At 37.9% G+C, this 144,179-nt stretch overlaps 8 protein-coding genes across 20 annotated transcripts in view; 4 read left to right on the top strand and 4 right to left on the bottom strand.

Moving 5' to 3' along the window:
* The window catches only part of LOC139964756 (E3 ubiquitin-protein ligase NRDP1-like), a 7,555-nt gene extending 6,212 nt beyond the window's left edge, over window positions 1-1,343 (top strand). The window contains exon 4 of the mRNA XM_071966702.1: window positions 1,189-1,343. Coding sequence (XP_071822803.1) covers window positions 1,189-1,343 — 155 coding nt within the window. The remainder of the gene's footprint in view (window positions 1-1,188) is intronic.
* A 15,064-nt stretch (window positions 1,344-16,407) lies between these two features.
* Window positions 16,408-41,546, bottom strand: LOC139964738 (eukaryotic translation initiation factor 2-alpha kinase 1-like). Of its 2 annotated transcripts, XM_071966675.1 has the most exons (15): window positions 41,382-41,546; window positions 30,358-30,486; window positions 29,802-29,885; window positions 28,466-28,593; window positions 27,955-28,056; window positions 26,658-26,804; window positions 26,150-26,230; window positions 24,597-25,233; window positions 24,021-24,127; window positions 23,122-23,242; window positions 22,185-22,264; window positions 21,225-21,365; window positions 20,440-20,538; window positions 19,866-19,916; window positions 16,408-19,832 (listed from the first exon to the last, which is right to left on the bottom strand). In XM_071966675.1, exons 2-15 carry the CDS (start codon window positions 30,437-30,439, stop codon window positions 19,698-19,700), a joined length of 1,995 nt encoding a protein of 664 aa, XP_071822776.1. In that variant the 5' UTR covers window positions 30,440-30,486; window positions 41,382-41,546; the 3' UTR covers window positions 16,408-19,697. The 2 variants fall into 2 exon arrangements, with proteins under 2 accessions (XP_071822776.1, XP_071822769.1); XM_071966668.1 differs by having other exon boundaries at window positions 16,408-19,916; window positions 41,382-41,545.
* On the bottom strand, window positions 31,700-36,153 carry LOC139964750 (uncharacterized). Its single transcript, XM_071966688.1, has 3 exons — window positions 35,843-36,153; window positions 34,838-35,110; window positions 31,700-34,122 (listed from the first exon to the last, which is right to left on the bottom strand). Exons 1-3 carry the CDS (start codon window positions 36,149-36,151, stop codon window positions 33,361-33,363), a joined length of 1,344 nt encoding a protein of 447 aa, XP_071822789.1. The 5' UTR covers window positions 36,152-36,153; the 3' UTR covers window positions 31,700-33,360.
* Window positions 41,547-45,498: 3,952 nt separating the features above from the next.
* On the top strand, window positions 45,499-55,386 carry LOC139964837 (enoyl-CoA delta isomerase 2-like). 5 transcript variants are annotated; one of them, XM_071966865.1, is made up of 8 exons: window positions 45,499-45,640; window positions 48,920-49,033; window positions 50,154-50,226; window positions 50,408-50,516; window positions 51,047-51,167; window positions 51,883-51,972; window positions 52,844-52,987; window positions 53,762-55,386. In XM_071966865.1, exons 2-8 carry the CDS (start codon window positions 48,932-48,934, stop codon window positions 53,915-53,917), a joined length of 795 nt encoding a protein of 264 aa, XP_071822966.1. In that variant the 5' UTR covers window positions 45,499-45,640; window positions 48,920-48,931; the 3' UTR covers window positions 53,918-55,386. The 5 variants fall into 5 exon arrangements, with proteins under 5 accessions (XP_071822966.1, XP_071822973.1, XP_071822982.1 ...); XM_071966872.1 differs by having other exon boundaries at window positions 45,611-45,757; XM_071966881.1 differs by lacking the exon at window positions 45,499-45,640 and adding an exon at window positions 45,806-45,943.
* Window positions 55,387-57,287: 1,901 nt separating this feature from the next.
* Window positions 57,288-87,677, bottom strand: LOC139964771 (enhancer of mRNA-decapping protein 4-like). Of its 2 annotated transcripts, none has more exons than XM_071966724.1 (25): window positions 87,426-87,677; window positions 86,418-86,475; window positions 84,434-84,461; window positions 82,946-83,016; window positions 82,240-82,351; window positions 80,659-80,758; window positions 79,911-80,097; window positions 79,470-79,611; window positions 78,541-78,648; window positions 77,652-77,845; window positions 76,779-76,962; window positions 76,449-76,620; window positions 75,930-76,017; window positions 75,534-75,631; window positions 73,800-74,700; window positions 72,704-72,847; window positions 70,696-70,804; window positions 70,036-70,231; window positions 68,883-69,038; window positions 67,969-68,084; window positions 66,891-67,056; window positions 65,428-65,614; window positions 64,442-64,658; window positions 61,512-61,672; window positions 57,288-60,813 (listed from the first exon to the last, which is right to left on the bottom strand). In XM_071966724.1, the coding sequence occupies exons 1-25, from the start codon at window positions 87,520-87,522 to the stop codon at window positions 60,633-60,635; spliced, it is 4,173 nt and encodes a 1,390-aa protein (XP_071822825.1). In that variant the 5' UTR covers window positions 87,523-87,677; the 3' UTR covers window positions 57,288-60,632. The 2 variants fall into 2 exon arrangements, with proteins under 2 accessions (XP_071822825.1, XP_071822835.1); XM_071966734.1 differs by lacking the exon at window positions 87,426-87,677 and adding an exon at window positions 87,219-87,414.
* A 124-nt stretch (window positions 87,678-87,801) lies between these two features.
* Window positions 87,802-111,777, top strand: LOC139964799 (DNA repair-scaffolding protein-like). 6 transcript variants are annotated; one of them, XM_071966818.1, is made up of 17 exons: window positions 87,802-87,942; window positions 89,027-89,244; window positions 89,550-89,899; window positions 90,475-90,546; window positions 91,644-91,879; window positions 92,482-92,579; window positions 93,383-93,581; window positions 94,066-94,213; window positions 95,720-95,919; window positions 97,287-97,451; window positions 105,203-105,293; window positions 106,231-106,374; window positions 107,300-107,594; window positions 108,505-108,675; window positions 109,671-109,758; window positions 110,420-110,540; window positions 110,917-111,777. In XM_071966818.1, exons 2-17 carry the CDS (start codon window positions 89,040-89,042, stop codon window positions 111,070-111,072), a joined length of 2,739 nt encoding a protein of 912 aa, XP_071822919.1. In that variant the 5' UTR covers window positions 87,802-87,942; window positions 89,027-89,039; the 3' UTR covers window positions 111,073-111,777. The 6 variants fall into 6 exon arrangements, with proteins under 6 accessions (XP_071822919.1, XP_071822875.1, XP_071822893.1 ...); XM_071966774.1 differs by having other exon boundaries at window positions 87,803-87,942; window positions 89,547-89,899; XM_071966792.1 differs by having other exon boundaries at window positions 87,815-87,952; window positions 89,547-89,899.
* LOC139964821 (uncharacterized) lies at window positions 97,475-104,685 on the bottom strand. The gene is made up of 2 exons (XM_071966830.1): window positions 102,407-104,685; window positions 97,475-100,690 (listed from the first exon to the last, which is right to left on the bottom strand). Exons 1-2 carry the CDS (start codon window positions 102,520-102,522, stop codon window positions 99,709-99,711), a joined length of 1,098 nt encoding a protein of 365 aa, XP_071822931.1. The 5' UTR covers window positions 102,523-104,685; the 3' UTR covers window positions 97,475-99,708.
* Window positions 111,778-114,813: 3,036 nt separating the features above from the next.
* Window positions 114,814-139,842, top strand: LOC139964829 (plasmanylethanolamine desaturase 1-like). Of its 2 annotated transcripts, XR_011792105.1 has the most exons (5): window positions 114,814-115,221; window positions 127,834-127,953; window positions 129,896-129,987; window positions 131,206-136,321; window positions 136,549-139,842. XR_011792105.1 is itself a non-coding variant. In XM_071966841.1 (4 exons), the coding sequence occupies exons 1-4, from the start codon at window positions 115,086-115,088 to the stop codon at window positions 131,680-131,682; spliced, it is 825 nt and encodes a 274-aa protein (XP_071822942.1). In that variant the 5' UTR covers window positions 114,814-115,085; the 3' UTR covers window positions 131,683-139,842. The 2 variants fall into 2 exon arrangements, 1 of the variants encoding a protein (XP_071822942.1); XM_071966841.1 differs by having other exon boundaries at window positions 131,206-139,842.
* The last annotated feature ends 4,337 nt before the right edge of the window (window positions 139,843-144,179 follow it).

The raw sequence follows: 144,179 nt of genomic DNA, 5'->3' as shown, positions 1-144,179 counted from the left end.
CTACATATTCTTCTGTTTGGGTGAGACATGGTGGGTGATACACGTCTGAGGGGATGAGGGGCGGGGAGGGGGGGTTCCCCTGAAAAAATCAAAGTTGTATAAACAAATGAAAAAAATAAAAACTGCGCTCACTCGTTGAAAACAGGTTTAACAGGTTAAATTTTAGTGTATAACCGATTAACATACCTGCTTATTCTTTTTCATTGTGAACCAGTTGACCGGTAAATAGTTTTTCCCCTGGAAAATCAAATTACTCAAAAAAGCACTAGAAGCGAAAAAGGTGTGCTCTCTCGTTAGAAAAAAACAACGTTTAACCGGTTAACTTGCCTTTCTTGACGAGGCCTCCGTCAGCTGGAGGGCCTCCATGGATTAAGTGAAAAGTTTTTCCATGTGTGAATGCTGAATCAAAGTATAAGTACTCTTAATTATCTATTTTAAAAAAGGTTCAATTCAGGCCTCGACAGTTATTTCCAAAAATACTCGCCATTTGGCGACCGTGACTAAATTTCTTCTAGTCAAAGCTCAAAATTCACTCGCCGCTATGAAAGCTGTTCAAGTCTCCATAGTACAGATCTGCAAACATCAATACTTTCTGTGAACCAAGGTTAGGCAGATACATGGTGCTTAATTGCACATTGGAAAATTATATTTCTGTACATTATGGAATTTAAACTGTGTCCACCAAAAGTATAAGTGATGAACAAAGTAAAACATGTCGCAGAATCATTAATACGCAGCTAGGCCATATTTTGTCTCAAACAATTCCAAAGAACATCGGCAAAAAATACCTTCGACGGTAGTTTGGCTTCTGCAGGGCTCCACTAGCATAATAAGGCATATACTAGCTATGTGTGCGCGAGTAAGCCTATAAAAAGTACCTCAATGCAACTTTTTGGCCGCTACTCTATAAGAGACTTCGTACATATTCTAATGTTTTGGAGAAATTTGTTTCCAAGAAATAACACAAAGCCAAATGTTTGAATTTTAACTGTTGTTAGCCTTGTTAAAATAAACTTAAATTTTTTCTTTAACTGTTTTTTTTTCTTTTGAAAATGTTAGTGGGGACTCAAAGAACTTGTAGCCCAGGGGCCTACATAATATTAATCCGACTCTGGTTTGACGTATAGTTAAACAACGCCTAACCTTCATTTTAACCTTCATTTGTTGTTTTCTTCTTTTGTCCTGCAGGTGTTACAAGTCAATTACAACACGAGATAAGAGTACTGCACGCTTTGGAAACCAAACGACGGCGAGATTTAGAACGTCTGGAAATTGAGAAGAAAGATATCATTTCAACTCTCCTCAGCGCTTTAACGGATAACAAAGATGACTTGGGGGCATAACAAGGGGTAGGAGGGGGACAGAGGGGGGAGGGGATGTGTCTTTAGTCACTCACTGTCTGTCTAGCCTTAGGTATTTATAAGCGAGACTCACTGGAGAAGGTGATAAGGGGGAAGAGAGGCAGTTAATAGAGGTATAGGTCAGTGGAGGGGGAGGGAGAAAATGGAGGGAGGCGAGGGTGGGGGAGGGAGGGAGGGACGAAGGGAGGGAAGGAAGGGAGGGTAAGTTATGATTCTGCTTCTAGTTACATATAGGCTATTCTTTGTTTCAGATATTTCTGCTTGTCTATCCCGTCATGGGACACTCCTGGGAATATATTAGTATATTTAACAAAGTTTGAAATTAAACGTTATTAATACTGACTCCCTCCCCCTCCTCTTCTCCCCTCCCCCTCCTCCCCATAGTATAGACAAACTTCAACAAGCAATGCAAGCATGCTACAACCATGTTGAAAGCCCTTTCCTTCATAGGTAAATGCTGTCTCTAATTATCAATTTTAAAAAATATTCTGGAGGGCTCCAGAAAAGTTTAAAAAGATAAAAATGTGGGAGGAAAATGACCACAGATTGTTGAAACACCATTAATATATATATATATATATATATATATATATATATATATATATATTTATATATAAACATATATATATATATATATATATATATATATATATACATATACTTAAAATATATATCGTCATTCGTACTCTGTTTGGTTTCCAGTAACTGTTTCGTTTGTCATGTCACTTGTCCCGGGTCACCCCCTGTTTCAGCCTCCCACCACCACCCACCCACCCCACCACCCACCCACCCCCCCGGCCTCACACCCGATTACATGATTATACATTCAGTTATCTACGAATTACGGTATCCAAACATTTTTACTTCTCTATATGATGATAAGTCAAACAGCGAACTTTTCCCAGAACAGTAACTATTACTGTAGAACCCTTTTCGTTAGCATGTTGTGACGTTTTGATGACGTGAGGTTACGTCATGTCACGTGTAACGATAACTCCTATGGGGCTAGTGCACATGGGGGTCTTTCACAAGAAAACACTATAAATGTTGATACTTCTTTGTTACATTCAATTCTGATTGGTGATCAATCATAATGGATACCAAAAAGTCACAGTTTTATAACTGTCTATTTTTGTCACCGAAAACGAGAAATATTTTTCTGTACTTGTATAGATTCCCTTTATGTCCATAAAGGGACTTTAGAGGCTCATGGGAGAGGAATCTTTAAAAAAAAAGTGATATCGCTCAATAAAGAAGAAGAAGAAGAAATTTACTGAATTTGTTCTGTATCATTCCGTAATATTTCTTCTTGTGAATTTGTAATCATTTGCCAAAAGACACTTTTTTTTAGAATAAGCCAATTTCTCTTGCGTTTAAGAGCTGCTTGTATGATCATAAAATGTAAGTATTCGAAATACAATCGCAATTTTAATAGTAGCCATTACCAAGAAACGTATATCAAATAACCTGAAAAAAAAACAGGATGTGCCAGATACTATTTCGTAGAGGAGATAGTGACATTTCAAATTTTAATTAACATCCAATGAACAGAAAATAGTCTAAGATATAATAAAGCGATTTTGATCTTGCAATCTGTGACATCAGCATTACAAGATTCCCCCCCCCCCTTTCTGTTCGAGTAAATGAACTTTTATTGCAAGTAGACCGCTCCCCACGTCACGCGATTTGTGTTTTGTTCAAGAGACAGCATAAACAAATTAGTAAGCTTGTGATATGGATCTGTCCCTTGAAGGTTATTCGAGCATGGCCCAAAATATGCAAGAAAAGATCACTTATGATCATTCCTGTTCACACCTTTGAGCGATCATTCGAACGCCAACCTCAAGAGGAATTCACTCTCAACAATGTCGGGCAGACATCCAGGAAAGGGACTTTTTGAAACGTTTTAACAATTGGCGCTCTCAAAGTTGGCGGGTATGCCCACTATATAGGGTCAGAGTAAATATATTAATAGCCTATACGCGTTGGAATCCGACCTGGATAATAAATAACTTATTTATTGGTCAATGTGTTCGATTAATTGATATTGTTCTTTATAGTTTTATAAAGGTCAGTAAATGATCAACGAATAAAAAAACATGGACAAAATAATGTAAGAACAAATTTGAAAACATTTTTACGCAGTTATCTTAACGTAGTCTTGTTAATTCTACAAATGAGGGTGACATGTCCGGTCTATAAATGAATAAAGAAAACAAAGGAAACCTGACTGTGAAATTATTAACAAACATAGAAAGCGAAAATGAAATTTTCCCCGAAAAAAAAACGAAAAAGCAAGGAGATTCGAATCAATGACCTTATAGGACGTACGTATATATCCTGTATGCCTAACACTCGAGTTGTCAAACCTAACCAGTCAGAAGTCACAGTTCGCTTCATATCTACGTTTCCGGGGGTCATTCATTTTCTTTTCTAAAACATTATTAAAACATAATTGGATCGCCTATCAAGTAAGTGCTGGATAGGTCAGTGGCCGGTATAGAGCCATGAAGCTCCATCCATTTCCACGGTAGAGTGGAGGACTATAGCTTTCCTACGGTCACTGTTTCGAAACTCGTACTAGTTTCTCTTTTCAAATTCATTGATCATTTTGCTATCGTTCTGAAGAAATTATTCAACCACCCATCGACTTACGGCCGTCAAACAACGTGTATTTCAAACACTGTTTGAACCTTATTGATCGTACCCACCACGCCCATAACCTTACTTTGGTAATACCGAGTTCCACCTGGCGGGTTCATCGTATATAACTATAGGAGTGTGACCAAGGCATAACTGAACTATGTAGTCTTCGTAATAACATCATCACCTCTCTCTCCACCTCTATACTCTCTCCACCTCTCTCTCGATTTTCTGAGAGAGGTTCATGTTCATCTTGCCATCAACCCTGCTTCCATCCCAGATGAAAGAAACAAGAGATGACGAAAGGGAGAAGTTACAGAACAAATGATAAAGAATACGATAAAGTCATAATAAACGCTGCTGACCGCTATTATAATTTATGACTTGTTTACCTAATCGTTTAGGTCAACTTGTTGACCATTCACGAATATGATAGGGCCAAAGGTCATTGGAGACAACACCCGCTGACCACCATATACTGACCATCTCGTATTAAGTACAGTCACCTCCTGAAAACAACTATATTTATATGTACGGTATGATGGTTTGTTTATCAGGAGAAAAAAAAAATTATATCGGGTGGACGTGACCAGACTGTACCTGTCAACAGCCTTAAAATCTGATGTTGACAACCTCTAAACTTGTTACAGTCGTTTGTAGATAAGACCTTAAACTAACAATGGTTTCTTTAAAAGATTTGAAGAAAAAAAACACAGTGTGAACATGTAGGCAACTAATAAATAATCCTGATGATTTTGAAGGTCAATTTGAAGATGGATTGTGATGAAGGGATTGTAATTGTTGGTGAAGATATTGCTATAAATTTCTTTGACTGTTACTCCTTTCTGGAATAATTAGGCAATGTATGACAGGGGCCGTAGTATCATAGAAATGGTTCAATGGTGAAATAGAGGGCGTGAATTAGTATTGATTTACCATATATAGTGCAATCACATGTATAGGCCTACATGTATGCGTGTTTGTATGTATATGTATGTATGTATTTGAGATCCTCAGCAGGAACTCGCGAAGAAGCCACCATTGGCTTATCAAAGCCGCAAGCTGACCGAAGTCAGTAGATTCATATTTAACGTCCATGATTATGAATTGTCAATTTTTCAACAACCCTGTAACTGGACGACATACATTACTCTTGGAGTGATTTGAACTCTGGACCTTATGATTGGAAGACACGGGCGTTAACCACTGAGATAACACTCCCTGCACATTAAGTGCAGGTTTCGGTACATTTTCTGTCTTTTCAAACATGTTATATGTATGGAAAGGTTCTCACACAACCTTGTTTAGTTGATTTTATCGAATAGGCCAATTGTTAATGTTAATAATTATTGCATAAATTCAGGGGCGTCGATCTGAATTGAAAAGTGGGGGAGGGGTCATTTGAAAAGTGGGGGCACATAAATTAATGATCATTGATAAAACTGAAGGAGGCGAGCACCTTACTGCAAACCTCATTCGGGTAGTGTCCGGGGGAAGGGGCGAGACAGGGGGCAGGGGAGCGCATGGGGCGGGCTTACATCTATAATTCTTCAAGTTTGCTTCTGTTTGGTCATTAAATCGATGTCAGTCATAAATATGTTTTAACAAAAGTCGCATCCGACAAGTGATTTGACTTACATTAAGAAAGACTTATCTAATTCAACATCCGGGTGTTAATAAGTTCCTTAATCGGGGACAAACTAAAACGAATGACAGCGAATGACCGAATGACAATTGACTTTGTACAGGGCTAATTATCATTTGCGAATGACAGCGAATGACAGCGAATGACAACGAATGACAACGAAGGACAGTGTTGAGAAGAGATAGAATGATTAACGGAGTAGAGTAAATGCGGTTATTGGTTTTCTGCGCAAAAATGATTTGAGGAAAATTGCATGTTACGTGGTTGCAGGGTTTTGGTGTAATTTACGGATAGAAATCACAGGGAAAGTTTTTGTGTGAGAATGCGCTTGAGTGCTGTGCATTTTACCTATGTAGATTTATATAGAAAGATAACTGAAGCCGTTTCAAGATTATAGTATTGTTAGTTTCTATAACAATTAATATCGGAAAAATGACGTTAAATTTACTTTTTAATATCAGACTTACAATTTCGCTTACTATAAGGTGCGTTTTTATCTTGTCCGTACTTTACTAGATCTAGATACCGACGAAGTCTGAACTGTGATATCCGGTTGAAGCACTGTACTGTGCTGTCATTACTGTCATTCGTTTTAGTCAACGCAATTTTTTAGTGTGTAAAACATATTGTCATTCGTTATGTGTAACGCAATTGTCATTCGTTTTAGTAACACCCCTTAATCGTGATTAATTAAATTGAAACTGAATAGGAAACATTCTGAAACTTTGAATACAAGAATAAAGTCATCTTGTTATACAGATTCATAACATTCACACATATGGTATCATTAGTACATTAAAAGGGCACTGTTGGCTACATTGACTGGGCACACTGGGAACGACACTGGGCACATTCACTTTATCGGTAACATAAAAAACCTGTAAATTAAATGTACCATATGAACATTGAAAACATTATGTATCGTCCAAATGTTACATAGTGAGCTGCTATGTATGTCTATACTAGGGCCTTCTTTAAGAAATTTGTAGTAAGCAGCCATTTCCTAAAAGGGACCATCATGACACTATCAGAGCCGTATATAGAGAGAGTTTGGCCAACCATGTAACCGATTTGGATTGGTCGAGAGGGAAAACGCCCACACAGGGTGGTAAAATAGGTCCACTTGAAAACTTTATAGCAGGCGACACGCATACTCACAGTGTATAGACTATCGTTTGTGTAAACGAAAAAAGTACGAAATTATGAAAGAAATGGTGCTGGGGATGCTGCAATCGGTGAGAACATGGATATTGTTGTTTGATTTTCCGACTGACCATAAAAGAAGAGGAATTTTTTGGAAGTAGAAAGAACAAGATGGAGATCTAATGAAAAAAAGTCTGTGTAGCCTAGGCCCATACTACTAGCCATAGGCCCTAGTGTAATACGAGTAATGTACAAGCAATGCGAGAATTTTACGTTCAGACATGTTTCTGTAATGGCTATTCTCTCTCGTTTTACGATCCACAAATTCGATTTCATTATGCCAGCTCTCCTAATCATAGGCATGGCAGTTTCAGTCGCACATATAGTTATCCTAATTCCTAGTTATTGTATGCCTAGGCTATGCCTAGCCTAAAAAAGTATCACTTTTAGTTTAATGTAAAAGGGTGGGCTAGCCTCTAGGCATCACGTAAAGCCCTAATCCTTAGTTAAGCCCGAAGCATAAGTTAAGCCTGGGCTTAGTTAGACCTGGACCATTCTTGCTATTACTACAACTGTTATAGCACATTACATAATATGGCACAGTATAAGGCCCAATTAAACTAGGCCTAAGGAAAACAAAGTAGCCTAGGCCTAAACTAGTTAGGCTAGGTCTATACTCATTGGCAACCTGTGGGTTGTGTACACATACAGGCCTAATTATATAGACCCTTTTAGTATGCCATAAACAAGTGCCCAAATGGTTAAATGATCTTGGTTTGTGTTTATTGTCAGCATTGGCCTAGCTTTTTAGGCTAACATAAATTCAGCCTAATTTTTTCTTCTTCAAAAGTATAGCCTAGGCCTTGGTTTAATTTGGATGCAGTCAACTATCATTTATCAAAGTTGCATCAGTACCTCCTTATTCCCTTAATTGACACCCACATTGACGATTGAAGTTAAAAAAAAATCTTTTTAAATTATCTTTAGACAGTAAATTTTAACTCCCTGAATTTCAGGACTTGTTTACAAATCAAAGGTGACATGTGCTCTGAAGAAAAACTCCTTACATAAAAAGCCACAGTTAGCAGACTGTGATAAAGACTAACCTGGTGAGTGACTACTAGACTGAAATCCAGTTCCTGCAACCACAGCAATAAAGTCTTTGTTTTAATCAATGCACTTGTGTGTTTGAAACTTTCAAATGGACACTCAATGGCAGTTGGTTAAGATATAAGGTTTTACCTTCATCATGGAGAGTTGAAGGGAATCTGCCTCATCATCTGAATAATGGACTCAAGGATAGCAACAAATCATGATTGGATAATGCTTTTGAGCAAGTAAATATCTGGCAATTTGAAAGTTTGTATTATTTTTTTACATATTATTTAAGCTGTTTAGCTCAAACACAAGCAAATGATCAAGTGACAACAACCGATGCAGTATATTTAAAGGTATTGAAGACTCGCCCTAAACTGCATGCCGCGCTCTGAAAAAGTTTACTTTCCATGGCTTGCAAGTGAAGTTTTTTTTGTGTCGCTACAAAATGCAGACAGTAATGAAACCTGATACCTTGTTATCTTTTATCTAGACCTGAGATGTCCACGCTGCTATGTGCACTGTGTTGTGGGTATTGACCGTGATGTTTGTATTGACTGTACACTAATGTCTATTTACAGATGGTAGCAAGCTGTGTGTGTATTTTCTGGGATCAATGGTGGTGTCTAACACTTCTGTTACACCGCATTCGAAACTAGGTCAGATAACCGGCATGAGACGTTTCTTTGTGCGGGAGTCTTCACACTCTTTAAGGAGAAGTATTTATATCCCATTAATAGAGAAAGAATTATGTTTCAATTGGTAGCATGCAACTTAAAATTTTGCAAACATTAGATACAATCAAACAATAACAAGGTTCATTTACAAGGTAATCTACTGCCCTTTATTTCACATTAGTCTGTCACATCAGAAGGTCAAAGCTTTCAATAATTATACAAACAAATTCCCTTGATGGGTGCTTCGTTAGATTCCTGCAATTTTCAAGTTTATCAATGTAATAAGTTCTGAATGTGGCAATGTGGAGAAGCTTTGGGATAATCTGTGGATAAGACTGCCAGACTATCAACAAGATTCCACATCCATGCAACTCCAACTGCTTCCTTCACCTCCTTGCAGATGTACCACATGTCCAAAAAAAAGTCAGCATTGGTTAATGTAATTAAAATCTGGCTTCCTCCTGAGCTGGCAAATACACATGAATTGTCAAGTACAGAGGTCAGTGTGAAACCACTGAAAGATCTTCTCAGCTTTCAAGAAAACAAAGACTTGAAGCCAAATTGACAGAGGCCACACTGATACCATTCCACTCTCATAAGATGAAGGTATCACACACACTTCATTTTGCTTCTGCGATGCAGTGCCTGGTAGACTGTGAGGGTCACCCAATGGATGTTTTAACAACTGCCTGGTTTATAGAGCTCTGCAACAGATAATTCATCCTGATGTCTAGTCATCATCCTGTCATGGCCTTGAGCAAGTTGAACCCACTTCAACACAAAGCAGCTATTGAATTCTTGTCTAGGTACTGTCAAATCCACATCACCATCATTGCTGGTTCGGGTTCCAGCTACGCTGACCATAATAAAAGAGTACAATGAGGGTTTTTTAATTCACTCAACAGAGCTTGCATTCCAGTACCTTTGGGCAGCTGAAAAGATATTCAGAAATTGTTATATGAGTGTGTTTGTATGCATGCATATGTGTGATTTTCTTGCTTTACAGAACAGCTCCATTTTGATAAGCTATGTAACGTGGAAACCTGCCAATCATATGTTTGAAATAGGACAGGCTGAAACGATTCTTAAATGAAAAGCATAAGGACTTCTTGCATTTTTATACATCACTGTTCAGGTAAAGCCAGTAAGGGCAGTATGAAGAATAAGTATTTTAATAATTATCATTATGGCCATTTGTGTCTTCTTGCCACCAGCCACACCCCAAACACAAAGTTTTATGGAGAAAGAGCCTTCATCTCTGCTGCACCTCATCTCTGGAACAATCTACCATCTTCAATTCGCAATGCACCATCGGTTGACTGTTTTAAGCGTCTCTTAAAAACACATTTATTCCAAAATTTACAGTGATTTGTCTTGCATATTTGTGTACTTGTTTTAAGCGCTTTGAGGCCTTTGCATAAAGCGCTATATAAATATTTGCTTATTATTATTATTATTATTTGCTGTCTGCATAATAACAAACTGAATGATGTCATCAGCCCTGTGCTCAGTTGACAACACTGACAAGTAGGCACACTATGTCAGTGTGATCCATTAAACCTTATTAAGGACATGACCGTATAGTATATATGTTAATGGAAAGTACATAAGCTACAACATACACCAGTATTCAGTTGTTGCAGGTTTTTTTTTTTCTTGACAGACCCATTCAATCTGTTGCACCTACTATAGCCTAGTACTACATTCCTGAGAAATTAACACCACAATATCAGTCTTAGGTTTGCCCACAGACTCCCAACTATTGCTAACTCCTACACTCAAGTATATAGTTTAGTTTAGTAGAAAAAAAACCAGGAGAGACATTCAAGTCCCCATTAAGGACCCTAAGGCTATATGAGAGGAATAAAACCGAGGACATCAAATGTCATACCCACTTACAATGCTTAATGTACTCATCCAAAGTATTTTTAAACCCATTCACTACTTGCAATTCAACCTTCTCAGGCATACCATTCCATTCATTCACAACCCTTGTATAAGTTGTATTAGACTTTAGAGAAAAAGTTATGCCGAATATTAATCCTACTATGTAACTTCTGGAGTTTAATACAATGACCTCTGGTACAACTACTTTTTGGCAAACCTGAAAAGATCAGTGAAGCATAAATTGTCATTTTTTGTGTAGGCCTACTTTATTTAATTGAAGGATCTATTAATGTAGGCCTGATGCTATAGTTGTGCGTCTGTAATCTAGCCTAGCCAGTACTGTGATGTGTGCTTTTCGTTTGTATGACTAAAGTAGGACTAGTAGTATGAGGCGTAAAATAAAACAAGTGTAATAACAGGTTTTCAGCTAGTTTTCTATGCATTTCAGGTGTGAAGATAAAACGTAAATATCATTAACTAACGCATACTCTAATTCATTACCTGATATCCATTTTGTTCCTCGTATGCCTGTCAAAATCTGACATTCTGAGTCGCTTCGTTTGTTCGCAACGAGCACAGAGTGCAAAGCTGCTATATATTGTGTGTGGTGTTTTTCGTGTTTCGCGCAACTGGTAACGACAACTGGACCTATTTTGATTAGTGTTTACACGGGTCCAAAATTCGGGAACCGGGTACCCGAGGGCCGTTACCCGTCGGGTATCCGGGTACCCGAAAAAAAAAATTGTTTACCCTCGTGTATCACGATTTTCAAGAAATTACATATTGGATGCTGTAATAAATGCATTATATTCTCTACTGACAATGTTTTCATGTTCAAATACGTAGGTGTAAGATAAGGTATAAAACCTCCCTCAATAATTTTTATTTGCTTCTGTTTCTTTCATTAACTTGTTAATAAATAAATTATTTAATAATAATTAGCATTACTACTAACATCGCACTGCCGCCGCTGCTTATGCTAGCTCGTGCAAGTCTATTGGATCAAACCATATAGATATCCAATTTAGCTCTTAAACAGTGTTTAATACTACTACTATCTATTATGCAGGCCCAGGGTTCTTATTAGCCGCAAGATTGCGCGATTCGCGCAATTTGATCACATTTGGAATAAACGATTAGTAAAAAGCCACTTGCGATTACTATTTTTTAGTTATCCCGTCTATAATCCATAAACATCGCGTAAAATTCCTTGTCAGCCTTTCCTTCTTTGAAATAAACGAATGAATAAATAATAATTTCTTCCACATGGTAGCCTAACACCACACTAAGTCAATGAGAAATCTAGCTAAGCCTAACCATCTGTTTATTTGCTGGAGATGTGACGCAGTTATAAGACATCCATGGAATACTTTCGTAATTGCTGTTACGTTCGACCACATGGTTGCCTAACACCACACTAAGTCAATGGGGGCAGTCTAGCCTAGCCATCTGTTTATTAGCTGAAATTGTGACGCAGTTATAAGATATCTATGGAAAGTTTTCGTTATTGCTGTTATCTTCGAACACATGGTAGCTTAACAACACACTAAGTCTATGGGAAATCAGCCTAACAATCGGTTTGCAATTTTTTTTTTTAAACAATCACACTTTGCGTAGGCCTATGATTCGGGTAATAAATTAGGAACCGGGTAGTATCGCGTCGAACGGGCCCATTCGTTATTGCTGTTATCTTCTACCACATTGTAGCCTAACACCACACTAAGTCAATGGGAAATGTGCCTAACCGTCGCTTTGCCAATTTTTTTTTTTTTTTAAATCACACTTTGCTTAGGATTCGGGTAATAAATTAGGAACCGGGTAGTATCACGTCGGGCGGGTACCCGGGTACCCGGATAACCCGTGCAAACACTAATTTTGATGCCCATGGTTTGCGTGTGACGTCACAAATCGCCAGTTGGCCAAACTCTCTCTATATACGGCTCTGGACACTATATAAGAGGAGCGCCACCATCACTTGGCGCGTAGCGTAGTAAGAAATTATTTGCCAAAAAATGTCTCCCAGATTGCCGGAAATGGCACTTCCCAGGCCTTGTAAGTTGCATCTAAACATTCCTTATTTTGAGATCTCATGTTTTAGAAATTTACACTTCTAACAACACAAAAAAAAAGTCAAGTAGAAACATTTTATTCGGTAAAATCACTTTGTAGGTGAAAACTAGGACTTCATGTTATTTTAGAAAGCTCCGTTTTATTCATTGTTTTACAACATGTAATCGAAGATATGAAAGCACGCTAGGGCATTCTAAATGGTAGCCGTAGCCTATATATGTTGAGGGGAAGCCCATATGGGGAATCTAGGTGTAAATTAATTGTTAGGTTTTTGTTATCATTATTTGTTTTACATGTCAAAAAGGGACCTACCGGGGGTCAAAATGAGCTGAGTGGGTGGCCGTATAGGGGCATTGTACCTCAGTATTCATAGCTACAACACTGGGCAACTGATATAAAGGTTTACAATGGAACTGATATATAAAACATATAGACGTAATAAATATATTTTTGAACCGTAGTTTCACATTAGACTGCAACACTGTTCACGCAGGTTAAATCGTAAGAGCTCTCTACGTTTATTGTTATTCTAAACGCACGGTCATAACACCCGCGATCGTACATATAGATATTCGTGTTGAGCGGTTTAACTAAACCTTGTGCATGTTTGGAACGCCATTCCTACAATACGTGCCTAGAATCTTGAGGTTACACACTACTGACTAATGAAATCAGCAGAAATGATATGAACATTTCGCTAAACCTACCTGAAATAGCTCATACTATCCAGGCATTCACATTATCGTAGGCCTAATTTTATTTAGGAAGTAGGAATCTCAGGGGCCAGCTGCACTTGCCCCCCCCCCACCCTAGTCAACGACTCTGTACTTGGCATCAGTTAATTTAATCACAAATAAAAGATTTTATGAATACATGTAGATAACTAATAAACTAGAACTTGAGGTATAGTTATAGCAGGGTTGTCCAACCTTTTGCAGAGGAGGGCCACATGGAATGATTATGATGAAGGAGGGGGCCGCATGAACCCTACGCGCGATTTTCGATTTTTTGCCCGAAGCCCAAGGCAACAAAATGTGAGCACGCGCGCGGAGCGCACTGATTTATTTTCCTGATAAAACAGATGAATAAAGTTCAGCCGCCCCCCCCCCCCCTCCACTGAGAGAGTGTCACACAAACTGACCTGTATGCAGTTTTTTGGACCCAGAAGGTTCGAATGACTGATTATATAAATCAATAAATCTGCTCACTAAAATTTCGCACAGTAGAGCATCTCTGGCGGGCCGGACGCAACCCTGCGGCGGGCCGGACTGTGGCCCGCGGGCCGTAGGTTGGACAACCCTGAGTTCTAGCAACAACATGACTATAGCAACTTAGCACAATACAAATATGTAACTACGGTTTCAAAACTCCTATGAAATATATAATTATCTCAAGAACACTTAAAAAGCTATCATGAGTTACATTGCTAACCAAACTGAGTGCACAATATAATTTACATATTGTATTTAGTATTTACATACTATAAAATATAAAAAATGATATACTGGAAAGGAGTTTAGAGAATGATGCGGGCTTTCATTATCTGGTGGCTTAGCAGATAGCCTCTGCGATGTATGGGCACGGTTCCTCATCTAATTTACACTATAAATGAAACGGATTTCTTATTCCAACCCAGTTGAAAAGTTTTACTTTTCATCGGGGGGGGGGGGGGGTTGGGCAGATGAGAATAAAAACAATAGTAACTACTAATCTCATGTATACCACAATATTTGAGCTCCTTTTATGAGACACGCAATTCATTATGAGCGTAATAGGTAAACCCCTACACGAGTCAGTCACTGAACCTGGGGAAGGGGAAGGGGTGGGACATCCGACATTTGATATTGTGTCTACCATCCTTCAGAAAGTGGGGGGGGGGGCTTCTTCCCTCCCCTCCCCCATGATTCACGCCCCTGCATAGATTGTTTTAATCAGCTAACAAATTATCGGTTTTACACAGTTACGTCAATATAGAAAACACCAAAGATATGAATTATCGCAATATTTACCATTAACGAGGGTAAAATATATTTGATGTTTATATATGAGGCATGAGGCTATGTCAATCTTTTTCAGTTATAGGCCTATATGCGGAGGCGTCGAGTGCAGGTCTGGGCCCCTTGGGCAATTAGGTCCAATTCCCCCCCGTTTGTGACTTTATGATTTTCATGAAAATGTGAAACAGGTTATTCTGTATCCCATATTTTTCGGGGATGTAAACCCTCTAACCCTACTGTAAGAAAACAGTGCCCTTTTGTGGGAAAATTAAAGTGTAATTTAAAATTACAAGGTTCTTCAAAACCATCCAAAATGCTGGAATTTGTGGTACGGGATGCACATAGAATAAGTTCATTTACTGCCCCCCACCCCACCCCACCCAAGAAAAGTCATATTTCTGCCTGCCACGTTTAAGCCCCTTTCTCCTGCGATTATTGTAAACCTCTTTGCTACTGTGTCGTCCCTGGTTTGTATGAAGAGCTTAATAGTTTCACCGGTTCATGATGCTGCACAGAAATATAGGTCACTAGTAGTACTTTCCATCCCGTTCTAGCCACTACACCCTCTGTGCCATTTTCCAAATTTCTCCTGTCAACTTTTCCAGGCACTTTCTCAGTGTTTCTACTCTACTTATACAATGTTTTACACATTATTTTGATGTTTATTGGTTGACATTTATTACGTATGCTGTTTGATCTTTCAGGTCGATCTCCACCACGCCCCCCCCCATACCTCCCCCTCTGTATTGTACTGTACTGTGATACCTAGGGTGACAGAGACGATACAGTTCCATCGGACATTGTGCAAGGATTATAATAAGCAATATCACACTTTATGGTGTCAAGAGAACTTGTTTTAATATGCCAAGAAGTTCAAGAACCATCAGTGTTGGAAGAACAAAGCATGGCGCTATTTCGATATACCACTGTCTTAGGCAGATGAACGATTTCTCTCTCTACTGACATATTACAGAGCGTCTATATCAATACGCCCGTCCTTCACGAAAAGTACCGAAACTGCAACCGTGTACATCTTCTTCTTTTTTTGTGATTTCATGAAACAGGACTTTCGTTTGTGCACAAGTAGAAGAACACGAGTGTTGCGAAAAATGGAGAAATTTAGGCATTCAAGAGTAGCCCAGGAAATAATTTATCTTATTACTATATTTGCTGTAGTTCCAATTATCCCTATTGAACCATACTACTCATGAGGAGCTATAAGCAGATAATGTTAGCCGATTTGTCATACTTTTCAATAGAGCTATTTCATGTGCAGGGATGTGCTCACACTGGGCGGCTGCGCCCAGCAGTTCTGAATGCCGCCCAGCACAAACAGTATTTTAAACACTTTTTTGATGATAATTTAACAAATGTTACCATAACCAAAATCTGTGAGAATACATGGCACAGAATAGGAAAAATAGAACCACCCAAGCATACTTCATGTGCAAATTTTGTCCATTGGGGAGGGGGTACCCCACCCATGAGATCCCTCTCCCAGGGTGTGGATCACACTACCGCACAATCTGCCCGGCACTCAAATATTCCTGAGCACATCCCTGCATGTGTAAATCGATCAATGATTTTGTTTTTAATACAAACGACACAACAGAAGGATGATCCAGCAACGCCGAAGTGCATCCGTAGTTATGAAAGTTCGGTGAGAAGGTACTACTTCTCTCAATGACAAAAGTGGAGGGAAGTAACCCCCACCCCTAACCCCCCAACCATCCTTTGTCCACCGTCCCTACACCTGTGGAGATTGCGGAGCGACTGTTAACCTCTGCAACATACTGTCATCACAACATGTAGTTATGTTTCCAATCAGAATGCAGAACATTTAGAATAACATTTCGAAAAGATAAAAGACGACATTTATCAAGCAACCATTCTTTCTTGTCTTCATATATATATATATATATATATATTTCATTCATAGTTTTGAATGACGTTTATCAGTTATAACAATTATCAATACATTTATAAGCTATTCAACATAGATTGGTTAACTCGAAAAGAAACAAACAACCAACCTATGTTGACAAAGGAATGAAGTTTTGCACACACATAATAAAACCATACAGATTCCTCACTGGATAGCAGGGCAATTGAGAATGCAAAATGTATAAATTTTAAGACTTAATTACCTGGTACATATTCTCTTTAACACCCCTTCTCCCCCACCCCTCCCTCTATTATCCGATCACTCCATCAAAAGAAACCAATCTTTCTTTTCAAATGGATATTTTTTATTTCAGACTACAAACACCATCTCTTTCTCCTAAAGGAAATGAAAACAAAATAGGGGACGGGGAGGGGGAGGGAGGGAAAAGCACAGGCAGAAAGTGGACTCATCATATTGAATACTTTTGACAAAGCTGTTTACGATAAAGATTGCACGGCCTCTTAAAGGCAAACCTATGCTTGTCACCTACACATTGCACTTAGCTTAAAATAATTTTCACAGCAAACACTAACAATATAAATCCACTGGAAATTTATGATTTTACTGACTTCACAGGTCCTTCTTTTAACTGATACCACTTTCCCTACTTAGAGATTTTATGTAAAGCCCACACATGTAATGTAAAACCCACATATTCAATGTTAAAACCAACTCTAACAAGTTTCTACGATTTGGGATTGTGTCACATAGTTTGGGAGACTGCTAGTCTGAGGGTGATCCACCCCTATCTGATTAAATGAACCTGCATGCAATCCATACCAGGTGCAAATCTGGGAGTCAATGTTGGTGGTGGTGGTGGTGGGGGGGGAATGATTACACCCCCTCTTCAACCACACAAAAATGGTTCTTAACACAATAAATTTAGCCTAACTATGCCTCAACCCCCCCCCCCCTCCACACCTCTTCATGTCTAACATGTTTTTGTGTTTTTTGAGGAAGGACTCCCTTTCATACATGGGAATTGGTTTCAACTACCTCATTGGCACTCACCCCTCCGCCCTCCCCCCTCCACCTCCCTCTACTAAGTCCTAGATCTGCCACAGCAAACATCACTTTGTCAGCCATCAAATTACGCGAATGGGTATGGGATGGAGAAAATAGTCATCACCATTTAATACGAAGACATAATTAAACAAATTATAGTATATCATTCATATTACAGCACCACAAACCATTGCATCATTGGATCAAAGCGTATCAGACAAGCACATTTTAAGTCAACTTATCATTAGAAACAGAAAAAAAAAATGTCCATACAATCCACCACCTGTTTTCATGAAATTGAAAAAGAAACACCCAAAACCAAGTTGTAAAAGCAGGAAGTGCCAAAGTTAAGGGTTACCAATAAAAAAATCAAAATTGTCATCAGAATATAAGATAATTTTTCTTTTTTTAAATTGTGACCAACTAAGAGGTGTTAGATTGGACATCAATGGATAATGACCAGTGAAGTGGTGAGGAGAAAAGACGCATGAAATTCTTACTCCTCTGAGCTTGTTTGAAATGATATACACTCTTTTCTTGAACAATAAATTCTATGGAATGTTAGTGAGGGCTCCCCTTATACTGGTACAGTCCAATATCAATTTTTGTATTACATTAACAAAAAAAATTGATAATAAGACAAAAAATAAATGTATCATTTTTTAAACTTAACTAGCACATAGCCAACAGGTTTTTAATAAGCAGATTTCTATCCGGCCTATGACAACAATTCCCCCCCCCCCCCCCAAAAAAAACAGCCTACTATCTTGCACGTATCTGGATTTATGCGGGCCCTGAAGTCCTTTGAAATGATAACCCAATCGGCCCACCCTGCCCGTTGATCTATCGAAGTAAACTGAGACTCTGATAAAGTCTGGTCCCTTTAGTGCCAATGGGCCCCTTAGTGCCAAGCCTCCATCCAACCGGTATAATTCTGGGGCCCTAGTAGCAAAATTAAACAGAACTGCTGAAATAGACTGATTGGAGATGTGACATTCTTGTACGTAAGATACCATGGACCCTCTGTGCGATCTCTACCACATACTTCAGTTATTGGAATGTCTTTCGTTTTTGAAAGAGTACTTTATAAATAGCAATAGTGCACATTTTGAAATTACCAAAATGGAAACAGAGTACTTTTTTGTTAATATGAAAAGGGATACCACCTTTGAGGTATTTTACCCATAGCCTCCACTGCTCCTATCTACAGCTACTCCATGGAATTGGTACGTCTATCTTACTGGTAAATCCAAAACATACTTGGTACTGCTATGACTATCAGACTGGTGCCTTTAGTCATGTCACGTCACGAGTAGTGTGACTTATTTCCCTGGTATCTGCAGCTGCGTCAGGAAGACAAAGCATTGACTGGTACCGTCAGTTCAGATTTACTGATATGAAAGCTCCATTGGCACAGTTACTGAGGTCATGCAACTGCTGTCTTCAGCTTCATCACCATATCATCCACGCATCTCATCATCAGTTTGCCACTGTAACTGGTGCCTTCAGCATCATTACTGCATGGTTATGTCCATACAACTGGTGCCTTCAGCATCATTACTGTATGGTTATGTCCATACAACTGGTGCCTTCAGCAACATCATCTTATGGTTATGTCTCTGCAACTGGTGCCTTCGGCATCATTACTGTATGGTTATGTCCACACGACTGGTGCCTTCAGCAACATTACCTTATGGTTACTTCCTGCAACCAGTGCCTTCAGTTACTTTATAATCTTGTTATGATCATGTGACTATTGCTTTTATCAACATCACCACAATGTTACATCTGGTGACTTCAACATCATCTTGTATGTTCATGCTACCATTTTACCCTCAGTAACATCATTACATTGTTATATCCATGCAACTGGTGCCTTCAGCAACATCACTTTATGGTTATGTCCCTGCAACTGGTGCCTTTGGTTACTTTATAATATTGTTATGATCATGTGGCTATTGCCTTTATCAACATCACCACAATGTTACGTCTGGTGACTTCAACATCATCTTGTATGTTCATGCTACCAGTTTACCCTCAGTAACATCATTACATGGTTATCTCCATGCAACTGGTGCCTTCAGCAACATCACCAAATTGTTATGTCCCTGCAACTGGTGCCTTCAGCAAAATTACCAGATTGATATCTCCATGCAACTGGTGCATTCAGCAATATCATTAAACTGCTACTGTTTGTCCTTCTTGCACTATAGATATGACAGCTGTATCTTAGCTATTCTTATCTTTCATTTGCAAGGCTTTCAATTGTTCTTCTAATTCCTTTATTCTTTTCTCCTTCTTTTCATTCTCTTCTCTCTGTTGGTCCCTCTCCTCTTTCACTTTTTCCAGTTCTTTGTCCTTCTCCTCTTTCACTTTTTCCAGTTCTTTGTCCTTCTCTGTGATGAGGCTGTCTCTCTGACTCAGCTGTGTCTGCAAGGCTTCCTGTGCCTGCGCAGAAAAACAAATGATGTGCCCAAAAATTAGGCTCTCTAGCCCCTCCCCCCGTCCCTCCCCCACCCCCTCACCCCAATAAAAAAATAGAGAGGGCAGTGTCATATCTGTCTTATCTAGTACTACAAAACTTGACTAGCTGCAGTCTATCACTACAGATCATAAAGGTATCATGAGCTGATCACTAATAGCGAACACAATTTCAGAGGATCTTTTGAATCGTATTGTCCAAGTTTAAAGTCAGGGTAGATGTTTTAAGCACCTAAACCTTGTCTTTTCTAAAGCACGGCTTTAGTTCTGCAAAACTGTAGCAATGCGAACCATTAAAGTAGTCTTATTGTACTCATCCAGCCACTGAGTACAATATGTTCATCAGGCATGTTTGGCAGCCCCTCAGTGCTTTCATGATTATTGCGTCACTTTAGGTAAGAGGTCATTACACAGTACAGGTCACACATATTAGGAACTTAACTTAATTAATTAGTGACTGAACATAAATTAACAACAAACTAACGCTTACCTGCTGATTATGGTCACAGTAGGCCCAACACTTAAGGACGTCTGATGCACTGGGGCGGAGCATTTTATCCTTGTTGGTCAACGACTCAATCAAGTTTGCCTGTGGGGCAGACAAAGAGACTGTTATATTATGTGGCATCCAAATGCAATGAGAAAAAGTGAGCAAGCTTCTGAAAAGATGTCCAAGAAAATGCAAGAAATAAATAAGTCCATCATCTTTAATGGATAATTTTAACGATAATCAAAACAGCTATTGGAAAGGGTTCTGGAAGTGCAAACGCAACCGTTATCTAACGTATGTAGTTCACCCTGTCTGTAGTTCACCCTGTCTGTAGTTCACCCTTGTGACTACTTCTCCTTATCTTAGCATGAGGCAGTGGAACAGGGTGTGAACTCTCTGAAGAACAATCTCAAATAAATTATGGATGATTTGCATGATAAAATCAATTTCCTTTCATGAATTGTCGAACATGAAACAAAACCACCAGCCCTAAACACATGGAGGAATTTCTGTGTCAATAAAAACCCATTTCCGATGGTTAACTCTAAGAGAAGGTTGGACTTCTAACAAGGGACATCTAAGAATCAGACTTCAATCAGTGTTTGATCTTGAGAATTCTGGCCTCTTCATGACGAAAAGAGTTCATCTGCGACATTCCACATTCCACCCAGGTCATCGACTGGTGTATATAATAATTTAAATAACCATAGCTAGGTCCACAGAACAGTTTTCCTAAATGCAAAGAAGTACAATTTCGATCTGTCTAACACAAATGTGATGATTACCGCTTCTGGCCAACATGATCTCAGTTTTTCTGGAATGTCTCCCCCTTCTCTCAGCATCTTGATGCAAATGCTTCTCTCCATCCCAGTCCTGAACGGATGAAACATCTCATATTTGATGATACCGAAGCTGTACATATCGGCCTTTGGGTGAACATGGACAGGAAAATGAAGGAGGTATAAATTAGTGTGTACAATTTGTGACTTGCAGAAAGTACTGAATACTTGTTTCTGATTGGCTGAATTTAAATCCTGAGCTGTAGTATCGGCCTTTGGGTGAATATAGACAGGAAATGAAAGAGGTATGAATCAGTGTGTAGAAAGTTGTGAATTCTTAATTTTAGGCAGAAAATAGAATTTGGTATTACTTTTTTTTTTCAAACAACAACAAACACAGTCCTGCAAATCATTCATTTACAAACTAATATAATCTTGGTTATTATTTAACAACATGCACATCCAGTCCTCTATTCATACTATATTGTAACCCTCAATTTGAAGTTTCCTTAAAACTCAGCTGAACATATATTAACAAAATAATCACAAATGCTTATTTCAAGAACAAATCAATAAAATAAGAACAAAATAACAAAAATACACAAAGAAGATTCGAAAATGAATTACATGTAAGCTTTGGAGAGAAGTTTCCTATTGGAGTGACTTTCACTTTAGCAGCTATGAATTGAAGCATTTTTGCAGAAAAGTTACTATTTTTATTTCATTTCTATTTTTTAAAACAACCCTTTCTCACTTTGACTTTTGTACAGATACTGAAATAGGAAAAGCCACTTGCATTATCGAATCCGTTCGACTTTCCTCTGATAAACAATGTGCCATCCGACAGGTTCCAAACAAATCTCACATATCAGTGAGGAAATGCATATGAATATTCACGATTACAGGGGGAGGGGCATTTATTTGTAATTTTACGATCAGAATGAGGACTGAGTGCCGGTACTTTACCTTACTGTCATAATCACCGCCACGTTGTTGTTCTGGTGCGATGTAAGGGGAAGTCCCGATATCAGTGGAGAGTTGTCTCCCTGTGGGGAAAAGGGGGGGGGGAGATGAAGATGGACGCATGAAGAAGATAAGATGGGTACACGACAAACAATCTGTGTATAACAGGAAAACAATGTTGCCTGTCATGACAATTATTATCATTATTATCATTCACCAATTTAACATTTTAAGGGAGATATAGACCCAAGGATCAACCGAATGTGACAACAATTGCTTAGAATGGGGCACATGCCACCCACAAAGGAAGGACAAAAGAAAAAAATGACTTCATGTCTTAGATTTATAACACCTCTCAAGTTTAGTCAAGTTTTGAAGGGGGTTGCCATTTTGGTCCCATGATGTGATATCACAATCATAGCTTTTGGTGTCCTTTTCAATTTCACAAATGTGATGTCATTATTTTTTTGCCCATGAAGGTACATCCAATTGATGTTTAATAAACTCCAAAACAAATGAAAAGAAGTTATTGCAAAAACTGTTTGAGAGGGGGGGGGGGGGGGGCATACTACACTCACCTACATCTTTGTTACAAATGGCTATATGATGGTTGGGATTATTTAGGAGAATTAAATCAAGTAAGAGATCCCTGTGACTGGTGCCTTCAGTATTATTACTGTATGGTTTTGTCCATACAACTGGTGCCTTCAGCATCATTACTGTATGGTTATGTCTATACGACTGGTGCCTTCAGTATCATTACTGTATGCTTGTCTATACGACTGGTGCCTTCAATATCATTACTGTATGGTTATGTCCATATGACTGGTGCCTTCAGCATCACTACCGAATGCTTGTTTCCCTGCAACTGGTGCCTTCAGTATTATTACTGTATGCACATCAAGTTAGTTAATAGACATTGTATAACTCTAAAGCTTACCAACAGTCCTTGGGTTGACGGCTTCCACGTGTTCTTCCTCCTGACATAGGACTTCTCTTGCCAGGCCAAAGTCACCTATCTTGACTTCTAGTTGAGGTTCAGTCAGAAAGACATTCAGGGGCTTTGATGGTAGACCCACGAGAAGAACAAATAAGGAGAGGGAAAGAGAACCAGAAATCGAAAACGTTTAGTGGTTACCATGTCTAAACATATTCATAGTGTGGTAAGCCATACATGTTTATATACATGAACTTGTGCACACCAAAATGAAGAGGATTATCTATTGACTGATGCGGCAACATATAAAGAACCGTACCAGGAATCAGTTATCATGTTGACAAAGCATCAACCATTTAAATTCATTGCTGAAGACTTTACAGCTTCTAAAAATCATGCAACTGTTACTATGATGGCATATTGTGTATAAAAAAAACCCACAAGAAACAATGCAAACACTGCTGTAAGAAAATAAATTCCTACTCTATGAAAATGTGCTGTCCGTATATATATTTTTTATCCCAGTGATATTTTTGCAAGCGCTTCAATTCTTCAAATAAAACGTCCATTGACAGTAGTTGTATATAAGTTGTGAATTAATTTAGCTGAGATTTCAAGGGACACTGTGCATGTTCATCAAATCATGGTCTCCTACAGGGGCATGAAAACTTAAAGATGGCCATCCCGTTTCTTCAATTCCTATACTCTACCTCACCAGGTTAATCAACTAACCAAACAAAACCCAAACAAACCGCATTATCATTTCTCCAGTTTTTAATCTTTTCTTTTCTTTTCTTTCTGCTCCTTCTCCTTACAAGGACATCAAAAGAGCTTCTCTTTCCAAAAAAATAAATGAAAAAATTCTTTAAAAGTCTGGCTGGTTTTACGAGAGTATTTCCTACCTTGAGGTCTCGATGCAATATATCTTGTTCGTGTACAAAGTGGACACCCTCTAGAATCTGTTTCAGGATGTGGATATTTTGTCCATAGTTCACACAGCTGAACGCACCTATGCAAGAGACGATTAAAAGGTTGAAATCGATCGATCATAAATGACAATAGCGAAATTCTTGTAATTCAAAGGATTGTGTGAAATCATTGGATAAATACTGGTAGGGAATCAACCACTACACACAATGATGAATTGTAGCTATCACATGGCGAGTTGTTAGATGTTATGTAATTAAAAGTAAACCTGTACCCGTAACCGCACTCGTTATGGCGACGTGCCTTTTCTGTCACTGCGCCTCCTTCCCTTTGGAAAGAACTCCCATTTCACGTTCCTGACTCTCCCTCCCTTTGTATTTTCAAGAGACAACTTAAACCATTTCTGTTTGATTCCTAGTTTCTTTTAATCCTTGGTTTCCTTTGTCTCTTTCCTACTTTTTAAAGCGCTTTGAAACGCTGTATTAAGCATTATATAAATGTAAATTATTATTATCATAATTATTATTATTTTTAAAAGTACTCATCCTTACCACCTGACAGCAAACTATCATTTCGGTCCAGCAACCATTCTGATAAGGTTTTACCGCACAATTCCATCTGAATGTAAAGAACGTATTTGGTCAGAGGCTTTGAAGAATGGCGTCTTCGTGGTCGCCGTAAGGTGGCAGCATCCACTATTTCTCTTTTAAATGTTTCTCTGTCCATGACACCTTTCTGATTCCTAGTCTCCAAGGACTTATAGGTATATTGATCCGTCTGGACGATCTCTTCCTCCTTCTCGTAGAAATAAATTCCCGCTTGGGACACAGAAGTTTCCTTCACGCTCGATACACTGCTCGATGAAATGACGGAGGACACCTGGCCCGTCTTGGACCCGTTGACCGTCGTTGTCTTGGATCTGTCGAACGATGTCTCTTTGCTCGCCTCGAAGACGATTGAAGCATCAGAATGCTCTGGGTTGTCTTCTTCCGAGCTGGAACTAGAGGACTCAGAAGATGAGGAAGATGACGATGCGAGGGATGGGACCTTTTCATCTTCCTTCTTTGAACTAGACCCTGCATCGCTCCCCGAGGCATGTTCCTCTTCCAGCCAGGCGGCGTGATAACGAACGATCCTGTGACAGGGTGTCTTCGTAAGCTTGGCCAGGATGGTGACTTCTTGCGAAAGCTGTTGGAAATGTACAAGCAGATAAAGTTGAAACGTAAATAGACACTTGAAGATGATATTTTTAGCAAATTTTGAAAAACAACACTATCTAATTGTACAAAGGTACATAGATTTACTAACAAAGGTACTGAATATGTTAGATGTCTGCTAACTATTGTATTATGATGCAGCTTGTCGAACCCCAGTCTGCTAATGATCAAAACTATTTTCTGATACCGAGGAAGTTCAAGAAAAGAAAATTATATCCTAACCAATCAAAAATGTTTTGAGATGGGGCAATAAAAGAAATCTAAAAGTATGATCATAAGTGACCAATTGTGCTCTTTCTAGCAGATTCTTGGGCTATACAGATCAGGTTTACAAAAAGTGTGGTACATTCTAGCCTATGATGGAACAAGCTTGTCCAAGAAAGGAATGACACATTATTGCTGTGACCTTCAAAATAGTTGAAAGTGACAATCAAATTCCTTTTTTAAACTTTAAGAGAAAGATTTCTCTCCCCTTTCTGGGATTTTGTTTATCATTTCCCAGTCAGTTTGTAATGTTAATTTACTAATTTACATTATAAATAAGGCAGAATTTTCTCTTCAATTTGCCACTCTCTTGCATGTTGGGTTGTATTCAATGAACTTGTGGTTCTATCCCCAGTTACAGTATGTGTGGGTTTTTGATTGGCCATTCGAGCAGAGAAAAATGTTTATTTGGGGAGATTGCCACCAATTTATAAGGGATGTATAACTCAGTTGGTACAGCACAGAGCTATTACTCTTAGGGTACTACTTAGAATCCTCTTACAGCCAAAACAAATTTTTTTTCTTAGCAGGACTTTTTCAAATTTAATTATTAATCTTGCAGTCAGTTTTCTTGGATTGATTTAATTCCTGAATTTCTCAAAACTAAGAGACAAAATACTAACCTTTTCCAATGTGATGCTGCCTGGTGACTTCACGGTTACTCTCTTAACAGCATAATGCTGTTTGTCTACTTTATGGAGAACCTGCGTGAAATGAAACAAATCAACTTATTCCGCGAGGATTCTTCGTCTTTTTCCGAAAAACAAACATAAAACTTTCTGTACCCACTGAGAATTTTTTTTTGGAAAGGTGATTATATGTATGCAAATTGTGTCTGTAATGTTGACCTTCGACTCCTTTCCCAGAAAAAAAAATGTAACAGCCCCTTATGATTGACTGTAACTCTTAGAGATATGCAAAGTAGGTGGGGAATCTACTCTACTTGAATTGTTACAATCTTAATACTCCTTGTTCAGAATATAAATTAAATCAAAACTGCAGTGTCACTTTTTAAGGCACTGTTAGGGAAATGGATTTTAATACTTGTCGTTCAGAAAATTAATTAATTCAAACTGCAGTGTACATTTTTTGAGCCACGGTTAGGGAAATGGATTCTCTACTCATACAAACCTCTGTGACTTTAGCAAAGCCCCCTTTGCCGATGAGCCTTATTTCATCGAATTCACTTTTGTAACGACCATCGTGGAGGTAAACTTTCTCATTATTTGAAAGATAAGCGGTGTGAGATGATGTTAGAGGAAGGCTTCTGTTGATGGTCTGCAAAATAGGTCATCGAGTAAACGAATTTAACAAGTCGACTCAACAAACAAGATTTTGAAATTGCATTGCATTCTGTAACACTGCACTGAAAGCTGACCAAATCAATTGGCTGTCACTTCATATACAATTGCACTTTGTGAATTCATATGGTTTATGGAAGAGTGTCTTAATTGCTGTTCTGGCTAAATAGACAAAGCTCTGTATTGGTTGCACACAGGCACTTAGCCGATGGGGGGGGGGGGGGCGGAGGGGGCGACAGCCCCCCCCTTGAGCATATTTTTTGTATTTTATTATGATATCTCTAGTAATTTCAAAATAAAAGTGCTTAGATGCAACTAACAAGGCCTGGGATGTGCCAGCAATCTGGGAGTCATTTTTGGCCAAAATTTCTTGTACACTAAGCGCCAACACATCGTGGCCCTACGCTTAGATAGTTTGTCTAGAAGACTTCCCCCCTCCCTTGGCAAATTCCTCTATTCACCCCTGGTTGCACATGCTGTTTTCATTTGAACCAAAACTGTTGTTGGTGAAAAGCATGCATACAATGGCACCCAGTCAACAAAACTATTTATCTTGTGATCTGCTCTCAATCAACCATCCACCTTTTCATTTGAATGAATGAGGGCTCACTCCTTACTTTCAGCACCTCAGATTCAACATTAAACTCAATCAAAAAATATAAGACATTTATGGTCTCAAATGACCATGGCCTAAAAATATGTAAATATTAGAGCAAATGGTGTCGAATGTCATCTGATGGTGCTAGGTTGGCCATAGGAAGTCGAAAGAACATGGTTTGGTCGAGATGCTTGAATTAATAAAACAATAGATTAATATTTACATTAAAGGCCTGCACTGATGGCCGATGTCTTTAACAAGTAAGCCTTAAAGGAGCATTCCAGAGATTAAAACATTACCTTTAAAGAAGCATATCTTGAAAACCAGAATAGTGATAAGATACCTTTATAGTAGTGCTCAAATACTTTCGTTTTTCATTTTTCTTGGACTGGTACAAATGGAAATCTTAAATTCTGCCTAAAGTCATCTGTTTATGCTTTGTCATGGTAAAAAACCTACTAAACAGGCAGGAAATACCAGACAGGAATACAAGTACTCCTTCATGTGTCAACATCAAGAGTAGACTTACCAAGTTTTGAAAGGCTTGGCTAAATATATTTCTATGTAGTTGTAAGCCAACTGACTCATCACTGTTATGTATACTTTGGTGAACAGGCAGAACAATTTGTTGCTGTGAGAATGAAGAAAATTTTGAATACAGACCATGGTCATTTGTACTAGCTTCCAGATATTGAAAAGCATTATACAACGCCACAATTTTGTTAATACGTAATTTTGCAGGGCATTTCCACAGTTCCTATTGTTAAAGATAAATTGTTTTTGTTTGTTTGACTCTAAAACACTGGACATGAGAAGTGACTAACAGGATCTTTCATTGCTGTTTCCCCCCCCCCCCCTTTTTCATCTGAATGAAAAAGGTCATCACAATCACAAATAATGTTCAGGTTTAAGGGTTTTATGCGTTGAGAAATGACTATCGACGTGGTTGGGTGAAAGATGAAACAGTTTGTGTCTGAGATGGGCTACATTTAGAGATCAATTTAGAATAAATTGTTCATTACCACGGTTACAAGACTCACCTCATATCTCTTCTTCTTCTCAACCATCTTAGAGAAGACGTTGAAAGTTCCCTTCGATGAATTGTACAACCAACGGATGTCACCCGCAGAGAGGCCCTCTGGGGGTGAATCCAGGAGGAAGTCAGAGTCTGGGTGTGGAACGAATGACGAACAAAGCATTACACACATATAAGTAACTAATAAATAACACAAAGCTGACTGTGAGATTATACCAAGGGAAGATATAAAAAGAGCAATCCCAATAACTAATGTGGTCTTTTCCAGGAGTTTATTTTGCGAGCAGAGTATTACAGGGATTAGATCTTCCACAGGAAAGAACTGAAGCATATCTCAGGCCTCTGGGTTTTCTGGCTTAATCATCAACCATAGGTTAGCAAATGTGAAAAACAAATCCAATTATGTTACTTCCCTCTTAATCATAAACTCCCAAATCATTGGAATTTTTTTTTTTAATGAGGTTACCAATAATGTTAGCTGAGGATAAGAGGATAATTGTGCGGTGATCCGTGGGGTGGCCGGGTGGGGTCTAATTTGAGGGATTGCCTCTTCCCTTCATGAGTAAAAAAATTGACTTTGAAAGGAACCTACATTAAAATGGTACCAGATTTTAAATTAAAAGGTACAATCTAGAAGACTCTGTAAAAAAGAATAATTCCTTTTTTTCCAAATACTTCTACAACTTTGTCAGAAGTAGCCAAAATAGAAGACAATTTTTTCCTCAAGTCCGGGCATATTTTTAAGTTCTTAAACTCAACCCTGATGCTCACTTTGAAGAAGTGGACATGTTTGGAGAAATCCTGACATGGTGACCTTTCAGCAGTATCAAAGAACCTTGCCACAGAGACAAATGTAATTTGTTACTTTTCTCCTCTTGAGATGTGATCCTAATTTTTAGTGTGCTCAAAAAGCAAAAATACTCTCCTGGAAGTGACCACCTTTAAAATCTTCTCAGACAAAGCAACAGCAGAACAATGCCCACATAGTCTGAGATGGTTTGTGTCCAACCCCAAACCTGCCTAAAATGAATCCATGTGAGCACCACACAATAGATTTCTTGTAGTTCAAGTGATACATATGTGCAGAATGTGGGCTGTTAAAATCATAAAATCAGGATTCATTGGTCACCAAACCTCCTGCAACCATCCCCCCTACAAATTGAAAATTTAATCAAGTCAAAACAAAATTGATCATTTTGGCCAATTTTAGGATAAAATACCATTTCATGTAATTATTAAACTGACTTCAGACATAAAACTCCAAGGTACAGTATACTAAAATATCCTCATGTTTTAAAGTGTTTAACTTTAGAAAAACACTGGTCATGTTGGAAACATACCGTCAAATCCATTAAGTGCCTGGGCTTTAATGGGAGGTAATCTTCGACTTAATTCTTTCGATGTTTCATTTTCGTTCGATTTGTCTGCAGGAAAACAATTGTCAAAATAGCTACATGTTTATGTCATAACAAACTTTAACAAAGACTGATCCATTCTCCATTTCATGACATTCCAATTTCATTTGTAAACTATAGTACAAAACTATGGCAGTAATGTACACACTTAAAATATATATGATGAAGAAGGGTTTTCACATCAGCTGAGCCAACGTCCTCTTGTCAGGAATATTAAAACTTTACAATGCTATTTAATACTGTGTATAAATTGAAACTCTCTGTACCCATATTCAAGTCCTCAATCAAACTTTGTTAACATTAATACTTTCTCCAGTATTTAATATAACAGAAATCATGTTGTTCATTTAAAAATATTTGAAGTATTACTGTATATATTATAAATAGAATTATAGGTTAAAATGTTTACGTCATTTCATACATTACACAAAAGTCATTTTACTTTTCCTAGCAAACAGTTTCTGTTCTATTTTGTAAGTACCTCCACTGCTATTACTAGCAGATGAATTGCAGTTAGTAATAGTCACAACATCTTCATCATCTACCCCTGGCTTGGAACTCATGTTGACAAGAAGGCACCAGCTTAACCTGATACATCCTTCACATTGTTCTGAAGAACAAGAAGATAGAAAATTATGATGATTAGTGTGTCATTTTCTTGGTTTATATATGGCATTGAATATTTGGTTAATTGTTTTGGGTGTTCGACTACCAGTCAGCTGCTTTTGCAATTTTATCTTGAAAAATCCAACGTTAATTAAAGGCATTGAATACTCGCCCCAAACAGCGTGCCGCCATCTTTAAAAAGTTAACTTTCCGTTGCTTGCCAGAGAAGCTTTTCTCTTGTCGCTACAAAATGCAGACAGTAATGAAAGGTGATACCTTGTTATCTTTAGCTGAAGCTGTCCATCGCTGTATTGTTTGTACACTGTGCTGTGGTTATTGACCGCAGCTGTATGTAATGACTGTACACTAGTGTCTAATTACCGACGGTAGCAAGCTGTGTGTGTATTTTCTGGGATCAATGGTGGTGTCTAACACTTTTGTAACTCCTCATTCGAAACTAGGTCAGATTACCGGCATTAGACGTTCCTTTTTGTGAGAGTCTTCACACCCTTTAAGCTGTGTTTGTGTTTTCCTCTCAAGAGAATTTCAGGAAACGTTATATATACATATACTGTATTATAATCAATTTTGTCTCGTGGTAAGGGATAGGATATATTTCTTCCTGATTGACAGTTTTTGCATTACTGTGGTCTTGACTCTTGTGTTACCCATGATGCTACTGTAGGCTAACAAATAAATTTAGGCTACGTACATCAAATTTAATATGATCTCGAACTCTCAATCCATTGCAGGAAAACGTACCAACCATGGAGAGTCATGTGACATGCTCCCAGGCACAACTAACATATTATTAAACCCTTTGTCAGTTCGATATGATAAATGTTTCATAAACAATGGAACGCCACTATAACAAGTATTTGCGGTAAAATTGATAATAATTGCTTAGGTTTCGATGATAACGATGTTTAGATTTACTTGCTGTCTCACAAAAGGCTCAATCTGCAGACCCTGGCTGCTATTTGAGCATCTAATGCCAGAGTCTTATAGATTGTGGTAGGCGGTCACTTCTATTTAAGTTACACGCTTTTTTACATGCAGAAACGTTGCTTAGGAACAATGAATCCTGTCGTCTGTTTCTCATGTCTGTATACATTGTGTACAGTCCTGATAAACTATGTGTGTGCCAGTTTCAGTTTGATTGTTTGAAAGAAAATTCCCAAAATTAGAAATTTTGGAATTGAAAATTGCAGTACACATGTACAGTGGTGTTACGTCGAGGTTGACACTACACGACTATACAGACTATACCGTACGATAAATTTCAATTTCGACGATCCGACTTTAAAAATTCTACCGGACGATATAATGCTAAAGTACAGGTGTTTTAGCCTGACGATAATTCAAGATGCAGACCGACCATTCATGAAAGGATTAATCGATCGCTATTGTTAAATTTTCCGTCGGTAGCGTCGAACAATCCCGACGATACCAGGCCTACAGTCAGTTGATAAATTAAAGAGAACTACTGCACTGAACTGACACTGCTAAGCGGCCTAGCCCAAGTTGCGGACCGACCATTCATGAGAGGATTAAATCGATCGCTATTGTTAAAATTATAGTCAATAGCGTCAGTTAGCCCCGACGATATCAGGCCTACAGCCTGTTGATGAACTAAAGACAATGCGCTTCTAAACTTACTGTACATTGCTAGGCGGCCTAGCCTAAGTTGTCTACAGTATTATCGCAACATGCACGAACTTCGATGCAAAACAATGTAACACCTCACATATATATAGCCTAATGTTTTACTACTTTCCCTGTAACAAAATAATTACCTTGTGTACCTTTCCGAGTGCAACGGTGTTTAATGTTTGCAATCCACTAACGATAATATAGTATTGATGAAAGATTTGTTTCTTTACCGGCAATATCTTACAATATAAAGGCACCATAAGGTGAAGAATAAAACATCTGCAGACCGAACACAAATTAAGTCGATGTTATCCAGAATGTTAACTGTGAATTAATAGATTTAAACTTCCATTTAATTTTGTTGTTACGACCTGACAATGCAATGCAGACGCCGCGGCGCCATTTGAATGTTACATAGTTAAATGGTCGGAATATCAAACACACCCGCAGCAATTCCCACGCGCGTTATCCAAGGGTCGACTTGAAAGCTTGAGGGAAAGTGGAGGGATGGGGGGGGGGGGTGGTGACGTGCTTAAACAGAGACCTAAGCGTACATCGTTATTTTCATATGAACTGATTTTACTACAGACACTGAAAAGTATTGAGAGAAGATTTAATTTTTGAAAATTTATTTTGAACCAAATAGACTGACATCAGAGCACATTACGCAACTTTAGATTAACTTAAAATCGAATTTTAAAATGCATTGTAAGTACACTCTTTATATCAGTACAATTTCGGAGCTTGTCCAATATGATCCGACTGAGTGAGGAAAAAAATGTATAAGTTTGACGAAATAGCGTATAAATAATAGCACACAAAAAATCACACTCATGTTATTCTTAAGTGAAAAAATAAACGCATTACTGAGGCAACACCTTTCATATTTTGTAAACTTTATATCACTCATAACTTCTATATTTATTTTCATTTATTTTACGTATTGAGGAATGTTTTAGAAGCATCTATAGTAAATTGTTCAACATTCTTTAAATATAGAATGAATAAAATGGATCTTGTTTTGTGTAACATACAACTACCTGTACTGTAGGAGACAACTAAAAAGATATTATTTGTGCTCAAGTTCAGTTTAAACTCACAGAAAATTGTTACATTACAACTAGATAAGGTTACATTACAACTAGATAAGGTTACATTACAACTAGATAAGGTTACATTACAACTAGATAAGGTTACATTACAACTAGATAAGGTTACATTACAACTAGATAAGGTTATGTACTGTCTTATTAGCCTTCTCTCGCAGTTGCTGCCTATAGTGCCTGTTGAAGAGATCGATGGTTGTCTTCAACCGTGCCCACTCAGCTTCCTCTGCCTGGTGTGTCGGTAGCGGTGCAAAATCGAAGATGGATTGTCGTATTTTCTGTAGGCGGTGTTGGTCAAGTTGGGTCTTGCCACGCTTCCCTGACGTATTTCCATGTAGTCGCTCTTCCGCCGTAAAATATTGCACAGCCAACAGTTTCGCCATTTGCCTTCGATCCTGGCAACATTTAGCCAAGAGAACATGGATGGGGCTATCTTGCTCTTGCAGTGGTGTGGGTGCGGGTGCGGGCGAGGAAGACAGAGTAAGTAACGCATTGCCGACTGCACTGGAAAGCTCAATTGGTGGCGGTGTGGCAGGTACAGGCATTGGGGAAGATGTTGGTGCCTGCTGTATTGACCCTTGCTTCCTCTCCATCTCATCCACTCTCTTCCTCAACTCTGCAAGCTCTTCGGACTGCGCTAAAATCTTCATGGTTAATTCAGCAAATCGTCCGTCGCACACTGCTGAACAACCAAAGGCTGGAGTAGCCCTCGACCACTCATCCGGCAAAGGTAGGGGATTGCCCTCTGCTGTGGCTGACGATACCACTGACTGAATCGCCATTGTGGCAGCATCTGCGCATCCATATGCCATCCCTTCTGCTTGTGGCGGACCTCCATCATCCCCTGGGGCTGCTGGCCCAATGGCTATCCTCGTTGCAATCTGTTAGAACAAATGAATAAACAAAATGAAGGTTACTGTATTAGGTATGCATCGTTTAATCAAGTACGTTCCGTGTGTTTTTCTGCTTTAACAGTTACTGTAGGTGTACTGAGTAAAGAATCATTTTACAGGGACTGCAGCGAAAAAATCTCGTTTTTTCTAGGGAAAAACGGTCCACGGTAATAAGGTGATCATTTCAAAATTTACATAGCAAGAAAAAATGGAGGAGGCTACCCCGCCCCCACCCGTCTCTGTGGTCCTTGTTATGTACTGGTGTTTGTTTATAATTGAATCACCTTAAACTTTGTAACTGATCGGCTTTTTCAAACCCACAAAGCTTTTTATAGGAACGAATAAGTTCCACCCAATTGTGTATAATGAGGACATCTATGAATAGCATCGTATCAATTTATCTTCTTTTGCCATGTTGATCGTTAATGAGGAGAAAGAGGTAATGCTATCTGGAACCTGTACTCTTTACGCAGAAATTTCAATTATGCGTTTTACAGTATGTTAACAACTTCAACTTTTCAAATCGTCTCTTTTACAAATGTACAGTACGCTGTATACACACAGTGTCACATTTATATAAATACTTCTTTCCAATTTTTTTGCTGTGTCCGAGCAGGTTATCAAAAGGAATTAAATGGTAAGGTGTGATTGAAGGATTTACTGTAAGTTACTTCGTAACCACCAAAATGATAGCTCATCGTACCTTTTTGGGCACCAGCGTCCTTGTCTTCTTCGTCGTCGACGGCGCCTTGCTTGACGTGGCTCTCTTAGGTTGTGCGGGGCGCCTTCGCGGGGTTTCGTTTTCTTGGTCCCTTTGGTGGTTGACGACATCCCGATGTATAACAGTACTACTGCGGTTGGTTGAGCCCTCTCCCTGGTTTACAATCATTACTAACGGTTGCCTCCGATCCGTTGATTCCACCAGATTCATTTCCATGAGCCACTCATATTTTAGCTTTCTGCTTTTGGCATAGATCTGGAAGGATATATATAATGTCGATACGGTGAACGCCAAAAACAAAACGCATTTTGAGAACGAGACAATCAAGAAGAATATTTGTAGTTACAATGTTCCTCGGGCTTTCGGTGAAAAATTGAAAGAAATTGTTGTTGAATTGTCGATTCTAGGCTACAGACACTGTAGGCCCAAAAAGTCTTTAAGATTTAGTTTTCAAATGAAGCGTTAAAAATCGGCCGTATCTCAAGGTTTAAAAAAAAAAATAGATGCAATATATACTGTACATGGTGATCAGGTCAATTCTAACGTGCGCGACAAAAAATAAATTATATTTGAGAACGAGACAACTAAGCAGCAGAATATACAAAGTAGTTGCTATTTTGCTTAATTACAGGAACATATTCTAAGCCAATGTTTCTCGGGCTTTCTATAAGAAATTACGAGGTGCTTCGCCACTATACGTTGCGTTACATATTGTAAACCGCCTACTGTACCCCCTACTTTCACTGGACGAGTAAAGAAGTATAAGTTCAAAAACCATTAATTTTCTTCTAACAAGATATTAACGTTAGATTTTATAAAAGGTGATATCGTTATCGAGATACTGTATTGAGATTAAAAAATAACCAGAGGAAGACTTAAAGCAAGTTTACACTATCATAACGAAATGGTAAAGAGGCCTACGTGTACAGTTCTTCAGGGCGATTGGCGATGGGGGGGGGGGTGCGACTGTAAATCCTTGGTACTTACCACGCAGTTAAAAGGGTCGTTTTCCTCGACTGTTACAACCTCCCCAGAAGTTCCGTCCGCCTTCTTTATTGTAACTTCTTCACCTTTCTGATAGAACTGCGGTTGGGTTTCTTTCCAATTTTCACTCTCCAGCCGACATTGCCGCTTTGGCACGGGCAGTCTCGTTTTTTCTTTAGAAACCCAATCTGTAACTCTGTAGTTCGCCCAGCGAATTTTGAAGGCGTCGGCTCTCTCCTCCAAAACTTTTCCGATGAGCCAGATTCCACATGCAGGATCCACTGCTTGTACTGACGTCTTTACTGAAATCATGTTGGTGTTGAAATACTACTGTACACAGTATTGGCTCTCTTCTACAGAAACTGTATTCGAATGGTAGCAGGGATCTCGAAGTTCTTTGCTTTATACAAAGTAATTACTTTAATGACACCGCCAATAAACTTTCTGCCTATTTTAGGCAGTGCTTTATCTTGTTAACATAATGCAATCAAACATCAATAGGGGGATTAGCATGTGGTTCCGTAATAGCGCAACCAGGTTCGCTCACTACATGCATTCATTCTGCAAGGGTAATTTCATACTGTAACTCAGTTTTCCTTGAGCTATACCTTCGAATACAATATGCCAGGCAAGTTAGTACCAACGCATATACGACTGAATATTGTACGTGCGGCAATTCTCGGAAGAAAACCACCTTTACAAATTTGGCGAGAACTTAAAGATTCTGGTGTTTTGATATCTCGGAACACCGTGAAGAACATTATAGCGAGATTCCGTACGAGAGGTAACCTGCAAAACAACAAGCGGGGTGGACGGCAACGAAGTATGACTACAGAGCATCTTAAACTTATTGATGGGTTGATGGAGACCAACGACGAGTTGACTTCAGCAGATCTTCGCCGAGAATTACACAAGGCCACGGGCACCAGTTTCGCCACATCCACTATCAGGAAGAAGAAGCTTGAACTTGGGTGGGTGTTTAAGCAGACTCAGTTTGCCCAAAATATCAGAAGGCAAAACCGTATCAAGCGTTTGATACACATCAGAGAACTGGCCCTAACGAATGAAACTTACAATGACGTTGTGTTTACTGACGAATGTTCAATCGAGCTAGATCATCATGCCAGGATAGTATTTCACCGTAAAGGCACAAAACCTAAACTTAAAGGAAAACCGAAGCACCCATACAAATTGCACGTGTGGGCCGGTATTTCGAAGCGGGGGGCTACTGACATCTTCATCTTCGATGGGATAATGCGTCAGGAGTTCTTCGTGGAAATTTTACGAGAAGCTCTTCTGCCTTTCGGTCGCAAAAATTTCCCAGAAGGTTTTCGTCTGATGCAAGATAACGACCCAAAACACACCAGTCTGTACGCAAGACGTTTCATGGAGGAAACCAATATTACATGGTGGAAGACTCCCCCAGAGAGCCCTGACCTAAATCCGATCGAAAAGGTGTGGCATGAGTTGAAGACTTTCCTACGGAAAGAATGGAAGCCACACAAGAAGGAGGAACTGGTGGAAGGAATTCTTAAGTTCTGGAGGGAGCGGGTGACCCCACAAAAGTGCCGAACCTACATCAACAACTTGAAGAAGGCAATACCAGCGGTCATCGAAAGTCGGGGAGAGGCAACACAGTATTAAGTTGTCTGTAACAAACAAAACGGTTCTTTTAAGGACCACCATATATTCCAGAAAGAGATGAACATCCTCCCTCAAACATGCTTGTATTTCATCCTTTGTATTTAAATTAAGGCTTTCATTTTTAGTACCGAATATTACCCCCGGGGGGTGGGGCAGGATAACAACTTACCCTGAGCACTGATTTCGGATTATAATGTCAGGGGCGGTGCTAGCTTCCTAATAAAGTTGAAAAAAAAAATCGCCATTTACAAACTAAGTTTTTTTTACGCCCCGTCAAAGTACAGAAAAACCCTGTTATTTCTGGTCATTATGTTAAAAAAAGGAGTGGGGGGGGGGGTCTAGTTTCGACCCTAGTAGGGACTTCGGACGCAAAGACGAGTAACAGGAAATACAAGAGGCAAACTACTGTACTACAGTAGTGTAGGTATACAGAGGGCAGAGCGAACACAAATAAAGAAGTAAACGGATTAGTAAACAAAGAGGGAGAGAAGAAAATAAGCCAGGGAAAAAATATAAACTGTAGAAGGATAAAGAGAGGATTAAATAACGAGGAGTAAATAATAAACTGTGGGGAGCGTGGGGGGGGGGGGAATCAACGTACAGGAAGGACATATCAAAAGTTTGAATAATGACAATAATATGACTAACGTGTGAGATGCGTGTATATCTTAGCACAGTGAAATGCCAATAGCCTTAACACCTCGGCGGTTAAGAAGTTCGTGTTATTATACACAAACAAGAGAACTAATGCATTACAACAAAAAATCTTTTTTTTGTGATAATTTCAAATGGAATTAAATGATACATGCCGCGTTGACACCTCGTATAATCCCTATACGAGTTTATACGCATGAAATGCTATTGTGCTCAATGAATAGGGATCAAAGTCGCCGAAGAATTACTGAGATGTTTGAAACAGCCGTTTCTTAAATAGTAATTCATGACGCGATATTTCAGAGGACGCAGGTAGAGTGTTTGCCGGCATAGAACTTAACTGTTTTTTCGTTAATTGGGGTTCAGTATTCAGTGTTTCTTTTCCCCGACTCTTTTTTTTTTTTACAGCTGTAGAGGTTATGTTTCACGGAGAATAAATTTACTTGGATAGTTGGCAACATTTTGAAGAAATAATAAAGTATTACTTAAGCGTTTCTTGTGTCATTTTTTATATATAATTACCGTTGTTTCCAACAGAGTGAAAAGAAAAATAATTCCACCAGGGCCATCGGCTCAGTACGGTCCGAGTCCATAGGAGTTCACTTCTTTGCCCCACATTATTTTCATTTCGAAAGACGCACAGTTTCAAGTTCATTACACACTGAAGGCTTCGATTCTCTATCTGCCTTGTTTAGGGAAGATCTTGGGATTTTCATCCCTAGATATCGCTAGATATCGACACAGAACAGTGCCCGTGGGCTTTATTGGATTTCATTCTCCTTTTTCTCTTTCTTTTCCCCCTTTCCTTTCTTTCCTTCCTCCTCTCTCTCCCCCCCCCCTTTTCCCCTTTTTTCTTCTCTTTCTTTCGCGCCCAACGCCCCACCCCCTGGATACGCGCCTGATAGTACTTTACATTTGATACAAAAATTACTTCTACAACAGCTGCAACAACTTCCCAAAAGTTGTATGTGTCGCAACTAGGTTAAGTTTTAACCTTGCTGAACAGTACCATTCATAATTTGCATATTACACGAAAATTTACACTCGGCGTCTAGATGGCGGGAAAATGAACCATCATGTTCAATGTCTTGTTTTGTTCCCATGGTGCAATGAACTTGTGCAAGTTCGAATGTCGATGACCTACTTGTTTTGTGACCAATGTCACTGGGAATTATGTGTGTAAAAACTCGGTTTTTCCACGTGTTTTATATATATATATGTATAAGTTTTACGTAAGCGGAGCGAAGTTCGGGGCGGCTCTTCGATTGTGAGGAAGCGCTTATCTAAGTACCAATATTTGTGCAAAATATCGTAAGGTTTTTCAGATATTCTCTTTGAATGTCCCCTCCATATATCTCTCTTTCTCCGTCCACTCAAAGCTCGACACTTACGCTAATTCTGTTAGAGGAAAAATTATCGCAATATCGCGATAATTTTTGAACTATTTATCGTGACGGTAAAAAGAAAATATCGCCCAACCCTATGCCTGACCCGGTTAATATCTAGATCAGTGACAAAGCTTGAGAAACGAAGGGTCTTCTTAGAGCCACCTGTTATTCGTTGACCCATTTACGCGGTACTCATGTTATATTTGCTGTGGAAGTAAAAGTTGGCAGGTCGCCAAGATAAATTCATTGGATACAATTAATTTCAACTGGACATTTATTAGCCTTTCTCGTAACACCAACGTTTATTTAGCAATACGAACGGGAGTTAGATTTTCGCATATTGTTACTCTGGACCGTATTGGATTTATCATAATTTTATCTGCTGCTGGATATTTGTACCTTGCAAGGTAAATATACGAGTCTATTGCAAAGTTTAGGCAACTGGGGGGGGGGGAGTAGGGGTAGGTAGGGGTTGTTGTGATGGGTTGTTGCGATACTAGGGGGGGGGAGGGGGCTGTCTAGTGATCGTGGAATACTTTTAGAAAAGAAAATATATATTTCAAACAAGTCGAGGGTTAAAAGGTTTATGTGCCGGTCAGACCGGCCAATGGATAGGGTGTATTTCAGCGGTAGGGAATGTATCAGCGTGCTTGATACTGGGAAGTATGATTGTATTTCTGATGTTCATATGGTGTAATGTATTATATATCCGTAAAATCAATGATGATTTACTAAGGCATTCAAAATTGAAATATTTTCGTTAGGCCTATATTCAGATTTGTACAGTATGTTGGCATTGATAATATACAGTACAGTAGTGTTTGGTCATGGCCTCGGTCCTCTTGCAAGGAATTATCTTGCAATTAGTTTACTGTCTGACATATTGTTAGTAGCCATTCTTCCTCGTGGCTGTTGCTCCTGGAAGCATAAACCACAACCTATTGTTCGTTTCCTCTAAGCTTTCTACCTTACCGACGATACTGCAGATTAACTGACGATAATCTGACGTTATAGTGTATTTCAAGCCGGCGATACTCGCGCTGCATGACTATAATAGTGCTGCTTGAGATTCCCGACGATTAAAGTGTTGCTCGACGATCCGACTATAAAGACGATAACCGACTATTACCGACCATAATGCCCAGACGATAATGTCAACCTCGACGTAACACCACTGTACTACTTGCTAAATTCCGTTGTTCATATTGCTCCACCAGGAATGTGTTAGCTATGAAATGATTTGCAAAATTGCAAAATAACCCCACAACTCTTGAATCTCAGAGATTATAATTATGACCACAAGTCAATAGGCATATAGTAAACAATGTATTATCGCTCTCAAAACGCCCTAAGTTGCAGTGTATTCTGAAATTACCCGGATCATATTAAAATAAGTTGCTTATGGCATACACATTCAAGGAGTACTGTATGGATTGAGTGCTATAAGGGAGCATGTCATATGGCCCTACATTATTGGAATGGGTTTTCTTTTTTTAGCTTCACTTAATTGACATAAAGGATCCAGATTCATGTATGCGCCCATGGTTACACATACGGTTAATTAACGATAACAGTGGCAGAAGGCTATCCTACTACTCCCAGGGAGTTCCCTGATCTTAATAGAGTGAACATTTACCAAATATTGCTACGACTTTGCCTGCTATTAACAATAACATACAGTAGTCTAGGCCTACGCTATCATTAACTAGCAGTTGTTAGGCCAGTAATTTTATTAATATAATGTTAGTGTTATGTTATAGCCCTAGCCTAATCCGCGAAATTTATGTATCTGGCCTGAGCATGAGGAAATTTCCAGAACTTGAGACTAAAGACAACATAACAATTAGTATTCTCACCAATGCTTGGAATATTGGACAAAATGTTAACACAGCACGAAGTCTGTAACACAGAATACAGGCAATAAGTAGCAATGGACTTGATCCTACGAAGCTTTTCGGCATCACCAAGAGCAAGATGCTTCAACCTTCTTGACAACTAACTTTCCAATGACATGTGCATGTAAAGTCTTGCCTTTCGTAATTGGATATCTCATTTCTTGCGTCATGTATTTCTACGGAAGCAAAGAAAAGACATTACATTGACGACTTACACATTGCAATAAAAGTAAGTCTGAATATGATCGTTTTACACATTTGATTAAATAATTAAAAATGTCAAAAATCTTAAAATTGTCGTTACGTTCACTTTGTAACATCTTGGAGAAAGGTCAGCAATTTTCAAAATGCGTTTTAGACGAGATGCACTTTATAACTGTGTAATAGTATAAAAAATTCAAAAACGTTTTTTTGCAAAACGTGAAAATTTTAAGTGCATCTTATTAAAACAGTTATTTTCAGTTTTCGTCGTTTTTACATCAAGGAAGTGTGCAAACGGTGATTTTCAATTTTTTTTTAACGTTTTACACGGTTAGTGTATCTACTATCTAGTCGAAACGGTTATTTTCAGATTGTTTACCGTTTTTCCGCGTGTTAGCTGTAATGTTATGTGTTGTATACGCTTCCGTATACCTAAAATGTATGCTGCGCAATATTACATACAAGGGGAATCCCCAATTTAGTAACAGTACACAAGGCGGGAAATTTCTTTTGCTTTGTATTCGATCAATGCAGATGGAGACTGCGTCACTTCTCGGTTGGCAGTCTATGTTGTTGTACCGGGCATGTCTTACTGGATTTAATATATTCACAAACAAACAGACATTCACACAGAGGTCGGTTTCTTGAATTAATAGCCACAATAAAATCTGATTGGAATGCATTGCAGTTTCAATCGGAAGAACAAGTAGTTTTTATCTTCTTACTTCCAATACCAAGCACTATAAATTTCATGTAGGAAATGCAATACAAAGGGGCATCATTCGCTGGGGGAGGCATTAATTAAGCCGGTGAATTTTTTGAAGTAATAGCACAACTGGCGTTGAACCTGATGATAGAGCTATACATGGGACCTCACAACCAATGATCTCCCTTTCTTAATATTTGATTCCCATAGTGGTTCATGTCTATACTAGCATCAGTAAGTAAACATATGTGCATGGCCAGTGGCGGAGCTAGGGGTATTGGTCAAGGGGGCGAAAATGGTCTGTAGGGGCCCTTTCGACACTATCTAAGCGGAGCGCCACCTCAGGTTGCTGCGGAGCGTACAGAATTTTTGAATTTTTGAAAGTGGTAAAAAGCTGAAAAGGGCGCCAGCAGTCCATTTGAGTCCGTCAGGGGGGCATCCGCCCCCTGACTGTATGGACGCTCCGCCACTGTGCATGGCACTCGGCCTACCCAGGCGCGTATCCAGGGGGGCGTTGGGGGCGCGCGCCCCCCGGGTAAGGAAAAGAGGAGAGAAAAAAAGAGAAGAAAAGAGGGGAAAAGAAGGGGGGGGGGAGAAAAGGAGGAGAGGAAGTAAGGGAAAAGAAATACTTTTTTCTTTTTATATCCCCGTTCATATTTAGCTAATGTAATACAAGATATGGAATGTAATGAATTACAACATTACTTTCTTCAAAAACTCAAAGCTTCCGAAACAAAACATAACGTTAGCTACCTCCTTACCAACCTTTTAAAAAAAAATCCTAATTAACCGGAGACTCCGCCCACTGTCTGTACTCCCAGTCGATAACATTGTGTGTAGTTGTAATTATACACCAAACTGACTCTTTTGTCAGTTTACCTTTCGATACACCACTTACATTTATTTGGTTGGAGTGGTCTGAATATCTGGTGTATAGGTCAAACTCAATTAATGTAACATATAAAGGTTGACCTATATTTTGCAAGTGACAAAAGAAAAAGTAGAACAACAAGATTTAAATAAACCTTCATGCGTTTTGATGAATTCGTAATGTTAACACCTGTCATTTTTTTTTCTTGATAGGGAACTTGTTTCCTTCGCGTTATGTTATTCCACCCATGTATGTAAGTCGACTCGATATTTTGTTTTTAAGTTCATATCAACAGTAATAGAACACCCTAATAGATGACATTCAACTTCCTTTAATTGTTCTTTACAAACTTGTAGTACATTGCAAAGATATCGATAATTTGAGGCCAACAACTCTCACTGTTGAGTGTTGCATATCTGAGTAACTGACCTATAGGCCTAGTATTCTCCGGGTTAAAACTAACAGTCCATTCAATTCAATTGATGAACTTCAGCTGTTTCAAGGGCAAGGGCGGCGGAACCGGGGGGCACAGGGGGCACGTGCCCCCCACTTTTCCTCAGGATAAAAATGTGCCCTTTTTCTACATAAAAATTGAGGTGTCTCAAGTTAGCAGGAGGCCATGGAACCAAAATGAACACTCGGGAAGGGCCGTTTCCGGCCATCTGAGGGGTTTGTAAAACCAAAAAGTTTCTTGTACGCTACGCGCCAACCGATGGTGGCGCTCCGCTCGGATAGTCGTGCATACAACTTTGTACGCCCTGACTTTTAATGAATTTCTGTAGGTCAAACTCAAAGCTCTTTCGAATGGGAAAATTTGTTCAGATATTAACAAGAAATAAACCCTATAATTCGGAAGATTCCTACATTAGAAACTAACATGATTTAACCTCATTTTGTCTCAAAAGAAAACTTGTTCCTTGTTTCCCAATTTGCACATTGGATATTACAGTGCTAGTATGCATATTTTTCTTGAGGGGGGGGGGGGGGGCGTTGATGGAGTGATGTGTATACGCAAATAAGATAATACAATAAGAGTTATAAAGGGTAGTTATAAGGCTGCATCATTCCAATCGAATTTCTTCAAAGTGCCCTTTGATGTCGGTGCCCCCCCCCCCCCCCGCAGATTAAAAGTGCTTCCGCCGCCCTTGTTCAAGAGTCACAGTTTCTCAAACATTAAGTGTTATAGAAATACAATCCTGACTGAGGCCAGTGTTTTAAACAGTATTCTGCAACGTGTCGCAATTATTCGAGTGCCTAAAAACGTCCTTAAGCATTTGTGAAAAAATCCAAGGAGTTTGTTGTATTTTATTTAATTGCAGTATTCTTTTATATAAGAAATATGCCCTTTAGGTTTGGTTAACTTTAAGATAAGACTCTTTAATGAGCTAGTTTAGATAACTTCGATTGTTACAAAAACGATCATATACCTGTTATTGCATCATACCTTACGTAATGTAGGCTACAATACAATATTGATGTAATATTCATAACAGTGATAAGACCGAGGCCTATGTAATTTGCATTTTTGGCCAGTTTGTTTGACAACTTGTATATTTCAGTATATTTATTTCCTGGGAGTTTCGTTTGAGGGGTTTGACCAGTTATGTGTATATCTGCATGGTCTAATTATTGGAAGAAGTAAATAATTACATCTTGTATATTCTGATTATTGTCCTTATCTTCGAGTTAAACTTCAAGCAAACATCTACAGTAGAAAGTCGCTGTATAATGTCAGATTGTTATCGAGTGGTTTATGTATTCTTTTATCCGTACGAATGTTATATAGTTTGAATAATCAAAGGGGAGGGGTTTCAAGACTGGTTTTCAAGAGCCGGATGATGATAACTTTAATTCATCGGTGGATTCGCCTTAATTAATTGGATATTCGCCGCAGCCCATGCCTGCACTTGCCGGAGCTCGAGATGGAATGTCCGATTGCGAAAAGTATGGGATTGGGTGTTGAGCAGCCCGACTGGTCAATAATTGCTTTAAAGAGCCAAAAAAATATCAAAAATTGCTGTTTTTGAGACTTGTTTGCCTATAACATATAATTTGTGTTTTTGCTACAAAGTTGACCTTTCGAGTCGACTTGTCTGCCCTCAAACGTTTTCTGCCCCAAAATGTCAAGTTTGCACCTATTTTCCAGGACTGCCCTCGAACAGGCCTATGATAAATTGATAGTACGTATGCCATATTTTCAAGTTTCATATGCCCAGCATCTATTTACTATGCTGAAATCAAAAGATCGTTCACATTTTTTGTTATCCAAAAAGAGCTGCTTGGTCTGACAGTTTGGCGTTTTGGGGCTTCATTTGGTCTTTGCTCAAGATAATTTGGCTGGCTTGAAAAGCTTGCCACGATATCTACCAATCCTGGTGTTGATGCTGAACAGTTGAAATAAAACTTTCGTGAGCCTGCGACAACAGAACCATTTCCATTTAGGTACAGTATGTGAATGTATTTGAGCACTCTTCTGTATGAGGTCCATGAAACCTGCATCAGTTTTTGTATGTAAGAAGTGCATCTGAAATTTTGGCTAGCTATCAGTATTATCTGTAGGTAGGTAACAACCCCTTGCTTTAACAATGGTGCCACTATTTACTTTTCACTTCGGCTTCGCGTAACTAGGCCTAGGCTAGGTATATTCCTATTAATCTTACGCAAGGCTACGTGAGTGGCAGCTATGCCAATACTTAGCCTGATCAGCAATAACCGCAAAAAGAAAAGAAAAGAAAAGAAAGATAGGTAAATTGATGTCGCAAGCAATGAAGCATAGTCATCTCTTATCATATTTTCATGGAGCAGCTATGCGTAACTGCAGTGTTGGCACTATTTATGCGCATAACAGCAACTTTGGGATTTCTTGACAGTAAGGAGTATAGGCCTATGTGTAGTCAACTACGGCAATATGAATATAGGCCTATATCACATCAACACATCTACAAGTAGGCCTAACTTAGGCAATATCTCGTTCTTAGTTCATATCTCGTTGAGACTGTCATAGAACCTATTGTACCTGATTTTAACATATTGTGATATCAAAGTTTTACTGCCAAAAGATATGGAGACGCATAATACTATAAAAGTGAGGGACCTGTGACCTGGGCCACGCAGGTCCTAAAACACTGTATAGTTTGCCTTGTGTCTCAGTCCCCTCCCCCCCCCCCCCCCGATATTATTCTGGGCAGGAGAGGGCTAAGTAACATTTAGAGGTATAAATTTGGTTTTGCCCTTGCAACCCTCTACTCCCACCTCCCCTGACAGATTATATAACAAAAAGTTTCTAGTGTATAATATATACATGTGTACAGAACAATATCTAATGTACAACCTGAACCGTTGATCATTCTTTGAAATAGTTTCAAAAGTATTATCCTGATGGAATGATGACAATTTTATGTATGATTTTATTTATATGTTTAAAACTAAGCTAGTATAATTGCTGTAACTGTGTAGGTAATATTAAGATGAGTTCAAAAAAATATTTTGTCTGTCTGACAGAGTTGTCTCCCATTACAATATTTATTTTTCTACTTAAGTCTTTGCATTAGTAATTAAGACATTGAATCTTGTATGGTCTCAGGTTCTGAAAGGGACATCCAAAGGGCAACAAAAGGGATGACCTACAGTGAAGTTTATATTTTTATATAAATTCCCAATACCTTTAAAGAACATACTTCAAGATGACCCTAGTCTACTAATGGTACAGTATCTTTGAATGCACAATGTACATATGTATCTGTCATAATGTTGTTGGACATGTGTTTTCAAAGGCAAAAGTGCTCCAGCTCTTTATAGATCGATTTGAAGTTATGAGATATTCAAATTGATTTAAATGCTTAAAGTTTTTAATATTTTGTCTGCTAGTGGGATGGGGCGGCTGAGCCCTGCTGATATTTTATAGGCGGTGCAAGGGGGGATAAAGTTTGTGCCCTTGAGCAGAGACTGAAGGTACTATTCTGGCAAAATGTATCGCTTAATTGTTGCTTCTTTTTTTTTCCATTTTAAAATACTTATTCTTCCTGTTAACATATTTAATGACTCCTCTTTATAAATTTTATATTTATACTGGAATGAATAAATGAAATGAAAATTAAAACAAAGTTATTGTGACCCCATGAATAATTGTAGCTAGTTTTGTTATGGCTATGGACTGCCCTTGCAAATATCCAAAGCACTTTCAGTCATAGATTTTCAGAAGTTCAGAACCAGAAATTGTTTGTGAGAAACTAAGTTTCAAGCACAATAAGTAGAATCCTTGTCACTTCATTGAGGTTAGATTTAATTGAACAATTCTGTGACATTAAATTATCTAATGGAGATTATCCAATATTAGGTACTAGATGTGACAAATGCATTTGGGCCACCAAGGTAAACAAGACTCCATGGTCAAGGAGCCTCCAAGGCCAAGGTGCATCTGTGAGCACTCCCTGACAAGACATACATAAACAAATGTTGTTTTCTGGTTCATGCATGCACAATGCAGTACACCAAATCAATTGCTCTATTGCAAATTCACATTCTTCTATACGTCAGGCCAGAGCAATATACATGTTTCAATAATGAATGATTTGCCTTCATACGTACTGTAGCTTGGGGAAAACCTGGCGAGTATTCCAGTCCTGTTTACAAGAAGGATATATTACAATGCATAGTCTGCACAAACTGTCATTAGGCCTAGTTGTAATCTGCTTCACACAGTTTCCATACCTCATGTACTTGATATCATATATATCGTAATTGTTGATATTAGATCTACTTGTTACTTTTGTTTACATTGTAAACAAAGTTCACCAAGTCTGAATTTACAGTAGCCCTTGTACCTTTGATTAGGACATCTAGGGTATAGTAACTGTCTGTACACACTCACTGATAACCTGATCTGTTTTCATACTATCGGTTAACTTCATTCTTCGTGATGCTGTTAGCTCACACTACAGGTATAGTAATTTGATATTACTTGACAGACTGTAACACCTTTGTACAGTGCAGTAGACATCTCTTTTTGTGCATTTGAACAGTCTAGGAACTAATATTGTAAATTATGGGACATCAGTGGATGTCATCTTACAGATTTATGCTCAACCTGTGTTGCTTAAAATTGGCTAATTTTTCATATTGCATTGTTTCTTCTGCATTTTTCTTGAGATATTAATATGTATACTTATATAGAGAATTGTTTGCCTTCATGTATCATATGGATTTGGACTTTTGGTTTATTTGTAAACCTACAGTAAGTCTCTCAACGTGACTGAATTAAACATCGGTGTAAAGCTGATGATCGCGTTTTCAATGTTGTGTTTCTTTTGTTCATTACCTGTGAACACGACATTCATATTTTTGTCATTGTAGTAGCTTTCATCACACACATCATGAGAAACTGTGAGTGTCTCAAATAAGTTGGCAACTCTTTTAAAGTGGCCATTAATTACCAAAACTTAGCCTATAGTGCTGCTACATTTATAGATATCGCTAGCCTACTCTGCATATAAGAATTGGGTTGATGTTTTTATTCGTCGTTCATTGTTGAATCAATTTACCAGCAGACTTACACCTCGTTGAATGATAAGGCATGGTAGCTTTTAAAATGTTCGTATGTAACTTTGCCTTTTGGTTACAAGAGTGAAACTAATGAAGAGTTAGGTATCTACATGTTATCTAATACTGGAAAGGAAAGGTACTGTTCCTAACAGGCTGTTATATTTATGAACTTCTTTGCAGACATCAGACAAAATGGCCACCCCTCAGTACCAGTACATTCTTTATGAAGTGAAGAACAAATTGGCCAAGATAACCTTGAACAGACCAAGAAAGAAGAATGCGATCAAGCTTGATGTGAGTCCTACTGAATATTCATGATGTGACTGACACTTCCTCTTGAAACCTATACAGTCATACCACCAGTAGATGGTTCAGTATAAATTGCTCCCCCTTAACATGGTTATAGCGTGCTTTGGTAGGGTTACTATGTCTCAAATGAAGGGAGAACAAGTTGTTGTGGTCATGGGTTTCCCCTTCCCTATGTGGGGGAGACATTGATTTACGGGGGGGGGGTGCCTCCATGAATAGCAGGTACAAGAATTGAAGTTACAAAACAACATGCCTTTGTAAAGGTCAGAATGGTTGAAGGAATGCTAATATGGACAGTTTTGCCTTAATGTCTATGCTCAAAGTAGAGTTGTTAGATGCCCAAAACAACATTGAAGTAGGGTTTCCGTTATATCGGTGGCAACTTTGTCAGAACTAAGTAAAAAAATCAGGACTTTCTCCAGGTGCTATTGTACGTAAGATAGAAACAAGAGGACATTTCTGAAGAAATCTGGACATATATGGTAACCCTATGCTAAAGAGGTTCATAGAAATTCTCGAGTATGAGAGTGCTGTTATTTTCCTGAATACATTTGACAATTATTTCATAAATGGCTTCCCAAAAATTACAACAAAAATTTTACAAGTTTTAAACCACTTAATGCTGACAACAGTTATGTTATTCAAACAATAAAAGTTAACATAAAAATTTTGCAAATGCCTATTTCGAGTTTTCCAAATGGCGCTCAATTAATTATTTACCTGATTGATATGGTAAACCTGAAACTTAGGTTGCCGGATTGGTAGTACTGGTATAGTAGCAGTTAAACCTAATTCTGTCTTTTAATGATGGACATGGTCACCTGGTAACCCCCTTAACAAATCTATTGTGTGCATTTATTACATGTCGAGGCATCAGTGGATATTACAGCTGTTGTAATCTGTAAGCAGCATCCTGTGGTAGGGAATATATCCTAACCATCACAAATTGCATGATATACCAGTAATGGCATTTACTTGTGAAGTAACATGATATTAGAGTATATCACACTAATATAATTAAAGTTTATGAGACTAGTTTCAAGGTCTGTGTAGGCATAAATTTACTTTTCTTGACGACTCGCTCTCTTCTCTTTCTCTCGTGAAGATGATGGCAGAAATAACAGATGCCTTGAATCAAGCCAGCAAGGATGATAATGTAGTGGTCTGTCTCCTGACAGGTAATGTACACTGCATAAACAGTAGTGTTTTGTAAGTGGAATATTTATGGGGTTTTCTTTTCCTCTCAAGGTAATTGAACAATAAAATATGATGAACCTTCATTTTTGACTTTCGTGCACTGTAAAGTAATTAAAGTTTTGTGAGATTTGTTTTACATTATTGTTATATAATTCCGTACAGGAGCCGGTGATTTTTACTGCAGTGGGAATGACCTAACCAATTTCCAAGACCAACAAGAGAGAGGTGGAAGTATGGAGGAAAATCTAAAATATGGATCTGACTTATTAGAGTAAGTCTTATTTATGTATGTATGTGTGTATGTATGTATATTAGATCCTCCTGCAAGCAGGAACTCTCGAAGAAGCCTTGTTGGCTTATCAAAGCCGCAAGCTGACCGAAGTCATTCTCTTACATTCATATTTAACGTCCATGATTATGAATTGTAAATTGTCAACAACTCTGTTACTGGACGACATACATTAATCTGGGAGTGACTCGAACCGGGGACCTTATGATTGAAAGGCAACGGTGTTAACCACTGAGCTAACACTCCAAATGCTGTTGATGCATACACATTGTATTTACATGGTCATGGAAAGTATCCTTAGATATTAAAGGTTCATCTGTTATTTCGACGAATGGTCTGAGAGAATTTAGTGAATGGTATTTGTTCGTTATTACAACCAGTTAACTACTCAAACTTCATCGTTATATTCCCTTTTTTTGTCAAATTTTGAGACTTGCCTTCTCAGGTTGAATTTTAATGTGTATTAACAGCGTGCATGGAAATCGACCAACTGTATTAAATTTGTTCCACAGAAGTTTTGTTCGTGCTTTCATCGATTTTCCAAAGCAGTTAATTGCAGCAGTGAACGGTCCTGCTGTCGGTATCGCTGTCACAACTCTTGGTCTGGTAGATGTGGTCTATGCTTCTGACAAGGTATCACAGCTATGCAGCTACTGTACTCTGTAACTTACTATGCTTCAGACAAGGTATCACAGCTATGCAGCTACTGTACTCTGTAACTTACTAGTATAACTTTTAGATAAGTTTGTAAGTTTCTCATTTTAGTAATTATTAACATTACCAAAATGCTGTTGCAAAAGGGTACTGGTAGCATGCTGTTAAATTCTTACATGATATTCCTTGCATGTTGTCTTTAGTTATGATACTTGGCACCATAGGCCTACGGGTGATTTGAAAACAGTAATCTTAAAATGGTTGGCACCATAAGCCTACTGGTGAATTGAATTCAGTCCTGGTTGTATATATACCACACCTGATGTACCACTATAGTTGAAAATAAAAAACACATTATCACAAACCTCTGGTAAAATGTTAATGAGTATAATTATAGTAAACCTTATCAAAGAATGACTTTATCACCTGTGTATAATGTGATGTAAGTATCATACAGAGTGACACAGCAGTTTGCAGCAGGGTGGGGTGGGGGAGGGGGGGAGGCTGAAAATAACTGGAGGACAAAGAAAATGTAATATGAAGAAGGTAAATGCCTGCAACAAAATAGCCTTTAAACACATTCAAACCTGAAGAAGCTATGTGTGCAATCTTGTTATGATATATTCGAACAATGCTTCCGATTTGTTAAACAGCTTTTGCACAAATTTTATGTGTTTATTTTACTCCCTTTCAGGCAACATTCAATACGCCATTTACAACCCTTGGTCAGTGTGCAGAGGGCTGTTCATCTTACACCTTCTCAAAGATCATAGGTCCATCCTTGGTACGTTCCCATCTGGTTTATCGAAAAACATTTAACGTTCCTTAAAATGAAAGATCTATCAGGTAACATTAGGCTGTAGGATTTGAAAGTGATGTAGTCTAGACAGTTATGCACAGGCATCTATACATAGGCTAATTGAGAAAAGTGCAACCTTTCGGGTGGTCGGCAGTTTCGCTTGCATTGATAAAATGGTACATGTGTAGTTGCTTTTAGTAAACGGCTGTTCCACCAAGCCTATATGTCTCTATATCTATCATGCAGTAATATCGATGACCCACTAATTGTGAATAGCTTCTGGAATCGACCACATATATACTATATATTTTTATGAGCCATGAAATAATTTGCAGGCCTAGAATTTCACAATTTTAGCTACTCGCTAATTCAAAATATGCCAGTGCATAAAGAATCTACTTGATCAAATAAAATTCCTTTGAATTAATCAAAAATGTAGAAAATGCTGGGGTTTGGCTTGGCCATTTTGTTGTCATTCTTTTGGCAAACAGCAAAATCCACTGTCATTTAGCCAGTAAATAGCCTAAATTGTAAGGCCAGAATTTGTGTAATATATATATATATATATATATATATATATATATATGCATTTGCATATATATATATATATATATATATATATATAGATATATATATATATATATAGATATATATATATATATATATATATATATATATATATATATATATATAAATAAATACTGCACTTCGTTAAGAAACCTTCTACACAGAACTTTGGAGCCCCTTAGCACCTGTCTTCTGAATTTTTAAGGATTTATCTTGTCCATCCCTTTGATCATCATCTGGTTAACTGAAAAATTAATGCTGTCTTCAAATGCTTTACCTTTTTAAATAGGCAAGTGAGGTTCTTTATTTTGGCCGAAAGTTAACAGCTCAAGATGCCAAGAGATGCGGCCTTGTAGCAGATGTCTTCCCCGCAGGTTCTTTCAGGGATGAAGTTGACAGAAGGGTGAATGAATATGCAAAGCTTCCTCCAAAGGTAAGATGCTTTTGTTTATATCAGTTTTACAGAACCAAACAAAAACAATATACTTAATACCTCTATTAACGAAAGCCCATATTAAAGACAAGTTGCTAGTATCTGTTGTTGTTGTATGTGTGTTTACTAGCCTTACTAGTATCAACCCATCTCTCTGCCATGGCTCATGAGATGCCAAAACCATTTATTTTGTGGGTTAGCTCGTGTGACATGTCATTAAAAACCAATAGAGAGCCTCCGATAATATAAATTACAATGGGAGAGAATGAAAATGTTCCCAAGAAACAATTTTTTCCCTGAAGGATTTGGATTATTTCCTCAAAAAACCTTGTGGCTGTTCCTTGCCCCATTCTCCACTTCTGTACGCATTCCCCGACCCCTCCTTTACCTCTTTCACTTCTAGTTTACATTGTTATTGTTAAACGGATACTATCTTCTACGCAAGAAATCTCCCTTGCAATTAAAATCAGACGTAATATATGTGCTTGTTTTTTCCCCTTCTGTTACTGTTACTTGTCATTTAGCCTTTGAAGAAGATCCTGCTAGGATCGAAACGTCAGGCAAACTTACTTTTACACATTCTCTTACACAGGCTCTCTAGTGGATAAGCAGTTTACTAACAGTTTTATTTTATTTTGAAATATATATATATATACGAACATGGTGATAATTATTATTTGCTATGCTTTTTCCTGCTATTCTACATAAACTTCCTGTAATTTTCTGTCTCATTTTTTCTACATTTTGCTATACTTTTCTTTTAATCTCTAAAAGACTCTCATGGCGGCAAAGAAACTCTGCCGTGATGTGGACAGAGCTCGTCTTCATCAAGCTGTGACTTCGGAACTGAAAACACTCAACGTACTATGGGTGTCAGAGGAGTGTATGCAGGGGGTCATGAATTTCCTTATGAGGAAATCAAAGTTGTAAGCTTCTCCTCGACGACTTAATGCACGCCAAATTAAAGTCTTACCTACTTAAAAATTTGTCAAGCACCAATTGCTTTGCTCAAAACAGCGATATATTCCTCAAGTTAATTTATTTAGATTATATGTGTGACATTTGCATGGTCATATGCATTTGCCAAAAAACAAGCTTTAAGGTTTGGAACTGTTAAACAGGGTTAAAGCCAAATATTTGGAAAGCAATGTAGAGAAATATGACTAATATTGAAATGGGAATTTTAATAGAGTATTTCTTTTGTCATACAACATATCAATACCTCACAAATTATGGCTATTTTTTCTGGTTACCATGTCTGGAATGATTTTGACTATGTCTCATTTAAGAACATAATTTATTTTAAGTTATTTTTAAGTGAGAATCAGGCATGTCACAATGTTTGATTTCAGATTATGTGATGCACATTTCTCATAAGATCTAAAGTCGATCGAACATGTTGATGTTTAGTTTAAGACCAGCCAGTGATAGCATTTAGAAACTGAACTCAGGGTTGCATTTCTTGCCTTGAGATCTTTTTACACGAATAAGTATTACAACCAAGGACATAAGTACTGTAAAGTAGCCTCCAAAATTTAATTTGCTTTACCATTTTTTATGATAATGGTATGTGATTTAAAGGGTTCCTTAATATTTGTCAATCTTTTTCATGCCTCTTACAATAAATAGCATGTTTTTCTTACCCATTACATTGAATGAAGACCTGATACTTGCTGCTTTTAGTAGTTTAGCAGGGCAAATTTTTAATTATTTTTTTTATTCTAGTTGCCCTTCGGACAGCGACTTCTTACTTCTACCCAGTCAGGTAGACTGGGCCATAGGCCTGACACTAAAGTTTATGTGTATTTCATACAAAATCTACGAGATCATGTCTGCAGATAAATTAAATTGTCTCCAAAAATTAGGATACCGTTAAATTGTTATGTGAAGTGTTATGCGCATTGTTTCTGAGAAAGTGTCATAATTTACGAGTGATTAACTTCTTTTTCAATGGTGCAAGGAAATTCACCCAGTTGGACAAATATTATTATTTTTTATTGCTTGCTCTAGAAAGCTTTCCCAGTGAATTACAAGATATCAATCAAACCCTCAATGCAGTATTTGTTTATTACTAAGTGGAAAGGAATTTCACCCAGTTGGACAATTTTTAATTTTTTATTGCTTGCTCTAGAAAGCCTTCTCAGTGAGTTACAAGATATCAATCAAAGCAACAGTTGTTATTATTAAGAGGCATTTTTTTCAATTGTAATTGCAATCTGTCTCCAGACACAGAAAATCTAGAAAAGTTTGCAAAACTTTTCCCCAAAGACAGGTAAGGATAGTTCTTGGAACAACTCAACATTAAAGAAAAGTGACTTGCTAGGAATGGTGGTAATTCGAAAGTATTCATTTGTAAACTGTATTGATAAACACTTCCTTTTGGGGGGGGGGGGGCCAAAGCATCAGAAAACAATCAAAGACTACCTCTATGCCTGACAAATTTGCCTCTGACACTGCTTGTGGAAATGTATTATGTGAATCATAACAAAGACTGCTTGATGAATCCTTTGGGCAAAGTTGAATGTTTCAGCATATTAATTTCATGTACCAATTCTCTCTTAATAGGTTGAAACAAAACCCTTGATAACTATAACTTAATAACAAGGTGTTGTCAACCTTAAATCATATGAAATTCAGATCACTTCTTTTAAATGAAGTTGCTGCATTCAAAATGAGTTTTAATTTTTAAACAATTCTGTCTCAAAATGTTGTGCCATTAATTGGTATAAATTGTGTCTTGCTTTTTATTCCGTTAATCTTTGTATGACAGATTGTCATAATTTCAGTGACTATTATAGCAATTTTTTTTTTAATATAAAATGTTTTTGCACAAATACATTTTTGAGTATAAAAAAGTAAGATGGTTTGATTATTGATGAATGGGGAACTTAATTCGAAACATCATTCAGGTGAAATTTGAATTCACTGTTGTATTTTGAAATATTGATCATTGAAGTAGTCACAGAATTTTCTTTCTACCAGAAGAGAACCTAAAATGTGAATAATTGTGATGTCATCGTTACGCACTTCAAAGAAGATAATTGGTATTTATTTTTATGCTCTTTCGATTAAACTCTGGACTGGGTAGGATATCATCTTTTACAAATGGAATGTGAAGAACATATTATCAATTTAGCATTTTTCATTTCTAGGTACATCTTATCTCTAAGCAGGAAACTGGATGTCAACTTTTAACATTTTTACTTCCTGTTGCTATGTATCTATGACATCACAACTGTTTGCTTTGAGTTCACTTTTGCCAGAGATGGAATCAAAACACTCAAAAGATCATGTATTATCTCATCTTGATCATAGCACTTGAGAAATCAAAGCATTATTTCACTGAAATGCTTAAAGTGTATTAAATTATCTCTACAGGTCACAAATAATTCATCACTGGATTACACCTTCTTAAGACTATAAATTGGTGTTTTTATGTGCGGGTATTGGCCAAATTTGTAATGTACAAAATGTATTCATACCAAAAATTTGTTTATACTTCAATAAAAGAAATTTCAGATATATAATAAAGAACTTTTCAATTGTTTGATTTCCAGAGCTTTGCTTTTTAGCCCATAATTATGATCCAAAACACTTATCAGTACTAAGAACTAGTCAAATCTATTTATTGGCTGGTTATATATAAAATACCCTTCCTTGACATTTCACCCAAAAAATATCATTTGACTGAAATTTATTTAGTCTTTTTTCCTGTGGAAAAGACAAGATGTAGTTATTTTTTTTCATGACTTAAAAACTGTGGGAACCTTCGACAGTGTTGTAAGTAAAGTCCTTTTATCAGAGTACAGGGTACTTCGGAGTACTTGAGGCTCTGAGTACCAATTACATAGTGAGAGTATTGCTTTTTATGATCCAAGTGTTTGAATACAGAAAAGTAGTACATAACAAATTAAAGAGTACTTTTTGAGTCCTGCAACACTTTACTATAATAAAGTCAGGCAGGAAGGAATATTCTTTGTTGGTAGTGACATAAGTTGAGAGAACTTTTCTGCACATCTGTGGTGAACATAACATTATTCAAACCACAAGGTTCTCTCAAAGTTGTACATATCCAGAATTGCTTTAAAAAAAATCTCACAAGTGATATAACTATTTTGCGAGTTTTTAAAAATGCTGATCACTTTAGCACATGTAACCCAATTTTGGTTTCACTGCTTGAGACCATTTTAAAATATCTTTAATAATTGATAGAATATTAGGAAATGGCTATGAAAGGGAGCAATCAGGACCCCCCCCCCCAAAATAGCAACAAAAACAAAGAACAAAGTGACACAAAATGTAATATTTAATAAGTCATGTTAACAAACCAAAGTACATTATTTCTCAGTTTACTGAGTTTTTTTCTTCTCATTTTTCACTCAGCTTCTTTTCTAAAAACAATGAAAGTAAAAAGGTTAATACATAAAAAAAATACAATAACCAAAAAACCTTAAAACATGTTAACGGTTGGTTTATACGTGGCACAATGGACTCACAATAGCTAACGATTGTCACCATCCTTTTTCTAATAATATTTTTTACGTTTTTATCTGCAGGAGGAGTTTTTCTCTTGATTTGTAAAATCATCTTTCAAAAATATCTTGAAAACCTGTTTGTAATGATCAACTCGAAACATACTTTTAGTTTTAACAATACCGCCCACAAAATATGCTATATCGTGAAATTATGGTCACTCGTGTGCAAAAATTTAACAAGTATCTTACAGCCCGCACTAGAAGCATTTACCGTCACCGAGAAATTTGCTCGCTTATGTTAACAATGTAATGTCTGGGGAATAATTTTGGGAAGTACGACCGTCTGGGGTAAAGTACTTATGAAAACTTTAAGCTGTCTTTAGTGAGCTGACACTTGAGACCAATACTGACGGTCTAGTACTAGCACTAAAGAAAAACAAAATTAGGTAGGGAAACAACAAACCCAACAGAAATCACTAAATTTTGGAACACAGCATCAGTATAAAGTACCATCCTGTACTGGAAATGTTATTATTTTCTTAACAATCTACCGAGACTAAAATGTGCTCAAACACAGTCTGGACTTTTGTTACCTTCAATAATTCTTATTATTAGTTCAGTTATTCCATATGACAATACTATGTTCCCTACCAAAACATTAGTCAATTTGTATTTCTCTTTATTGTTAGGTGCATATTGGTCTCGGTTACAAAGCTAGAACAGAATTAAAATAATTTTAAGGAATAAATTGTTGATTAAAAAACTTGTTCAGTAACATGAAGTTGATGTTTTAAATGAAGCAGGCCATTTTAGAGGAGGGCACTTGCTTGATAGGTTACGCATATATGCACTGCTCTGGACACCGACACTAGAAACAGGTACCATTACACTGAATCACAAGAACAGGTACCTTTAAAATGAATCACAGAAATGGTCCAATATTCATGCTCTCTAGCCATGTTCAGTCAACTCTTAGAAATTTATGCCAGAAACTTGTCCATCAAACCACACTGACAACTTAAGTCTTTGGAATATTGGAAAAATACTTCCAAGCTATGGTCCAGTCCTGATACTCATGTATAGTAGCTAAGAAGTTTAAAAAAAATAAATGCTCTTTGCAGACAACTTTTGAAAGAGCCTTTCCTGTAAAATGCAACAGGGAAGTACTGTCTTCTTTACCCCCACACGAGGGAGCACTGGCTAAACTGTACCTACATGTGTTCACATAATGTGAAGGGCATTGCTGCATAACAGTACTGTTGTAACGAAACATGACTGGAGTCACCAAATTTCAAAGGTGAGTCGACTAGTACAGGTTCGTTAACATTTCCCAAGAAAGGTACTAAAAATCAGTAATCAATTCGAGTCTGGCAGAGCTATGAGCAATGACTCAACTCCACCATACAATGAAGTATTAACCTGTTTATGTCTCTGTTGCATACTGACAAGGAAGGTTGGACTCTGATGTCATGGTATGCTCTCATGTAAAGCATGCCGCCCACTGCCCGACTGACCATGACTCCAGTCAACTCCACCATACAATGAAGTATTAACCTGTTTATGTCTCTGTTGCATACTGACAAGGAAGGTTGGACTCTGATGTCATGGTATGCTCTCATGTAAAGCATGCCGCCCACTGCCCGACTGACCATGACTCCAGTCAACTCCACCATACAATGAAGTATTAACCTGTTTATGTCTCTGTTGCATACTGACAAGGAAAGTTGGACTCTGATGTCACGGTATGCTCTCATATAAAGCATGCCGCCCACTGCCTGTCTGACCATGACTCCAGTCAACTCTGCCATACAATGAAGTATTAACCTGTTCATGTCTCTGTTGCATACTAACAAGGAAGGTCAGACTGTGATTTCACGGTGTACTCTCATGTAAAGCATGCCGCACACTGCCCGAAGGAAAATCTTGGATAGTTTGGAATTTCCCGTACTGCTTATGACTACAGCTCTTCAAGATTTTAAGTTTTAAGTCCGAAAAAACAGTCCAGTCTCGACAAATGTAACCAGAAAGTAATTTTGGATGTCACCTAAATGTGCACAGGCTGTTAACAAGAGCAGTCTTTGTGAGCTCTATCGGTCTTAGGGTGTGCGAGGGTCAGTTGTTAGACTAAAGGGGGGGGGGGCCTTCCAGACTATCCAATACTAGGTCACATCGGTCCAGTTGAGTGTGGGTCACATTCAGTCGGGGCAGTGAATTGTCATCTTCCTTCCTAACACTATCCACATAACTGTTTTGCCTATGGTGTTTATCCTGTTCTAAGAGACGTCTACAATTTGCGGGCACAGTCCCCAGATTTTATGGACTGTCCCAGGATTTAAGGAGTCCCTGGAATCGTTCCTGAATGTCACTTACTGTCCATGATCATTCCCAAAGTTGTAAGCAGGCCTAGAATAATATAAATTTGAAGGGGAAAAAATATCCTCATTTCCTAGATAATGTATTCCAGAAACTTGGACATTTGACAATTCATTCTTGAAACGTAGCAACCACCGAAACATTGAGATTTCAAAGATCCCACCCACCCCATAAAACGTGAAGATAAAGTGTAGATACTGTCCCTTGATGTCAACGTCAATATAACGCTTCAGGAATTTCTCAAGAAAAGTTGTTACGTACTAAAGTCAGAGTGTTAAAGTACATTACACTACCCATTATCTGAAGTCAATAATATTTTGTAACTTTACCTATTACAGACAAGACAAGCATTAAAATACTTCAGATTCCATCTTGAGAAAGTGTGATGAATAAAATCGTAACCACCCTCAAAATTCTGTCGTATGTTCGCAACAAGGGAATGCTTTAGGCTGATCACCTTTGATCACACTTGGGGGTGGGGTGGGGGGGCCAAGTTATTTTAACAGTTACAACTCCAGACTCACAGGATGAGGGGAAAAAAAATGTGAAAGCAACAAAGGCGTGCGTCCTCTCATTTAGCCGATGGAAATAAAACTTTTCATGGATTAACGACACGAATTATCCGTTTGCCATTCGTAGACTAAAATAACATCCTAAGATATCATGTTACCGTGTATGACTGGTTGTTGTCTTTAATAAAACAGGGCTTTCTTTCTTTCTTATGGAGGTAATAACCACAGGGAAAAAAATGAAGAGTGCCAACAACATCTATTTCAAACTGCATCTACTATGCCTAACTATCTCATCCTCATGGCCTGCTTGCTAACACGTTTCAACCGTTTCATTAATTCCGGAGTGCATGCTGGATTTTGGATGTAACCGCTGATGTTGACAATGAGATCCTCTAAGATGCTGGGCAGATGACCTTTGGTGACCTCCGATTCAACGTTGATTGCCACGATGCAATCCTCCAAACAGCTGAAATTGAGAACAAAGCGCAATAAAAGTTGCAGGATATATTGACGATTTCCAACGCAAAACGAAACGAAACAGAACAACGAAGAGGCAAAACGAGACACAGATGTCGGAAGAGATTTTCTCTGATACAGAGTAACAGCTCATCTTCCCCTTCAGCAGCCAGTTGCCTTAAATTAAGAAAGACTAACGAACCCTGTTCCAAATCCCACCACATTGATGTCCCTAAATCTCCTACCAATCACCCACCCCACCCTACCCCTCCATGTGCTACCCTTCACCAGTTCCTGACTGCGCTACTAACTGATAGGAAACACTAAATCTCCCCTTCTACGACACTGATTGCTGTGGCCGAGTGGATAAAGGTGGTGGCATTTGAAGCAATGAGGCTTATAGCAATCGGGAGGTTCAGGTTCGATTCCCTACCGGGTCATAGTAAAGTGGGTTTTTCATCCAAGAGCAATCTACGTTTTCCCATCTGAAATGACTTTCTCAATTGCAAAGAATCCAAATTTGACTTAAAATGTTGAATTGGAAGCCACCTGACGTGTAAGTTGTAATCCATTAGCCCTTTCTCCCACATTTGTCGTTGCTCAAGCGTCGTAAAAATAACTGCTGATTATTATCATTTTTATTACTATTAAATTAATTTTGAATATGATACCGACGCATACCGTAATGTCAAGCATGGCACCACTCACCTGGTTTTCAGCTCGGTGTCCGTGGAGAGGTCATGTGACAGCTGATGAATCAAGGAGAGTAGCACTGGTTGTTCCAGGGCGCACTCCTCGCCAAACACTAGCTCCATCTCTACCTTCTTGCATGCGAACATCAGGGCTCTCAGGTCTGCAGCATTCAACGCCTGGGCGACGAAATCAAAAGAAAACAAAAAAACAAGGAACCTTTCAGTACCATCACGGATATTACAAACAACACAGAGAACAAGAACAGCTGCTTGCATTTCAGGACTTAGCTCAAATCCTTGCCTACTTGATCACCCCAGATTCCGTTGCTTTTGTCACACTTAAAGTAGGTTTATAAACTGGTAATAAACATTTGCTTTGCTTGGAATGTATGGAGTAAATTCCTAAAATATCTATGGGAGTATGCCGCTAACATTTATCCTTTCTTTAAAATCGGTGGAGTACCTCCCGAAAATCTATCCTTCCTTCATATCTATGGAGTACTTCCCTCAAATCTATCCTTTCTTTTAAACCTATGCAGTACCTCCCTAAAATCTATCCTTCTTTAATATCTATCCAGTATTTCCCAAAAATCTATCCTTCCTTAAAATCTATGCATTACCTCCCTAAAATCTATCCTTTCTTTAACATCTATGGAGTACTTCCCTAAAATCTATCCTTCCTTAAAATCTATGCATTACCTCCCTAAAATCTATCCTTTCTTTAACATCTATGGAGTACTTTCCTAAAATCTATCCTTCCTTAAAATCTATGCATTACCTCCCTAAAATCTATCCTTTCTTTAACATCTATGGAGTACTTCCCTAAAATCTATCCTTCCTTAATATCTATCCAGTACTTCCCAAAAATCTATCCATCCTTAAAATCTATGCATTACCTCCCTAAAATCTATCCTTTCTTTAAAATCTATGGAGTACTTCCCTAAAATATATCCTTCCTTAATATCTATCCAGTACTTCCCTAAAATCTATCCTTCCTTCAAATCTATGCAGTACTTCCCTAAAATCTATCCTTTCTTTAAAATCTACGGAGTACTTCCCTAAAATCTATCCTTCCTTCAAATCTATGCAGTACCTCCCTAAAATCTATCCTTTCTTTAAAACCTATGCAGTACCTCCCTAAAATCTATCCTTCCTTCAAATCTATGCAGTACCTCCCTAAAATCTATCCTTCCTTCAAATCTATGTAGTACCTAACTAAAATCTATCCTTCCTTAAAATCTATGCAGTACCTTCCTAAAATCTATCCTTTCTTTAAAATCTACGGAGTACTTCCCTAAAATCTATCCTTCCTTAAAATCTATACAGTACCTCCCTAAAATCTATCCTTTCTTTAAAAACTATGCAGTACCTCCCTAAAATCTATCCTTCCTTCAAATCTATGCAATACCTAACTAAAATCTATCCTTCCTTCAAATCTATGCAGTACTTCCCTAAAATCTATCCTTTCTTTAAAATCTACGGAGTACTTCCCTAAAATCTATCCTTCCTTAATATCTATCCAGTACTTCCCAAAGATCTATCCATCCTTAAAATCTATGCATTACCTCCCTAAAATCTATCCTTTCTTTAAAATCTATGGAGTACTTCCCTAAAATATATCCTTCCTTAATATCTATCCAGTACTTCCCAAAAATCTATCCTTCCTTCAAATCTATGCAGTACTTCCCTAAAATCTATCCTTTCTTTAAAATCTACGGAGTACTTCTCTAAAATCTATCCTTCCTTCAAATCTATGCAGTACCTCCCTAAAATCTATCCTTTCTTTAAAACCTATGCAGTACCTCCCTAAAATCTATCCTTCCCTCAAATCTATGCAGTACCTCCCTAAAATCTATCCTTCCTTCAAATCTATGTAGTACCTAACTAAAATCTATCCTTCCTTAAAATCTATGCAGTACCTTCCTAAAATCTATCCTTTCTTTAAAATCTACGGAGTACTTCCCTAAAATCTATCCTTCCTTCAAATCTTTACAGTACCTCCCTAAAATCTATCCTTTCTTTAAAAACTATGCAGTACCTCCCTAAAATCTATCCTTCCTTCAAATCTATGCAGTACCTCCCGAAAATCTATCCTTCCTTCAAATCTATGCAGTACCTAACTAAAATCTATCCTTCCTTCAAATCTATGCAGTACCTCCCTAAAATCTATCCTTTCTTTAAAACCTATGCAGTACCTCCCTAAAATCTATCCTTCCTTCAAATCTATGCAGTACCTCCCTAAAATCTATCCTTCCTTCAAATCTATGCAGTACCTAACTAAAATCTATCCTTCCTTAAAATCTATGCAGTACCTTCCTAAAATCTATCCTTTCTTTAAAATCTATGGAGTACTTCCCTAAAATCTATCCTTCCTTCAAATCTATGCAGTACCTCCCTAAAATCTATCCTTCCTTCAAATCTATGGAGTACCCTCTACCAGTATTCCATTTCAGCGAATTGATATCTTTATCAAATCAGTGGATATGAACAAATCAATTGCAAATTGCACCAAAATGGTCGGATTTTTGCTCCTCTTTCTTCAACCAGAATTAAAAATTTATCTCTAGCCAAAACATTTAGCAAACATCTCTCCGAGTGAGTCAGTGGGTGATTTGGTTTGAACAATACTCCGTTGAGATGATTTCCATGCAAGGAAGAATGATCACATGCCAACGGAGCAATTGGAAAGTTCAACATTTTCATGATAATCTGAAAACTTCATTCTAATGAGAACAGCACTGTTACGGCACTGATTATGAAAGAAAGGCTGACCTTTTAACCTTGAACTGATTTTTCCTTTCAATAGTCTAGTTTTATTGTCAAGTTTCTTGAAAGCTAATACATTTCATTTCCCAATGATGTCATTAACACTTATTTAGGAAACAATGGCTTGAGATAATCACAACACGCTACGACACTGTGTGTTGTTGAAAACGAGACGCTTACCACCTGGAAAGCATCGTTAATCTTCTTCCTCCTCAGTAGTTCCATTATCTGGATCTCCGTTCTCTCTATATCAGGCTGCTGGGGCACTGGAGTAGCTGCTTGAGATCTCACCACAGAGACAATACTTTCATGAACAGAATCCTGGTGTTTTTTCAACACAGGTTGTATCTCCGTCACGATCAACTGTTGCAAATGGCCGGCCAAGTTTCTCTCCATTCTGTATTATTATCGGAAAAGATGCAAATGCCCAAAGATTGAAGAATTATTTCAGATTAACCTCGACAAAGTGTACAAACGAGGGAATAGAACAGAGGTCATGAGCTTCAAACCAGCTTACACTCTGCATTAACACATCCATTTACAGTGTTGGTATGCATTTCCATTTAAATAACACGCAAACAGATTCCTTTGTCAACGGTCAATCATCTTTTACATTACCAAACGGTACCCTAAAGTCACCTTCATCATGTTACGGCGACGTTTCTCAATGATTATAGCTAGTTTTGGACAGCATGAGCAAATTTCTTTTAATAATTCAAAATTTTAAATGACAAAGATTCACATGGACACAGCCTTTGCTCATAAACTGACAATTTAGTGATCAAAAATGGTTAACTTTTTTCATTGGGGTTGTAAAATACAATTGAGAGTTTTTTTTTAAATCTTCTGATGACAGGCCAGACTGGTTTTTAAATGAGCTGAAAAGACAACCTTGGATCCTGTATTGACAACATTCACCAAATAATTGTACAATCTTAAAACAGATGGAAACATAATCAGGGATGCAAAAAAATTGCAAAAATTGCGGTATAGGCTCCAGTTTGCGTATGCTACAGTGTGTTAGGATAATAGTTTTTGTCCCCGAGGTAGAAAAGAATTCACGGAATATTCTGCGAATTCGCGGAAAAAGCTCATGCCTGCCTAACAGTGTGATGAAGAGAGTATTGACTTCTCTGTGAATGTTTATAGTTCTTGCCCATACTGACCTTTCAGTTTGGGTCTGTAGTTGTTGAGAAATCGACTTCTGCAAGCTCTTCTCAATTTCTATCCTCAGATTCCTCAGTTCGTTCTGCTGGGAATCTCCGAGGCTGCGCATCTCAGCAATGACCACCTCGCTCTCTTGTTTGATGGAAACGGTGTGTTCCTTAGATGTCGTCTGCATTTGTTGAGTGCCTTGGATAAATGGTTAGGAAAAGACGAAGAAGAAAAACAACTGATTACCAAACATTGGACGAAGAGACCAAGTTGGACGAGATGCAGAAGGTATGATTATACCCACAATATTTTAATATGATTCATGAGACAGAAATAACAACTATGTTACTCTACCCCACCCCCTTGGGACATCCAGGGCCTTCCTTTCCGGGAAAGAAATCAAATAAATACAGCAGGAAAGCTGTAGATCATTAATGCTTCCAAGTTCTGCTTTGGGACAGGTATATTGATTGGCAGTAATCAATACCAAATGTTCCTGATCAATATTAAATGTTCCTGATTAATGTGTTACTGATCAATGAATATACCTGTTTAAATTCTGTCTTGGATCAGGTCTATTTATTGGCAGTAATCAATACCAAATCTGACTGATCAATGAATATACCTGTTTCAAGTTCTGTCTTGGAACAGGTATATTCATTGGCAGTAATCAATACCAAATGTTACTGGTCAATGAAAATTTATAAAAAAAAAAAAAACACAATGTAAGATCCACAAGCTATAAACAAATCTAATGGTATAACCGTAACAAATGCATAGTGTGAAAACGAACCTCATGTTAACCACATGCCTATTTGAGCCACTTGCCAAAGAAGACAAGCTAAAAACACCAGTACTTAAAAATATCAACAGGCTAAACTCAAATTTTCACTGGCAATTGCCAGAATTACAACACACAATATTAAGCAGTAATGCAGGGCTTATACAGAAATCATGCCAATTCTGTGACAGACAGTTCTTAACTGACCTCATGTTCTCAAGTTCTTAATGTCCACTGCCAGAAAATATTGCCTTTTTGGTGGTAGGGAGGAGGGAGGGGTTGGGTGCAACTGGCAAACTCCACCAGGATTTAGCCAGCAAGATCCCCAAACTTTGCAGCTTGAATTACACAACAATATTAATATATATATTGATCTGTTTATGAGCTTAGTGAGAAATTGGGGATTACGACCTGCTGTAAATTAGACAGCTACCCGATAACTCATCCACAAGAGAACTACAAGACCTTTCGTATTGCCGTAACAGACATTCCTTTGTGTGCAATACCAGTCTAATGAACAGACACAGATACAATCTACTACTCAAGATGGGAACGAAACAATAGGCAGAGATGCCAACCTCTTAACACAAAAAAACAGACTGAATATCCTAACAAATCAGATTTTTGGGAGAAAAATCAGATTTTCACTCAAACAAAACAATAGGCAATGATTACATGCTACTTTTGACTTACATTGGTCCGTGCCTGCTTGAAAGGAGACAGCCATCTGTTGAAACATGTTCTTGCAGGCGTTATCGAAGGCAGGGATGACGTTCTTGAAGAAGTTGTCCCGATAAGATTGGGTGATGGTGCCGGCCATCACCTGCGCAGCACTCTGGGCTATGTTATCTCCAAAGTTCTGTGAGGTTGAAAAAGTTTATAGTGACACATGATACCAAAAGTACATTCATTAGAGTAGAAGCAATATGAAACAAAGACAAGAATACAGTTAACAATAACTTCAAGAAAGTTTTGTCCCTGTTTTTTCCCCCCCCCCCCTTTTTCTTTATGATACTTCATCGGTATGTTGACCTTTATGGTGTGTTTCGTTCGGTTCAATTTTGAAGTTAATACTCTCCTTTAAGTCAATCACTGTCAAGCTCACAACATAGGTCAGTATCATAAAATACAAACCACACCAAACAAAAAATTGAAAGCTTCATTAGCAAGAGACATCTATGAACTTAGTGATGAATCTCAGAGTGAGTAGAAAACCTGAAAACCGAAAACCTGAAAACCTGCAAAAGAAAGTTACCCCAAAAATATGGAAGGTGTATGAAGGGGTGATATAAAGCAAACAATAGAATGTAGACAATAGAATGTAGAACAATAGCAAACAATGGAATGTAGACAATAAATTTAATACAGACATTTAAATAGCGCGAAGATCATATCGTCTAGACAACAGGATTCAAACAGGTGAACTTTTGATTAGTCCCCTGGTCTACCTACTGAGCTTAAATTTTTTTTAAGCTTTTCCAGAATACCATGATTGCTGCAGACATTGTAAGAAAATCAAATGATATGAAATTTTTTGTTGACAAAATTTCAGTCAGTATTAAATATAGACAACGTTCATCATCCGTTTCAAATACAGCAACTATAATCTACCGATTGATATCAATTGGCGTTCTTCATTTCCGAGCAAATTCTCGGGAACTACTCATTTGAGCTTGCTGTGTACAAATTGATTGACGAATGATGAATGATGTTGTGATTCCTCTCTCTGGATATACTGTGAATTAATCAGAGACTTAAGACAAAAGCTCACCCTGTTTTTAATTAATTTACTGATATTTTCTCTCAACTGTTGATCAGTGGTCGTCATCTTTTCTGCAGCAATCTGGGAAAGTTGAGTGGTCAGACCCGATAACGACTCCGATATTTCTGTCGAGATCAAAAGAAGGAGGCTGCCTTATGTGAATCGTTGAATCGAACAGGACCAGAAAGTTCATGGACCATCTTGGATGCCAACGTAACCATTATTGGGGATCCCTATTAATTTTTTATCAAGAGTTGCCAGAAACTGTTTCCTTTGCACTTATATGTATGTACATTGCAAGTGTTTCAATGTGAAAAAGATGCCTCGTAACATAAGATATCTAAGACCTTTCACCTGGAATGACTCGACAAAAATTCTTCTTCCCTTCTAAGCTTTGAAAGAAATTACAAATCCTACTTTGCTATCTGATTAGCCATGCCCTTGCCCCCTTTCATTCTGTTTAATGTTTTGTCCTTTATTCTGTTTAGCCGTATTGTTCTTTATTGTCCTTTATTCTGTTTAACCGTATTGTTCTTTATTGTCCTTTATACTGTTTAACTCTATTGTTCTTTTCCAGTCATGAGCATGTTTTCTTTTTCTCTGTAAAGGGGGATTCACATCCCACCAGCATTTAGTAGCTTCCTTGTGTAATGCCCTGAACCATTTATCATGTTTTTTAGTCTCTTGTATGAACATATCACTGTAAATTCTTTAAACATTGTTGGTTGAATTGAATTGAATCAGGTATTTCCTTTCATCACCATATTATCCATCTATGAGCAAAACGACTGTTGGAGGTCTTGAAGTAATTCTCGGAACATATAGACACAATCGAGGAATCTAGAAAATAACACCCCTCCACTCCCACCTCCACCCCCCCCCCCCATAGGAATTCTTCAAAAGCTTGTCCGGTTGTGACTCACCAGGCATAACTTCCTTTTGTATTGTCTTGCCCAGGTTCTGAGTTACTGATTGGTTTACCATCTGTTTTACAGTAGTCTTCACCGTCTCCAACAGTTGTTCCTGCCTCTGTTTGTCCGTTCTCTGCCGATCTTGGAGAAGTGTGTCTAGTCGTTGGCCTGAAGACAATGTCACGTTAAGAAGATCCAAATTTGCTTTTATTTTTACTCTTTAACCAGAACCTACTCATGGAATGGATTTTCTGAGATCAATTTAAACGGTTCGTGTTTCTTTTCATTCCTGAATCTATATACTCCGTTTTCATCTCTTCAATTTGATCCAATTCAATTCAAATTTATAAAAGAAGACTTTTAGGCACAAAATTAATTTTGAAATGTTGGAAATCGTTAAAAAGCACTGCTATCAGTCAAGGTTGTATTTCTACAGCACTTTTTAATTCTTGAGAAGAGACCCTTTCAACATCTGGAGTTTCATCAATTAAAGTCGCTGGACCTCTTAGTCTAACACACGTACCATTAGTCAGTCCCTCGGATGCAACACAAAACTCAGTGGGAAAAACATAACGTTTACGACGCATGGAAAATTTTCAAAGGATGAATGGTGTTGCTTGTCATTCAGCGATTCTCTGTTGCTTATATAAAGTTAAAAGAACATGTTTTGGATGAGTTATTGCTCATTGAGCACTGGTCAAATTGTATACCAGTTTCCGACATGGAACATACTGGACTGGACCTGCAATTCTTATCGTTTTGAAGACGAGATCTTTCTGAAAAATTATTTTCACAACTGGCACTTAGTTTTGAGATATGTAACAGCTCTTTACAAATTCCTCAGAGTCCTGTAAACAGTAAATATTACGTGTATTAGGACACAGAGCCGTATCTACGGCTCGGTTAGGACCGATATGACACCCCCCTGGGGAGAAACGCTCATATGACACCCACCCCCCCCCCCCCCAGTAGAAATGCTGTAGAATCCCCATTGAAGTAGTTGTCTGGTTTATCATATCAATCTATGGGAACTGTAACCTCCCAGGCCATATGGCTTAGAGCTTTACTACCAAAACAATTTAAACAGTAAGACCATAGACACCAGCGATACCAATTCGCCAACGCTTTCATCCACTCACAAAGTAAGTTAATAAATAAAGGATACGTTCTCCTTTGGCGTGTTCGGTTACGAGGGTATCTACTTTGGTGTTGATGTTCTTCTCCAGTTTCTCGATTCTTGATTTCATGGACTGTATGATGCTGTTGGACTGCTGCGATTTGGTGATATCCTGTCTTAGCTTCGTCATATCGTCCTGCTGGTGTTCAAAGGCTGCCATGACTTTACTCAAAAGTGCTTTGATCTTATTACAAAGAAAAAAGAAGGAATTTTCATTGATACCCAGCAAAATTCTTGGCAAAAAGTTTGTAATATTTTCAGCAAATCCAAATCGTACAATATTTTAGCATCCACCGTTCATATAAAGACACTTTACAATAACCTTAAAAAAAATTTAAAAAAAAAAAACATTTGGTACCATTACAACATTGTTTTTAAAACTTGCAAATGTACTATTTCCAACTGTTCCATGACAGCTACAAAATGTTTGACAATCTTCATCTCATAGCCTTCTGAGAACTGCCACATTTACAGTGTACTTATATTATATATCTCAATTTTCTTTTTATATTACCATGGAACGTTTATATATTTTGTACTCACTTTGGAGCCATTTTAATCTGGGTTCCCATTTATGAATAGCTAGGAAATTAAAAAAACAAAATTATATATATATTTTTTTTCATTTCTTTGTAACTAAATGAATACCTCTTGCATCTCGCCTGCTGTTTGGTTATCCAATTCCGAGTGGCTGCCTCTCGCTCTCCTCCTCCTGGACTCCCTCCTGGCATCTCCGCTGGCGGTTTCGCTTTCGGATCTGACGATGAACGTAAGAAGAAGAAAAAAAGAGGATAAGATATCTTGCAAAAGGAAAAATTGATTTTTTTTTTTATAGATATTGGGACAATAATAATAATAATAATAATACACAGTTCTTATAAAGCGCAAATACACACTTAAGTCTCAGTGCGCTGATTATTATTAACCCCTGGTCATTGGTAACTTGTCACACCCACACACCAAAGTGTGCACAATTCAATCAATCTCTCCTGGGGCACCACAGTGCACCACAACCACGTGTCCCCGGGGGACTTCCCATAGGATGCAGCCACAAACCGGCGCACGCAACTATATTTACAAGTTACCTCGCAGGTCCCCATTTATACACCTGGTTACTGCCAGAGTGAACAAACAGGAAGTATCTGATATGATCAAACTTAGTGAACATCCTCACAGCACATGGAAGAAAACAAAGTAGAAGAAGTGTGGAGAGCTTCCTTTGTCAGGAAATAATTTGAGACATACAACTTGGGTATCATAAGTATTAAGTCATACGTATTAAGTCTACTAACATATTTATCATTAAACCAGGAACATAAATACAACAGCTCTGTGTACAGAAACACCTGTTAAACATTCTTTGTAATTGCATGGCAACTGGATTCAGAAAATGCAACAGCTCTGAGCTCTGTGTATAGAAACACCTGTTATACATTTTTTTGTAATTGCATGGCAACTTGATTCAGCTCTGCATATAGAAACACCTGTTTTACATTCTTGGTAATTGCATGACAACTTGATTCAGATAATGCAACAGCTCTGTGTAAAGAAACACCTGGATACATTCTTTGTAATTGCATGGCCACTTGATTCGGAAAATACAACAGCTCTGTATATAAAAAGACCTGTTATACATTCTTTGCAATTGCATGGCAACTTGATTAAAAAAATACAGCAGCTCTGTGTATAGAAACACCTGTTGTACATTCTTTGCAGTTTCATTGCAACTGTATCAATCATGAAGAATCAAACCACTGATATTTGGTCAATACTCAGTGCAGTGGAAAATAGCCTCTACCATATGGCTTAAAGGCAAGGACACTGCATATTCTATTACAACATTTCAATCCTTTGAGACGTCATAAAATCCTACAAGATAAGCTAACATTTGAGTCTATTCAGCTAATATTATACTGGTTTAATGCCTCCTATTTATTTAGTCTAGAATGCCAAAAAACTACTACAAATTGCTATGTGAACAAAATAACTGTCAATTTTGTATTTCTTAAACCGCAAATGTCAGCATCTTTGAGCAGAGTCTAATGTGATTATATGCTAATCTATCAAAAACTGGTTTAATATCAAGATGACAGACATTATTCCTTAGGATATTTATTTAGTCTAGAATGCCAAAAAACTACTACAAATTGCTATGTGAACAAAATAACTGTCAATTTTGTATTTCTTAATCCGCAAATGTCAGCATCTTTGAGCAGAGTCTAATGTGATTATATGCTAATCTATCAAAACTGGTTTAATATCAAGATAACAGACATTATTCCTTAGGATATTTATTTGGTCTAGAATGCCAAAAAACTACTACAAATTGCTATGTGAACAAAATAACTGTCAATTTTGTATTTCTTAAACCGCAAATGTCAGCATCTTTGAGCAGAGTCTAATGTGATTATATGCTAATCTATCAAAACTGGTTTAATATCAAGATAACAGACATTATTCCTTAGGATATTTATTTGGTCTAGAATGCCAACAAACTACTACAAATTGCTTTGTGAACAAAATAACTGTCAATTTTGTATTTCTTAAACCGCAAATGTTGGCATCTTTGAGCAGAGTCTAATGTGATTATATGCTAATCTGCCAAAACTGGTTCAATATCAAGATGACAGACATTATAAATTAGGCTTATGCTGACCCAGTTGCACTGCTGGATTCTATGATGTCAGTCTGCTTTACAGTTGCTACGGTAGGGTGCACTGGGATGTTAGGTGTCCCTTCCTGGGCCTCATGGTCTTCTCTCTCGTCGTTGGGCATTCTCCCGTCACTGGATTGCCATTCGCTATGGTCAAATGAGAGTGAGATATGAACAGCTAGCTGCGTTTTCATGACCTCATTTATCACCAAATTCTGGTGTGGCTGAGCAATTAAGTCCAATAACTGTTAGCAATTTTCAGTTGATTTTGGGTCAATTTTGTGATTGCTAACTGTTACAAAAACCACATAACAATTGCATTCATTAGCCTATATTATCAACTTTCATTTAAAATAGTGAAAAAAGTAAAAAATATAAAAAAGACAAAATATTTGAAAAAAGTTCAAAATATAAAAACTTGTAGGACTGAAAAATTGTGAGGCACTGAATGGGATCATTACATATTACACTTGCTCATCAACATTAATTTGATGAAAAGGCTATTACAGAAAGACACTGTGCAAGCATATAATCTATAGTCTACCAGGAAGGATGGAATTTGATCTAACTTCAAAGAATTGCAAAGGAAACAAACTTCATTTACATTAAAGGATTTAGAGGAATATTTAGGTGTCGACTAATGATGAAGGAGGATACCCTAAGCATCCAGGTGAAATTTCAATTCCTATGTACCCACATTCACAAACATTTTAACCTGACGTGTTTTCTATCAACAGTGGACTTGGAGCAAGCAATTGTAATGTTATGGATGCGCACTGACAAATTTGTCTCTGTGCTTGTCTTTAAAATCTTCCACAAAGTTTCTTCTTCAGAAATGGGATGCATCAACAACATATGAATACAGTAGTCACTAGGCGGGGTGGGGGAGGTATTGATAACTGAACATAGCCTATCTAAAGCAAATTTGGAACCAACTCCAATCCAAGGTCAAAACAGTAAAGGTTAAAAAAACAAAGAAAAGACTACACTTTGCTGTCAGTGTACAACTTTGACATCACAACCGGTTGCTTCAAGTTTTACTTAGTGTACAGCCAAATCTATTGTGATTATACGACAGATATTTTCATAAACTACTCACCTTTCAGCGACCTCCTTAGTTTCTTCTTCCTCGTCCTCTCCTACGTTCTGCCTCTCCACTTCCCCGTTCGTACCTTCTGCTCTGTTCCCGACCCCCACGGATGTGACTATAGGAGAGTAGGATAAGTCCACCAGAGCCCCCACCTTGACCTCTGCTTTAGGGATCGCGGGGGGTCCTACGGGCGTGTCGTCGTCCTCTTGTCTGTCCGCGTTGCTCCACTGCTCCGCGTCCTGGCCGTCTTCGTTCTGCAGGATCTGTGCGACCTCTGCACTGGAATCGGAGAGACGCTTCTCCAGTCTCGGATGCTGGTGTAGCCTCTCGGCCAGATCCTCGGCTGACGCCACCGACACACGGCTGAGGTTCGCGTGGTCTCCTTCCTCGGGGGTGTTAGGGGGAGACCTGGGAGCATTGTCGTCTTCTTCTTCCTCGGCCCGAAGGCTCGTGTCACGTGACCCTGACGCACTCGGAGGTAACGGCACTTGGCTGGGCGTGAGGACGCGGCTCGAATTTGGCGAGGGTTCCTGCAGTGAGCTGGGAGTGACGGTGAGGGAGCCGTCCCCGGTGCTGGGACTCTGAGGGTTCATGATGTCCTCCACTGTGCTCATGTTCGTCCTGGTCACTTGAGTGAAACTGCTGGCAGAACTGGACGTACTGTCTCGCAGCTGTTGGAGGGTGCCGAGGTCCTTCTGATTGAAACTGCCGCTTCTCAAGGCATCTGGAGTGATCAGGGGTGACTGGATGGACTCGGACGTGAAACTGCTGGTCATGGACTGTGCCGGTGTGGGCTGGAGGTCGGACCGTGCGGGCGAGATCCCTCCGATCAAATCGGGCTGAGAGCCCTCTGCATCTGTGGACTGCTCGGCGGCGCTGAAGCTCACGTCAGATAATCCATCTCGTAGAGCTGTGAAGGCAGACAGATTCGACAGATCGAGCGAATTGTAAGCATTCGTAAAATTAGGAGAGACATATATATATGTGTATGTATCTTACAATGAAACTTTAGCTGTCCTAACAACACAAGACTGGCTTCAGTATGGATGAGCAAAATAAAGGATTAGACCCACAGCAGACTTCACACACATGGAGTTATCAACTGCATAATAATATTCTGAATGCTGTCTTAAATGTTCTGTTGTTTTGGTATTTCTGCAACCTACCACTTTGACTTGATTCTTTGAAACAAAAGACATCGCTTTTGCACTACGTGCTTTGCATAGTAACTTTACAATTCTACAACCTGCTGTAGAGTGGTACTTGGTCTACATCTTCTACAGAGGATACACTCACATCAAACAAAAAAGAAGAGCTTTCACATGAAAGGTGTTCAGATGGTCAGTGGTGTGAACTAGACAAGATGAAGAACCAACTTTTCTATAATTTCTGAGTGTGCCTATTATACCCCACCTCTCTTGAAAATGTTATCAAATAGTATATAGGCACATTAAAAAAGTGCAACACTAGTCTGAAACTTCCAGAGGCATTAAAACAAGTATAAGCAATCTTCCATGGAGTTAAAGATTGAAAACAATATCGGTCATTCCACTGTCCTATCATTTTATACTCAGTGGCTCCACCGGATTAAATTCACAGTGATACAGTTATTTCCGCATCACTGGCAGACATTGGCCGAGGATATCCAGTACACTGTGTTATATCACAACTGTGATTAAATCCTGGAATAACAAAGAAATGTTAGAGAGCTGCTTAATACAAAGGCTTTGCAAGTTTACATACCAATGTCCTCCCTGGATGTTGTGCTGACTGAGGCACATGGTACATCATTATCAACCGATGAGATTGGCAGAAAACGGACCTGTAACTCCTGCAAAGCCCTGGATGGATATGAGAAGAAGTAGGTAAATAATGTCAGTCTGGAAGTAATCAAAGTGAGAATAGTTAACTAGATACTTGTTACTTTACCACGGATAAGTGGTGCCTGACTGGTTGAAATGGTGCATCATACGGATGATCATAAAACTGACCAATATGGTTTAAATGTTTTGAATCTAATTTTTTATTGCCCTTCCATTTTTGTAAGTCATCACTAAACTAACATAGCTAAATTAAATTAAAATACATTAAATTAGCTCAAACACATTACACTTTCTTTATCAGAAGAAAAGAACCAACCTTGAAAAGACACAAAAGATCTTCACTAGAACTGAAACATCTGCGGCTGAATGATTGTCGATGCTCGTTCCTACATCTGAAAATTCACCTGAAAGGTACAGGAATATGATTTATGAATATATATACATATATATATATATGTGTATGTATGTTTATATATAAATGTTTATATATATATGCACTCTGTACAATCATAACACTTGGGTAATACGCCCTCAATGACAGTTATACAAAGCCAGTTTATACGCATTCACACACCAGTCGAATCACTGTGGTCGAGTGGTACGGACTTTGGTCTGTGACACAAGATCCTCCAGATGAGTCCCAAAAGGACGAAACCGGTCGCGAAGCGGAATTTGTCTGGTGTGTTGTTCTTTATTTATTTATTTACTATATATATATATATATATATATGTATGGGAATTATTTTTTCGTCAATGACCTAATAAATTTATCAACATATACGCTATCCATTACTAGATTTTGATCATTGAATAATCAATGATCGATCAACTATACCTGATAACTGAGCTTCTTCACCATCTTCCTCCTCTCCTGGTTTGCTTCTTATCTGTCCCGCAGTCGCTACGCAAAAATTGAGCATTGGTTCGTTGAGTACAAACTCGGACAGAGAGCTGAAGTGTGATTGCCCCTTGTGTATGTCTTGGTATAGGTTTAGTACATAGAAAACCTTTGGTACAAATAAATCAAATCAAAAATATAAATAAATAAATACATTAATAAAAGGGCACAAAATATGAAAAGTAAACAATAAAATTCACTCCTGCATAATCTCAAAATTGGCCGAATGACTATAATATACAAATATATATTTTTTTTAAGCTTTACCTTTCTTTTCATATCTGTAGCCATGAGAAACGAAGCACTCTGGTCCAGACAGACTTTAAGGCACGGTTGAGGGTCCGGTGTCAGGAAGCGAACCACCTGAAGACACTTCCAAGAGACAGTACACCACAGTTTGATTTCGGAATTGAAGTCTGCACCGGTGAGCAGAAACCGCCAAAAAGCGACACTTGAGAGAGAGAGAGAGAAAGAAAAAAGAAAAGAAAGTAATTTCACCAAAGGTTAAGGCATTAAGATTCTTAAAAGTGTTACTGTAATTTGAACTTAAGATTGATGGTTATAAAGACATGTAAGATAGATATCCTAACTGTACACAGATCTGTGTTATGTGCAAACAATTGATAGTGTGAAATTAAACAACAAATGGTATACAAACTGCTTATCTGCTACATAAATCCTATGAAGAGACTTTTTTTGTATAAACGTCAAGGAGGTCTAATAGTTTTAATCTTAGCCTAGTCTCTTTAAGATGCAGGCAATGCTAACAAATAGTACTCAGAGAGCAAAGAAATTACTCGTTGGAAGAATTGCTTGGATTCACTTCTTTTGTTTTAAGTTATCGTTAATAAATCATCAGTACTTTCTCTACCAATCTGTGGTATTACTTGAAACTTTGACAAAATGTCTTCTGTAGTAGTTCATTTGTTGTGTCTTGACAAGATTTATATTGTCACTATAGTTTACTGATCTATTTGAGTCTACTACAAATCATCAATAACAATTATTATTTTATTTAAATATATTCACGATTATTTTGAAGTCAGTGCATGGATTATAGGCATGAAACATACAGTAAGTTTGTTTTTATTCCGTGGTCAAAGGTCCTTTACTGGCCAGCATGAATTCTCGGACCATTACCTGGGGTCTTGTGTCTTGTGGTTGTCACAGAATAGAAGACTGGATACCGGTTTGCCATCGTGGGGTTTGAACCGGTGGAGTCTCCGAGGAGGGTCGGTCGATTCCCAAATCATCTCCCAAAACTTGACGGTACCGTCCAGGCTCGCCGTAGCCATGACGGACCCATCCGGGGCCACGGCTAGATCTGTTATCTCCTGCAAAATGGGGAAATATGATTCATTTGAAAGAACAGAGGCCAAAAGAACTAAACCAAAAAGGATATAAATAAAGAAGGTAAAGTAGGCTCCAGATTACCTTACTAATGATACAATTTTATTGAGAAATAACCATTCTTACAGAACTAGACCTAGCTGCTTTAATGTTTTACTTGCTTCTGTTTGATCTGGGAATGGTTAAACAGCCTGAAATTTTCTGGAGGCAGGTTGTGGAACAGTCTTCCCCCAAATTTGAAATGCTTGCCACATGTTAATATTTTTAAACGCAATATGAAAACTTATATATTTTGTTTAGATGTCTGATATTTTTTTGTCTATCTTTTTGCCGTCCTTTTTGTGTTTTTAGATGTTTACCGTTTTTCTACTGCAAAATATTGTATATGTATTTTGTATTGAGGGCTTCCCTGGAAAGCAGTGCTTCTGCACTGAGCAGGACTACCCTCATTACAGATGACAATAATAAAAAACAACTCTCTTGTTAAGAATGCTTTACTTAATAAATAATATTTTGATAAATTGTTGTGGCTTAGTACTGATAGATGTGATTGTTTAGCTTATTTGTTATTCTTCTTTTCATGCTCCTTTTAATTTTTGGGGGGGATATTGAAGGTGGGAGGCGTTAGGCTAAATCCTGATAACCATGTGAAATACAAAAACAGTGCCTGTAAACTTACACTGTCGTGGCCGTTCGGTACCAAAATAAACGATCCTGAAATACCCTCTTTGGATACAGGCGATGCCACTCCTTCTAGAAAGTCTTCTTCAATGTCCCACAGTTCCACCTTCAGAAAAATAAGGTATAAAGATTATCCCTTGATCCCATGAGGATTAAGAAACTAACATGATCCCAATAATCCCAACTGCTACCCCCCCCCACAACCACTTCCCCAAAAAATTGTTAATTCCACCTGTCCTTCCTATTCCAGTAAATTTCATTCACCCTACTTCCAATAACACCAGCATTTTATCAGCATGGGGGAAAGTCTTAATAAATGGATAACAAGGCATACCTAAGAGTCCCCAAATGGGAGAAAACCTTGTGGATTAATATAAACCATATCAAGTAACTGAATATAAAGTAAGTTAATCCCACCCCATCCCCACCTCCCATCTCCCTCCAAAGAACAGTTCACTCCACCCTGTGCCCTCCTATTCCAGTAAATTTCATCCACCCTACTTCCAATAACACCAGCATTCATCAGCAGGGGGGAAAGTATTAATAAATGGATAACAAGGCATACCTAAGAGTCCCCAAATTGGGAGAAAACCTTGTGGATTAATATAAAACATGTAAAGTAACTGAATATAAAGTAAGTTAATCCTCTCTCCACCCCTAGAGCTCCAGTTGCAACACGAGGCTCAGCATTTGTGAAAGGGGCTTCTCTTAACTCAATAAAAGTACAATATGTATCAGTTACCAACCAAGAGAATAATGCAACTTCATCTCAGGTCCCCTCCCCAGTCCAGGGGTCATCAGAGAGAGCCATCCTCCCCCCCCCTACAACAACTCCATGGTACTTTTACAAAAAAAAGTGGCTCAGCATTCAGAATAGGGGGATCATCTGACTAAATGAAGTATAATTCAGATCACTATTAAACCAACCTGAGAATCATGTGAGACTCCTAGGTAACTACCCTCTGGTTCCCCTGATGAGGGATCCTCAGGGAGGTAGGGCCCCCAGACGACTCTATGGTACTCGCTGGGGTGAGTAGACTCTCCGTTCACGGACAAAATGAGTTTGCTCCTGGTAAAAATTAGTCAAGGTCAAAATGCACAATATGATAGTAATACATACCAAATAACAAACAAAGAAAAGCAGGATGTCTTACATATTAGTTGTGACTCACACAAAGAACCTGAAAAGTTCCCTACAACTAACCCCCCACCCCTCCCCCACCCCCCATCCTCCTCCTTCATCCCACAAGAACGTAAAACTAAAAGCATAAAATTTGTAATCAAATTACAAAAAGTTGCTGCAAAACGAAACGAAAACAAAAGAAAACAAAAGAAGACATGAGAGAATAAGTCAAATGATAAGGATACGTAATAGTATGATCGTCCTCCTCTATCAGCTTCCAGACCGAGAGACTGCCGATCCTATCCACGCAGGCCAGTAAGTTAGAGTTGTAATGGGAGAACGCCAGGTCGTTAATCATCTCCTTAAAGCCCTTCAGCAGAGCCCTCTGTGAAGTCTGTCGGTTAAGGACCCGTACACCGTAACCTGTTTGCACTGGGTGTCGAAGAAACGAGATGGAGAGAATCGATAAACACCGATCAAAGTATTCACAAAGAGGAAAAACAGCAGAGTTGAAAACAGAGGACAAACTGAAAGCTTTGTTTGTTTTGGAGTGGGAGGAGGGGCTGGGGAGAGTAGGAAGGGGGCAGAGTCACTGTAATGGAAGGAGTTTCTTTCCGCCCTACCCCTCCCCCACCCCCTGACACCCCCACCCTCCTTGCCCTCTCACATCCGAACCCAAAATAACCAGGTAACTAATCACGCTCTTGCAGCTACTGGAAACATTTTCCTGCAGAATTTACCCAGATTTATAATCAGTTACATCAACTTTAAATTGTCAATATTTCCATTCTAATCATCCTTGCCCACTCCCCTTCACAATCCTTGTAGCATACAGTATTTTGGAGCAGACATATTTTCCATTTTAGAAATATAAACATGATGGCATACATCTATTAAAGGTTATAGTGTATGCAGTGAAATCCACAATAAGAAAAACAGAACAAACCCCACCCCCCCCCCAAATAAAAAAACAAATATAATGACAACTCTTACTCTTCAAGACGTAGACAACGTATTGTTTGTTCACGGCAAGCATGTTCCCAACATAGTACTTGCTTCCCCAGTCATATTTAACCACTGGAGTACATTTGACCTGAAAATGAAGAAAAACAGAAAAAAGAGGTAATAATCATAGTGTATCTTTAAATTCGCAGTAGTTTTTTCCCTGCACACCCAGTCACGATAACCAAGCGAGATCTATCCCATTGGTACTTTTAATATAAAACAATATTTACAATTTGCCAAGAGAAATGTCCAGGTCCCTCCACACTGTATGCTTCTTAAATTCTCTTCTACCAAGCCCTGTGTTTTCCAACATAGCTTATTGACTAACCACATTTACTGGAAAGATCTTTTGCCTTTAATACCCTTTTATCTAGCTCCTTTCCAATTTACACCTCATCAAAAAAAAAATCCTAACTCACAACCAGACTTTTCATAGGCAAGCAACTCAAGTATTATCTTTTACATATATGCCAATCAACCAACCAACCAAATCCACTGATTTCCTTAGCTACAACCCCTGGTCTATTATAACCACAACATAAATGGACATATTGTAGAGAGATCCTGTGGACAAGAACCAATTAAGCCTAGTCTATAAGTTCCCATTCTCATTGACTGATATTTACCAACATTCAGGGGAGAAAAAGGGACAAAGAGATAAAAGCAGTAATTACTCATTCACTGACATTCAATTCGTGGAAAAGTCTACAAGACTCTCTCAATAGTTGTAGGTGATATTTTAGTTTTCAAAATTTTGTGTAGCAGTTTTGAAGGGGCTCTGAAGCCTTTTGTCTTATAAAATACTATGGTTCTGGTGTAAAAAAAAAATTGCTATACATATATTACATGTTTCCATTTGTATTGAAATTTTGACCACTTTGCATGCAATACCGGACAAAATTATTCTCTGCGTTGGATCAACTGGAGTCCTGCTTATGTTTGTTAAAATGATCATGAACTGACCAACCACATACTAAACAATTTCATTACCATTTCTGCTGTACTCTCTTTTATTGACCATCTAACAAACTTACACCTTTGCCTAATACTTACTCAAAAAGTGGGCCAAAACTCTACCCAAGAGGCTGAGGTTGGGATATGAATCAACTTTTTGCCTAATCTTAAATAAACTATATATTACCTCTTAACCCTATACAACTTTTTGTGTCCCTAATACCAATTAATGAGTGCCAACAACTTACATGCCGATTAAATATCCTGGCAGATAAAATTGTTTAGGTGGATCCAACGTTTGGATCGACAGTGACACCAGGCAACATTTTTTGTCACGACCCTCATTTCTACAACATGCTGACATTTTTTTTAACACAACTGATTGACACACAAAGTTACAGACAGAGAGACAAGTTCTTTGTTAGTTGATATGTCAGCCAAAGCTAGAGACCATCAGTTTTCTATCTTCTTTCATAAACACCCATTCTCTCTCATGACTGAAGCAGTAGCTAATAAAATATTTCTAATGAACAGCGAAGAAAACTTGTCCACTATTTTCAGATTCAATTGTAGACAGCTCAATAATATGAAGGAAACAAAAACCTTTCAAGTTACCTGGCTGCTTGCTGTTGCAGCATTGTTGACATTTGAATTTCCACTGGGGGTGATGATAACCTCTTGTCCATAGAGAGGAAACGACGCCCTAGAGTCATCTCCATGTAAGACACTATCAAAGAGAAGAGGCAGACCTTATAAACCAAGTAAATCTTAACTTTACATCATCGACAAGCAACATTAATACAGTTGCAAGGAAGGCACTTGTAGTATTTCTACGGTAGTTGGAACCGTTAGTATAAAACAAGGGCAGGGCATGGGTGGTGTCACATTTGGACTTCATTCGCTCAGTCTCTGCAAATCAGCCAAAATGTGCAGCAAAACAGTACATGGTCATGAGTTCATGACTGTATGATAATTTAGTAAATATCAATACCAAACAAATAGATGGTGTAGACTATTAAGATGGGTATCGGCTTTGATATGTTTATATTGTAATTGTATAATGCAGCTTTCACTCAGGCTTACAGTGGAAGATTTGGACAGGAGAGGAGGAAGGAAACAATAGAGAGAGAGAGGGTAGGGGGGGGGGAGGCGAGGATGAAGAAAGGGGAGTGTTGAGGAACTAAATTGAGCTACACTCTCTCTGCTCCTTATGTTTTGAGGTATATTCAGAGTAGACAGGAAGTGTAGTTTGAGGACAGATGTTTTCACATAAATGATAAGTGTAAGCAGAATACAAAGATCTATACTGAAGGTGACTTACATATTCTGCTTGATGTTGGTTCTGACCGCACCAAGCTGTGGGATGACTTCTTGATTCATGTCTCCATTACTCTGCAAAAGTTGTAGATGATAATATTGGGAATGATGACAACAACAATAATTAACAATAAACAAAATAAATTTATTCAACCAAGAGGTCGCTACACCAACAAGAAGAATCGTAATGCTGTAAAGAAATTCTCTGCGAGTAAACAAATCAGAACAAACTTTTAAACATGGTGCCAGTTGCAGAGATGGATGGCTAATCAAAGTTGTCCTTCTTACATCTGCCAGTGTTGGCCTTTACTGGGAATACCCCAAAGACAGCACAAATGTTGTAGCCATTAGACTCTTATCAGTACATGAAACCGCCAAATGTTGTCCCCATTAGACTCTTATCAGTACATGAAACTGCCAAATATTGTCCCCATTAGACTCTTTATCAATACATGAAACCGCCAAATGTTGTCCCCATTAGACTCTTATCAGTACATGAAACTGCCAAATATTGTCCCCATTAGACTCTTTATCAATACATGAAACCGCCAAATATTGTCCCCATTAGACTCTTTTCAGTACATGAAAATGCCAAATGTTGTCCCATAAGATTCTTATCGGTACATGAAACTGCCAAATATTGTCCCCATTAGACTCTTTATCAATACATGAAACCGCCAAATATTGTCCCCATTAGACTCTTTTCAGTACATGAAAATGCCAAATGTTGTCCCATAAGATTCTTATCGGTACATGAAACCGCCAAATTTTGTCCCCATTAGACTCTTTTCAGTACATGAAACTGCCAAAAGTTGTCCCCACTAGAATCTTATCTGTACATGAAACCGCCAAATATTGTCCCCGTTAGACTCTTATCAGTACATGAAACCGCCAAATGTTGTCCCCATTAGACTCTTATCAGTACATGAAACCGCCAAATGTTGTCCCCATTAGACTCTTATCAATACATGAAACCGCCAAATGTTGTCCCAATTAGACTCTTATCAGTACATGAAACCGCCAAATGTTGTCCCCACTAGAATCTTATCTGTACATGAAACCGCCAAATGTTGTCCCCATTAGACTCTTATCAATACCTGAAACCGCCAAATGTTGTCCCCATTAGACTCTTATCAGTACATGAAACCGCCAAATGTTGTCCCCATTAGACTCTTATCAGTACATGAAACTGCCAAATGTTGTCGCCATTAGACTCTTATCATTACATGAAACCGCCAAATGTTGTCCCCATTAGACTCTTATCAGTACATGAAACCGCCAAATGTTGTCCCCATTAGACTCTTATCAGATTCTTGCATCTCCATCAGATTCTTGCAAGGGGTACTTAAAAATTTATATCTCACTAAGTAGCTTAGAACAAATCATACATTGTGCAATTTAGAATATAAGCTTGAGGTTTTAATGTGGCTATGGGTCAAAGTTTTGGTTCATTTCACATAATATAGAACATTAAAACAATTTCAGGCCTTACCTGGCTTACTGGAACTTCATTATCATGGCTGTACAGGATAGAGCAAAAATATATTAAACATTGATATCAATCCATTTCCATCAGACAACATTCCATGCTCCTTTCAGTAGAAAGGGAAGGACAATAATTTACTTGAAATGAATAGAAGAGCATAATGTTATGCAAAATAATCAAATTGTTACAAAAGTTAACAATAAAGGAGTTTACCCCTGTTCCACCTCGCTAGAGGTCCTACGGGGGATAATTTTTAAGTTTTGTAGAATAGACACTTTTTTTTTTTTTTTTCTAGGGAAAGTTGTCTATTATTCAAATAGGGAGATGCTGAGAAGTGAAGTATTGTTCGATTAACATTGTTAAGAAGCCATAAGTACACAGGACGTCGGAGCTGAGGAGCCAATTAGGTATGGATCACTAAAGGGTGAGGAAATTCTAATTAAATGGGAAATAGAAGAAAGAGCGGTTTCTATTGTTTGGGTCGGAAGTGGTTGCTACTTAGTTGGAGTAATGGAGTTGTACTTAGTGTTACAAAAGTTGGAAAAGATTTCAGGTATTTAAGGTTTTTTGTATTGTTCATGGTTGCCACTGCCATTGCTTTTACGTAATGATACTGTATATGGTATACAGTGGAAAAATTCTCCCAAATGACTGAACCACCAAAATTGCTCTGCCGTAAAATTTGATAGTCTAAAAAAATTGTGCAGATATTGTGAAGTAAATGGGGCTACAGTAAGAGATTGTCCGACCACACTGTGACAAGGATAACTGGTTTAAAGTCGGATTAAATTTTTGAATCGAAAGAACGCAGTCCTTTCCCCCCTCTCCCACACAAATTATGCACTACTGGTGTGTTAAATAAATAACCAAAAAACTGAGCTATATTCCATTGGGGCAGTTATTCTGAAATTTTCGTTATTTATTCTTCCGTCAAACGATGATTGTGAAGGTTCCCATATATAATATCTTACCACATGTATTTCACCTCATTTTGATATAATAATTATAACGATTTAATCAATTTTGAGCCAAAACCGCACAGAGTATAGCCAGCCTAAATCCATCTTCGCCGGGACTGTATATTATTATATATAGCCTACGGTACTGTACTGGTACACACAGTGCAGTAAGGAACTTGAGATATGGTGATATGGAGAATGGATTCGTTTACTATTGTGGAGGGTTCCACGATGTCATTTATAGTTATCTTTGGCTACTTTTTTAATTTTTAAGACCTTTATAAACGAAAGATATTGTACCTATTGAAAGTACATTTTATGCAGAAAACAACAGCCAATTAAAGATATAAATAATTCTGTACTAGTTATTCTAATGTATGTAGTTTATAATCCCCCACTTACATAGCCCCTACGTTACATTCTTCTTGTCTGAAGTTCCAAACATGTGGTGACTTGTGGTTGAAAACTTTTCATTGTGAACTTTTGAACTTGAAGGATTGCCCTATTCCAGTATCATGGAACATTGGGGAACCCCCAATTTCTGTATGTGTACGGATTACAGGTTTTATCCACATCTTCATACGTCGATTATGGATGAAGGATGGTGTGGGGTACTTTTTTTCAAGGTTTATGCTTTTCTTTTTGAAAGTGTATGTTAATATTAAAGGCTCTAATATAGCATGTTATTTTGAATGTTTTTTTTAATTTTTATAACCGTGCATGTAAGTGTATGTACATGGCCTAAGCTATGTCAATGAATGTATGACATTGACAGTCTTGTAACTAAGTGCTTTGAACCATAGATGAAATGTTGAGGAAACTCCCGGTAGTACTTACGACACCGGGATTCATGTTGCAACACTAACGGTTGTGGGAAATTTGCACTACCGCACAAGGCTACTCCGGGTAGCTAGTTATGTATCTAACATTTCTCAACGAAATGGTTATTTGAACTGCCAAGAAGGGGGACATATTGTGATATGAGATACATTAGTTTCACACTACTGTACTTTATGTAAGGCAGTTCTTACCTTGATAACCTGGTAGGATTCATGCCGTTACTGGACACCTGAACTTCTGACGAGGATGCTAGAAATGTGAAAAAGAATATATAAACACAACTCAAGAATGGAAGGAGCTTTCTCTACAGATGCTATGAAATATTAATCCAAAAATATGATGCATGTGGTAAGCACTGCATGATATAAGGAAGATCAACAAACTTCCATTTATTTTGCTTCCTTTTATGTTTTTGTAAATTTTATGTGATGATAATAATGCAAACAGTGTGGACGGTCTTCCAGTCAAATCTATCATCCTTTAAAGCTTGACTATGTGTTGGGTTGTAGCTTTGGCTCATGCATTCCTGACACAGCTAATATACTGTAAGGTCATTTTATTAGGCTATTTGTAATGAAATTGTAAAAGTTTTGCACAGTAAGCCTAGGCCTATGTTGAATCCAATACAGGTTCACAAGTAAATATTTCACAATTGAGTTTTGCTTCAATTCATTTAACATAAAATGCAGATACATGCTTCCTGTTGGAGGTTATAATGCTGGATGGAGGACAGTGCACAGAATTGCCAGCCTAATGTTGACGTCTGGCCACTTTAGTTATGCTACTGTAGACCAGGTGTTTAATCTTAAATAGTACTACTACTACTACACTTGTAAGACCTTTTCATAGTTGGGCTAAAGTTAACCATTAGGCCTAGGCCTGGCACAATTCATGTTGTTAGGCTAGGCTTTCTCCATCAAGCAACAGTTACACGTTAGGCTAGCTATGGCGGAATACTATACTGACAGTAACCAACTTAGGGAAGCGCAAACCTGAACTGGAATTAATATTTGTTAGGCGTGCGGGCTAACACAATTTCGGCAAATGTGAACCCAGTTTTGTCCTGAAAATAACACACAGGCGACCTCGATAAGGCTGCGTCTAATTGATTGACCTCTCAAATGAAATAAACGAAATATTAGGCCTAAAGTTAGGCAAAAGTTTGGCCTAAGCTAACGTAGGCTCGTCTTCAACGTTACCAATTGGGGATTTCCCCACGTTTAGCAACTCTCTGAGATGTTGCGATGGATCACCGTTGCTTGACATCGAATTACCAGGAACAGACTGTAGGTTCATCCTACTACAAAGAAAAGTTTTAAAGTTCGTTCCCTTCACTCCCTTATTGAGTGAATCTAGTTTCGTATAGGACCTCTTGGTATCTTTTCTCTATGTTTTTCTACAATAACTCCATGTGCAGTTTACTGTCCTCGTACGAAAATTGAGTTAGAAAAGAAAGAATATTTTTTTTAGAATTATCAGTGATATTTCCTGGCTATCAGAACGTAATAAAATTATCTTTGACCAATCATAAATGAAATATATATATAATGAATATTCATTTCAAAATTTCTGCTGGAATATGCACAAAGTATTTCTCTCTAATATTTTGTAAATAAAGTATCGAATGCGCGATAACGGATGATCACTGTGCAAAACTTGATTTCTGACCGGTCGATACTACAAATTAGAGGTCATGGTGGCCCGACCGTGACAAAGGTTATTAAAGGTTATTCTGAGGTTGGCTGTACCATAAAAGATTTCATTCGTAAATGTTGGTTTAAGTTACATTTTTTTTGAATAGCATTAAGTGTTGGAACAGTGTCGTTACAATTCTAGCTACAGTATATAGTGTGACTAGACTGTCTGAGTGTTTGTGACAGTGCTAGTAAAAACCTGCTCTTGGCGCCTCTTTTTCTGGCTTGCCGGTGTTCACTACTTGATGGTGTATTTATTTATTTTGAAGTACATGCATCGATCCCAACTTCCAGGGACATGACCAATTTCTGCCCTTAGCCCAGAATATTCTGACAAAGTGACGTTTCTTGTCACAAATCCATTTTATTTAAAACAGTTTCACTTGCTAAACACAATCGTGGTTTGTGAACCTCAAAATAACCTAAGTTTTGGTTTCATATGAACCCAATAAGTTGACCGACATACTATGCTGAAAGCGATTGGTATTGCTGCTAAATATATGCTATTGACAATAGTCACATGTATAGCTCAAACTTCAACACTCATTTCAATGCCCCCCTCACAGGATTATCTTTCACCGAGACATCTAATTGTCGAAATTTAACTTACTCTAAATGTCCATGAACGCCTATCCGGTGAGTCAGTGCTTCCACAAAAATAATTTTGAATATCTGTAGAAAGGTTAAGGCAAGAACATCTGCGGATTATCAAACTGACCTTTACTGTACATTCTTGCCAATATTCTCCTTTTCTTTTTTTCACTTTTAAAGTCAAAATTTATATTATTGGTATTCATGTTGTGTGTAGTGTCTATTTGAATGAGATGTCCATCGCTGCTATGTACACTACACTGTGCTGTGGGTATTGACCGTAACTGCATGTATTGACTGTGCACTAGTGTCTAATTACCGACAGTAGCAAGCTGTGTGTGTGTATTTTCTGGGATCGATGGTGGTGTCAAACACTTCTGTTACACCTCATTCGAAACTAGGTCAGATTACCGGCATTAGACGTTTCTTTTTGCGCGAGTCTTCACACCCTTTAAAAGGAAAATAGTGTCACCTAATTGGCCATTGGCTGACATTTCCTTTCATTCACTTTGCAGTTCATGTTAATTGATGGAGATCAGTGATGTGAAGAAACTGTCAGCTAAAAGAAGAAAATTGGATGAAAGGAATACAGCAGAGAATACCCTGTGGCAACAATGCCACTCGGGCTTTGATGATGAAATCATACTCAGTGAACAACTGGGACTGAACACCAGATCAAGTAAGGGTAGAAAGAAAGACGATATAAAGCTCCTTGAAATTAGCCGTAAAGATGGTAAGTATGGCAAGTTGGTCAAGGTGTTGATTATCATCCAATGTAGTTTATATAAAATTAAAGAGAACATGTCTCGTTATTGGACTTTATAAAACAATGGACTAACTGAAGTCAAAAATTTAGGATTGCACTGAAGAGCCAAAGACATCAGTTAAAGGAGCATTCCAGAGATTAAGGATGAATAGGTTCCTGGCACTCAATTTTTTCTTTTCTTGTTTACTGAACTTTGACATATCAAGACTAAAATTCTACCTAAAGTCATCCCTTAACATATATCTGTATTTTCTTGAAAATTCATAAAGAAGTATCATCACTCGTTGAGAAAGAAGTTGAAATTGACTGGGAGTCTAGCAGCAGTGAAGATGAGCCAGACCCTCACCAAAAGGACGCTCACCAAAAGGACCCTCATCGAAAGGACCCTCAAAAAAGGGACCCTAAAAAAAGGGACCCTCACCTTCGCCATAAGTTTCAGCAGAAGGACTTGGAGTCACAGAGAACCAGCAGGGAACAGCTTGGCGTGACACCTCCCAGTGTGAGTCAAGGTTGGGAATTCAGTCTTACGGACCAGAAAGAGACTTCAGTGATAGAGCAGGCTGTTTTGACAGATATGGTGGAGGAGAGTCCAGAAAGTACACCTACTGCTGCAGTCAAAGAGGTAAATTGTAAGCTCGAGATATCGTTAAATTCTAAAACAGTTTTACGACTACCCACTAGATTCGATCAGGTATCTATAGCTTTGCAAAGTAAAATTTCTTTGTCCACAAAAAAAAAAAAAAAAAAAAAAAAAAAAAAAAAAAAAGAGAAAGAAAGATGAAGTTTGGTTTAGCTGTTAATTTGCAGTACTATGTAGCAACAGTGAACAAGATACTGGTATACAGGTACTACTACATGTAACTGTGTTGTAGCTGGACCAATAGACTTCCAATGAAAGCAAAGAGAGACATCCGTCTAAGAGAAAGTCGACATTCACAACGCAAAAGAACAACGAGCAAAGAACATGTTGGATGTTGGCTGTAGAAGAATACTGGGGTGTTGAGATTCAGGTATGGCCCGGGGGGACAATCCTGGAGCCTTTCATTAAGTATTATGGAAAGGAAAATACATTGTTCTTTATCTAATTTACCCACGGCCCTGGGATTGTATCCTCCCCCCCCCCCCACTTCCGGACACTGTTCTCCTGTCCGGCCTGGAAGAATATTTCAGTGAAGTGATACTTTTATTTTTCGTCAGGTGGACGAAGCTGACATCAGTGATTATGAGTCTTCGGAGGAACCTGAACCACCAAAGCTGGACATAACACAGGTATGATTTATGGAACTCTAAGTTTCTGGTATTAGGAAGAATTCTGTATTCGATAACTTCAAAAATATGACCAAAACGTTTGAAGGTTGTGGGGGAAGAGAGGGCTTAAAGCAGGGTTGTCCAACCTTTTGCAGAGGAGGGCCACATGGATGATTATTATGAAGGAGGGGGCCGCATGAACCCTACGCTCGTTTTTTCGATTTTTTGCCCGAAGCCCAAGGCAACAAAATGTGAGCACTGCGCGCGGAGCGCACTGATTTATTTTCCTTCTTGATCAAACAGATGAATAAAGTCCAGCCGCCCCCCCCCCTCCGCTGAGAGAGTGTCACACAAACTGACCTGTATGCTGCAGTTTTTTGGACCCAGAAGGTTCGAATGATTGATTATATAGCTTCAAATTGTTATCAATAAATCTGATCACTAAAATTTTGCACCGTCGAGCATCTCTGGCGGGCCGGACTCAACCCTGCGGCGGGACGGACTGTGGCCCGCGGGCCGTAGGTTGGACAACCCTGGCTTAAAGGATATCATTAAAAGACTTTGTGAACCGTGTTAAATCATTTCTTTGCTTTTAATACCTGATTACATTGCATATAAGAACCTACCAGGATAAAATGAAAACAGGTGAACATAGCATTTTAAAATAATAGTGTGTTTGTTGTTATGAAATGATTATATAGGCATTTATTTTATTGTTTTTGGTAGAATAGTATGCATGGCTTGCTAGAACAGGTGTGTTAGATAGTCATACTCTACACAAAATGATCTCACCAGGTTCTCTGTTCTTAAAAGCAATAAAAAAGTTGTTCATAATTGCCCTCTACCAGCGTTCAAGTGAACTCAAAAGTAGGTTGTCCTTGCATACTGTCTGTTGATCTCAAATCAAATACTTTACCTTCAAGTCATTTCAAATTAAATACAAAATACAGTTTTTAACTTCCTCTTTATGCCTTGTTCTGACTTCTTTTCAGTAGTATGTCTTTTTTGTGTCTGTTTCAACATCAATTTTCCAAAGCGTGCACATTAAATATGTTGTGATCTGTGTAGATTGAGCTCATTCAGATATATGAATTTCTTTTTATGTTTATGTCTTCCAGCCACAACAAGATTCAGTTTCCCCCAAGGTCACATCCACACAGTCCCCGATGATATCCTCGTTTACGTTATCAACTCAAGAGAGCACCGACACAAGCCCCATCCCTAGTAGCCAGTGGGTAGAGAAAGTTAGGCGAGGGCAGCAGACGACTCCCAGCAAACAGGCAGATAAAAGCAGACTTCAGGTTGAAGTGGAAGAAGGCAAGGATTCGGCGAAGAAAAAGACAAAGTTTGCAAAGTTAGCTCTTCACAGTATTCTTCTAAATTGTTTTTTGTTGGTCTAAGACATCTGGAAACCTTTAAAGAAAGGGCATTGTTAAAGTTAAGAAGGAAGAAGCATGTTACAGATACGATTTGCATATCATCACATATTCATGACTTGTTCATCACTGTAAAACAGTGAAAGTTAAACAACATCTGGTGAGAAGTCTTTGTTTATATCTCTTAACTCCATCTGAAACATAAGAATCGTAAATGTTGTAATCAGTCATAACTCCATCAGAACGGAAGAATAGTACCTGTTGTAATCAATCATACCTCCATCTGAAACATAAGAATAGTACCTGTTGTAATCAATCATAGTTTTACTTGGGAGAGAGGGTGGGAGAGTGGTGACTTGAAAGTCTCTCCAGACCTGTTTACGTTTGTTCTACTTTCTTCCGTATTGTGGACTCCCTTATAAAGTCAATTTTTTTTTTTTTTCCACAACTGGCCAAGACATAAGTTTGTATAAAATGAAGTAGGAATTGTCCACAAATGCAGGTATAACCATTTCTTACCCCATGAAATTCATGTTTCCATCGACCAAACCATTCAAGAAATTACTCTTGCTTTTTTCAGATGCGGTTTTGCAGAGAAGCTTCAGAAAGTAATAAATCGAGAGAAATCGGACATCGCATTTTGGCATCATCAAACGGACTCAGAATCAACTTCCTCCGGTGGGTAAATTAAAATACAAGCAGCTGTGTCTTTGTTGCCAGATTCATTAATGGCATAATTTTGCATATGAATGATCAATTACAACAGGTATTTGGAAATCCTTACTGTAGGTTATCCACAAGAAGCATTAACACCTATTATCAAATGTCGTGTTACATTTGTACACCACAAGAAGATTGTTAGTTTGTGCCTCATTAATAATTGCTTTTGATTCTGAAAAAATTATGTTCGACCAGACAATTTTTGCATATCAATATTTATAGTCATTTGCAAATATAAATAGGAAATATTGGAATAACTCTTCTTTTCATCGTTATAAGTTTGATCAATGAAACTAACGAATCGTTATTTTAATGAGATGGGTTATTTTTTCGAATTCTGTTCAAAATTTTTCAATAGTACCTCAAAGGACTGCTTTAGGAAAATATCCTCATAAAACCAGCCATCCAAAACAATCAAGTCTCGTAATATGTATCACCAGCAACCCACTAACTCCACTGATATATGCATCAAATAAAATATGTATCCCATTTGAGCAATCAATTCACATTTCATTTATAAATCTTGATAACTGATCGTTGGCCTGCTAGCAGATTCCCACTGCATCTTGTGAGAAGACAGAAGCTACCCAATACGGTTCTTGAGAGAGAAATCCATTTGTCATGTTGGAGATTCTTTTTGTCAGAAAAGGCAGCTGGTCGTGTTGGAAATGTTTAACTTTCCTAGCCATGAAACATTCTTGACTAGATACAATACTATACCTTGACAATTATATGTTGTTTATTGTTTGTGCCCTTTTCAGGTTCATCGTGCTCAGTGAGAATAGAGACCATGACCGCCTCTCGAGGGTCGTTTGTGGCCCGCTGTCAAACCTTGACCGCCTCTGACCGAGAACGGCATGAGGGTGACCTACCGGAGAGGCTGGTGGTCTTGTTCAACCGTAGGACTGTCGAGGATCATAAACTTCAAGTTGGCTCATCACTCACAATTCATCCTCCTTGGTAAGAATTATTCTGTCACAGACTTTGTCCAGTCATGCAGTTCATATTAGCTTCATGTACTACAATATGGTAATCATGCTAAGAGGTTGACCTTTACTGGATAAGTTCTGTCATCAGATTTCAAAGTAGATTATTTTCGTAATGGTTCTGATGTTTGCCACAATCTGATTGGTCATTATGGTTCAGTTATATAATTTTCAGACATTGCTGTGATATAATAATATAAGATAATTGAAAAGCGTATGCTCATCCACAGATAACGATCTCAAGGCGCATCACAATATTACGCTGGTCAATGATAACCTGTCAGACATAGAGACAATCCCTCCACACAGGCAGCAGCTAAACAGAACCCAACTGACAAGTTATCTCACAGGTCCCCATTATTACACCTGGGTAAAGAGACTGGCAATGGAGATAATATACAGTATTTTCAGTTTTAAAAGGAACTGAATTTATGATTACATACATTTTCCTCTCACAGGCAAACTATGTTACTACCAGATACAGGAGAAACAGTCTTGCTGTGTACATATTTCTGTCAAATATCTGACTCCAATGGTTCGCAACCATCATCATCAGCAGCTCTTGGTGTAACACCATCGCAAGATGTTGCCAGCACCTCCAGACCGGTAAGTTTGGGACAGGGAATTAATTTATCCGGTACATCGCATTGCAAAATGCCATGCAAAATGGTCAAATTGACATACAAGTTCAAAGATGTGTATTATTTGTTTTAATTTTTTTTTTACACAGGAACCATATTATTTTATCATTCAGTTTTATCAGGTGTCCCATTGCAAAATGCTATGCAAAATGGTCAAATTGCTATACAAGATCAAAGATGTGAAGTATTTTTTTAATTTTATTTTTACACAGGAGCCACAGTATTTTATCAGTCAGTTTTATCAGGTGTTGCATTGCAAAATGGTTAAATTGCAATTATCAGTTTAGGTAACAACTTTCAGAATTCTGAGGTGTTGTTGTCATGTTGATAAAATATGGATACCACCTACTATAAATTAGTGTAAATGTCAAAGGTCATTCTGGTTCATTATGCATCATATGTTAATGTGGTTTCCATTCTTGAGCTGTTAGATGAAGGCTAATCTGTTTGCTTTGTTTAATATCAGATCCTATATAATACACAAGGAAACAGTACTCTTTCAGTGTGCATTTGCTGTAAGCTGTACCATTTAGTATTTCAACAAACTGCAATTATTCACACAAGCTTGCCTTCCTCCAAATCGTGAGTCACACTTCTGTAGAGTTGTTTCCAAGTTGATAATCTTATGACCAGCTGGTATAGATATTCAAAGGTCATTCTGGTTCATTAATCTTTCATATATAAATGTGGTTCCATTCTCAAGCTGTTAGATGAAAGCTGTAGGCTGTTTTACTTTGTTTATTAGTTTATTGCATAGCAGATCATTTTAATAATAAAAGATGACAAATTCTTCAAACTACATTGTTCATTGGTTTAAATATCTTGTCAGTATCTGGACAAAACCCTGCATTATTCTCACATATGATTGGATGCTTAATAACCTGAGTGATCTATGAGGCTATGTTTGTTTGGGCTACTCCTAATTAGAGAATTAGAAACTAATTTATCCAACCTGTAACAATAATGTCTCCTATAGATTGATTGATTCATTTTTATTTTCAACTATCTTTAGTCTTTTCCTTAATTTTATCACTTCTGGAGTGTATTGGTGGATTAAAACAGCATTTAGAGTTCTTAAGTTACCTTATCTTTCTTTTAACAATCTAGTCTAATACCCATCAGATTATGGCAAATTCCACTCAAAGTGCAGCATTTTTGTTTATTTTTATTTTTTGATTGTTTCTTATCCTTCTTTCTCAATGAGTGAAAGTGGTGACAATTTGTATTTCAGACAGTTTGCATCAAGTTGACTGCTTATGATTGGGTGCAAATCTCTAAAACAAAATTGCCATAAATATACTATATAGGGCTAATATTTATGGCAGCATATTGATATCCATGTCCGGTGATACAAAAATTTCTATCATATAGAGAAGAAAGAGATTGTATTGGGAGCCCAGATATTACTAAAACAATAGAATCTGCTAAGTAGTTGTGCTGCTCATTATACTAATTGGTACTTTATTTACAGATATTCCGACCAAACAGATTATTTTCAGACGAGCCTGCCAGTTCCAAGTTTTGTCTTAATACCTCTGCGTTGCCTCAGAAGAAGAGTGCAGAAATATCTACATCCTTGGTAGGCACTGTGACAGCCAAAGGTCCCAGTTTTGACTTTGACTTCAATCTCAGAGGACTAGTAATGAGGGCCTGTAGAGTCGCAGCTATAAGGTGAGTCAGTCAGGTAGTTAGTCCTTAGTCACATGAGTCAGATACATAAGTCATACTCTTATAACTCGGTGACACCATGAGAGCCAAGGGTCCTAGTTTTGACTTTGACTTCAATCTGAGAGGACTAGTAATGAGGGCCTGTAGAGTTGCAGCTATAAGGTGAGTCATGCAGGGAGTTAGTCCGTAGTCACATGAGTCAGATACATAAGTCATACTCTGTTAGCTCGGTAGATACCGTGACAGCCAAAGGTCCTAGTTTTGACTTTGACTTCAATCTTAGAGGACTAGTAATGAGAGTCTATAGAGTTGCAGCTATAAGGTGAGTCATTCAGGGAGTTAGTCCACTAACATATGAGTCAGATACATAAGTCATACTCTGTTAGCTCGGTAGACACTGTAACAGCCAAAGGTCACAGTTTTGACTTTGACTTCAATCTTAGAGGACTAGTAATGAGAGTCTGTAGAGTTACAGCTATAAGGTGAGTCATTCAGGGAGTTCAATGTTCACATGAGTCAGATACATAAGTCATACTCTGTTAGCTCGGTAGACACTGTAACAGCCAAAGGTCACAGTTTTGACTTTGACTTCAATCTGAGAGGACTAGTAATGAGAGTCTGTAGAGTTGCAGCTATAAGGTGAGTCATTCAGGGAGTTAGTCCTTAGTCATGTGAGTCAGATATATGAGTCATACTTTTATAACTCGGTACACCGGGACAGCCAAAGGTTCCAGTTTTGACTTTGACTTCAATCTTAGAGGACTAGTAGTGAGAGTCTGTAGAGTTGCAGCTATAAGGTGAGTCATTAAGGGAGTAAGTCCATAATCACATGAGTCAGAAATTTTGAGTTCTACTCTGTTAGTTGGCTTAAGTTAGCTTTATGAAATCAACCTCACCTAGTTTTGGAAGTCTGGAAGGGGAGTCTATGGGAGTATGGTGTGAGGCAGTCTCTAGAAGTTAGACTCATATAGCTAGGTAGACTGCCATAGTAGGGAATGATTTTGATTTTTGATAGTTTTGAATTTGAGCTGTGAAGAGAACAAGTTACACAACTCTGTAGGGGCAGTGCTCATTAATTTTGGTTAAGATATGAAAAACAGTGACAGATTGTATCTTTTTGGCACTTTTCGTGAATAAACTACCCCCCCCCCACCCCTCTCTGAGGTTACATGCACGTTTGGAAGGGGTGTCAGTGGGAGTAGGCAAAGCCTCTTATTTCAGACATGCCTAACTTGGTAGGTTATTCTAGTTTTCACTTGACTTTTGATCAAATGGAACTAGTAATGTGAGAGTCTCTTGTGGTGGTGAATCTTGAATATTAATACAACCTAAAAACTGACCACAAATGTTTCTTCCAAATTTTAAAAAAGTCCATCGGATCTTGACAAGCCAGATAAATGGAGGTTACTCGTTCAGGACAGAGATGGAACTTTCTTTGAGGTAAATACCAAGTCTGCTGAGGATCTGACCATGTGGCAAGGGAAGCTGATGGATTTTACATCCCTAACGATCAGTCAGAGGGTTACCAGAACGAGGTAATATAATTATGCCAAATGATTTGAAATGAAAGTCAGAATTAAGTGATTCGATTGTGTGTCCCTGCTACTACGTATAGTTGTGTCTCTCCATTAGATGTTAAGATGTTTATCAATATGTATTCAGGGAGAAGTGCATACTTCTATTTTCATGATCATTTTTTTCTAATCTTGAAACTGCTGTTTCCCTTTAATATGTTACTCTATTTTTTATAGTCAAGTCCCATAATCATAATTCAGCTAAATAGTTACCAAACAATGAATACAAAATTCTGATTTTCTTTTTCTTTGTGGAATAGACAACGAAAAAGTCTTTGGGAGGCAAAATTCATAGATATTATGGTAGAATAGAATGTGGCCGAGTGGATAAAGGTGGTGCATTTGAAGCAATGAGGCTTAACAATCGGGATGTTGGGGTTCGATCTCCAAACAGGTCTTAGTAAGGGTGGGTGTTTCATCCAAGAGCAATCTATGGTTTTCCCATCTGAAATGACTTTCGAACTGATTTAATTTGAGCTAAAATGTTGAATTGGAACCCACCCGATGTAAAAATTGTAATCCATAAGCCCTTGCAGGGTTCTCCCACATTCGTGGTCGCTAAAGTGTCGAAAAAATAACTGCCTGGTTGTAATTAGTATTAGTATTATTATTATTGTTGTTGTAGTTGTTGTATATTATATTGCAGACTAACTTCTGGATTTGCTATTATGTTATCAAAATGGCAAGGTTTATTAGTGGTCAGATTATGTTTATATTTAAGTAAAAGGTTTGCTGGAAATGCTTGTACCTGTACAGTAAATGGTAGTGCATTTACAACCTGAGAGGGAATTAAATGAAACTTAGCTTTTATAATTGGTGTTTAAAGGTTTAAAAGTTCTAAAAAAAAGTTCTATAAATTCCTAGAAGGAAGGAGACAACAGCCAAAAAAAAGAAAGTAAAGAAACAAGTCTAAACGTTTCATAAATATTTTGAAGGAGAGGTTATCCGGTAATTATTCAGTTTCACATGAATGCTCAACCATATATAAGCATATATTAACCATATTGTACAGAAGGTATTATGAATTCAAATTGACTGTACAATAAATATAACATAGATATGTCATCGATGCAACACTTTGTCGAAGGTGGTGTCGATGAAATCATAATCCGCCCATGAGGATTCTAAAAATGCCCAAATCAGCTTGATGAAAGTTTATTTGTTTGAATTGTTTATTTGCAATAGTATCTATCACAAATAGCTAAAGATAGATGGATTTGTTTCACCTTCTTTAAGGCAGCTGGTCATATTGGTAACGTTAACACATCTACCATCGCACGAAGTAAAGACTTGTGCACAAAATATATTGTAAAAAAGTGTCTCGCAGTCATAAAACATAACATTGTTTAAGTCATTACAACAGTCTGTTTTATTTTTAGTCATATTTTTTCATGCTATTTGATATTAAACATGCTGTTGGATATTAAAATACCAAAATAATTTAGTTCATTAAGCTTGTTTAAGCTTGATTGACTAAATATTGTCAACTTTCATCGCAGATAATGAAGTTAAAAGCAGACCTGTTAAATTGAGCTTTCACAAAAATATCAGAAAAAAGTTTGGGAGATTATTAGATAAAATTTGAGAGGATGGGGCAAACTTCAACTGAACAAGGTGACAAGAAACAAAATAAATAAATAAACAAATCCTAGAGGGTTTTAACAGAACTCAATGTGAACAACAGAGACCATAGAAACCAGATCCTTGATAAACTAAATAACGCTTACAAAAACACAAAAATGTGGCATATTTAAACATTTTGTACAACTATTTTCAAAATTGCAAAAAAAAGTAGCAAATTTTCTACACCTTCGCAATTTAGAAAGTGTTTTAGAAATTTACAAAATTTGCCCTTGAGATTAGCACATATAGTGGGGAGTGCGAGGTTGCTTAAAAACTGCTATACTGTCATTAAAATTGGGAGAGCCTGAGTTGGCAGTCCAGTAAAAGTTGAAAGATTGAAGTTTTCAATCTGATCAAGATAATTTACCCACTCACTCAGTATAGCGTTCACTTTGTAGAAACAACTAGGAAGGTGTCGTAGTTTGTTTCCAATCTGATTTTGACAAATGCCAGGTTCGTTTTAAAATAATTGTCACCCAAAATTGACAAAAAAAGAGGAAAATTGCTTTCAGCTGCAAATGGTTGCATATTGGTGATCCAAAGCTGCACATAAATACATAAAAATATTGATTTCTTTTATGAGATCGGAGAAAAACTATAAACCAGCTCCAAAGAAACTCTTCTTTTGTTTTTCAAATATTTCCTTCATTTTGTTGTATATGATAATATCTTCATGAAAGCATTTCCTTAACTCCTCGTTCTTCACGAGCCTCTCTTTCGCCTCCGCGTGTACACGCAGCCTCTCTCCCTTCTCGTTGGCCTTCGCCTCGTCCTGTTCATACGTACCCGTGTTAGCGTGGTCTGCGTGACACATCGAGTGGAAGGGTCTACCGAAGGTATTTTCCAGTAGCCGCAGGGAGGTTTCAAATTCCTCAGTTATCCCTACCACGGCGAAGATTTTATCCATGTTTTCGAGGATGTAGTCGAGCTGCCGTCCTCTCTGTTCGACCGTATGCAGACCGCCGCCCACATCCCTGCACCGCCAAGGCGACGCGTCGACGCCGGGAATCTCGTGCCGGCATAGATATCTGTGGATCATCTGGAAGAAGATCAGATTGCATGTGTGTCGAGCAAAATCCTCCAGGGTTCCATCGCAGGACATGGGAGTCGGCCCCCCACTCCGGCAGAAGTAATAATGAGAGACCACCCGATCGTAAGGCTCCCTAACCATGGTAAAGTACGAGCACGCTCTGCCTCCCACAAATCTGCACATTCCGAAAGCGGATGTCCCCATGTAGTACTTGTTCACGCTCACTGCACCGTTGATCAGTTCGTTTGGAACGTCGATCGCTCTGGGACCTGCCACGAGAGTGGGCCGTCGGTCGTCCCCCTCTGCCTGGCTCATCTTGACCATGCAGGTCTTGACGGTAGTACCACCACTTTTGGGGTTATGGAGAAATACAAGCACGGATTCATTATAGGGTCTTGTCGGGTCCGGATGCAGATAGGCATTGGGGAGGATATTTTGCAAGTGGATAGGCTTTGGCGAGTGCGAAACATCTGCCCATATTGTCTGATTCCGGAAAGTGTGGTCGGGTTGAACGTCTGCGATATAATTCTTCTTGTACATAAGTGGTCTGAAAGAGAGCAGATCGAAAGACATGCAGCTGTTTGAGAAAAGGTACATGTAACGTCAATGTTTCGTAGCAAAAGAAGAACAGTTATCTTTACATAAACTGTATTGTTTGCTTTAAAATAGCAGTCAGAATATTGTATCTTGTTATTCTTATTGTTGCAACAAAAGGAAAGAAAGATGTACCTAAAGGATATTGCAGTGCCTTAATTCTTAGACCATCAAAATTTTTTTGCAAATTAGCAATTCCTTCTGCTCTAGAAATACCTTTCTTATAGAGACAATATAAGGTTTCTTATCAGTGACTGTGGAAGTGGCATTTGGGTTATTCCATTTCTACAAGAGGAGGTTTCAGAACGCTATTTCTATTCCATGTTTTTACCTCGTCTCAGACAAAAAGCAGATGACAAGATTTACCTTAACAAACCCCCAAAACCACCACAAATTGTTCACGAATAAATGTAATTTATGTACCGAAATTACCATGTTAGATGATGTGGCTTATAGGAGGCTACACAAAACCCTATATTATAGTCTTTTAGCTTTATTATATTACAGAGGTCTTTGTGCTGCACAACAAGTTCAGACAGCTACAAAAAAAAACTGGCTTGCTCCATTTAGGAGATATAGTGCCACTAGTATCTGAAAACAATTTGAATTTCCCCCCTTTTTTCCCCCCTTTTTGCCCTCATATTTGCAAGGTAGATATGTTTACTGTGCATGTTCACACTGAAACCAATGCCACCATTAGGGCATGTTAAAAGCCTCTGTCTGTTACATTCAGATTCTGTAAGACCCATCTCCATCACAGAAAATCACAGACTTTGTAATAAATCAAAAAAGAAGCACTTAAGACCTTTAAAGCACATATCGCTTGAAGAAGGTCATAATTTAGACTTGCCCAAGTCTTCAGCCTAGAGCATGAAGACAATTTCCACCTGTGATTATCTACAAACTGGGGTTAAGATTTTGCTTTAAAAGCTGCTTGCTTGCATGGGGCAGTTCATCGGAGTAAATCTCTGTTGAAAGTGACTACTGATGGGTTAAGTGTCTCCTTGAAAAGAGGAAAGCCTCACCCCCCCCTGCACTCCCCCCGTTTGAAATATTTGAACTTTCCACATTTATGCCATTAATTCATGCACGTGCATCAATGGGTCCTTAGGTCCCTAGTATACACAACCTATAGTTAGAAACATCAGATTCTTTTTTTTTTTATAGTAATTGATAGTTATCTTGTCTTCATGAATAATCCATTGACTTTGCACAAGTTCATGTTAACAAGCATATCGTAGCTATGATAGCAGAACCAGAATGACTACACTTCTTTGGCTGTTTTTAAATGCTTTACATATGGACAAAGCAAACATGATAGAATCTTTTTTCTTTTCCTTTTTTCACATAAAGTACAATTCTAGTATTTCATATGTAAGCAAAACACTATCGACATCAAAGCCACAGGTTTCATTCAATGAAATGCCGTATTATCCAGCCCAATTGCTAGACTTTTGGTCAAGCCTACTTGAACCATGGACAGGAAAACTTGAAAATGGTGCAATATGATATGAAACAGCTCAATCAAAATGTATCTGAAATAGGTGTACATATTCTGTCAATTTTTTTTTCTCTTATGGATAGAGGAGGGGGGCGAGAAGGGGTGGGGTGGTAATTGTTGAGAGTTACAAAACAAACAGGGGAAGTGAATATGACAAAGAGAACTTACTGGTTTAGTTCGAGAGTCGATCCCTTCGACAAGAGAAACGGTGCAGCACAAAACAGAGCGATGATAGATACGATCGCAATAGCGTTACACTTGTCCCGCGAATTCTGAAATGCCATCGTTGTGACGGATTTACGATTTTAAAACCCCGCTTCAAAATGACCTTGGTCACTCTGTTTTGGAGATAACGTTAGAAGAAAACAGTAAAAAAAACTAAATCAATGGCGTACTAAAGTTCTGGCACAGTGGACAGCTACTAGTTTGAATAGTACTGGCACAGTAGACAGCTTCTAGTTTGAATAGTACTAGGCAGTATATGGCACCTGGATTCTCAAAACAGTCCTTCAATCATCTCAATCAGAGATACAGGATGAGGTTTCTACGATGTCAGGTCAAGTCTAGATCCAGTCTTGTGATATAGAATCTCATGTAATCATTACACAACAGGTTGTGCTCTCTCCTTGGTGCGACTTCCTGGCCCGAGGGTTATTGACAGGATACCACCGATAATGTGTGCCTTTGGTGTGGAAGTTTATAAAGAGTGTTTAATTCATTGATATCAATCTGCCAGTATATTATACAATCCTATCAGCCCATTAAAGCAGTGTCTGTTTTGGGGGCCTTGTTTCCAACAATGGTCAAGCCCTAACAGAGTATCACTCAAAATGAGTAAGACTTTTAAGTGATCAAGGTATTGAAAAATAACTTTAGGCACAAAACAAAGTTTGATATTTCACAGACAGTTAACCAAATAAAAAAAATTAAAAATCCTGACTGCTATCGGCCCAAATTGTATTTCGATACCGCTAAAAAAATGTTTGAGAATATGAGTCAGTAAGCTCATCGGAGGCTCAGCGGTTGAAGTGGCTGGATACTGTAGTCTAACGCATAGACTTTTACATCGGTTCCTCCATTGCAACACAAGGCTCAATGGGAAGACTTATTAAGTCTCTGAGATGACATATCTTCAATGCATATATTAAGTGTTGTCAAGGGCAAGCGTTGTGGAATGTCAACCAAGGGTGGTCTATTGTTTTTGTGATTTTAAAACAACATGTTTTGGTCGAGTCATTAGAAGTTATAAAACAATGGAAATAACATTAACTTCTAGGCCTGTAGAAAGTTTCAAGATCCTCTTTTTGACTAGTCAAATATAATTTCAACTTTGAAGTAGTCTTCTAATGACACTTTTCCTATGAGCAATAAATATATTAAGGTGAATCCACATCATTCTGACACCCAGACACCTTTCTGTAGGAAGACACAAAGTTGCAAATTTACAACAGTCATTAGTTTTATTTTTTATACAAATCAACCTTTGTCTATTTCAAGTTTATAAACTACATTGTTATTGGATTGTAGCATTGATTATGGCACTTTTTTTTTTTATTCTCTCTTTTAATTTTTTTTTACCATTTAACACTGATTTAACCTTCACCTCAAAATCTACCAGAGTACAGTGTCAGTTTCATCAAATTCCAATCGTACTGTGAGTGGGTCGATAAAAATAACCGAGCAAAATGCCAAGCGGGCTGCTTTAAAGTTACTTATCGTCATTGAGTAATGATTATTTTAATAGCATTGGCTGATTCTTGATGAACCCCAGATCTGGTGAATTAAACAGTCTTATTTGATAATCAGGGGGTATACAGTGATCTTTAATTGACCTTGACTAGAAGAACACTGTTGATACAACGATACTGTAAAGGAAATTGTCTTTTGAGGACTCTCAAATTCACAGTCTAATTCCAGCTGGGAGCACCCTGTTTCTTTGGCAATGCTCTTGCAGACATTTTGAAGCCTACGAAAGAACAGAAACATATATTTAATAACGGGTTCGGATCCCGGTGGAGGCTGGAAGTTTTTTCACTGTTCTGGATTTTCCTACTCACTACGATTTCAATTATATATATTCATTGCCTTTGTCGTTTACCTCCATTTCATTAACAAAAGTCTGTTCAAAGTATCTCTTTCGAGATCCAGTTTTAGGATTCCCAAATGATTTTGAGTTGGTTAGCATCATGTTTGATCTCTAGAGCAAGGAAAAATATGTCACCAAAACAGAACTAGTATTGTTTGATACAGGTGACAAGCGCCTACAGTGAACAAACTTTGTTAATGAAATGGAGGTAAATGGAGGTCCTTACCGGTTTCGTGCCTCTGGACATACAATCAGGGTCCATAGCCTAGTGGTTAGGGTGTCTGCATATAAAGCTGGAGGCCCGTGTTCGAATCCGGGTGGAGGCTGGAAGTTTTTTCAGTGTTCTTGATTTTCCAACTCACTACGATTTCAAATATATATATATATATATATTTATGTATACAAATATATATTTATTTACTTATTTATTTATTGATTTATTGATTTATTTATATATCTATATTTGGCGGGGTGGGGAAGGGTGGACTGAAGTAACTAAGTTTAGTTAGGCTGGCATAAGCAGGGGTGCTATTCTCAGCTGAGATATTTCTGTGGTTCATCCTAGAATGATAATTTTATGAAAATCTTCACATGCAACCAGCTGGAGCAATTTCTTCCTGGATGGTTTACGAAGCTGGTAACTTGCGTCTGTAATTACCATCGTAAACAGGGTTATCGTTATTTTGACCAGCTTTAAGAGTCGTTAAAATAGCCATATCAATTTCTGTATATTTTTAGCACCATTTCACGGTCTGTATATCATTGAAACATTGGGTTTTATCATATGTCATTTTGAAATTAAATTAAGCACTACAGCCTTTATGAATAGACTTAGTATATTCAACTCATGTACTATTTATATGTTATTCTTTCAACAGCAACCCAAATTTATTCTCAATGATTGATTCATTATCCCAGCCAGTGACCTTGGCAGAAGATTCTAATAGCAACACAACTTCTGATCAAATGGTAAAATCATTTTTACAGCAGAATGTTTAAAACTAAATATCACATTTAAGTTGCAACAAATCCACATTGTGGTACCTTGCAAGAGGGGAGATGAATGTTAAGGTATCTTTAGTCTATTATGCAAATTGGATCTGAAATGATGATGTTAGATGTAAACTTTTAAAGAGCATTGTAATCGACAAAATAAAAACTATTACCTTAAACTTTCTGGGACAGAAATTTTTATTCCTTGCCAAAAGCAAAATGAAGTCAAAATTTAAAAATTTTGTTATTCATGATCTATTCAAAAGCTTAGCTTGGGTGCATTTTGTAGTTGGTATATAGATCCAATTTAAATGCTTTGAGAACCCTATTGTTTTTGTGTGGAAGTCAAAGGTCATTGATGTTCAAAGCTTGGAAACTTTGTAAACATGATATCTCCAATGTAAGGCATATGGGTGAACTTCATAGCTTGATATGTTAAAAGTTTATTGCTGTCAACACAATTTCAACAATGGCCCAAATTTGAAAATCTTGTGTGCAGTCTGCTTTTTAATGCTCTCATATTAATTGTGGCCAAAACAAATATCACTAAGCCTGTTGGCCTCTTGGTTCTTCATTAACTATATGATGTAAAGTGTAGTTATGAATACTTTCGCCTTTTTTTTTTCTCTGTAAATAACTCTTAAAAAATCTACAAAAAGAACTACACCAAATTGTGTGCAATTTCAGATTTACAAATTGATAGAAAATTTGATTTTGATTTATATAATGTTCTTTCTTGAGAATGATATATCCAAGGAAAGATACATCGCCTTTGTTCATGGAAATGCATTTCTTTCAGATATACTTTGTCAATTCAAACCTAACTGTAATAATAATAATAATAAGCTGCTGTCGTATTTTTTTCGGTCCTGAGAAATTGAAATTTATCTGTCTTATTATTGCTTCTTTTCAGACCACTTCATTCCCTTTACAGAGTATATCTTATATCGTAAACCTTGACAATGCAGAACGTGTCTCTGAGTGTAAAGACGATACGTCCCTGAGAATGTTCGACTACCGACCGCTCGTCTACCACAAATTGTCTGATATATTGCAGGTATTTTATGTATGAATATAACCTTATTATCCACACCCTCTGCTAGGGAAATATCCACAGCAAATGTTTTTTTTTGCAAAGTACATAATATGCAAACTGAGGGGGCTCTTTTGTTTTACTCAGTCGACTTCAGCGACCGTTGCAAAATTCGGTAAAGATTTTGTTATTTTGTATTGCCCCAAAGGGTGAAACTTGTAAATAATATCCTCCTTGGTTAATGGCAATAACAGCATCAGCCCAGATATTAGCTAATTATATTCAAATCAGGCTCAGTTGATTGCAACATGTATCAAATTGTGATGGCTCTAGGCCAGCTATGGATGTTTGTTCTTAAATACGAGATGCTTTCTCAAGATTTTGAAAATTTCATCTGTTATGACATGAATGCAACCTATGAACATCTCATATATTTATGTGCAAGTGTAGATGATGGCGAGAGAAGTCAATGAGCTGCAAATACACCGAGCTGCTGAAATGCACGAAACGTTTGAAAAGCTGACATTGTCCACTCAGCTTGTCCTCATAAATTTGTCCCATAAATTTACTTTGCAACAGAACTCGGTTTACAGTCTCGGTAAACAGCACAACTACTGTCACCCCCTTCCTCCCACCACCCCCTTCCCCCTCCCCCAACATGTTAAAAATAAGCAAAAACCTAAGTTCAGGGGGATGTCTTGCCCCTTGTTGGTGCCTCTGTTTGTTCAATCAGAGTATATACCTTTTCTGCATTGTTCTTTTATTATTCACTTTCGGTAACCATTCATTTCATCAAATCCAGCCGAAATATAAAATTAATATATGTGAGTTGCATCCTGCATTCTGTATTTAGCTAGTCGCGTGCGTCGCTCTCGTTTTGAATCTTTTGTGCAAGGTAACCTACCAAACTATTAAAAGTTGGTTCAAGAACAAAGTTTTCCTTTTTCAGAGTTCCTCCCGTCTGCATCATCGGGTCAGTTTTATCGCCACGTTGATCCACATCACTTCCAAAGAAGCAGCTGATCCGATAACGTCAGCTTCGCGAGCGGAATCGGGAAACCATCTCCTGTTCGTAACGGATTCATCTCTTTCAATGGGTCCACAATCGGAATCAAAACCAAACCCCAGGAACTACATCAAGGTGGAGAAGCTGACAAGTTGTCTGATACTAGTCAGTGACTGTCGAGATTTAAAGGAGCTCTCCGGTCCCCGCTTACAGTTCGAAGATGTTCATATTAAAGAAGGTATACGGAAATTGTTTTGATATTTTAACGTTTCAACAGTTGTGTCATGGGCTAAGACCGGTATCGAACTCTGTAATCATGTCACTTAAGGAGTTGACAGCGACGTAAACTAGACCGGTGCAGCCGGTATGAACTCAAGGACCGAAAAAAGTAATAACCACGAATCGGCTGGAGACAATCTTTTAAGATCACAAGATATGAGTCATTCTCTTGTGTCTTTTAATTCTGTTCAGTACAGTTCTCAAAAGTTCACTCACTCGATACCCACCAAAATGAGAAATTCAAGCAAAAACTCTGCCGTCGAAAGAGAAAGCCAGGGAGTGCCAAGGGGGGTGTCTCGAGGTGCCAGATATCGTTCGGCCTGGGTGAAATGGTCTGTCTTTTGGGGGGCCCATTTCTATTGCTGCACCGGGGCGAGGTTGCTCCTCGCTACACCCCTAGATGTAGCAGGTATCTCATACCTGTACTTGACAAAGTCAAGCACAATACAGTCAAAAAATAAAAATAAGTTATATTACTTGGAGGAAATTGTGACTGAGGTTGTATTCCTTTAATACATACTGTGATAACTATATAGTAAACATCCTGATAATAAGTTATAACAACACTGCCGTAGTGTCTTAGGATGTGTGTTGGCTAGGGAAAAAAAAAAGAAGTTTGCCTCAATGATTTTGACATTTTTTTGTCCATATGTATCAACATTTTCAAGCAATGGTCCATTGACAATGGATAATTGTCCTAATGCTATGTGAGTAAGGTCCCATGCCCATCAATAGCATAGGCGTATAAAAATAGACAGTTGGAGGGGGGAGGGGGTGGTGAGGAGAGGGAGAGGTTTGCATCATTACATTCAGAACATTATCAAGATGTATTGATAATTTGTTGATATTTATTTTATTTCATCTAACAGATGGTTCCTTCATCCTGGATTGTTACAGTAGAGTTAGGAGGAATCGAGATGCTGAGGAGCGGGAAAAGAGCTCCAAACTTTCAGATAAATCCCAAAGGAATGAGGGCGCTGTCATCCAATTACCCGAGCTTACCGACGTCAGCCCTGCAAATACATTGGTGACGTTAACAGGTCTGTCTCTTTCGTAAAGTCTTTCATGTAGATGTACAGAATGTTAGTTTCATATTCTTCTGAAATGCAGAACAAAAATGTGGAAGTATTTATGTCCAACTCCCAAGCTTTTGCACATTTTAAATATATTCTTATGGACATAGTTATAATTAAATATATTAATTTAAATCCGTGATTTCAGAATGAATTTTTTTTAGTTCTGTTATGAGTTAAATCCTGTGTTACAGTTAATATTGACATTATTTTACAATATTTTGTTGTTAATTCCGTCAAATATAGACTCTTTCTCTATGTCACCCCTCCCTCCCCCCCCCCCCCAATTCTTCCCTCCCTCCTTAGAGGGATCTTTGAATGCTGCCTCACAATTTAACATATTATGATGATTTTAACAGCAAGGTCAATTACATATATGGGGTATGTGCAAAATGGATGCAAAGTGCATCATGGTAGGTTATATAAATATGACTTTGTTTTATTAAAAATTTTCCCTTTGACATGAATTATGTGAAGGGTGGTTTAATTAAGGACTCCATCTAGTTCTTATCACTTGTCCTACTATACTGCATTTTGGAACAATCCTGTCTTAATTTAAACCTCCCATTTAATGGTTTCAACAATACCTCTCCCGTCCCCCTGCCTTAACTCCTCACCCCTATAAATACCTCTATTTTAGTATTCTACCTTCCCTTGAAACTCAATTTCTGATACAGAGTGCAATGTTTTATTATCATTTACGCTAAATTGTTTGTCCCCTCGCCTTCCAACCCCCTCCCTCCCTCGCCAACACACCATGTTTAATCATCTCCCACCTCATTTCTTAATAGTACATTCCATCAATATTAATATTTTTTAGAAATTTAATAACTGCTAGTTTCATATTTGTACACTAATAAGTTGTTAATGAATTCTTTAAATGCTTCATCTAAGAGTCTACTATACGATAGTTTTAACTAGGTCTTTGTCGCTAATAGAAACAATATTTGATATTGTTCCAGGTACCATGGAGGGCGTGGATCAGGACACGGCGTATAGCTGGCCAGAATGTAACATGTGTGGCAGTAATCAAATTGAAGGGGATAGCAGGTGTGTATTACAGTTACATCACATTTTAAACTTTAATGCTGGAAGTGTTACCAAGATAAAAAGATACAACTTACTTAGTGTCAAAATGTTGGTTTGAAAAAGTGGGTCGCAAATTAAGTTAATATTAACTGATAACATAAACAAATTTGCCAGATTGATTTATGTATCTCTTTGTCTCGTTTTGCCAGGAGCACACTCTCCAGGGTCAGATCCATGGTTTCAAAAAAGAGGCGGGTGGCTGTGGGGTTGATGTGAATTTCCATGTAGGTGGGTCGGGGGAGGGGGGGTCCTCCCTTGCAAAAAATGATAGATATGAAATGGTGCATTTTGGGGCAATATTTAGACTGTAGATTCAGTCTATAATTAGTTGGTTATGCCAGGTTATGCTTATAACTACTTTTTTTTGTGGGGTGAAAGGGGGAGACACACCCATTCTGGATCAGTGCTTTATTTCCTTTATGAGGGTAAAGAAATAGCTTTACAACATGTCCATCGCTAAGGAATAAATTAAACTGCTCACATTTGTCAGTTTGTCACGAACAATAAACATATCTTTAAAATGATCAAAATGTTTTCCAGTTTTCTACAGGTTATACATTTTTTCTCAGTGTACAAGACGCTGACTGTTTATACCGTCACATCCTTTTCTTAATATCCACAGCGGGGGCAAACTGTTCTGTTTAATGTGTAAACTAGAAGTCACCTCACCTGTGACTAAAATCCAGCTTGAGGTAATAGTAAGGTCTCCCGCGGTGCCAAAAGGAAACAGAATCAAAGTGCTGGTAAGTAAATTGAGGTTAAGTCAAATTGATTAGAAACTGTTTGGAAACACAATATCATCGGTTCTTCACCTGTTTTGTACACTGTCTGCCTCTAGAGGTATTATCAACTGGATTTTATTTGACTGTACTGTTGCGTCCATATTTCCCTGTCTTATGCTTCACAAAACAGTCCTTAAACTGGCACTCCAGATTCCAGACAAAAAAAACAAACTAAAATGACTTGTTTGAATATTCATTAAATTGACCACATAATTTAAATATTTACTAATCTGGCACATATGAACTGTCCCACAGCATATCTTGTTCAACGAGAAGTTCTTGTGAATACATTTCCTCTTTTTGTTCCTTTCTTGCTTTTTTCCCCCTTTTTATTCAGCTTAAGCAGGAAACTGTCACAAAGTTATTCGGAGACCCATCCTCCGACGAACCATTTGATTTGAAAAGGATTTTAGGCAAGCCGTACCAGAAGACCAACTGTTTTGTGAGAAAGTCCGCCATAAATACAAAGGAATTCAAGCTGGAAGAAATATGAATATCGCATTCATTTCAATCACACGTTTTCGTGGACTTTCCTTAAAAGGAATTTCATCATCTCCAATCTTGGTGTTGAGTTGGCTTAAGGAATTGTTTCTACTCTGTAAAGTTTTAATATTGTCAATGTCAGAGAACCATTTCCTGTTTCATCCTGGCAAAATCAATTTTGAAGAACTCTGAAGCAATTTGCTCGCTGTTGCATGATTTTACACAATTTCGGAATTAGTTGTATTTTCTATTTTTATTCCAGCTTTAGGAATATTGATTGCGTATTGATAATGTATTTGGTAACGTTTTTTTTTTGGCTCTAAGATGTGGAAAACTTCAGCCGCTGACCCTCTGTACTGTCATGTCCAGCTTGAAAGCATTCAAACTGGCCGTTGTAAGAAGTAGGAACTATTTGAATATACTGTCAGTATATAGCATTAGAAGCATTGAAAGGTTAGGAACTGTAAATACTGTCAGTATGAGTGCTTTGAAGCAAGGCATGTGTTGACAGTATAGAGTGCTATAAATTTGACAAAAGCGATCCAAAACGAAATTAAATATCACTCCACACGTTGGCCTTTATATAACATTGAGCTTCCTCCCATATGTTACATGTATGTATGATAAGAAATGTATATAGGTTTTGTAAAGTAACATATACTCAGTTTAAAGCAGTTTATCATTTGTAAAAGACGAGATGATGAAATAAAATGACAGCAACAGAATGTGATACAAGTTCTATTTATATTTTACTTGTCAGAAATATTTTGCAAAGTAACAGTTTCATTTTGAACATGTTTATTAGAAGTTACACAGGAGAATTCCTCCCCCCCCCCCTCCTTCTCCTCTAATTTGCATATCAGGAGAGGGGGGAACAGAGCTTGAGGAGGATGGATTGCATGGATTGGATTTCTTGGCTCCAGTGGGAGAGAGGATGGGAGGGTAATATAAAATTTAACCATGTCATTACAACTTTTTTTTTTTCGATGGCATGTTTGAAAAAGATACTATTGGGAGAGTTTGCTTCATTTTGAAAGGAAGAAATGTCTACGAAGAAACAGCGTTCTCCATACTGAGACACGATTGAAACATTTCTCTCTGATTTGCTGGTACATATAAGCTTCCATGGTAGCTACCACTGTGGTAGCTTGGTCAGGAGAGTAGGGGTCAACATGGGGTGGGGCACAAACATCAAGGGGCAGTAAGACATGTCACTTTGATTTGAGTAGACAAACCACAAAGCTATCTCAAAAAGTATGAATCATCATCATTATTGGACTTTCAAATGTTTGCATGTTTTTTTAAACAAAAGGGGACAATTTTACAACAGCAGAGCACGTTTTTAATACAAAATGGAAAATTGTTCATTTTTTACCAAAAATTGGTCACTTTAAAAGCATGAAATGGGGCAGTTTTTCACAAAATTGGGGTTATGGCTCTCCTGGTCCATCTACTCCAATCCCCCCACCCCAACAGCCATTTTCCGCCTCTCCTGTAGGGGTAGAATGGAATTCGTAAACCGTCTGACCAAGTCACATCCAATTATTGTCATCCTATGGTAAACACTCGCTAGCAAACATAATGGTCATCGGTTAGGGTAGTGCTCGATTCTGTGTGTAAACTTTGAAAATAGATGGCGCTGTTTCTGTACTTGCTATCTGAAGAGGAAACTATGTATTTACACGCAGATACGCAGTTACAGAGAGTTAAGTGAGCATTGCGTTCTTTACTTTCGATCAATGTGAACAGAATTCATAAAATATTAGCAATTAATTGATACCCCTCAGTTCTAATTAGAGCATCGTCATGGTTACGGCCCGCCATTTGGTTACTCTCAATGAACGAGTTAGAATCCGTGTAGTACAATACGGACAATTTACTGTAACTTTAAATTTGTTTCAAAGATGTTTCATTTGCAAATAAGGTTCTGTAAAATATGACTGATTTCACCGTTCCTTGTACAATCTTCAAATACCAATATGTTTTCAAGTAAAAACGATGACTATTCAGCCTCGGAAACTTAAGCATTTTGTGATACGTTTGGTACGGTAGCACAAAATCACAAGCCCTGGTGGGGGTCTAGCGGACTTGAGCTGCAGCGTTTGTAGATATGTGTTGTTCTCTTCAAGCGATAGTTAAGTACAGATTCAAATAAAGTTCACACAATCCATTTTCCAGCCTTAAGACGTCCTTGAACTCAGGTCACGTGTCACTTGTATAATTGTCCGAGTAGTGTATACGCCATAGCATGGGCCCCACCCTTAAATTTAAATGCTCAGTGGCAGAACTTATGGGAAGAGAAGTATGTTTTAACTGAAACAAGAGTGGATACGTCGCTTGCTAAAGACTTGAAATTTAAGGGTCTCACCTTTTCATCTGTACCACTCTGTACTGAACTTCCAACCATCAGTCCTTCATAAAAATGAAATTGCTTCTGCAATAGATTCACATATTTGGAATTTCACAATACATGCTCCTCATATGATGATCATAGGTTTGGAAGGAATAAATATTCCCATTTTCGTTTCCTTACATAAGTCCACATGGTGTCAAAATATTGTAAGGATGCTGAAATGTGTGTGTCCAGATTTGTTCAACTTTAAACAGCCCACCCTCCTAGCAGGCTGACAAATCATAACGCTCTGCATACTCCTATATCAAGAAGATCGGAAGGTAAATTTTCCACATGCAATATGAAGATATCGTGTACAACGAAAAGAAATATGCAACACACTCGTATTTATGAATCCCATTTTGCACATTTATGACACCATTCTCTTTGCAGGTAAACTACAAATGGAGACCCCCTCCTTCCTCTAAAACCCTGTCCCCACATTTGAAGAAAGTATGTTGACAAAATAAGAAAGAATCATGTAGTTGTGTAAAGGTGCCCTTCTGTTAAAAGAAACTTTCAAATACTGGAATTAACTATCAGTTACGATTCGGAATACTGCTGAGGATTTGTACTGAACGTTTTGAGGTACAATCAAAGTCACATGTTCCACTACCCCACGAACTTTGATCCCGACCATGCCCCTACCGTTGGACCTTCCTCTTCCGCCGCACCTATATGTAACTAAGGACCAGGCCAGTATAGCCAGGTTTACCGATTTGGGGAGGGTGGTCTAAAGAAGGGGTTGTCCCATTTGAAAAATGTTTCCTTATCTCAGGGACTTAGATGCCAAATGATGCAATCTTTTCTATCTTTCCTCTTACATTTTTATTACATTTTTTCTGTTGGTATCCAACCTTACCATTGTTTTTACTGAGCTATAAAAATGCCCCCTCCCACCCCACCCGTGTCTACGTGTCTTGTAAGGACGCACTTTATCTTTGACTGAAGTTTTTCACAAATTGAATATTTTTTGTGTGGATGGTACTATCTTAAAAGAAATTGAAACGTTACGGATTTACGGGCCCTCAGCAATTTTGTTTCCTTACTCTTTTGTCCGTTGGGGAAATTAGGGCAGGGCATTAATCCACACGGCGTACGTGGAGATCTCGCTGCTGTGTGTTCTTTTTTGCATTGTAACATCTTCCTCCCTTTATGATATGTTATCCTGATAATTTGCAATTGTTTGTCATAATTCAACTCCAACTCCCCTTCACCCATTTAGCACCCTCCGCCCTCCCCCTGACCCCCCCCCCCTGTTAACCATTCCTCTTTACCTCTCCGAACGCTGGGTGGATTGTAGTGTAGACAGACGTGAGTAATGCAGAGATTGACATGCTCTGACAAAGAGTAGGCGGGGGCCAAATTGCATGCAGCATTCTCCGATCGTACGACACCAGTAACATACACAGTAGGTAGTACTAGTATGTGTAGCCTAAGCTAATTCACCGTACGTGTGTGTGTTGGTGTGATGTAATTCACGTCCAGTGTAATGCAAATTGTATACAAATAGGGAGCTGGGTGAGGTCTTCTGCTACTGCACCACAGACATCAGTGTACATGCACAAGCAACCGGGCGAATTGTGTAACTTTCATCCTAAAATTGTTGCCGACATAGGTCCACCTTCAACATGAGTCCTAAAGGAGCTGCCGATACTTTTGATCAAGTGGAAGAAGAACTCATTGTCTCAAAGACTAAAGAAGATTCCGCTAGATGGGGACAAAATCATGCTGGGGCCAAGGAACTCGCAAGTCTGTACTCAAAACGTAAGATAGATTTGCCTTGACAGAGCTAGGCCTAGACTGGGCTAGGCTAAGCCGTGACTAAGTTTTAGTAGGTCTAGACCTGAAGTGGATTGGGGACTAGGACTATGCCCCTTGTCATTGACTTGTGATTAAGAAAGCGCGATAAGGAAACCCTAAATTTCAAATAAATTACACCTAGGCCGGTAACCTAATTTAGGGCTAGGCTAGTTTGACATAGGCCTATAATTTAATTATGCATATTGGCCCTAATGGGTATTAACGCTTGGCCTCGGCCTTAGCTTAGGGGATGAATTGCCATGGGAAGTGATTGATTTCTTTGTGTAGGCCAACACAGCTACATTTTAGTAACAATTGGGCCCCAAATCCCACCACACTCAAATATATTGTTGCAAATGGGCAACAGCAAAAGTATTAACAACGTCTCAATGCTCTCACACTTTTCAGGATCAGATGGATGGATAGGAAAAAATTGTATGTTATGACTAGCCTTTTTTCTTTAAATAACTTACTACTAAGCTCTTTCTTGTCACTTAACATTAGTGAAAGAATTAAGCCAAGGCTATATAAATTACGCCCAACTGCCTGATGATGGGAATGGTTGTACGCAGTAACTTCACGTTTCACCTGACTTTATGTAAATCCATAGGCTATGTAGTTGCACTGATACCTATTGTAGTTGCAGTGCTTGAAAGTAAAATTGTAACCAGGTTTGGTTGTTTTCTACCTCCACTTTACTCTACATAGCCTTTATGAAACTGGCTAAAATTGAGAAGGAAACATCAAGTTTGTATTGTGAGGCTCTTCCATGAACTAATTCACCTATTTAGAGGGTGTGAAGACTCGCACAAAAAGAAACGTCTCATGCCGGTAATCTGACCTAGTTTCAAATGAGGTGTAACAGAAATGTTAGACACCACCATCAATCCCAGAAAATACACACACAGCTTGCTACTGTCGGTAATTAGACACTAGTGTACAGTCAGTACATACAGCCACGGTCAATACCCACAGCACACTGTACAAACGATACAGCGATCATGGACATCTCAGGTTCAGCTAAAGATACTGTCTGCATTTTGTAGCGACAAGCAGAAAACTTCACTTGCAAGCAACGGAAAGTTAACTTTTTCAGAGCACAGCACAATTTATTTAAACTGTAGCCAAAATCTGATCAAACCATGGATAAAATCACATAGTGGAATGAAAATTAAGCCACAGAGCAATATCAAAGAGATCGATCATTACCTTTAAAATGCATATCTGGAGGCGGAAAAAAAAAACTTTTTTCTGGCTCATACAAAGTACTTTAGTACACAAACAATGTTGTGGTTCCCATGTAGTCGAAAGAGACAGTTATTAGAGAAATTTGATGTCAAAGTAATCAGATTCTCACTGACCAGAAACGTGATGCGTAAAAGCTCATGAACATACAGGTCACCGTGTGACGTCATTCTGCAGAGTGTACCGCAAACGCAAAACTATTACAATGGACTTTCCACGTACTTCTCGTAAGAAAGTGAATGTTTTATTGACTTCACTCTTCCAACAAACATGCAGCTACAAGAGAAAGAAATGATTGAACATTAAAATTGTTAACTCATTTTATTTATTTATTTAAGTAAACTATGGTTAAAACACTGCCTCAACATTTGGTCATATTACATAAGTTTCGCTGCTATTATTGGCCAGTTTACATACTGTGCCATACGATATCGAAGTCTTGCCGCAATTGAAATGCCTACATCGAGAAATATGTCGACATCTCGAGTAATTCTTCATTTGTTGTTGCAATTAAAAGTGTTTGCAGTTATATTCCAGTCAATGGATGCAATATTAATCGAATCCACAAAATATAAAGCTTTGGGTATGTCTCAGTCTCGCTGCCATAATGTAAGGCTTTCAGAAAGTCACAACTCCACTAAAGCAGATACACAAGCAAAGGTAACACCACAGTAAAGAGAAGCGCCTGATAGATTCCGTATTCCATATACGAGTTTCAAAAGTTAAAAAATGTGAAAAATTTTACCGTCTCAGTACAATATATACATGCCTACAATACATTTCTTCTGTACGTGTTAGTGTGCATCACTAAGTTAGCTACGTGCATAGTGTCATGTCATTGGTTTTGCTAAAGAGAATTTGTCACATGGGGCCTTAATACAAATGTACTCTTTTGTAATATGATCTTCTTCTTGCACCTATGGGGTAAATCACGGCTGTAGATAAACAATTGAGTATATATATATGCACATTAGAATAACGGAGCAATTCTGCCTAATGAGTTTAGGCATGTATATCAAAATTAGGGAGACTTTTTTTTAGAGGGCCTCTGCTTACACAATACTGCCTAAACGTGTTTGGTCAAAGTGCGCTGAACATGTATATTCGTCTGCAGACAAGAGAAAGTCTTTTCGGTGCTACTTACAAATTAATCCAAAACCTGCAACGTTTTTCGTCGGTTTGATGGCTGGGAAACATAAAGAAACTTCAATTCCGGTTTTCATAAGTTTTTTATTTCAACAGTATGACAGAGTGTCCCATGGGTGTAGTGTTAGCGCTGAAGTGAATAGCTTGATGAAAAGTTTTCCTCAACTGACTCCGCACATCACAGGGTGACCTGCAGTCACGTGTGCGCTTAGGAACTTTTGCGAAAAGAGCAAAGTCCTTGTCCAAAAGTGCTAGGTTTGATCAAGTTTAACTGAGTCCCAAAAGACACTAATACAATGTGCCATACATCAATGGAAAGGTACAAGTGTAAATATTCAATGTTACAACATAAATTTGAACGGATTAGAGGATGTCGAAAAACCACCAGCTACAGTATGCCTTTTAATGCGACCAAGAGTTTGCCAAGGTGGGGCTTCACCCCAGTCATGAGGTCTGACAGGTTTTGAAGGCTCACTTTTAATACAGATAGGAGGGAAATCATGTCTACTGTATCATGTTTGAAGACAAATCTTACCATATAACAATTGTTGAGGAAGAACTTTGAAACCAATTTTGAACATTGCTATATACATGTTTCAAATGTTAATTAGCATACAGTACGCATCTTCATATCCGTGGGTGTGACTGTGTTGCTTTAAAGTGAGTACAGAAAGTCACCTTGTCAACTGATGTTGATATCAATGGAACTGCTCCAAGAACAAACAAAGATGTTTGTTAATGCACTTGAGACTGTGTACTGTGGCTCAATGCTATATCATACCTGTTGTGTTGTAAATTTAGCTCTCTAGCAATACAGCTGTATAGCACTTATTAGTATTATCTAATATGTCATTTATGTATGTGTGTGCAGCACAATTGAAAAACAGCTCTTCATGTTTTTGAGTTTTGAAACTAATCATCAAGCTGCAAGTTTGGAAGTATATTATCATCAAAAAACTGTATTCTCACATTGTAACATATGCTGGGTATTTTAGTTATTGGCACTGTACCTACTACATACAGTATATATATGCAGTATGTACATAGTATTCAGGTACTATTCAGTAGTGAGCACTTATTCTGCATCTAATTAGAATATTCACTGTATTAAGCAAAGTCATATGTGTACTGTATTGTGGTGTATTCTCTGTGTTGCAAGTATTCTCAAGTACCATGTAATTTTGTTTGTGAATGTCATTGTCCAGTGCGATATTACCTGAAAGAATAGTCCAGGTCAAAATTTTGTTTTGATATGTTAAAGTTGAACATAATCTAGGCATTCTGATGAAATTTGCATTCAATTCCTATGTACCGTTATTGAGATATTGACAGTTGATGTTATCTGATATTCAACCAAAAGTGAACTTGAAGCAAACAGGTGTGATTTTCATAGTTGCACACTGACAAATAATGTTTTGTTTTTTCTTTATTTTTCAGTCTATTGATTTGACCTTGGATTGGATAGGGTTACTAGTTTGTCTAAAGCGGATGTGAAGTTTATAAAATAGCAATACTATACCTACTGTATGGTACACTCACAATATGGATGCATCCAATTGTGGAGTATAAAATTAGACGTAAATTGTAAAGGAAAACAAAACATAGGCGTGAGTTATGATTGATAACCTTAATGAGCTTGGTTGTCCGGTTAATCTGTGATGGTTTTAGTCATAATTTCTGTGTTTATATTGCAGGCGCATGCTAGCTAGAGTACTGATTATAAATTTAGTCTGGCTTTGGTCTACGTTAAAGGACCAAACACCAAACTGGCTTGTTCGTGATCGAAAATTCGAAATAACTTCAAATGGGTTGCGGTAACAACTGACTAAATTTGACCTTCACCGCGCATTAAAAATGACACATGTTCTTTCGCAAAGACAGTTGTTCTTGTTGTTTTTTGGTTTTACTTTGCCTGTTCAGAATCATTTCTAACTCAAAAAAAGTAAATTTCAGATTGACTTTGATCTGTGATAAGTAGAACCAAGTAATTTTCTGTTGTAGTTGGAATCGTAGAACTTTGTGGGGAAATTACCTCTAATGGTGGTATGACTATAACTTCCAAGAGTCACTTCGTTTAAGTGTCTTGTAAAATTTGTTAAAGAGCTGTTGCTTAGGTTTGCTTAATTGCTATTAATGAGTTGTTAACAATGTGATAGATACAATAATGTGATAGATACAAATTTGATAACTTCCTATGACTATTAAACATTGTGTCCATGGTTCCACGAGAAAACTTTTACACTAACAGACAAACGACCATCTCAAAGTGTATGGTGTCTCTTGTTGTGTGTGTAGTGAATGGCTGTGTGTACTACTGTATACAGGGAATATATAATTTAGTGTTTATATAGTGAATGGCTGTGTGTATTACGGTATACAGGGAATATATAATTTAGTGTTCAAATTTTGTGTAGCATTTTTGAAGGCTTTGAATTCTTTTTCTGTAATTGAGTACAATGCTTACCTTTGTAAAATACCTGCTATAACTACATCTTTACACTTTAGCAAACTTGACCACTTTTTTGATAGTATTTTGAGATGTGATCCTGGATAAATTATTACCTGGTATGAACACTATGAGGTATGTAATACCCAGTGGGTCAATAGACTACTGGTCATGCGGATGTGCTGGTAGTGTAATCAAGTCTGCACTGCTACAGTAACAGGAGATGACTCTTTCCTGTAAGCTTCTTAGTACTGCGGTATGTGTACTCTCCATGTTTAGTCTCATTGTATACATCTGTACATAGCTGCATTTTAAAGTATGCATCAAGACTGGTGCCTTCATCACAAGGGAATCAGTCTAGCATGAGGGAATCAGTCTAGACTGTGTACAGCTTTAGTTGGTAGGCTGATGGACTAACATTTGAATTACAGTGTGGAAATCTTTTAATCAAATATTTAACCTCTAGAGGTTTATTTTTGGTTTGTATCTGAGAAACTAGTGACAATGTGGTACAATATTAGTGTACATGTATGCATGTATGCAGCATAAGGTTACCTTATACAGGAGCTGTCTGGTCATGAACTGTAGTGTACAGTACATGTATGATATTGAATCAATATTATTGATACATGCTAACAAATTCAAAATTATTTCACATGTATGCACACCCACCCACACATTATAAATACAAACTGTTCCTGGCAATGGGAAATAATCTCTGACATCCTCATTTATGTGGCCAAGTGATGCAGAATAATTTACAGACTTTTCTTTTTGAATGAAAGACTTTATAAGTGCACAGAAGCGAAAGGAAATACAGGGTTACACTTTAGCTGTAAGAATGTAGAGCAAGCATTGAGCCTGTCAAAGGAGAACATTTAATTATATGTAATTCCTACAATAGAAAAATTCCTAAGTATTGAGAGAATCTTGCACAATCTCAAAAGTCAATCCAGACAAGATATTACATGGTCATTTTGTTATTACTTTTATTGATACGGGGCCAATGAGTCATAACAATTTAGTTTGATTTCATCAGTTATTTTGCAAGAAGACTTTTCAGATGAATGGAAAGCATCTAGACCAGAGTTTCCTTAACTTTATCCCTCCGTGAACCCCCTGTGGATGTCAAAGTTGTCCACGAACCCCCAACTTTTCGAGACACGGTCTGAGTCATTATTATACTGTAATACGCATAACAGTTCTTAACTTCTTCGTAAAAGATCAAGTTCATTATCTTCACGATGTACTGTCATGCATACACCAACTTCTCCAAAGTCATGCAGCCTGTGTCTGTTTCATAATTCAGTTATTTATCACATGCACGATACAGTACTACTATGGCAACATATGCGTATGGAACGCGAAAAGAGTTTGTCCATAGGTATGACTTTTGTACATTACTGTACTAAAATTATATGATATATCAGATTTTAGTTCAACAAAAAGTACTCAAGTTATGACTTTGAGAAACATCTCCAGAACCCCCTGGGTTGGACTCATGCACCCTTTGGGGGTTCATGCACCCCAGTTAGGGAACCCCCGATCTAGACCATGTTTCTTGACTTCTTAACTAAGGAAACTGGAATAAACTGTGTAATTGTTGTATGCTGGTTGGGACAGTGCAGCAGGGGTAGTACAGGTCTATTTAAGGTCATCAATCATAAATATCGCAAACATACCCAAAGTTCACTGTAAGCTTTGGAGCTTTGGGTGTCCCTACTCTCAAGATTTCATTTCTAAATGGCAAACTGGTTGTACCACAAATGATAAAGTCCAAGTCAATCCCAGGGTATTTACTGTAACTTTACAAACAATATTGCAGTTGGAGTAATTTAGGACCTATTCAGGTATTGAAGTTAAGAAAGTGCTCTAGCTCAGGACTAATTAAATTAGATCTTTTTGTCTTACACAGCTCAACATATTGTACCCAAAGGTAGTAATTAAAGTAAGCTTTATTTGGAGATTTGGGTCTCAATACTGTTAAGACTGAACATCTATAGGGTAAACTGAGTGTACATACCACCAGTGGCGGAGATTTCTTGTCAGAAGTGGGGGGGTTGCAGGCCATTGATGAAATAAAAAGTCATAACTGCTGGCTTACTATCTAAGTGGAGCGCCACCATAAGTTGGCGCGAAGTGCACAAGCAAATTTCTGGTTTTGGTACCCCCAGATCACCGGAAATGGCACTTCTCGGGCTTGAAAGTGACCAACCATATGTACACTTTTGCCTGAGAACCAAGTTTTTTCCAAATACTTTTTTTCTCATCTATTACCTTTTTGAAGATTGTCACCAGTCACACATCATGTTCGACTTCATCACATATCCTGTGGATCATTGCTTTTGTAGGTGATTCTTCATTGCGGCCCACAATATCCGTCAGCCCCACTGTTCAGAATTAGAAAATTCACAATTCTCGTGAATAAATTCACTTCAAAACATACCCATAATGTTGCACAAAATATCATCTATGGACAACCGATATAGAAAAACCTCCTTCAAACCCTAACAGATGGGTCAAATTGTTGCACGAGTATGATGAAGTATGATGAAGAATGTTGGTTAGGGAATTTTCGAAAATCCAGACGGCTACTAAAAAATTTTGTTGAAGGAAATAAAAATATACCAGATATTTCCGAAACCGAACACTACACACATCGACAGTTTTGAGCATGGGCGCAGATCAGTCTTGGATAATGGTGGGGATGCGTGTCTGTTCTATGACACTATCTAAGCGGAGCGCGACCGTGGGTTTGCGCGTAGCGTACGATTTTTTTGGACAAATATACCTCCCAGATCGGAAATAACACTTCCCACACCTAATGATGCTCCTAAACCTCCTGAAGTTTTAGATCTCATAGCTTAGAAATTTAGTTTGGAGAAATACATGGGCGTCTGCAAAAAGAAAATCAGGGGACAAATAATCCAAGTAGACTTTTGTATATACGATGGGTCTGGGGTCCTCTCCCAGAAAACAAATATAGACTGCCACAAATGCGATTTCCGTCCTATATTTAACAACTGGATAAAATACAATAAAATGAGAACTGCTGCATGTCATTTGAACAATGCTGGATCAAACTGCGCCAAAGTTCAATACAGGGGAACTTGAAATGCAGCTATTGGATAAGACAAATTGGTGGGGACACGGTATATCATGTCTCCACTACTGAAAAAGTTGGTGGGGACGCGTCCCGCTGTCCTCACCAGGATCTGCGCCCATGGCTTGGAGGCTGTTTATCGTGGAACGCCATTTTCATGCTCACTGATATGATGTGATACCTGCTATTTGCTTTACAAATTCCAATAATTTTGTCACTGTTCCTCTTCCTCTTCCCGTTTTCTTGCCGTATTTTCTACTCCATCCTTTTCTCCTTTTCTCTCTTTCTTCTTTTTCTTTTCCTTCCTTCACCTCGTTGAAGTTGGCAAGTGTATACAGTTCCAAAGCTATTCAACAGCAACAAAACGTTATTTTGTGTATGTCTGTTGTGGGGTGAAGTTAGCGCTATGAGCTACAAGTTCCAATGTGCAAGGTGGGGGAAAGGGGCTAGAAATAATGTGTGGGTCAATTCTAACTCGGTTTTCGGTTGTTAATTGTTGATGTAGCCTACCAGGTAAAAAGTTGAAATGACTTTAACAATTTCAAATTTAATAATTTGATTTATTATGCCATTTGGAGCACATAACATAGGCTATAACAGAACATTACTGGCAAAAACTAGGGGGGGTTGATTGTGTGGGCCAACCCCCCTCTTCAAAAAGTGGGGGATTAAAACCCCCCAACCCCCCCTGTTTCTCCGCCCATGCATACCACAACTAATTAAAAGAGTCATAGATGCAACTTTTGTAAAATACTGTATAATATACTGTACTGTATTTACTGTAGCCCTGTTTGACATACAATATTTAGTTTGCTACAATACTGTATAATATACTGTACTGTATTTACTGTAGCCCTGTTTGACATACAATATTTAGTTTGCTACAATACTGTATAATATACTGTACTGTATTTACTGTAGCCCTGTTTGACATACAATATTTAGTTTGCTACAATACTGTATAATATACTGTACTGTATTTACTGTAGCCCTGTTTGACATACAATATTTAGTTTGCTTTCCTCTCTTATCTGTCTCCTCACAACATTTGTAGATATCTTCTACCACTTCTAGATTATCCCGGTCACCTTTTGGAACTGACCACCCAATGGTGATCGGTCACCTTTGGTCAACCTGCCTCCTCGTTCTACAACCCAAAAATTCCCCCGAAAATATTTTGCCATATCAACGGAAGGCAATTTATAAATGTTCCTAAAAACTAACTGGGAACTGTATCAGCTGCCAGAGCTAATTGTGAAAATGCAGTTGAACTGGTAATTAGCCTTTGAGCACATGGTGTGATTATTATCTCGCTCTAACATCTGTGACTCAAAAATTGTGAAATGAAATGACGATATATTTCGTACTTGATTGAACGATCTCATCTGTGTGATTCAGTAAGTGGCATATCTGTATATAAAGAAATTTAACTGTACTGTTAAGTACAATAGTAGTCTGATTTATATAGTTGTGTTAGAAAATCCATGCAAGAAGTTTTGCTGAATTTAGTATTAAGTATAAAGAACACCATTGAATTAACTGAACGTTATGACCAAGACCACTAGGAGAGGCCCCTTTCATGGTATTTCACTAATCAGTGCCTGGTGTGATGTACATAAGTTCAATTACCGACGTACAGTGTGTATGCTGGCGGCACTGCACACTGACTTATTTGCCGGTTGACTGGTACTGTACTGTAGCAGCTACAGTTCAGTAATTAATAGATCAGTTTGTAATTAAAAAAATTATAGTGAAGTGAATAACGTCCTGAACTCCTGATTTGGTTGACAAATTTCTCCAGCCGTTCAGGACTGTGATCATAAATCTACTGTGCGTATTCAGGTGCAGCGATTAAATACATGTCTGTACAGTATGTAATTGATAGACTAAATAAATCTACAACATTGTACATATGACCTCTTCATATAAGTAGGTGTTCAATTTCATTCACAGTCCAGACTACTATTCTATACTACTGTACTTTACTACTGCACTAGACTACTATACTAGACTACTACTGTAGACTAGACTACTATACTAGACAACTGTACCAAGGACTACTATACTATACTACTGTACTTTACTACTGCACTAGACTACTATACTAGACTACTATACTGGACTACTACTGTAGACTAGACTATATACCATACTAGACTACAGTACTAGACTACTATACTAGACAACTGTACCAGAGACTACTATACTATACTACTGTACTTTACTACTGTACTACACAACTGTACTATACTACTTTTCAATACTACTTTTCTATACTATTCTACTATTACTAGACTACTATACTAGACTACTATTCTATACTACTGTACTACACTACTGTACAGATACTAGACTACTGTACTACACTGTATTATACTACTGTACTACACTACTGTACTATACTATTTTTCTATACTATACTAAACTACTATACTAGACTACTCTACAAGACTACTATTCTATACTACTGTACTACACTATAGATACTAGACTACTCTACTACACTGTACTGTACTACTGTACTGTACTACACTACTGTACTATACTACTTTTCTATACTATACTACAGTACTATACTATACCACTACTATACCAGACTACTATACTACTAGACTATACTAGACTACTGTACCAGACTAAATGTACTATACTGTATTGTAGAGTTTCCATTAGTTCTTCAAATTGTATACAGCGATCTCCTTCAGTACAAATATTTAGCCTGTACTGTATATAAAAGCCAGTATCACATATCAGTACATATCAAGATGTATCCATCAAAAAAGAAATAATTTAGTTTTTCCACTTTTTGGTAGCACTTTTGTAGTTCATACATTTTGTTTGTATCAGAAGGGGTTTGTTTATACATTCAAGTTTCATATTTATGATGCATTTAGTTAGCAAAAGCCCATTTTTCATAGAGCGCTTTGTCAGATGCTAGATCCAGATACATTTTTGGTTGATGATAATCTTTCAACTTTTGAAACTTTCAGCCAGAGAGAATACTTCAACACATCATGTAAACCATAATGAAAACAGTTACTTTAATTAGCTTCTAAATAATACAAATTGCTTGAGGATCACTTGATGTGATATAAGATACACACCACTACAATACATGACCCTTTCTAAGTCCTATATACATACTGAATATATATATGCCACATAAATTGATAAACTGTATTTATGTGATTGTTTGTGCGTGAATGTTTCCTACTTCCTTTTCATTACTACAGGAAATGAACAAAACGCTTCATTACATGAGTTATTCATATAGGCATAGTGTGTGTGTACATAAATCTTCCATCACGAGTGTGCACACAGCATTTTCATTTGTTTATACAGTAGTTTGCATGGATACTGTATAGTGCTGAATAATCAAATAAAAACACACCAATCTGTTCAAAGGTGCTTATAATGCAACAAAGTTCTGTCACCCCACAGCATAAACTTATAACAACACAGATCTCTTCACTGGGTAAATAACAAGGGCTCTTTTACCTTCTTTGGTTAGTAAAGAGGAATATAACCACAATTTCTCAGCAAACGTTTAGTATTAGTTCTCCACATCTCAGAGTTTGCAGGGTTTGTTTTGTTTCAAAGTTGCTGACGGTTTGTAAACTATACAGACAATTTACAGTAGGACACAATTTTAAGCATATTGTCACTTTTTACTGTGAGAAATATATATGTACTATGAGACATCTACAGTGAGCCATGTAGGTTATATATGTGGACAAATAATGGTGGGGGACATGATTAAATGCTCTAATGGGGACATGTTGTATAGTGTAAGTAATACAAATGCATACACAACTGACAAGATGTTGTAGAGCTTAATACGTTCATAGGTATACATTGTATTGGAGACGACACACTGTACCATGACAAGTAATGGTAATGGTCACACTGTATCATGAGTCCATGACAAATAATGGTGGGGGACATGATTAAATGCTCTAATGGGGACATGTTGTATAGTGTAAGTAATACAAATGCATACACAACTGACAAGATGTTGTAGAGCTTAATACGTTCATAGGTATACATTGTATTGGAGACGACACACTGTACCATGACAAGTAATGGTAATGGTCACACTGTATCATGAGTCCATGACAAGTAATGTTGGGGGACATGATTAAATGCTCTAATGGGGACATGTTGTATAGTGTAAGAAATATGTATGCATACACAACTGAAGAGATGTTTTAGATCTTAATACGTTCAAAGGTATACATTGTATTGGAGACGACACACTGTACCATGAGGCACACTGTATATAGTGAAACAGTTGTAAGTAGGGTGCTACATCCTCGGGGAACAGGATCGGTTTGTTAGGAGGACTGGGAAATATGGGATCATAAAGAATAATGTATTCTCTTTTTTGTAATATATTTTTAAAGCAAAAAACAGAAGACTTCAACAAGGGTGCCCGGTGCCTTTTCCCTGGTCTTGCACAAGATTTGTAGGAAGAACATGGTGGTAACAAGGTCTCATGCTCTTTGTTGGATGCACGTAACCAGGGAGTTGTTTCCATAACAACTCCCTGACCTAACACAGACAAGATAAATTTCATATTTTGTAAAATAAATAAATATTTACTGTAACCCACACCCACGTTGTTTTTCTTTCTCAGATAAAAGAGTCCAGGAGTATCTTTGTGTGTTAGCTGGGTCATACCTGATGTTTTATGTTGGCGCTATGCTAATCACTCACTTCAGAACAGAAAACTGGATTACAACCCTTATAGCTGGATGTAAGTACACTAAATTAATACCTTTACCAGCATTTACAGTACCATTACAGCAACATGGGAACAAGTTTTGTTCAGCAAAATTCCACAAATCTACCAAGTATTACATACAATTCGGGATCAAAAAGTAAGACACTCATGGAATTTTCACAAACTGGAAAATTTATGTATCGATGGTTGATGAGTTCATTAAAGAATTCAGCCAGGTTTTGACAGTTTTCTCAACATAAATTTGCTAATACCACTATATAATGTTCTCTCAAATTATGCTTCAGAGCACTCCCACTGACAGTATTAACAGTTTGTAACGTTTATCTGTTAGAAACATGGTAATACTCATATTGTTAGTACAAGTGCTTGAAAGCATGACATGAAAGTATGGTCTATAAAAAAAATTAGTCCAACTGAGTGAAAATTCCATTTGATCGTCAATATCATCCAAACACATTTTACGTAACCTAAACGTATCCAAAAGACAAAACTGTTTGAGAAGTGAAAGAAAATTGGATGTGGGCAGATGAAGTACGAAAGTAGGAATTGTTTATGCAATTATGTCAAAAAATGCTACCTTTCCGAAAAAATGAAAAGACAAAGTTGGTTTCATTTTGTATATTATATATCAGAACTTGTCAACAAGTTGAAACTGCCAATTAGAAATTAGTGAGATGGAAATGTACTTTCGAGTGTTCAAAGTGTGTGCACAGAGGAGGCTGCTTATTGGTCAGTTTTGTGTCTATGGCATCATTTGCATATATATTGTGCCCATCTAAGACAGCTTGCTGTACAATATGTGAATGTCAGTCTGTAGTTCATGTTTGTTACATATGTATGTATTTTAGATCCTCCTGAAAGCAGGAACTCGCGAAGAAGCCTCATTGGCTTATCAAAGCCACAAGCTGACCGAAGTCAGTCTCTTACATTCATATTTAACGTCCATGATTATGAATTGTCAATTGTCAATAACTCTGTAACTGGACGACATACGTTAATCTGGGAGTGACTCAAACCGGGGACCTTATGATTGAAACGTACCGGCGTTAACCACTGAGCTAACACTCCACATATAGACACATACAGACCTGTGTAACTTGTAACCTTCCAGCATAGAGATCCCTGTATCCCTCCCCGTACTGAACTGCACTTTGACACTTGAGTATATATTGATCGGAGGTAAACACACAGGTATGATGTTACTTAAAAGTTTCTGGAAGATTGAGAAAGCAAATCAGATAGTGAGCCTAGAAATGGTACAAAGTTTGTGGGTAAGCTAGCTTTAAGATGGGAGAAGAGAATCATGTATTATGATCCTTCTTCTCTTTGAGTGGATTGAGATCTAAGCAGATCTAAAATTGACCAGGTCTTTGAGGGACGAATGGTAAGGTGCTTCGTGAACGTTCAGGTAGACAGTGTGGTAATTGGTATATGTATGTATTTTAGATCCTCCTGCAAACTGGAACTCGCGAAGAAGCCATCATTGGCTTATCAAAGCCGCAAGCTGACCGAAGTCAGTCTGTCTTAGATTCACATTTAACGTCCTTGATTATGAATTGTCAATTATCAACAACTCTGTAACTGGACGACATACATTAATCTTGGAGTGGCTCAAACTCGGGACCTTATGATTGGAAGGTACCGGCGTTAACCACTGAGGCTCGACTGAGCTAACACTCCTTATGTGGAGAGAGATCATGTCACAGGTCAAATATCCCATTATAGGTAGTTTTGATGTGTGTTTGTCTATCTGTTTTATGCATGAATGTATGTGTGAATACTGTCCACATAGTATATCTATCAAGTTTGTTTCCTTTACAGTGACACTAAGTACAGTTGTAGACTTTTCTCCTCTCCACTCATGCCACTAAATACATTTATACCAATTGCACAATTTTAATAGTTTCATTGTCTCAGAACTTGTATTTTACAGAATTTTCACATTTTCTTCCAGTATTTGGGATTATTGTCGCAGACTTCTTCTCTGGATTAGTCCATTGGGGGGCAGATTCATACGGCTCGGTGACGTTACCCATCGTTGGCAAGGTAACCATTTTGACCTCTATTGGTTTATGGGGTGTGTTTGGGGGGAGGGGGGTCACAGCCAGGGCAAGGGGATCCTTGGAATAAATAGTTCATCTTGTAACAGTTTAAACAAGACAGACTCTTCCTTTCTTCGTTGTTTAATTCTTGCACGAAAGTGGATAAAAACAGAAGGAAAAAAACACTCTCTCTGTGATCATAGTATCAGCAATCAAGAAAAAGATGATGATGATTTCTTTACAAATCAGGCATTGTATTAAAGGGACATTATTATGGAAACAAGTGTACCTGGATAAAACCATTTGTGAAATCTCTGGTGACAAAGTAACCCTTAAAATTAATACTCATACTTCCCCACCTCAACTTCAGATCACAACCTCTTACTGTTTCAAATCCTTGGTGGAGGTGGAATGTGTGTTTGAATGTATGTTAAAGTTTACAGTCTTTTATCAATGCAAGGTTTCCTCACGCGACTTTACAAAATGCATTTAACCCGAGTCATTGGTAACTTGTCACAACCACACACCAAGGCACTATAGTGCGCCATATCAACGTGTCACCTGTGGGACTTCTCATAGGGTGCAGCCACAAACCAGCGCAGGCCACTATATCTTTACAAGGTTACCTCGTAGGTTCCCAAATTTATGCACCTCAGGGGTAAAGAGAGACAATGGAGATAAATTGCCTTGCACAATGACACAATGTAATGATCTGGCCAGGACTCGAACCTGCAGTCCTCAGTTTGCAAGTCCACTGCCTAATAGCTATTTGACCACAAAGTCCCCCACAAACGTGACACCTTGGCTTGTACAGCACATAAGGATAGCTTCAAAGATGCGCACAGGGAAATAGTTCATTAATCAAATTATTTGGTACTTAGAGGAGTTTGTCTCTTGTATGGTTCCAGTGAACCAAATCTGCACATCGTTGCACTGGTATAGGAATTTATACAGTATGTTGCTAGGTTATACTGGATAAATGAAATTCTCTTCAATAGTGAGTACAACGATGTTTGCCCCATTTTAACATCCACTACATCAAAGCATTCATCAAGTGCTACTGTATGTAATAACAAATTGAAATCTCTAATAGCAGAAATTGCCCATGGCATTTTCCAGCAGAATTGATCCACAATCCGGAATTTGTCGCTGTCTCCTACTCTACTCCTTACCCAGCTCTCTGCAAGCCAAATTGTTGAAACACTTTGTTTCTCTTTCACAGGCGTTCATCAGACCTTTCCGTGAGCACCACATCGATCCGACCGCCATCACCCGCCACGACTTCATCGAAACCAACGGCGATAATTTCATGATAGCGGTGGTGCTGTTGACGCCGAACGCCCTCCAATTTTATTTTGGAAACGAATCCAGCATCCAGAGTTCGTACAGTATTCAGAGTTTCTTCTTCCTCCTCTCCGTCTTTGTCACGTTGACCAACCAAATACACAAGTGGTCGCACACGTACTTTGGTCTGCCTTGGTGGGTCACCCTCCTGCAGGACCTTCACGTGATATTACCCAGGCGGCACCACAGGGTCCACCACGTGGCACCCCACGAGACCTTCTTCTGCATCACCACGGGATGGCTCAACTACCCCATGGAAAAATATGCCTTCTGGACTAATTTAGAGAAGTGCATCGAGTATTTCACCGGATTGAAACCGAGGGTCGACGATCTCAAGTGGGCCAAGAAGCACTGAGTCTGCCCGAATGGAGTCGTTATACATAAAGTCATGGTACCCACCCAGGGTAGGTCTATGTGACGTCGAGACGGGTAAATTATCTCTCGTGATCTCGAGAGGCACTTCCAGCAAACGTTGCAAGTCATGTTGGATGGGTCAGGTTTGGCGTTCAGAAATCATTTTCACCCAGCGTTTTTAATTTATTACCGTTTTTATCGATTGGTGCTTTGGAATAATTTATTTAACGAAATATTGCCTAATTATATTTGGCAAATATGGAACCCAATTCGATACGAAAATTGAAATAATATCTATTACAAATCAAGTCTTGATACTCATTTATTTTATAAATAAAGTTCTTGAAGTGAGGATAACAAATTTGATTAGAAAACCCAACCATTACCACTAACCTATGTGAGAGAAAGGTTTTCCAATAAAGTATTCAGTCTGCCAAGTGTTAAAAATCTCATCAAGTTTTGCAGACATAGGTTTTGCGGTTTCTTCGAATACAGGGCAAAGACCTGTCACAACAATTCAAGAAACAATATCACAGATATCACCGATTGAATTATTTTAATGTTTTGTTCGGCTTATCCCGGTTTTTTCTTTATGACCTCTTTGTCAGATATATGGCATTTTGCAAAGAAAATATTGTTTTAAATTTGAAATTATGACAGACGTTTGCTCCTAGCAACAAGGCCGGGAAATACTATGGAACAGTAAAACAACGTAAGACCAAACACGTTCGTCTCCTGGTGGCACCATGACACCACATTTGCAATTGGAGTAGCCCTTTGAAGTGACAAGTTCAAACCATAGTATCTCCCAAACTGATCGTCAAATGACATCTCTAAGGTATGAGGTAATGGTTGGTTTGAATCCTCTCTGCCCCCTGCAAGAATCACAACTGCAACAACAACAAAAGGTTAACAAGTCTTTTTGGTTTTCAAAACAGTGGTAGACGGTGACATGTTTCACTTACAGCCTCTCGCAAATACTTTACAACTCAGAAAAGTACAAAGTTCTCTTCTAGTGCTTGCCATAGTAGTTATACCAAAACCATCATTTCTTCTTTAGCTAAATTGTTTTGTTTTGAGATATAGAGTAGGTCGATCAAACAAGCAAACATCTTAGTATAAATGGGGGAATAATTTTGAATAGTTTTGAAAAGTTTCCATTTTATTTTATATTTTTCAAAGTTGATTTCACCAAGTGTTCATGTTGACTCGACAGGACGTTAGGACATTTATAGGACAATGTTGGGAGTTAACAGGTCTGGTGAGAGTTTAGAGGCACAGAGTCATGTTGATGACTCTTTAATATAACAGATATGTTTAGCGTGCCAAGATGCACAAAAACTAATCGTTGCTCTCCACCAGATTGACGTTAAAAATTCTCTTCTTGACTTGATGCTCTTTTGGTATTGAATTGAAATGAACTTTGAATCTTGTTTTGTTGTGATCTGCAACCCAGTTAGCCTAACACATAATCTATATGAGTCCTTGAGCATAGGCTTTATCACAACAAACTGCTCTGCCTAATTGTTTATTCAATGAACAAATGATATTGAAATAATATGAAAGGCACACCAAGGGTGTAAAGTCTAAGGCAATGAAGCAAAGATGTTCAATTAGATTTTGTGCTATTTTTGCAATCTTTGTGTGCAATCTTAAAAATATGAACTTTTAAGGTCAAGCAAAAATCATACTAAATGTTAAAATAGTGTGTAGTGTCACTGAAATATGATCTTGTTATTCACTATTATAAAACCTTGTATTAGGTCGCTGTGGTACGTAGGATAAGAGGAAGGCCTCGATCAAGTTCCATGTAACAAAATAGCACTGTATATTACATACTTTCGATATATATTCATGAACAAGATATAAAGAAAAGTACAAATCCCATTTAAATGTACAAACCTTGGCTCTGATGACATTGGTAGTTAAAATTGAAATAGGCAAAAAAATGGTGGGAAAAGACATAAAAGAAATAAGGTTCCTTTTAGCTAAGGTTACTGTAGCAGCAAATGTATATATTTGTTTCCAGGAATAAACATCTTGACAAAAAGCCTTCAAATGGGGGGGGGGATAAATTTCAAAATAACGTTTTGTAGTCTTCCGAGAGAAAAGTCCAGGATTCGGAGTCGATAACTCGATCCAAGATCAGTTGAGGTCTCGAGAGAGATGATAAATTGCTTGTAAATATAGAGGGCTGGCTATTGGGGGCATCTTAAAATCTCCTGAGAACAAACTTTCTTGTGTTTTTCATTCAGATGCCTTTTGTGTACTGTAGGTACAGACGATGCTGCAGGTTCTTACACAGTTTGTCTGAGCAATCAGCTGTGATGTATTGCTGTGTGATATTTACTAGTCTAACTTCAATGAACATGCCTTCACATATTAACAATACTGTACTGTAGATAGAGTTTCTTTGTTTGAGTTTTTTTTTTTTTTTTCCTTCTTATTGTGGAGTCACCAAAAAAATGACAGAAAAAAGGCAATAGTTGGTCCAAAAAATTATTAATACCAAAGATATGAGTGACATTTACGCTTACTAGGGTATTTGTTTCATGCCCAGTCCAGTATTTTACAGTGTCCGTGTTAAATCGGGGCATCGTGATTTGAGGCTTAATTAGGGGCATCATGCATCGTTCAGTGCTTGGACTCGAAGGAACGCGAGCAGTTTGAACAGATTCCCTCGATCTTTTATTAGTTTAGTTTTATCACAAGAAGACTTGGCTGTTATGTTCTTTCACCGAGTGAGGTCTTGTGTTGAATGAATTTACAATTACTCTTCAGAAAAATAATATGTGTCTTGTATAAATTGAGAATGTAAAACATTATTTTTCAAATTGTCCTACTGGTCACCCAATTTTTCTACTTTAAGAATATCTAATGAAATATTAAAATCATCTCATAATCTGAATAGATACTGGAGGGCTCTTTGGAAATTCGTATTCCCTGTCCCTTCGTTCATCGGTCATTTCGTCAAAATTAATCGATAGACTATTGAAAATGACAAAAAATTCCATTTACTTTTAAGTTGTCTCTTATGATGTCATAGGTCACATGACCTTGAGTTTATATTATACCCAGCATGCTCTCTTTTATATTAAATTACCATTTTGATTATGATTTTTTGCCTTGATCGTTATCATCATCTCTCCAGTTCTTGCGAAAGACTTTTCAACTTCAAATTAAAACCAATTGCCTCTATAAAGAGCTAAAAAAAAAGAAATAATAATAATACATCTCATAATTTTGCGATTACTTCGGAAACAGTCGACCTGTTTTCAGCTTTTAATTTTTCTTTTTAGTTTTCTTCGAACTTTTTAGACGATACTTATCATACAATTTATCTTTTGTATATTTTGCTTAGAAACTGCCTTGTTTTCATGCTTTGCATTTAAAAATCATACTGCCTTATTTTATTGAGTTTTTTTCCCTTTTTTTTAATGACTTCATTAATGAGAAAAGGAAAAGGCATCAAAGTGACTTGCACGGAGAACAATTAATATTTTCAAGTTAATGAGCTACTTATGTATTTTTTTTTCTCATTCCACATTTTCCTTCGTCAACCAGCGTAGTCACAGCTACCCTGTCATGCAACAATGACATATTTTCTCATCAACTGATCACTTTACATTTTGTGCAATTTTGTAGTTCAAGAGTTAAAATGATATCATTAGTAGGCTGCAAAACATGTCCCCATGGCAACAAAACGTAACATGCCGAAGTCACCGAATAATATCGTTAATGGATTGAATTCAGGAATTACCATAGTTTATATGAGTGAAGACCAAAGTCTATACTGTTGTAGGTTTCTCTGTTATGGCTCTGTACATGCAGAAAAATTAATATATATATTTCTCTGAAGTATGCTTTTATAATATGGAAGCGTTTGTTGTTTACAAAACTGTAATCACTTATATATCAAGATCACAGATTTTACTGACATGTGCAGTGATTGAAACCTTCGACTGTCGTCCCCCTTTGTGTGTTGTGAGACAGCGAGTGCATGGATTAATTTATGTAAATATACTCTGTTATATATTAGGTGCAAATGTTGTTATACATTGCTGTTGGTGATATTACATTGATGTGCAGTGAGCTACCAGGGTGTGGACAACTTCTGTACAACTGTTATTTAAAACTTCTGGTGACTGGAAGTTTGAAACTTATTCTCAATTTCAAGATGTATTGGGGATATAAGTGAAGATAGGTTTATACTGATTTGCACCTTGCATGAAAGTTTGTTTTTTAATTGGGTGGGGAAGGGGGTGGGGAAGAAATTGGGGTGGGGGTAGGAAGCTGAGAGCGACATACTTTGCAGGATAATGATAGGAGGAGCAGAGAAAGAAAACTGAGCTTGCAATGACCCCCCCCCCATAGTGGTAGTGGCATGAGAGGGGTGAGCAGCTAAACATGGACAACCTCTTTTCGTGCATGGGGACATATATATTGTGGGGACAAGGGAGAGGGATGGGGACATATATTGTGGGGACAAGGGAGAGGGATGGGGACATTTAGATTGTGGGGACAAGGGAGAGGGATGGAGACATTTAGATTGTGGGGACAAGGGAGAGGGATGGGGACATTTAGATTGTGGGGACAAGGGAGAGGGATGGGGACATTTACATTGTGGGGACAAGGGAGAGGCATGGGGACATTTAGATTGTGGGGACAAGGGAGAGGGATGGGGACATTTAGATTGTGGGGACAAGGGAGAGGGATGGGGACATATATATTGTGGGGACAAGAGAGCGGGATGGGGACATTTAGATTGTGGGGACATTTAGATTGTGGGGACAAGGGAGAGGAATGGGGACATTTAGATTGTGGGGACCAGGAAGAGGGATGGGGACATTTAGATTGTGGGGACCAGGGATGGAGACATTTAGATTGTGGGGAGAGGGATGGGGACATTTAGATTGCGGGGAGGGGGATGGAGACATTTAGATTGTGTAACTCCTAAGAAAGCTGTGTTGGAATTGATTGTTAATTTGTTACATTGCATACATTACAATGTTACTAATCTTCATGTTATCATCTATGGGTCTGAACTCTCTACAATAGTCAGTTAGTGCAGTAGATATTTACTCCAGGGTACAAGTAGCTTCATCTTGCCAGATGTTTAGATACTTTTCAGTTGTTTTTATATTGTCTTCTGCTTGTTCAGTACAGTTTAATCAATCGCTTTGGTTTTTGCGTTAAAACTTACTTTATATCAAGAAAGGAGAAAGCGCTCTTTTAGGTTTACTTCAAAATGGCTTCATTGTTTTTGGTTTTGTTTTTTCGTTTATATATTGTTATTGTATATATTTGTGTGTGTGTTTTCGTCGAGCCAATACCACTCCAGCTCATGTTGTACGAAGTTTCTTGGAAATAATACACACTTTGTTTCTGTTGAGTTGCGATGTGACTGAGGTAAGACTTAAGATAGCACTAAGACATGAATACAGTATAAGAGAACACATTCCAGGTGTGGGTTAAGACGTTCTCATATCATTATCATCGGTGGAAAGTGGTAACTGGAGGCAGGGTAAATGGAGGGCGCTTAATCAAATCTAATCGCTATCGAAGGAGGTGGGTGGATCTATCAGTTTTTTTAAACAACGGGATTTGGTTTCAGACAGACATATTTCATGAACAGCATAACCTGCAATGCTCGTGCAGGCATTAAAAGAAATCATTACCAAGTCGTTACTTATACAAAGTGAACTTTGCTATAGTTGGCCCAACATATACTCCTTCGATGCCACAGGTTTGTCAGTAAGCAAAGCTCAATCATGCATTTAGTTGTTTTTTTGTTCCGAACAAAGTATGTGCTGACATCGATAAATTCCAGAATATCTTAATTAAAGGTATTTCAAAGGTATTTCAGGTGAATGGTTTATTCAGTCGCTTTGTAGTGTTCAGCTTGGGTATTGCAGTAATTGTTAACCAGTAGTTAGTATTACGTACTTACTATACTTAATAATAACAGGCTTGCTATGAGCTATTGTTATATATGTAAATGCTATAGTATTTAACCCTGCACCCTCTGCTTGTATTGCTTTCTATAATATCCTGTGAGTCATTTTTTTTAAGGCAGTGTGTCTATTGTTTATCCATTTGTTTGGTGACTGTTACAAAGCCCGGGAAGTTCTCCCTATTCCAAACATTAAATACACGTTAAAGGGTGACGGGTGTATTATGCACTGTTTCGATTTTATACAGGACACTTTCAATGAATAGTCAAGATTTCAATTAGGTTGGTTGGCCAGGAATAAGTAGAAAGCTGTATGGTTTTGACATTTTCCGAACCAAAAACAAAGGGCGTTGAAAACTGCAACAAATAACTTTTGTTTTGAGCTATCTATAGGATTGTTTCAAATGTGCAATAGGGTTGTGTATTTTTATAATTTTGATGTAGAATTGCATGTTGTTCAGTTCGTTTTTGCAAACTACTTTTTTCTTTTTATCTTGTTCCCTCTCTTCGACTCCATCCTTCAGCGACATCCGTGAAACAGTGTGCTGGAGGTTATAGAAATATCCCACAGAATCACATTGTTCTATTTCAATAGAATGCTCTGTAGTTTTTTTACACAAAAGTCAAACGTGAAATCTTGTGAGAGAAAAGTGACATCAAAGTCAAGGGAATTTTGGTGGAGTTTTATACTTAAAGTGAAAGCAATTTAGAAAGAAGTAGTTTACCAACCTAGAACATCGCCTCCTATTTTGCTATTTTTTCTTTCTTTCTTCCTTCCTCGGAAAGAATTTAATTAAGATATGTCATGATGAAATTGATGATTTTTTTCTTCTTTTTTTTTTGGGGGGGGGGGGTTAATTAATGCAACGAGATCTCTTTTTTACCTTTAACCACAAAAAAAGAGGGCATTTTGTTACAATAATCTTATTTATTTGTATTAGTATCATATTTATAAATGATGTTGTGTAATGTAGAGATATGTGAAAATTGGACCAGAATAAATGAGTTTATAATTATTCTATATTAGCTATATGCTCCTCACAGTGTGTGGTCCAACTATAAAGGTAGGGCCTGTATACAATCAAATTGAGAGCAGAAGAGAGAGGGGGGGGGGGAATCATGTTTATAAGAGGGTTATGAGCTAATTGGTGGCGATATATTGATATTCATTATTAACATTCATATTCTGTTGACATTTGTCAAGATTTGGCTAATACAAACCTGGACAAGATTTCCATAAATTTGATCACTTACTGCTTGCAGGGTTTGACATTACATGTATGTTACAGATCACAGGCGTAGGGAGAGGGGCAGGGGAAGAGGGGGCCATTGCCCCTAGTTTGAATAGGGGAAGGTTTAGGGGTATGCTCTTTCGATCACTCTTTCAACAAGGGGTTGAACTCATTTCAGCTGGTTCCTTTGTATTAAGCTGGGTGGCATGCTCTGAACCGGTCAATGTTTCGTTTCATGTACCTCACAATAGGTCTAATTTTCGCCCCTCAAAATTCCCGCAAACCGTTCGAAATTTTGATGTGAAAAGTCGATGGTTTTGATGAACCACTGAAATTCGATCAGTTTATAGAAAACTAGAAATTTACACATAAAATACTGAATGTCTTATCTGAGCAAAGGTAGCTTCTACAAAACTAAAATGCATAAAGGTGAAGACCCCCAGACCCCACTGGTGTTCTCCCCTCCCCCTTCCCCACCCTCACTTTTTGCTTGCTTCATAAACGCCACTGCAGTTCTTTTTTTTATTAAAGTTCTTGCTCAAGCTGGTTTGACTGAGTAGTTGTCTACAGCTATCATTAGCTTCAAAATTGGTCAGTAAATTTCTGCGTTTATTTCATTTCATGAAAGTTGTCGAATTCAATTGATTTATTTATTGCTTGAAGTTTGGATATTGATAAATCGTCAACTTTTATCTTTCCTCCGTTTTTATTGGCTAAATTTGCAGTTTTTTTTTTATTGGTATTCTTTTGCAATTTAGACATAACTTAAAATATGTTATCAAGTATATTTCTCTTATTCAGATATATGCTATTAGTACAGATGATGAAGGGACGATTTCATTTTAATAAACAGTATGTTAGTTCCACAAATTGTCCGATACAACTTGCATGTTGGATAGAACCCTTCTGTATTTCATATTTAATACTTAGTAAAAAATGAATTCAATAGAAAGTAAAAAAAAAAGAACTTATTCCATTTTTACGCTGTCCTGTTTGGTTCTTTACTTTGTACAGAGAAGAGTATAAGGGTCGTTGCTATGTAATTTGGATTATTCTTGGAGAATTTGATTATTACAGACAACTTCCAACAACCAGCTAACTAAGCCCAGTTCCCATATCTGTAAAGTCTTCCCACATCTCTCTTCAAAATTATTGTTGTCATACATAGACGGGACACGGTGAGGTGGGGGGGGGGGGGTGGTAAAGCAGAGGTTCTTAAGTGTAGTTATGATATGAAGGTAAAGGTTCTTTTTGTGATAACCAGCCCATTACAAATAATATTGGGGGGCCTAGGTTTCCCACAACCCCCCACCCCTCCGCACGTCCGCTACGCCACTGCCTCCCACCGACCCCTTTCCCTGTCATTAATGCGGAAGTGCATAGTATATTTTCGAGTTCTAAAAATGTCCTTTTCTCTTTCAAAGCCAGAGGGCAAAATTCACAAAGTTAAAGCTCTTGCAATAGTTAATTTTAAGTAAACAAACATCGAATCCATGCACATTACTATTTCAATGATCTACTGTATGTGCAATTCTACTTAGCATACTATCATTATTATCGCATATTTCGATTTTTATGGAGAAGCTATAACGCACTTCATGCCACAGTGGCATATTATGCATTTAATGAGCCCAATGAATGACATTGTGATGATAAAAGATTGCATGTGGCAGGGGAAGGGGGCGTGGGAGGGGCGGGGATGGAGAGAACAGTATGGGGTGAATAAACAAAGTTTCATATTCGTGTACTCTGAATAACAATAGTTAAATAACACCTGAATCGCGTAGCTATTTCAATCAGATTCCTAAGCAAGCTTGTCGTATTGTTTATGTCGGTATGGTGTTTTGTGTCACATTGAACGCCTTACAGCTGCCTGTCGCAGTCAAATCAGCAAGTAGAAAACTATGTGAAATCGTAGTTCAACAGGAGCAGAGCTATATCCATTCTTAATGATTCGTAATAGGCTAAATAATAATAGAACATTCTCGAAGAACGGAGCGCATCCAGAGTGTCAGAAAATAAGCCACGGTGACTTGATACTTTTGTACGAAGAAGACATCCTCTTCTTTTCTACAATCTTTTCGTCGTTATACTGTCCGGAAAGTTCCCGTTTGTGTTCGACGAGGGAGACAGAAAAAGACGCCAAGATGGCTTATTACTGTAGAAAGAAAAATGTCCTCTTCCCTGCTACAATTTTTCGTCTGTTGTATTGTCCGGAAAAAAATGATGTCCCATTGATGATGTTTGGACGAGTGAAACAGAAACCAAGTAAGTCACGTATGTCTTAACTTCAGAGCGGCTTCCATTGAAATGAATTAAAAGAATATTGCGATGTTATACTTTTGTGCGAAACAAATGTAACGAAAGCAAACGAACAAACATAAATCAACCAACATGCATAGTCACTCACATATTATTACGCAAGACCTCTCTAAAGCTAAAAGAAGGAAATAAGTATATTGATAAAAAACGAATTGTGCTTCGTTGGCGACTCGAATTATGGCAGACTAGAGGATGAATTTAATTTGAACCAAACTTTGATTACTTAGCGACTAAAAAGAAAGGAAGAGTGAAATTAAAAAGACATATCTAACATGAAGAAGAGTAAGTAAAAAACATAAACACAAATATAAAGTTTTAACAAGAGAATACTCCTCATTGAGGCCATGGTTTCACTGAACGTTGAACATCAACCCAGTCGAATCGACGTGAGCCCTCCATTGCAAGTCAGCTAGCCCACGTCTGTCCCGAAGGCCGGAATCCCAACGCACTCTCCCGGATGCGTTTGCGAATTATAGTAGGATATGGGTATCCTGTAGGCCCCTATAAACATTTCACCTTGCGGAGGTGTTTTTAATGTGTGTGGAAAAAAAATGTGTCACGAACTCCATGACCGTAATGCCAATTAATTTCAAACCTGGTAGATATCGTGTGCATGTACATGGGATGCATGGTTCCAGCGACTTATAAGTTATAATGTCATAGGCTCAAATGTGAGAGGTCAAATGTCAATAAAAAACCAGTGCATTTGGCCACTACGGATATATCGAAAGTGGCCGAAATCCTCATGTAGACTATCAGGCGCTACATATCTGCAGTGCATTAATTAATGAAAATGCCAAAATTTCACATGATGAAAGAAAGCCCAAAGGTCAAACTCGGTAAAATTCGTGCGAAAAAAACGTCTCGCAAACAACTCTTCAATGCACTCAAAACTTGGTGGGTATGTGCCTATAGGCAAGGGTTGTATTTCTTGCGTGACTTAGATGTCTGAGGTCAGAGGTCTAATAACCAAAATACAAAACACTCGACCCATGTAGAAGGTCACAATATCATTCGAGTTCAATTGGTCAAACTTGGCCAAACTTTGGTACGTACCAAAATTGTCAAAACGCAAATGTGTGGTAAACTTTTAAGAGGATACTGCGGTGACTAAAGTTGATTGCTTAATTAACAAAATTTGCTGAAAATCTCATTTAGAAATGTTTTCTTGCAATCCAAACGACAAAATTGCTGAAGTGTCATACCCACATAGGAATGAATTGTTTCAATGAATATTTAGAGTGTATTAACATTAAATGTCAAAGGTCATGAGTTCAGTAAAATTCAAGGCTCGTGCACTTCAACCTTTGGTCACGGTCAGAGTGATGATAGAGTGATGATACCGGTGCTGTGACCGAATGGATAAAGGCGGTGGCATTTGATGCAATGAGGCTCAGCAATCGGGAGGTTCGGGGTTCGATACCCGGCCGGGTCATATATAGTAAGGTGGGTTTTTCATTCAAGAGCACTCTACGGTTTTACCATCTGAAATGACTTTCTAAATTGAAAAGATTCCAAATTTGAGTTCAAATGTTGAATTGGAAACCACCCGACGTGAAGGTTATAATCCATAAGCCCTTGCGGGTTTCCCCCACATTTGTGGTCGCTTATGCGTCGTAAAAATAACTGCCGATTATTATTATTATTATAGTGGTTATATGGCAGAATTTTGAGATGAGATCTGCAACTCCTTGGATTGGTTTGCTTGTTGTCTTTTTCATCTTTTCAGGTAGAATGCTAAGAGTGTTGATACTGACACCAGTACCATCATTAGGATATGGCAAGCGGTTCGATATTTTAGAGTTAGTATTTGCAAAACCCATGCATCCATTTCAGGAAATAAGCATTGCAATGAATAGAACAACAAGAAGAAAACAACAACAAATTAACACAGATACTTGGCGCGATAATGTCATTTTTAAACTTGATCAAGTCTTCGGTGTTTTGTGTGAAGAAACGTTAAGTCTGTGATATCTCCCCAAATGGAATAATATTTTATTGACTTAGCTGTTTGTGGAAGTTTTTTTTTTCATGACAGTTATCTTCATCACAAAGATAAATAATTATGGTTGGGACTGTGTCTGTGTTAAAATGGATCGGGGGGGGGGGTTTGGGGAGGGGTATAGGGGTGAGCTTTACCAACTGAGGTGAAGTTAATCCTCAGATTTAAAGATGGATGTATTATAATTTTTTTAGGACCCTGAAGCGCGTTTAATCTAGCTTCCGTAAATCATTCGTTTTGTGCATGCTGGATGGTTGTTTAAAAGTTTGAAATTTTAAGTGCCAGACTATGACAAATTGTTGGAGCGAATGTTTACGATCAGTTCGCAAAGTCTACTTTTCATATATTTTACCTTCGTCTGCATGTATTGATTGTGATTTGTAACAATGAAGCAGTTTTTTTTTTATAGTCATAACACATTTGCTTTCTAATACTGCGAACCCTACAACTTATTGGTAGATTTTTTTTAATTTCTGGCGTGGCGTGATTTTCGTGACTTAACGTACGAGATCAGGCGGAATATTACCTTATAGTAGTGTCCATATTGATGTCACAAGCTTGTGAAAGATTCAGAACAAAAAAGCAGCCTTAAAGATCTGCTTTATTGGCTCCAGTTATAGCACGCTATAGATAGGAAAGTTTTGTGATTACGTAATCGCACTGCCACGGTCGTAAATCGACCTCAGGCATTACAATTAGCCTGCATAGCTTCTTAACACCATTGGGCTCTTTGTGTGAACACTGTGTGGAAATATGTTCATGTCTACAGTTTTAGTTAATCATACAGCGTTCACACAAAGACTCTCATACAAGAACAAATATGTGGCAGGCGTTGCAGACTAATTGGTAAAAAGAGGTCATTTTACGACCAAGGCAGGTCGATTACGTAATCTCAAGAAACTTTCTATGATAGCGTGCTATTGTTGGGGTCTATACAGCAGACCATTTATTCACTAAATGAATGTAACACTTTATTTCATTTGATTATT

Source organism: Apostichopus japonicus, chromosome 3 (genome assembly GCF_037975245.1).
Source record: "Apostichopus japonicus isolate 1M-3 chromosome 3, ASM3797524v1, whole genome shotgun sequence".
NCBI classification, from domain to species: domain Eukaryota; kingdom Metazoa; phylum Echinodermata; class Holothuroidea; order Aspidochirotida; family Stichopodidae; genus Apostichopus; species Apostichopus japonicus.
The sequence above is the reverse complement of the archived record's forward strand: the minus strand, read 5'-3'. Positions and strand labels throughout refer to the sequence as shown.

Bases quoted from the DNA above. Each gene is read 5' to 3' on its own strand.
- LOC139964799 (XM_071966774.1), top strand. From the start codon at position 89,040: ATGGAGATCAGTGATGTGAAGAAACTGTCAGCTAAAAGAAGAAAATTG. The intron at 95,920-97,286 runs GTGAGTCAGTCA...ATTTTAAAAAAG, and splicing joins TGTAGAGTCGCAGCTATAAG to TCCATCGGATCTTGACAAGC. The intron at 108,676-109,670 runs GTCTGTCTCTTT...ATATTGTTCCAG, and splicing joins TACATTGGTGACGTTAACAG to GTACCATGGAGGGCGTGGAT.
- LOC139964771 (XM_071966724.1), bottom strand. From the start codon at position 87,522: ATGAACCTACAGTCTGTTCCTGGTAATTCGATGTCAAGCAACGGTGAT. The intron at 78,649-79,469 runs GTTGGTTTAATA...ATTTTTCTGAAG, and splicing joins GAGTCTCACATGATTCTCAG to GTGGAACTGTGGGACATTGA. The intron at 60,814-61,511 runs GTGAGTGGTGCC...TCTCAATTTCAG, and splicing joins GACACCGAGCTGAAAACCAG to CTGTTTGGAGGATTGCATCG.
- LOC139964829 (XM_071966841.1), top strand. From the start codon at position 115,086: ATGAGTCCTAAAGGAGCTGCCGATACTTTTGATCAAGTGGAAGAAGAA. The intron at 115,222-127,833 runs GTAAGATAGATT...TTTCTTTCTCAG, and splicing joins CGCAAGTCTGTACTCAAAAC to ATAAAAGAGTCCAGGAGTAT. The intron at 127,954-129,895 runs GTAAGTACACTA...ATTTTCTTCCAG, and splicing joins TACAACCCTTATAGCTGGAT to TATTTGGGATTATTGTCGCA.
- LOC139964738 (XM_071966668.1), bottom strand. From the start codon at position 30,439: ATGAGTTCCAAGCCAGGGGTAGATGATGAAGATGTTGTGACTATTACT. The intron at 23,243-24,020 runs GTAGGAAATACT...CTACCATCAAAG, and splicing joins TATTGCATCGAGACCTCAAG to CCCCTGAATGTCTTTCTGAC. The intron at 20,539-21,224 runs GTAATCATCACA...TCTGCCCCACAG, and splicing joins GATCATGTTGGCCAGAAGCG to GCAAACTTGATTGAGTCGTT.
- LOC139964837 (XM_071966865.1), top strand. From the start codon at position 48,932: ATGGCCACCCCTCAGTACCAGTACATTCTTTATGAAGTGAAGAACAAA. The intron at 51,973-52,843 runs GTACGTTCCCAT...CTTTTTAAATAG, and splicing joins AGATCATAGGTCCATCCTTG to GCAAGTGAGGTTCTTTATTT. The intron at 52,988-53,761 runs GTAAGATGCTTT...AATCTCTAAAAG, and splicing joins ATGCAAAGCTTCCTCCAAAG to ACTCTCATGGCGGCAAAGAA.
- LOC139964750 (XM_071966688.1), bottom strand. From the start codon at position 36,151: ATGATTTCAGTAAAGACGTCAGTACAAGCAGTGGATCCTGCATGTGGA. The intron at 35,111-35,842 runs GTAAGTACCAAG...ATATCCTTCCAG, and splicing joins ACGACCCTTTTAACTGCGTG to ATCTATGCCAAAAGCAGAAA. The intron at 34,123-34,837 runs GTACGATGAGCT...TTGTTCTAACAG, and splicing joins GGACGCTGGTGCCCAAAAAG to ATTGCAACGAGGATAGCCAT.
- LOC139964821 (XM_071966830.1), bottom strand. From the start codon at position 102,522: ATGGCATTTCAGAATTCGCGGGACAAGTGTAACGCTATTGCGATCGTA. The intron at 100,691-102,406 runs GTAAGTTCTCTT...GCTCTCTTTCAG, and splicing joins TCGACTCTCGAACTAAACCA to ACCACTTATGTACAAGAAGA.